Source organism: Vulpes lagopus, chromosome 12 (assembly GCF_018345385.1).
Source record: "Vulpes lagopus strain Blue_001 chromosome 12, ASM1834538v1, whole genome shotgun sequence".
Classification (NCBI taxonomy): Eukaryota; Metazoa; Chordata; class Mammalia; order Carnivora; family Canidae; genus Vulpes; species Vulpes lagopus.
In genome coordinates, this window is record NC_054835.1 from 11,809,477 (window position 1) to 11,929,341 (window position 119,865).

The 119,865-nt window shown below is 52.5% G+C and overlaps 2 protein-coding genes across 4 annotated transcripts; both read right to left on the minus strand.

The window, feature by feature from the left end:
- Positions 1–8,402: 8,402 nt before the first annotated feature.
- Positions 8,403–72,651, minus strand: CAMSAP1 (calmodulin regulated spectrin associated protein 1). Of its 3 annotated transcripts, XM_041724979.1 has the most exons (19): positions 72,505–72,651; positions 72,215–72,374; positions 50,648–50,910; positions 49,526–49,687; positions 37,617–37,697; positions 36,588–36,620; positions 33,816–33,957; positions 26,223–26,362; positions 26,037–26,133; positions 21,592–21,769; positions 21,159–21,250; positions 20,580–20,664; positions 17,193–19,578; positions 15,483–15,619; positions 15,033–15,241; positions 14,808–14,910; positions 13,434–13,549; positions 12,891–13,009; positions 8,403–9,551 (listed from the first exon to the last, which is right to left on the minus strand). In XM_041724979.1, the coding sequence occupies exons 2-19, from the start codon at positions 72,372–72,374 to the stop codon at positions 9,249–9,251; spliced, it is 4,806 nt and encodes a 1,601-aa protein (XP_041580913.1). In that variant the 5' UTR covers positions 72,505–72,651; the 3' UTR covers positions 8,403–9,248. The 3 variants fall into 3 exon arrangements, with proteins under 3 accessions (XP_041580913.1, XP_041580912.1, XP_041580914.1); XM_041724978.1 differs by lacking the exon at positions 72,505–72,651 and having other exon boundaries at positions 72,215–72,486; XM_041724980.1 differs by lacking the exons at positions 36,588–36,620; positions 72,505–72,651 and having other exon boundaries at positions 72,215–72,486.
- A 14,101-nt stretch (positions 72,652–86,752) lies between these two features.
- On the minus strand, positions 86,753–108,541 carry UBAC1 (UBA domain containing 1). The gene is made up of 10 exons (XM_041726334.1): positions 108,218–108,541; positions 102,671–102,791; positions 101,451–101,524; positions 97,620–97,727; positions 96,406–96,508; positions 96,029–96,137; positions 94,930–95,158; positions 91,911–91,997; positions 91,157–91,295; positions 86,753–87,370 (listed from the first exon to the last, which is right to left on the minus strand). Exons 1-10 carry the CDS (start codon positions 108,353–108,355, stop codon positions 87,255–87,257), a joined length of 1,224 nt encoding a protein of 407 aa, XP_041582268.1. The 5' UTR covers positions 108,356–108,541; the 3' UTR covers positions 86,753–87,254.
- Positions 108,542–119,865: the final 11,324 nt, after the last annotated feature.

A 119,865-nucleotide genomic window follows, 5' to 3' on the forward strand; every position in this document is an offset into this window, starting at 1 on the left:
CACGCCAGCCTCGCTCCTCCTGACCCGTCTGCACAGTGCGTGTTCTGACACAGCTCGTTACGAGTGGGTCTCGAATCACTGGTCCACACGGGAGGCTGTCAACCAGCCACCTCGCTGGACTCCAATACCTGCCGTCTGTCCGTTTTTGCTTTTCTACAAGGGCTTTTACATTTCTGCAAATAATGACTTGGGTTTTCCTTTTCCCTCCTTTTGTTGACCTTAAAAAAAGAAACACCGTTGTGGGGCGGGGGGGGGGGGGGGGCTATTTTAGTGGTAAAATGAGTTTATTTGGGAATAGCAGGGAATTGCAACTCAGGACGGGCAGGGTCAGGCGGCCTCACCGAGTTGTCGGGGTCCCTCCTCCTCCTCCTCCTGCGGGGCAGGCTCTTCCTGTTGCAACCAAGGGGAGTCCCACATCACAGCTCGTTTCTCCTCCTCTCACGATGGAGGCTTGGTGGGGGGGGGGGGGGGCGGTTCAGGGAAACCCTGGCCAGTCACAGCAGCCGGAGGCAACCAGGCCTCCCTCCTGACCCACATGGAGATCCTTCCTGTTCAACGTGGGGTTTGCTGGGGGCCCCCCGGCAGGTGGCATCAAATGACACAAGTTGTAACCGCACAATGATGACGTAGGAGCAGGTAGAGAGTGTCAGTGCCTGGTCAGCTCGCGGTGTCCTCTTTCACGCTGTCGCTGTGAGTTGCACCATGACGGTGTCATTCCTGAGTGTGGCGTCCTAATCTTCCAAAAGCGTGACCTCAGCTCGGCTTCTGCAGGAAGTGGACGCAACGCCCGGGTCTCAAGCCTCCTCTGTTGGGCTCTGGTGCACAGCCGCGCTGGCTTTACCCACCGGCTCTGCTGGGTTCTGTTAGTTCATCAACACACTGCATTTCTTCAACTTTTGCTATTATTTTAGCCTCCTCGATGAAAGCTCATTTCGTTTTTTCTTCAGTCTTAATTTTTAACAAACGCATATAAGACTGCAAGTTTCTGATGGCTTTGTGAGCACGCAGTGACACTCCAGAAGATTCAAGACAGTCTTTTTTTTTTTTAAGATCTTATTTATTTACAAGAGACACACACACACAGAGAGAGAGAGAGAGAGGGAGGCAGAGACACAGGCAGAGGGAGAAGCAGGCTCCCCACAGGAAGCCCAATGTGGGACTCGATCCCAGTACCCCAGGATCACGCCCTGAGCTGAAGGCAGATGCTCAACCACTAAGCCACCCAGGGATCCCAGATGCAAGACATTCTTGGTGGGAGCACCTGCTTTCCCAAATATCACGACTTATGAGCAGACCCCAGGAAGTAAGACCTGGGTGAGGGGTGCAGAGATAGGCAGATGCCATATCCTCCGCCGCTGCAACCCCACAAATGTCCTGTCTCACCAGGTCTGGAGCTCAGGATGGCAGCACAGACCTCACTGGTCAGATCCAGGTGCACGGGCTTCAGTCCTGTCGGGAAGTGCAAGGGCACCATCTGTTGTCTTGCCCTCTCCAGACCCTGGAGGGCAGCCACGTTCTGTGGCACTCTGTGCCCCCTCTTGTTGCCACATCTCCTCTGATCGCACATTGGAGGACATCCTGGGCTCCCCAGACAAGCAGGGTCACTTCCCGTCTCAAGGTCAGCTGACAGGCAAGCCCAGTCCCTTCCACAGCCTGACTCCCTTTGCCATCGACCGAGCACAGTCATGCACAGGTTCTGGGGATAAGGCCGTGGACGCCTGTGGGGCCATCCCTCTGTCTGCCACGTCACAGCGGGAGGCTGGGGGCGGGGGGGGCAGTGTCTAAAGGGCTCAGGGCCATCAGGCCTCCACAGACACACGGAACCGGCTTTTGCCTCGCACTTGGCCACAGAGGCCCGTGCCAGGTGCACAGGCCCAAACACAGAAGCCCAGGGTCCAGGTGTGAGAAGTCACTTCCCAAACAGTTCCATAAACTCACGATAGCTCCAAAAAGAACTATGATCATTGGGCCAAATAAGCCTGAATGACGTTTGTTTATCACGATGCCGATAGGACCATAGAAAGCCACAGAATGAGCCATTCATATTATCTTTTCTGTATTAACCTTCAAAAACTTTTCTGCTGTAAATAAATTAGAAAAAGACAGACAATCCAGCAGAAAAATAAGCAAAAAACTTGGGACAGCTTACAAAAGAGGAAAACCGAAGTGACCAACATGGAGACACAGGGACAAAACATGGGGACATGGGGACATGGAGACATGGGGTCATGGAGACACGGGGACACAGGGACACGGGGACACACTCTCCCCCACTGAGCAGGCAGATGCTCCATAGAAGCCCTGAGAGATGGGGGTGTGCTCCCAACGCCAACAGTTGCAATAAAAAAGCCACGATTTGGCCTATGTTCAACTTGCGTCATCAAAGATTCCTGTTTAGGTTATTTTTAAAATTTCTATGAATTAAGAAAAAAGCACCAAGCAATGAAACCAATCCCCTGGAACGGTGGGCGCAGGCTGGGAGGATGCCCCCAGGGAGCACCCACGTGTGACCGCACACACCTGGGAGGAGGCTCCCACCCCGAAGCCGGATCACGGGCCCCCCCACGAGCTCCTGGGCTGTACACAGGCTCTGGGCACCCAGAACAGGGTGAAGTCCTGCCCCCGACCTGCCCTGAGACACCAGAGCCCATGGGCACGTCTCCCTCCCTGTCCCTGCATCGTCTGCCCAGAGCACCCCACCCTCCCCATGGGCCTCAGATGCATTCGCCACATCTCCCCCAACATTTGAGCATCTCCCAAGTCACGACTGAGGACCAGTGGAGCTTCTTTCCCGGAGACTTGAGACGGTGCATCTGGAGACCATGGACGTCCTCACCATCCCCGCCGCTCCACCAGCACAGGACCCGGTGCCCCTCGTGTGACATCCAAGCCCGCAGACACCCGGGGCACCGTGAGCCATGCCCCTCGGCCCTCAGCGCCCAACTATTCACACATCTCATACTTTTTGTGAAACTCTTAGTTTCTAAATAAACAAAAATCACATTTAATTGTCTGAAAAGCAGGGATTGTTTTATTTAACGAATGCACTCCTAGTCCATGTAAGAACAGAATTCCCAGTAGGCAGGAGCACCCAGCATCCCCTGCAGGGCAGCGTGCGCCCTGGGAGAGCTGCCCACCCTCGTGGGTAACCTGGCATCCCTGGCTTGACATTTCAGGGTGAGGCCTCCTCGCGGCCTCTGAACCAGCTCTGTGCTAACAGCTTTTGTTGGAGAGCAAACATGTCAGGATGGCAGCAAATGACTGCTAATAATCTCTCAGGCTGAAAAGGCAGATTCATATTTAAAGAACAGAACCTCCAGCACCAATTTCCAGATGCTCAACACAGGGTGCCCAGACATCTGCGAAGGGAGCAGGTGGGCGAGGCAGCGTCACCCTGATGGTGCAGGTGGGCGTCCACAGGCCTGCTCCACGGCGTACAGGTGATGGGGCTGCCTTCACAACCACGTGCCACCCGTCCTGAGGAGCTGGCATGCCCGGGCCCTGGCTGTTTACACCTTCAGCACCGCCCCCCACTGTCCATCCCACCCTCCAGTCCCACTGAGGATGCTCATCACTGGAATTAAGGCCAGTTGTTCACCGGCTGCTGCCTGGGCCTGATGCTGTGCTGAGCCCTCAGTGGAGGTCAGCAGGGGTCAGCAGAGGTGAGCGGGGGTCAGCAGCGGTCAGGAGGTCAGCAGGGATCAGCAACCAGAACAGCCCACACTGTCGAGATGCCACCTGCCTGGTCAGCACCTGAGGTCCCTGAGCCTGGCCTGTGTACTCCCTGGCCCTGTGCAGAGCCCGTCTGGGAGCTTCTCCTGGGCATTCAGATCCCCGGTGGCCCAGCAGGGGCCTATTTGGCCAGGCAGCCCCATGCGCTCCCAAAGACCGTCCACCTCATCCTCCTGCCACCCTGATTATTCCCACCTTGAAGGCACTTGAGACACTCCCATGGGGCCCGGCCTCGTGTGGCCTACGTAAGGCTAGGGGTACTTAGGACCCCGCCGAGCACATGCCCTTCCCTCCCCGGCCTGGGGGACCCCGGTCCACGTCTGATATCAGCCCCACAAGGACCAGAGCAGTGGTTCTGCTCAGCTGCTGTCCCGGGCTCCTGTGTACCGGTCCCCACGGGGTTCGGTGTGGCCGTGTAGGCCTTAAGCCTCCCCACCCAGCAGTCTCAGGGTCGCAGGGGTCACTCACATGGCCTCCTGGACAACATCCATCTGGGGGCAGAAGGGCCAGCTCGAGCCACCTCTGCTGACCATGCCCATCCAGGGCTGGGAGCCCAACCAGGGCACCAACAGCCAGGGGAGCATGTCCTCCACGACCCCTCGGCCAGGTGCTCATTGCTCTGCCCTGGTCCCCAGCCTGGTCCCCGCTCTCGGCTCCTCGGACACCGCACTTCGCACCAGCCGAGGAACGGCCCGTGTGACCCCCCGAGGGAAAGACACATTATGCCCCAACCCGCACGTGGCCTCCGTGATGCCCGCACATCCCCGGGGTCAGTGTGTGCCCAAGGAACACATGCTCTCCTGGACAAGGAACAGACTGCCTGGTAAACTCAGGTGTTTTTCGCTGCCCCAGGTCTGATCTGAATAACATACACAATTATGAAAACAGCAGTCCCTCTCGACCTGGCCAGTGGTCTCTGACTGTGCTTCACCTTCATGTCACCCCAACGGGGCGGCAGCAGGTACACAGCCAGGCCACTGGGCAGCCGGACGCCTACTCAAATGGACAAGATAACGATGGACAAACACAGCACATGAGCAAAATATTCTAGGGAGGATTTGCTGACAAATGTCAGGAACCATTCAATTAAAACTTGGACCAAATGCTTTGCAAAAACTTATGTGTCATATACTTACAATTCGTTTAGTTTTTTGTAGGGATGTTTCAGTTAAAAAAAAAAAAAAAGGATTATAGGTAATGAAACCAACAAGAACTCACCATCTAGAATAAAAGGGCAGAAAGTAAATTTTGTCTCCTACAAAACTGAAGACGAGAGTTCCATCAGCTTGACTAAATATATCCACACACAAACGAGCAACCCGCCCCCCGCGCTGGACCCGCGGTCCCCGATGCCTCCTGGCCACCCTCACATGCGGTCCCCTAGCCCCGCTCAGCCCTGGGCCCCACCTGCCACCTAACCCGTCACACGAGGCAGCATCGCAAGCACTCATGGGTGTCCTCTTCCTAACAGTGAAGTCAGTGAGGGAGGTTTCTTCCTAGAATAAGAGACGGACGACACGGATGATGCCTCGTGCCTGGTACTGTGGGCTTTTCCCTCCCTGGATCTGCGGTGACAGCAATGTCACACCCTGAGAACATCGTCACCCCTGCCATTGCTGCAGGACATGTGCAGGCCGCCAGCAGCATGTTCCGGCAACCCCGACACCAGACGGCCGTGCCAAGGTCAGAACCTTGCCTCACCCGGACTGGTGACGTGCTCCCGGCCAGGCCAACACGCCCGGAGCTCCCGCTGCGAAAGCCTGGCAGCTTCCCGTCCAAACAGCCAGACTGCGGATGCCACGTCCACTGGCCTCTGCTTTCACGGAAAACAGATTTAACGTTGCTGCTGTTCTGCAGCAGGAAGAACTCAATTTTTTCATTGCCAAGAAATCTTTTTCCCTCAAACCTTTCACAAGCCGCATGCCTGCGTGTAGAGTCTGCGCTGTGGTTTTCACTACGTTTCTGTGCTCGGTTACTCATTCCCACTGTCAGCAGCTTTGGCCAGACACTGCCCTTGCTATTTAGGAGAGAATTCAGAAACCATAACTTGTTCTTTGTAAAGAAGTGAGGACCACGCAAGGTAGAGGACATCACTCCTCTCTGCTCAGACACACGAGCACGTGGATTTTCCCAGGAGGGAGAGAAGTAGAGAGCAGGACAGGAAGACTGAGACACCCCAAGATCTCAGGCCACATCCACGGCTCAGGCCTTCGTGCGCAACGGTGAAGACAGAGTCCCCAGCACAGGTCCACTGGGGACACTGGACCCACCGGGCGCCATCAAGGAGACTGCAGCCAGGCGCCCTGAGCTGCTGGGCACGTCCAGCTTCTCAGACGGTGCTGATGGGCTCGAGCAGAAGCGCAGCCGTGTCCCTTCCACGCATGACACACTGTGACAGACGTTCAAAGTCAAGGCCATTCTGCAAGTCAGTGCCAATCATCAAAGGCGACCCAAGTTAATCTCAACCCAAGCTCATTCCAAAAGGAAAGCTTATTTCTAGTCAATACTTTTCCTGCCAGGTGACAACCAGAGTCACAGGAGCAGGGGTACAACCAAGGAGTGACTCTAGAATTCTTCTCCTCCTCACCTCTGCCCCATTGAAGGGCAGGCTCGGGGCCTGAAGACCTGACCAGAGGCGGCTCCAGAGCAGCGCACAGAGGACATGGAGTGGAAGGACCCACGGGCAGGCCAGACACCTGCGCCCACACACGTCCGTATCTATGACACTCGTGCATGCGCGTGTACAGACGCAAGATAAATGTCAACACATGACTCACTTGCTCAAGTGTTACTCGTCTTAGAAAACCAACCCTTCAGGCTCCTGGAGCTCCATGTTGACACCCAGGACTCACATGTCAACTTCAAGCAGTTGGTTGATGCTTTCTGTGCAAAGTTGAACCCAGTGGCTACTGGGCAAGCGCAGCTTAATGCTGTCAGAATTCCGAGGCAATAAAAAGATGTGCCACTTTCTCATCACAGGAAATTTGCAGCATGGTGCCAATACTGTAGGGGCTTTGGAAGCCCTATCACATGCTCCCACAGGACTCAAAGACGTTTGCCACGTCAAACCAGAGAGGACTAAAACCTCAACCACAAGATGCATCCTATGTGTGAAACTCTTCATGGTAAAAAAGTTTGCTCTGCCCATCAGTGCACAAAAAACCCAAAATGCTTCTGTCAGCCATTGAAACATCATGCACTGGCCTGGAGACAGGGTATCAGGAATGTCAGCTGCAGGCACCTGGGGGTCAAGGTCGGTGAAGCATCTCCAGCTCAGGTTGTGATCCCAGGGTCCTGGGGTTGAGCCCCGCATCGGGCTCCCGCTCCCTCTGCACCCTCCCACCCCTGGCTTGTGCTCACTCACTCTTTCAGGTAAGTAAAATCTTAAAAAAACGTCAGCTGCTAAGTTTAGTGCCTGTCGGTGTAACAGTGACAAGAGCGCATGTGGACAATGTTTGAGATACTCTGTATGCTGACTGATCACATCAAGAAAATCCAGAATTTACCCAGAATGTAATTTCCCAGCACTACACCAGAAGCACCCGAATCTTCCTTAAAAACAATCCCACTCCACTTCCTTCAATGGGACTCGGCTCTAAGTTGGCAGAGATGCCGTCACATGTTCCAACTTCACAAAGGGAGCAGTTAGGGAGCCTCCTGACTCCACAAGGTAGAAGGACGTGATTTTCTGGGAGAGGAGGGTTTGCTGACTAGGGGAACTCCTTTGAAACAAAGAGCTGAAACACTGACCAACAGAAGGAGCCACAACCACCTCACACGTGTATGATTCATAAAAAGCCAACTGGTTCGTTACTTTATTACATTTTAGTGATTTCTTAAAATAAATATAATTAAAGAATATCAAACATACACTGAGAAATAAAGCACACAGGTGAACAGCATGGGAACAAGAACGTTAACTCAGGACCCTTCAGCACTGAGCTTGGGAATCACATGGCCCCCACTATGTATTTACAAGACAGGGCTGCCACTGTTGCGGGACTGAGAGACCGATGTGCCACCGGAGGACGGAGGGTGGAGACGGGGAGGAAGTGGGAAGATGGCCCACAGTTCCTTCCTGTGTTTCAGAGCCTGTTCCCTCCTTCCCGAGGTACAGAACTCACTTACCTTTCATCCTAATGTTAGGAAGCAGCCACATCTGCCTTTTTCTAACAATCTTAGTGTTTTCTGCAGTTCGAGATAAATTCAAGTAATACTCCCAAGGAACATGTGCAAAACTAATGTAAGTGACTCCAGGATCTTCGGCAGTTGAGCTGAAATCAAGGCTCAGAGCGGCTGAGCACGTCAGGCACACGGCGTTGGCAGGACTGTGGCCGTGAGAGGACCAGGAGGGGCAGGGCGTGCCCACCTCCCGGGAGCATCTGGTCGGGAGAGGCGTTAATGACCATCTGGACCAACATGGACAGAACCCGAAGCTGTTCCACTCACTTGGAGTTCCAAAATAACTGCAAATAACCACTTAAATTGTTTTTAAGTATGCAACAAAAGGATCGACCTAACTGGAGAACCGCACACTCCTCCTCTTAGCGCATGCTGCTCTTCAGAAGCAAGAATTGAGACAGATGAATCATGACATGATAAAGCCACTAAAACCACCATCAGCTTAAGTGCATCACCTCTTAAGAGAAACATCCTCAGAGTGAAAAATATTCTACTTTACCAAAATCTGCCTTTATTAAAGTGAATAAATCATTAGAGGACTATCCAAAACTCCATGAGCGATGGCTGTAATTTGCTCAGTCTGCCTACTTCCACTCGGGCAGACACTGGCTGACAGTACCACTCGCCACCCTCATGATCGCGTGCCAGCAAGAAATCATCTCCACGTCTGTAAACGTCATCTTAGCAGAAGACAGACTTTGCAGATTTTCAGTGCTTTTAGTGAACTGGTATTTTCAGTAAACGTTTTCTGAGCAGCAAAGAACAAGAATTTGTTTTCAGAAATCTTAGAACTGGATATAAACATTGGCAGTAGACACAATCAATAAATATCATACAATTTCTCAAATGAACAAGATTTCCCCAATTTGAATTCTTTTCCTAAAGACATTCAACCACCCTGACCCGAGACCAAGCGTCGGCCCCACTGCCTCATAGGATTACTGTCGGCCAGCACAAGGGGCATCGGGTCACGTGCAAGTGGGGAGGGGGCAGGAGGTAAGAAAGCGAAGGAGATCACTTTCCATTCACACTGAAGAGAACTTCAAGTATAGGGTCTACGGCCTGGAGACCCCACCATACATACACCCCTTGTCTGACCCTCCATGGCTGGCAGCGGGCACGGCATCCATGAGCCACTCAGCACAGTGCTTCTTCTTCCTCCTCCTCCCAGCATCCTGTGTGTGTGCCTGGAGCCAAGGGAGGCACCTCTGCTGTTCACCAGAAGCCTCTCCGGAAAAGGTCTGTGACTACACATACTTCGTACCCAAATGGATGAAAATAATAAATACGAATCCTGTCCACACATCCTTCAGACTCGCCCGCCGGCGCCGGTGTCATTTACGAGTCTGGGTCTTCTTTGGCACGGCGGGCCGCTTGGGCTGCCACAAGTGGTTGTGAATTGTGAGAGCGTCCACGCTGACGGACATAGTTTTGGCTGGGATCAGGTTAAACTGTTTTCGATCTGAGCTGTATTTATACAGCTTGTCAATCATTTTCTTGGTGATGCTCTTTGGCCCTGTGCCAGTTAATTTGTAGATCTCTTCAGTGTCAGGATAATAGCAATAAAGTGCTCTGAACTGGCAGCCGGCATCACGGAACAGTATGATGTAGTGGTTGGCGTCACACTTCTCTAGCTCCTGTATCGAGGGGGTAAAGGAAAAGAGAGGAGGGCTTGAGAGTTACACCAGCAGTTGGAGCAGCTAGGGCTCCCCGCTTTCAAGAAGGCCTGCCCACACCCTGGCCCCAGTCTTCCCATTCTGACTGCCAGCAGGGTGGCACCCACCGCTGAGACCTGACTTAGGAAGTCTAGGCTCGAGAAGAAAAAGTGCTTTTAAAATTGAGTGAAAAAAATCACAGAACACCATGAGCCACCAGAGAAACACAAGTCAAAACCCACTTCTGGGGCAGCACAGCACGTCCACTAGGAGGGCAACAACTAACAAGAAGATGGCAGCCAATATGAGGGGGTTGTGCAGACCCCGGAGCCCCCCACGCAGCTGGAGGAACAGAGATGAGCTGGACAGCCACTCCAAATGCTAAGCATAGAGTGACCCTGTGGCTCAGTGGTTCCTGTCTAAGGCAGAGACTGGAGAAGCTGAGCAGCTACATAAAACCTCGTATGTGAATGTTTACAGCAGCAGGATTCATCATCATCACAAAAGTAGAAAGCCAAACATCCTCCACCTGGAGAAGAGATCAACTGTGGACTATCACCATGATGGAGGAGGATTTAGCCATGAGAGAGCATGAGGTGCTGGCATGCAAGGAACGTGGATAAGATGAATCGTGGGGCCATGTGGAGAAGACGGCCCCGAAAGGCCACAGGGTATGGGGTCTTCTTCATGGGATGCATCCGGGAGAGGCCCACCCAAGGACAGTAGGTTGGGGGGAGCCAGGTGGGGTATCGCTACATGGACAGGGTTTCTCTCCATGCTGGAATCAGAGCTGATGGTCGTACTACTGTGCAAACAGGAGGCTGCTGAGTCCACAAGGTGGGCCTGTGGTGCGTGGCCAATACGCCAGCAAACCTGAAGTAGCACTATGGGTACTCATGACAGTAACCACTGTGCTGGCTCTGAGCGGCAGAATGTTTTCGTGCTAAAGCCTAGTTTAACTGTCTACCCCACACCGCTCCCCACCACGGGTCTTGGAGCCCAGCGTCCTCCCACGGCCATGGCCACGCACTGCCATCACCCGCTCTGCCCCACGTGCACCAGGCTTTTCCAGAGGTTACGTGACAGGCGTTCCCAGAACCAGCTACCAGCAGAAGTGAACAAGGACCCAACCATTTGCTATAAAGTCAGGATTTTAAAATATTTGTAAAAGTGTAAAACAAAACCACTGTTCTATTTTTGCTTCTGGAAATACACTCATTTTTCATAAATACATTATTAGTTTTATCAGAATATAATGAGCTTGTTATGGACTCCAATAAATCAACACACAAATATGTATTTTAAAAGACTAAGAGGAAAACCAGAACCCAAAGTGTATACAATATTAATTTCAACTAAATAAAAACTATGTTTAAGCACAAACAGCAAGATGTGAATGAGCAGCACCTGTAGACCCTAGGCCCTCCTGCCCACCCCGGCTGGCAGCCCGTCCCGGCTGGCAGCCCGTCATCGCCTTCCCTGCCCTCCCTTCCTGTTCCTGCCCCCACTCTCATCCCCCTCACTTCTGTCCTCAGCCCTCCCCTGCCCACCCCTGCACTCACTTCACTGAGAGCAAAGTCCGGGTCCCTCCACCGACAGAGGCCCTGTGGGGGCTGTCCTGTGCCCTCGGACCTCCCTGAGCTCCTCCAGCCCAGCGGCTCACCACCACCGTGGTGCCCGCGTGCATGCCCGCAGCATCCTTTCCCAAATGCAGACAGCCACTTGCTGGGGAGATGGCCCCGGCCAGCCCACTGGCCTCTGCAGCTACCCACCCCCCCAGCTATCCCCCTGCCCTCCGGTGACTCCTCCAGGTTACTTATCACTTCCCTGCACCTGGCATAGGCCAAACGTGGCCACCACTGCAGCTGTAAACAGTTTTATGGGGACAGAGCTACGCCTCTGCATCCAGTCTGTGGTGGTTTTCACTACAACAGCAGAGCTGAGCCCTACCTGGCCTCTTCCAGAAAAAGCCCATGACTCCTCTCCTCTATCAGGGACTGCCTCACACCCTAGACAGTCAGCTTCAGAGCTGGACTTTCGGTTTTGATTGCTGACTGATCCCCAGCATGCAGTGCAGCGTGATAACAGCAAGGAAGAGGCACCTGCACCTGCATGGTGCAGAGGGCATCACCCGCCCTGACGGTGCCAGTCAGGCTAAGGACATGCAAGTTCTAATCTTTTTTTTTTTTTTAATTTTATTTATTTATTCATGAGAGACATAGAGAGAGAGGCAGAGACACAGGCAGAGGGAAAAGCAGGCTCCATGCAGGCAGCCTGATGTGGGACTCGATCCCGGGTCTCCAGGATCACGCCCTGGGCTGAAGGCAGGCGCTTAACCGCTGAGCTACCCGGGCATCCCGCAAGTTCTAATCTTGACTCTGTTTCCAACTGCCTTGCAGATCATCTTCTTGCTGAGACCCTAATCATCCCTCCTTTAAAGTGACCAAGGCCTGACAGCATTTTCACAGCAGATGAAAGAAAGGCAGCAAGTGCTCAGCACAACAGAACCAAACAACAAACACTTTGCTGCCTACCTTCCATCTCTCCAATGATCTGAGAGCTGAAACTGGAGCCAGGCCTGCCACCTCGCTGCCCCTGCACCCCTCAGGACACTCCTGCCAATTCCTTCTATCTCCACCCAACACCACCTGCCACAGGCCTCAGAGCACAGGAACCCGGCCCCCTCCAGTACCTACAAGGCCCCCTGCCCTCCACTAACACTGAGTCTACTAGCTCTCTCCACCTGCTTCACACCAGAGGGCCCTTCCCTAGACTCCGGCTCTGTCCCCAGGGCAACACCTGGAGTGTGGCTCGTCCCAAGCCTGCTCTTCCTCAAGCCATCCCTCCTCCCGCACCATGGAGCACTGTACAGACAGCTCCTGTGCCATCACGTTCTCCCATATGCCAACCACAGGGCTACCTGGCAGGAGTTTGAAGCCAAACCAAGCAACACCCACATGTGTGAATAATGAGGTTACATTTTAGGAAAGGCCCCTAATTTACAAATATCCTTCATTCTACATAAAAACTTGGTGGTTAATAATATTGTGTGCCGGGATCCCTGGGTGGCGCAGCGGTTTGGCGCCTGCCTTTGGCCCAGGGCGCGATCCTGGAGACCCGGGATCGAATCCCACGTCGGGCTCCTGGTGCATGGAGCCTGCTTCTCCCTCTGCCTGTGTCTCTGCCTCTCTCTCTCTCTCTCTCTCTCTCTGTGACTATCATAAATAAAAAAATAAATGAAAAAAAAATAATAATAATATTGTGTGCCAACTAGACTTCAATTAAAATAAAGAAAAAAATTTAGTGATGTTTGATACTTGCCTCTAATATTGAATTCTTGTGAGGTTCGTTCACTTTTCCTGCTAGACAGCAGTGAGAAATGGCATTGTGTATAATCGGTTTGTTTGATTTGCTACTGGGCTCCTTAAAGAGCTTGGGACCTGTGAAAACAGGCAAGATTCCCAAATTATACTCTGCGCACACGCACGTGCACACGCGCACACACACACACATACACACACATGAAAACCCCAGTTTCCCAGAACCAAGTGGCAGCCAGGCTGGGTCAGTGAGGTCAATGTTTTTAGAAAACAGAACGTTAAGAGCCCACTTCAAATCTGAAAGAATCCATTCCAAGTTGCAAACTTTAAATTAAGTAAAGGGTCAAGATAGTTATGACTTTGTCCCCTTTCTACTTCACTTACTTTGACGTATAAAGGAAAACACCCAGGAACAGTAAATGTTGAACATCTAAGGCTCCCAGTGCAGGACGCTCCTGCGTGGGGCCACAAGGACTGGGAGGTTGCAGAGGTGCCGGGGCGCCAAGCAGGGACCAGGCAGGGATGCATCCATGATGCCTGTTACCTGTATACTCAGCCACAGAGGCGAGAGAGGATGCTGCTGACGCTGTTTCCCAGTCTCTATCCGTGCTCCTGCTGGGGTTGCGGCTCAGCGTGGGCAAGGCTTCCAAAGATTCCACTCTGCGGAAGGAAGGGTGGGGTATGGATGGTCGTTGGAGCCCCTCGCACCCCCACCCACCCTGACCCAAGCCAGGAAGGAGTGGCCATGTGGAGGAGACTTCGGCAACCAGGCAAGTGACCCCACCAGTCTGCTCTGCCTGCACAGCCCAACTACAGCCCTCGGGCAAAGTGCAAAGTGGGACACCTCAGGTAGGACCAAGTGACAAAGCAGAGACACTACAGGGACATCAAACTCCATTAGGGGTCCATCCAGGATCCAGGGCTCCACCCCCACAGAGATGGCAGCAGTGCTGTGTCCGGCTGTGCTGTGTGCGGCTGGGAAAGCTGGAGGACAGAGTTTGGGACATCTATGCTGCTGACACACAAGGGACAAGACCTTGAGAAGGAAGGAGATGGCACAGAGTGGGCGGAGCCCCAAACCCCAGGTCTCGACGATGCTCTGATCCTTGAAAGGCTTGAGCACAGCAGAAGCTGGTGGGTGCTGCATGCGGCTGCTCACAAGGAAGCAGGGCTGACAGTGAAACCAGCCTAGGTGACTGGCCAGTAACAAAACCCCAAGCAGGATCCAGAGTCCCTGAGATGTGGCCTGTGCAATGTCCCAGGGACAGGAAGCAACCAAACACATGAAGAGGGAGGATGGTGTGGCCATGGCCATAGGACGATACACAGAGTAAAGGACAGAGAACAAACGGAGGCCACACACGTGGACGAAGAACAAGGCTATCAGCAGGGGTACTCAGGCACCTGAGCAAACAGTGGTCCCAACGAAGTCCCCAGCATATCTACCCAAATTACTGTTCGGTCACAAAGGGAGGTGTTCCTGGGCAGCAGAAACTACCACCTTCAACAGGCTGAGGAAGCACAACATGCCTGATGGGCCGCTTACCAGGGGCACACGGCACAAACCACACCCCGGGGAAAGCTAGTGCGGGGCGCCCATCACGGTGCCTGGCCTGCACTTATCAAAGGCGTCAGGGTGGGGGTGCTTAGGGGGCTCAGCAGTTGAACGTCTGCCCTCAGCTCAGGTCATGATCTCAGGGTCCTGGGATCGAGTCCCGCATCGGGCTCCCTGCTCAGCAGAGTTGCTTCTCCCTCTGCCTCTGCCCCTCCCCACTCTCCCCAGCTTGTGCTCACTCTCTCACTGTTCTCTCTAAGTAAATAAAATCTTTAAAAATAAAAATAGAAAAAAAAAAAGAAGTCCCCATGAGACCATCACAGAACCAGAGCACATAATCTGCTCCCCATGTTCACCCCTTACCGCTGGGAAGGTGTGCCCCCAGAGTGCACACTCTCAGGCTCGGTGGTTGCTGCAGAGGCCAGGGACAGGCTGGATCCTGACTGGGCCCGGCTCAAGTGGTCGGCTGCAGGGACAAGAGAGCTGCCTCAAGGCCGCCGCAGGTCCCACCCCTGCCACAAGCCCCCCACCCCCCACCTTGGGCCCCCTACCCCGCACACCCCACATACCCAACAGGCGCCCACTTACAGGTTGAGGAGCACTTGGTCCCAGAATCGCTGCATGACTCCTCCCGATGGACGGACTTGGGCCGCGGCTTCTTCGGCTTCCCTTTCGGCTTCCCCAGCCCCTGCTCCTCTAAAATCTGCTGCTGCTTCCTGCGCAGGTACTCCTGTTTGATGAGTTCCCGCCGCGCCTTCTCCTCCTCCTTCCGAATCCGGTCTTCCTCCGCTTTCCGCCTGTAGACACAGCGCTCCATTCAGAGGGCCGGCACCCGCCTGCACCACTGCACCCCCACACAGTGCTGCGACCCTCAAACAAGCACCCAGAGCCCCGGACCACCATGTGAATCAAGGGTGGTGAGCCCAGAAAGCGTAAACCAGAGCTTGGCCTAGCCCCAAGAGGTGGTGGGATGGGGCCGAGGGACAGGAAGGGGGACCTGACCGTCGGGGGTGGGGGGCCGGGCAGGAGCCAGGTTACCGGGCCTCGTCTCTCTTGAGCTCCACCTCCGCCTCCAGCTGCTGCTTCCGCACACGCGCCTCCTCGGCCTTGCGCTGCTGCTTCAGGAGGAAGGCCGCCCGCTTCTTAGCAAGCTCATCTTCTGCCTTCTGCTCATCCTACAAGCCGGCAGTACCTGTCATCCACGGGACACGGCCCCCGACACCCCTGCAAACTCCCCGGCAGCAGATGTGTGCACTCAGAGAACAGGTTAATGCACGGTCCACTCATGTTCTCACCTTTTTCCCTGAGGATGGCCCATCTCACAGATGCTAAAACACTAAGGAATAACCCAGCCACCCAGAAAACAGCCCCATCCGTCACCTATTTGTTCCCTACTGAGTCTGGTTTACCTCGGTTTCCACACACCAACTGACCCCTGAAGTGATACTTATTCAATTACATTTTTAAAGCATTAAGCAAAGGGGCCTCAGTGGTCGAGCATCTGCCTGTGGCTCGGGTCATGACCCCGGGGTCCTGGGATCGAGTCCCATATCAGGCTCCCTGCCTTCTCCTTATGTCTATGTCTCTGTCTCTCTCTCTGTGTCCCTCATGAATAAATAAATAAAATCTTAAAAAAAAAAAAAAAAGCATTAAGCACTAAACCCTGCTTGCTTGTGAGAGAAGACAAACCCTATGTCCTGAGGGGAAAAGACACGCAAACCAGAAGGGAAGCTCCCACAACCCACCTCCCCATTCTACCTAAGAAAACACTATAAGAGGGGATCCCTGGGTGGCTCAGTGGTTTAGCGCCTGCCTTCGGCCCAGGGCGTGATCCTGGTGTCCCGGGATCGAGTTCTGCATCAGGCTTCCTCCATGGAGCCTGCTTCTCTCTCTGTCTGTGTCTCTGCCTCTCTCTGTGTCTTAAGAAAGAAGAAAAAAAAAGAAAAGAAAGAAAAGAAAAGAAAAGAAAAGAAGAGGAAAGAAAAGAAAAGAAAAGAAAAGAAAAGAAAAGAAAAGAAAAGAAAAGAAAAGAAAGGAAAGGAAAGGAAAGGAAAGGAAAGGAGGAAGGAAGGAAGGAAGGAAGGAAGGAAGGAAGGAAGGAAGGAAGGAAGAAGAAAGAAAGAAAAAGAAAGAAAGAAAGAAAGAAAGAAAGAAAGAAAGAAAGAAAGAAAGAAAGAAAGAAAGAAAAAGAAAGGGAGGGAGGGAGGGAGGGAGGGAAAGGAAAAAGAAAGAGAAGAAAAAGAAAAAGAAAAAGAAAAGGAAAAAGAAAAAGAAAAAGAAAAAGAAAAAAAAAAACAAAGACAGACACTACAAGAAAGGCAGAGACCAACACGCAGCCTCCCCAGAGCTATCTTACCTGCCCAGCTGCTCTCACACTCACCGTGGGGGCCAGATTCAGCCCACCATCGGCTCCCACGGAGCCCATGAGCTAAGAATGTTTATGTTTATTAAAGGATCAGAAAACCATCAAAAGAAAAAGAACACTCCGGCACATGAAAATTATGTGGGATTCCCATTCGGGGCCTATCCAGCACTACAGCCTCATAGGCACACAGCCACGTGTGCTCCAACAGGCACTGCCCATAGGTGCTTCCAGCGGAGTCAGGTCCTGGTGACAGAGCACGCAGGGCTCGCCAAGTGACACTTTCCTCCCAGGCCCCACTCTGACCGTAAGCTTCTAAGGCACCCGCATGACCAAGGACAAGAGAGAACACCTGACACCACCTGACACAGACACCAGCAGTTTACCTTGAAGAAGAAGCCGACCCCTGGCTTCTGATCACCTTCGCTGGGGAGATCCACTGAGCTCTGGGGGCCCTCTGTCTCTCCATCCTCATCAGGGGCCTTTAGGTCTGAGAGGTCCACTTCAATGAGACTGGCCTTGCCCCTCGGGGGCTCATCTGTAGGGATATTCTCCTTCCCTGAGACAGCAGGGGAGCTGAGACCTGCCTCTTTCACGCTGCTGTCCAGAACTTCTTTGAGGCTCATTTGTTCAGACAGGATGTTTGCGTCTTTGGAAGAAGGCAAGACAAATGTCCGCTGGTTGCTTTCATCATGGAGCCTGTAGCTGTCAAAGAAGCACTTCTCATGAGGGTCGTTTCCAGGTTCGGCCACGTTGTCCCAGCCTGGGTCAGAGGGGGTCCGAGGGGGGAAGGACCGCAAGTGAGGGAGGGTCTCTATACTGGGTGTCGGGGTCTTGCTTCGGGAGGAAGCCTGCTGTCTGTCTCTGGGTACTTTCAGCTCAGCCGGTCTCCCTGAGCGGGAGTTTCGGCCCTGACCCTGACCAAGACGAGGTGGTTTGCGGTGACCTGTCGTCCCAGGGGGAGAGAGCGGCTCCACGAAGTGGATCGCCGTCCTGACCTTCTGGTCCTGGGTGTTCGGCTTTGTGCCCGGGGCGGGGGCTGCAGGGGGCTTCATGAGCAGCTGTTCCTGCTGCTGCGAGATCCTCAGGATGGCCTGCTGCAGTGTGCTGATGGTCTCGTTGAGCTTCTCGATGGACAAGTCACACTCACTCACATCCACCGCCTCACCAGCATCTTCCAGCAGGGCGGCAGAGAGCACTTTGGTCTTTTCCAGCTCGTGCAGGGTGGCAGGGGCTTTCACTTTATGCTGAAGGAGAACCAGGCTCTCCGTGTCCACGTCCGGAGACGGCAGGACGCCTTCCCTCCCCTCCTCCTTCAGGAGGAACTCTTCCGTCCTGGAAACTCCACCGTCAAAGTCCTCTCCATTGTGCTGGGCATAGTCCCCCGCCAAGTGGTCGGGCTTCCGTGGCTGGGGGGCGCCGTCGGCCTTCCCCTTCTTGACCACGTGCAGGAAGGCAGCCTTCCCTAGCTTCAGTCGCTGCCGGGCAGACAAAGCCTCCATCTTCTTCTTCTGTGCCTCAATGGCCCTCCGCTTCTCCTCCAGCTGCATGTGGAGCTGCACCAGCTCGGAGGCCAGGAGGCTGGCATGCTCCCTGCTCTGTCTGTTCGGGCTCTGCTCCCTCCTCTGCTTCCACGTCGTCAGAGGGGCCGGGCAGCTCTCCGAGGCGTCAGGCGTGGTCTTCTGGGAGCTGCTGGTGCTGGACTTGGTTTCACAGCTGTTAAGCCTCTGGAGCTTCCGCTCCGCAAAGCTCGTCATTCGCACGCTGCCACTGGCCATGGAGACGCTGCTGACCTGAGACACGGTGCTCAGACATGGGCTGGAGCGGCCACTAGCATCGTCCTTGTCTTCGTGCTCCTTCACCTTCATGTCCTCCTGCAGCTTTGCCGACTCCTCCTCACCGATATACCTGCCCATGAGCACGGGGTGGTCCTCGCCAATGAGATCTTGCTCAGCTTCGTCCAAGTCAGCCACATCAGAGTCGGAGTCCTGCCTCAGGATGGGCCACGGCTCTAGGTCGTGGGCGCCAGGGCTCCGGGCACAGCCAACACAGAACCTGCCCTCGCCATCTTCATCGGCTCTGGCTACGTGAAGAAAGAAGCCATCAGTAGACTGTCCCTGAGGTAACAGATCGAAACCGCCAGCGGCCAGAAGCCCACCGCGGGCGTCCCCTGCCGCCTGCGGTCCTGTCTCAGTGGGCACAGGATCCATGCCCACGGGTAGCTCTGGACAGGAGATCGGAGTGAAAGTCCTACTCAAGTCACGGCTGCCGTGACTGCTGGGCGCCCTCTTGCGCACCAGGGGCTGGTGGCCCTCACTGGGCCTCTTGGACGTGAAACTCCGTGGCCGCCCCTCTCCACACTCTTCCTCCTTGGCGATGGCCTGCTTCTCCTTGGCTGGCCTGAGCACAGCTGGCATCAATGGCTCCAGGAAGAAACTGTCAGGCTTACTTTCCAACGTGTCTGCAAGTCTGTGGGGAGACCTGGCACTTGTCGGCAGGCCCCGCTCACCGCCATGGGGGGCCACATCCGTTCTAATGATGGCCACAAGCTCTTCGTCCTCATCCTCGATATCGACATTGTTCAGCAGGCTTTGCCCATCAGCCTTCAGCGTTGTGGGCTGTGGCTGGTTCTGCGGAGTCAGATTAATGACATTGGAGGCCAAACTATCCTTGCTGATGGAGCGGGCCAGGCTGACGCTGTCACCAGAGCCAGGGTCCATGTCACAGCTGGCAGCATGATGCAGGGCGAAGGGTGCTGGCTGAGACACAGGCCTGCAACGTGGGAAAAGCAGCCCATTGGACATGCCACTGTCTATATAAGGGGTGACTCAAACATACTGGGTGACGATGCTAGTTACAGAAAGAGAGTACAAATCTCAAGTCTAGGAGATTTAAGCAAACCCTTTCCCAGGGCGAGGAACAACCAGAGACCAGCTTAAGTGTGGCAATTCTCAACATTTAGGTCCTGGGACCCCTTTACACCCTTAAAAGTCTGGGCCTCAGAGAGCTTTTATTATATATTTATCAATATTAATATTTATCACACTAGAAATCAAAACTGAGACTTTTTTTTTAAAAAATGACTAAAGATTACAATAAACTAGTCTGTGAAAAATTTCATATTTTTGGGACACCTGGGTGGCTCAGCAGTTGAGCGTCTGCCTTTGGCTCAGGGTGTGATCCCAGGGTCCTGGGATCGAGTCCCACATCGGGCTTCCTGTGGGGAGCCTGCTTCTCCCTCTGCCTGTCTCTGCCTCTCTTTGTGTGTCTCTCATGAATAAATAAAATCTTAAAAAAAACAAACATTATTTTGTAAAATAAAAAAGTCTACAGCATGACACACTTTTATTTTTTATTTAGTTTTTTAAAAGATTTTATTTATTTGTGACAGACACAGAGAGAGAGAAAGAAGCAGGGACACAGGCAGAGGGAGAAGCAGGCTTCATGCAGAGAGCCCAACATGGGACTCGATCCCGGCACTCCAGGATCAGGCCCTGGGCTGAAGGCGGTGCTAAACCACTGAGCCACCCGGGCTGCCCATGACACTCTTTTATAATTGTCTCTCCTGTTGGCCCAGACGCCCACATGTGACCCTGATTCAGCCCTGTCACAAGAGTGAGACCAGCAGCGAGCACCCCAGCACCACCAGGAAACGGTGGTGACCCGCGGACCCCTGGGTGGGTCTCCGCTAGCCCAGGGGCCTTGGACCCCATGTGCAAAACTGCTGTCAGCCTAACGAATGCACGGAAACTTATCTGAAACACAAAGGTCACCTGTTCTTTTTTTCTGGCCATGCTACTGCTGCCCCCCGTGGCTGCCCGTCAACTCGGGTTAAAGAATTGGACCGGTGTCGTTGATCTGCATGTGGAGGAAAGAAGGTGTTCGATATTAAGTGGCTGATTTCATAGCATCTGCAGTTCTTTCAACGTAATAACCATTTCTAAGGAAATGCACCCTAACCTAGTACCCCAGAACTGCCTGAGAAAAGCAGGTAAATCTCACACCAAAGGAAATTTCCAGTTTCAATAAGTAACACATAATTCAGTAATTAGTCCAAATCATGATATAACATAATCAGAACTTACATTAAACATCAATACAGAGAAGTTCTTGCTTAGGCACAACGTAGCAACTTTATGTATACTTCATACAACTTATTAGATTTTAATGATATTCTCGCTGTAAAGACTATAATTTCTAAGGAATATCAGTATAAATCAAAATGTTTTCTACCATAATCTTTCTCACTAAAATGGCTACATCACGGTAGGAAGGTTCAACTTGAGAACACTTATTCCAATTAAGTTACAGGAGGAAGGACAAAGGAGGGTGGAGGGAAGCAGTGCTCTTACCAGGAGGACCCTCCCCCTGCACGGCCTTCTGCTGTCTCTGTCTCAGGGGCAGTAAAGGGTGGGACGGGCTAAAGGCAGAGGCCCCTTTCCCCCTAAATGGAAAGAACAGGAGAGCATCACTGGCTGATCGGTCTGCAAGGTCCACAGCAAATGTACAATAAACAGCAGCATGAATTCATAGCAATCAACCAGGAAACCAGAGTTTCTCTGGGAAAAATTAATTCTTAAGCCAAAGGAGAACCAAGAACTTCAAACCTGGGATAAATATCCCCAAAAGTGGCACTCGGGGTCACGGTGACTTGTGATCACCACCTGCCTGCCTGGGGGGCCCTCCACTGCCAACCCCCCAGCACCTTCTCCATCACCCCTTCAGAAGGACACTGTGATTCAAACTACAAAGTGACAGGAAAAGGGCAGCGGGATGCTGACTCACAGGTGCTCAGGCTCTTCAGGGCGCAGGCGCTGCCTGGGGCCGCCCTCGGCTGGTGGCTGAGTGGGTGGCTGCGGGTCGGCCGGGCTTGCCACTGCGGGGCTGCCCAGGAAGCTGCGCTTGGTGGCGTTGGAGATTGGAATGGGAGGCCGACTGCTCTTGTGGTGTGACACTGTTTTAGCTGCACAAATGGCAATTTATAGTAATGTTCACATTATTACAGTTACTCAAAACATTAGCAAGAAGCACCTTAAAAAAAAAAAAAAAAAACCTGGAGCTTTTATAAGAACTAAAAATAATGTGGGACTCCTGGGTGGCTCAGTGGTGGAGCATCTGCCTTCGGCCCAGGGCATGATCCCAGGGTCCTGGGATCGAGTCCCATATTGGGCTCCCTGCAGGGAGCCTGCTTCTCCCTCTGCCTGTGTCTCTGCCTTTTTCTCTGTGTCTCTCATGAATAAATTAATAGAATCAAAAAAAAAAAAAAAGAACTAAAAATAATGCAACTTTTACTTGAAACCAAACTTCTCAAAAAAACTGGTTTCAAATTCAACAAATGTATCTTGCAGTAATGAATACTTCAAATATTATACCAAAATTAAAAGCTACACCGCAGATTAGAGCAAGAAGTGGTGAAGCCGACTGGTGTCTCTGACCACCCCTTCACTGACCACTGCGGCTGTCCCGGGCTCAAGACAGTACCAGTCCACCTGTCCCGGGAGAAGAAACCAAGGATGGGCGGCTAGGGTACTGAGGGCAGTCCCCCTCCCCACAGGAGGTGCTCCCACATGCCCCACCTCTGGGCCTGAGGCAGGGTCTGCGTCTGGAACCAACCATCCAGACAAGAGTTGTCACCAGAGGTGAGCACCCACAACCCAGAGGCAAGACCACCCAGCACTGACCCCAGAATCTGACCCCACAGGGACAGACACCATTTACTCAGGAGCCTCTGTGCTGGGGACAAGGGACATTGGAGGTGTCCCAGACAGCTGGACGCAGGTGAGAGTCCACACCGACACCCTGAGGCCCAAAGCATCATTGTTGCCCTTCCAGGATAGGGAAGCAGAGGCTGGCCAAAGTCCAGCTGCCAAAGGATTGCTTGCTTCCATCCAGGGATGAACATACATGATAGCCAAAGCAACAGCCACACAGTGCTAGGAATGCTGCGGGGAGCCCGGGAAGCTGCGCCCCACTCCAGCCCCAGCAGTAAAACACAACTCCTCCTAATCCCATCGGGGGACAGTGACCACCAGCACCCCCTCAAAGACCCGAAGGACACAGAGCCATAGACCCTATCTCCAATTCCCAAGGCTGCCCTGGAAGCAACCAGCTGGGTCCTGGCCAAAGTCAGCCAGGAAGGAAGGCCCAAGTGTAGCTGCACTGGCAGAAACATGTACAGCATCCTCTGGCCTCAGGCTCTGAACACAGGTGGCCCCCTGGACTGCCAGCAGGCAAGCAGCACCTCAGTACCAGGACCGGGGACCCAGGGGTCAAGGGCACCCAGGTCATCCCATCCAAAGTAAAACACAAACTGTACCACCCAGGGCCTGCATCCAGCAGGAGGGTTCTGGAGGTGACACAGGGCGACCTGAAGCCTGCTCCTGCCGAGTAACACAGATGCCGTAAAGGGGGCACAGAGCGCTCCTCCACAGGCCCAGGCACCGCACTCCAGGTACCAGAAGGAGAGCCACACGGTCCACAGGTTCCAGTGGCTTCAAACACCACACCCGGGGGCGCCTAGGGGGGCTCTGTCGGTTGAGCATGTGACTCTTGGTTCAGGCTCAGGTCACGATCTCAGGGTCCCGGGATTGAGTCCTGCATCAGGCTTTGCACTCAGCAGCGAGTCTGTTTGGGATTCTCTCTCTCCCTCTGCCCCTCCCTCAACATGTGTGCCGTGTGCACACGCTCTCTCCCCCCAAAAAATAAATCTTAAAAAAAATTAAAAAAAAAAAAGGCAAAATAAGTCCTGGCATGCACTGGGCATGGCAGAGACCATGTGCCTTGACCACAGGACACCTAGTGTCTATATCCAAAATGATTTGTCCCGAGCTGAGCACTGTCACAACACTCCCAGTAATGAGGGCGAACTGGCCATCAAACACGCACCCCAACTGTCGGCACCTCAGGCTGCCTGTGACCTCCACCACAGCCCCAGCAGCCCTGCAGCCCCACAGCCCCTGCCTAGAGCCACGTGCTGGCCAGCTGATAGAACAAATGCCCAAGCTGGGTGAATAGGTGGGTCAATTCAGAATGTGGAAAGGTGCTGCTGGTCACTGCCAGCCAGCCTGTCATCAGATCCCAGCACACTGGCACATGCATGAAGGGCCAGAGGTGGGGGAACCCATACGCAGGAGGCAAGAGGCAGGCACGGGGCCAGCACAGAGCCCCTCAGAGGGCACCAGTCCTCGAGAAGGCCAAATGACCACTTGGTAGCATGTCTACTCTACCAAGTCCAACTGTGGGAAGACCAGTGACTCATGTTGGCAGACATACACACACATATATTGCTTGGAGTCTGCCTCTCCTTTCTGCAGGGCTCAGCCGCACCTACAGCCAAAAGCTCACGGCATGACCTGGCTGCCCAGCACCCACACAGCCAGCATCAGACCAGAACAGGCCTTACAGAAGAGAGGGGCCGGGGGGGAGGGACCATCATGAGCCCCGCTGTGCAGGCCACATCCCAGAGTGAGCCTCACACACGCTCCCTCTCCCTGCACTGCTGCCTCCAAGCCTCCTTCCCACTTGGTCTGACAACCCACCTCTCAACCTTCAGAGGCCGGCCCTTCCAGGTCAGAGCACACGTCACAACACCCTACGGTCAACACCCTGCAGTTTCCCATCTGCAACTTCTGCGCTGGCTCTGCTCCAAAGGTGATTCTCAACCCCCACTGCTGGGGGAACTCCCGTGGGGGTGGGGGCAGGGATGGGGGGTGCTGAGATGCCTGGGAGAGCACGGCAAGGTCCAAGGCACAGGGAAGGGTCACGGGCAGTGCGTGACTGCACAGGACACGGTGGGGAGGCTGGCAGGTGAGGCAGCCCTACTGGCAGAGGCAGAACGGGCTACCGGGCTCTCAAGGAAGACATGGTGCTAAGGGTCCTGAGCTGGGTGGCAGTGGCAAGGGGGGTGCCAGACTTGCCTTCTCCCCCCAAACCCCCCGCACTGTTCCACTATCCCACAGCCAAGCTGCTGGGGTGTCTGCTCATCACTGCTGTTTTCACTAAGTAGGCTGAGCATGTTTCCACAAGTTTATCAGGCATTTGGAGTACGACTCTGCTGAGCTACTAGTCTTTCGCTCATTCTTCTATTCTTTTTTCTTATTAATATGCATGAGCTTTGGGATCCCTGGGTGGCGCAGCGGTTTAGCGCCTGCCTTTGGCCCGGGGCGCGATCCTGGAGACCCCGGATCGAATCCCACGTCAGGCTCCCTGCATGGAGCCTGCTTCTCCCTCTGCCTATGTCTCTGTCTCTCTCTCTCTCTGTGACTATCATAAATAAATAAAAATTTAAAAAAAAATATGCATGAGCTTTTTATATACTCTGGGTGCCAGGGATATGCTCTGGGTGCATATAGGTTCTGGGTGCCAGTTATACTGGGTACCAGGTATACACTCTGGATACCAGGGATACACTCTGGGTGCCAGGTCTAAGTTCTGGGTGCCAGGGATATGCTCTGGGTACCAGGTATAAGTTCTGAGTAACAGTTATACTGGGTACCAGGGATATGCTCTGGGTGCCAGTTATACTGGGTACCAGGGATATGCTCTGGGTGCCAGTTATACTGGGTACCAAGGATATGCTCTGGGTACCAAGTATAAGTTCTGAGTACCAGTTATATCGAGTACCAGGGATATGTTCTGGGTACCAGGTACCTACTGTAAATTTTGTAAGCATCTTCTCCCCCTTGTGACTTTTTTTTTTTTAAACTCTTTATCTTCTTTCAATAAAAGGAAAACCTTAATTTTAATGTGGCTGTATTTCTCATTATTTCCTTTGTCACTTTTTTAGATTCTTTATAAAGACTCACAAAGACATAAAGATACTCTCTCATCCTATCTTCTTAAATCTTTATAGATTCTCAAATGCTGGCAGATTTATTTTACCCATGGTAAGATTATTTCTTTCTCGTGGACAAGAGTGGAGCTTCCCAACTAAGGAGGCTAATCAGAACCATCCAGAAGCTCTTCTCCAAATAAGCCGGGATTCTGATTTTACAGGATAAGCACAGGCCCAGAGCCACACTCCTGTGAAAAGCTCTTGGAGTAACTGCTATGGGCCACAGTGCAAAAGCAGCAGACAGGCAGTGAAGACAGCAACATAGCTCTCCGTATTCCCAGGAGGAAGCACTTCAACACCATGTCATATGGAAAGGCAGAGACCCCGAAGGGGACCTTCTCTATCTGGCATCTCTCGGACAAAACAGCTACCAATTCCCAGAAGGCTTGTCACTCACCATCTTTCGGTTCCTGAACATCCCTGGGCTGAACAAAATCCGGTTTGACGTTTTCAAACCACCAGAAGAGCTCAGCAATAAAAACCATAACGTTCGGCTAAAGGAAAACATACAAAAACAAGGATACCGTAAGTAGCTTATTCACTAACGGTTTTAAAAAATGTGTCTTTAATAATTCACGGCTACCTTCAACACTAAGGGAGCATACAGCATGTCTTCTAAGGTGAGATAGAAGCATTTGTTCAGATACTCATTTGAGAACTCTCTCAGAAGCCGGATGTTGTACAGGCTGTCAGCCATCGACGTTACCTCCTTCAAGCATATATCTGACGGATAAAGAGAAAAGTACGATTTATCACGAAGATGGTCTCCACCCTAAGTGTGCATACGTGTATATATGTTTAGTTCTGCCCTGAACACATTTTAAATGGAGGGAATGGTAGTATTTAAAAGGGTAGCATTACAGACTTAAAGATCACAATGAATACAAGTGACACTAAATACAGAAAGGGAACACTCAAGAAAAAGATCTGAGCATCTCCAGGATCTGAATTTAACTGTTAACATCTAAAAAGCCCAAGAGAAACTCTCCATGATCTAAGACTGGGGCTCCGGAATAGACAGCCCCCACCTTGCAGTTTATCAAAGGGCCTTGCTGCACGCTAGTTAATGTTCTACCAAGCTTCTTTCACCAACTGGAAATCCTCTGCCTGAAGTGATCTCCACTGGGGGGTGAGGGGGGCGGAGCACAGAACAGGAAACGCCAGGCTCTCCAAGGAATAATAGCAAATACTACTGATCACAAAAAAAATCAGGAGACAACACCCAGCAGAAGTCTCCCTCCATTCAAAAGGTTGGGACTGCAGCTCCTGGCATCTGGGGCGGGACAGTCTGCTACGTACATGGCTCTGCAGGGGGCCAGACCCTCCAATGGGTAATTCCTGCTTGGGTGTCAAGTCCTGGGAGAGTGGGTGCTGGGGGACAGGGCGGAGAACAAACACCAGGACACAGCTCAGGACTAATGCAGAAGGAGCTGCGCTGAGCACTTATGGTGGTTCTGCCACAAATACACCTAAATAAGAAAACAAGCTCAGAAGTAGAACTACTAAAATAATAATTTCAATAATTACTTCTGGAAGCACGACCATGGTGTGCCACAGTCTCTGAGGGACGGGGCCTGACACCACACCTTGCATGGTCAACTCTCCAGAGAAACTTTGAGAAGCTGGGTAACTGAGCATGCTGATACTGCTCAGAAATGCTTCCTTACCTTAAATTCTGCTTATGAAATATTAGGATCAGATACCCCAGTACCCTCCACACAGATGGAAAAAGTGCCTACCATACCTTATCTGATTCAGATATTTCCTCTCAATAATAAAATACTACTGACTGTCTTGAAGCCCACCCCTAACCCCCCTTCCTGCTGCATGACCCCCTCCCACATGGGTGTCAACGTTGCCACAAATGCTGTGTGCCCATCAACACGACACTGCTGACCTGGCTTTCTTGAGTTTTACATATAGGAGAACACACTCTGCCCATCATTTCATAGCCTGTTTTTCCCCCAAACTCAGGTTTAAGTTTCCAAGGACATCTATGTTGACAGGAGCAGATTTCATCGTTCATGTGAATGGCTATACAGCATCCTACGATTTTCACTATTACGCTGGGAGAACCAAATTTGTGTGCACTCTCAGCACTTGCAACACTCCAAGAAGGGGCTGGCAGGACCAGAACCTTCGCTGTGCACACCTGGCCACCTGCCCACTGCCGCCTGCCAGCACCACCTGGGCAGGTGTGAAATCCTCCCTTCCGAAATGGCACATCACTGACCACTAGTATGGGGTCATTCTTGACTTCCTCTTCTACCAGAAGCCTGTTCTTTCTCCCAAGGTTGTCCATCTTCTTCTTAATTTGTACAAATTCTTTGCTCATTATGGTTACCCGAGGATTTATATGATGATCCTTTAACGTATGTCTGTTCCAAATATTTTTTCACGGATATTATTTATTGCTTCATTTTGTTCATACTGTTCCTTTGTCGGCACATTGAACTGTATTATGATTAAATGTAATCCTTTCTATTGCTCGTGCTTTTTTGTAATTTCAATAATCCATCTCAACATCAATGTCCTAAAAATATTTTCCTGTATTTTCCTCTCAAAATTCCAAAGTTTTGCTTTTCAGGTGTAGGTCTCTCACCCAAGGCAGGGGCACCCACCTCAGGTGGACCGAGGCCACACAGCCTCCCCCACGGACGGCCATTCCTCCATGGCGCTCTGTGCCTCACCAGCACCAGGCCCCTGGAATGCCACCAGTCTGGCTCCTCCAGGCCATGTGATTCTCCCAGGCCGAAGCCACCCAGTGTGGCCAATGTAAAGTTCAACAAAACTTGGTCTTTACAGGGACAAGTACCCACATTCTTATGCTTCAAAATCAACTTGCCTGAAACTTGTAATAACCCACAACAGAATAATGAACCCACGGATTATAATCCACTGGATACAACAAGAACCTGTGAGGCCCTCCTGATATAAATCAACACACAAGCAGTGGCAGGAAGACTACATCTCCTGCAGCACAGGCTAACAGATACATGTGAGAGGACCACCAGCAGAGCAAAGCCTGATGAGAAACAGGCTTTCAATCTGAGCCCCTTCCCCAAACTACTAATGAAAGCAAAAACTAGTGGTCTTAGACTGGAGAAGCCCAGCAATACCACCTGACCCAAGGGCTCACTGACACTGGGCCCACCCTGGGAAGACACACCCCTTCTGGGGCATTCTTGCTGAGAACGCAGGCCCTGACATAACCAGGAGGACGTAACAACCCAAACAAGGGACACTCAACAAGCTAAACAAGCTGCTGTACTCCTGGAAAGGTCAAGGCCAAGAAAGACAAGAAAGACTGGCAACCAGCTGCAGATGACAGGGCGCTGCAAAGAGGCTGGACACCTGCTCGGGCAGCGGGTTGGGCTTGAGGCTGCACGGGGAGCAGCGGCGGTGGGGAGAGCACCGGGACGCCTGACAGAATCTGATGGGACCATGCCTTAGTGCGTCAGCTTTCCCGGTACTGCCTCCAAGTCTTTCTCCAAAGGTTCAAATGAAAACCTAACAGCAGGAACATCTGGGTAAAGTACAGCAAGCATTCCTTGCACCTCCTCCTGTAAATGTAAACCTATCCAAACAAAGTGTTACAAAACACTAACCGTGCCCCTTTGGCCTCCACTTTTCCACGAGAATTTTTACAGTACTTTGTCCATTTCTGTAAAAATACATTTACTGGACTGGTAACAAACAATCCAAGGAAATCACAATCTGTACACCGATTCTCGGCATCTAAGAATATAGTTTAAATCTTCTTCCAAGGACCATAAACAGACCCTCCTTGTTCAGGACTTAGGGCCGGTGGCTTCCAGAGGCAGGACTGTGAGGGCAGGACCCCGAGGGCAGACTGGGTAGATGGAGCCTATCTGCAGCAGGCTGTCCGGGCTGAGAACCTGCCAGCTCACATCGCATCTATCACAGGTGGCCAGCGGCTTCTAACAGACCGTTTCCTGCACATTCTGAACTTGTCCACGGTAAGTTCTCCCACCCTCCTGTCCCCTCACTTTTCCACCTCTTTTTACCTGTTGTCCACTTTGCTTTTGAGATCTACTCTCAGGAAGAGCTCTCCAAAGCTGCCTCCGGCACTTGAACAAACTCTTAAATATCAGTAGCCACATCTTATCTCCAAGAGTCCATGTGTGCCCAGTTATGCTGCACACCTGTATCTGACCCTGTCTTCCCGACAGTCTCTTCCAGCACCCCGTCCCCGGCCACAGGTTCAGTGCCCTCCCTCACCTCCCGTGTTTTCTCCTGCCCTCCTGCACGGCCTCTGCTGACTTGGCCTCGCTTTCAGGCTGGTGCCCTCCTCAAATGTCTGGGGATTGGCAGCCACCCAGAGTCGAGGGTAAGAGGGCCGAAAGTAGGCTTTGTGGTGAGGCGACAGGCAGGCCCTCTTGGGGGGCCGTCAAAGGGCAGCGGCTGTGAGACTTCTGCCCAAGGCTGGTGTCTGCAGAGGCGAATCCTTCCCCATTGTCTTTTCAGCACTGCATATGCATTTATTCATACAATGATATAAAAACTGTCAATATGCCATGAATGATATAAAACACATGTTCACTTAAAAAATTGGTAATACAAAGAAATGCCGGTAAAAATCAAATGTCTTCAAGAGCTTTATTTTATCCCACTTGATATGATGAAAGTAAGGAAGATGAGAGGGAAATTACAATTTTTTAAAGTATAAGTGACATACAATATCTTATCGGTTTCAAGTCTAGAGCAGAGTGACTCAACAATCACAGACATAAAACGCTCATGCGGGGAGTTATGGTCACCAACTGACATGGCACTAGGCTGTTACAGCATTACTGACTGCACACCCTGTGCCCTACTGCTCACCCCGTGACTTACTTTCTAACTGGAGGTTTGCCCTCCTCACCCTTCACCTATGGCGCCCACCCCCCCTCAGCAAACCACCACTTTGTTTCTCTGTATTTACCACTATTTCTGTTTTGTTTGGTTTTTCACATTCCCCACACAAGTGAAATTATATTTCTCTGTCTTATTTCACTTAGTTTGATACCCTCTAGGTCCACCCGTGTGGTCATGAATGGCAGGATTTCCTTTTTTTCTACGGCTGCATAACGTTCCATGGTGTACAGGTACTGTATCCTCTTTATTCATCAATGAGTCCTTCCCCATTTTGAATGTAAGCCGACCGACACCACGGAGCTAATGAAGACAAGTGGCTTCCCGGGGCAGGCAAATGGAGAAGAAAACCAGTTCCACCTTCCAGTATGAAGAATTCTACACAAGGCCTTGATTTCAGCATGCCACCTCAGGCCTGCCTGCCTGTACATGAGACATCTGAGCCTAGAGCTATGTGCTCAGCTACCCCCAGAGCGTACACTCGTCTCCCGAGGTCTGTGGGGAGATCACCACTGCCTCATGGAGGCAACAGGACTAGTCCGTCATTGCAAGAACCTCCACCAAGTGACCGCTGTATCCCACGTCCTTCGCACGTCCATTCAGCTGCCTTTCCTGGATGTACAGGAGGGCTGGCCTGCTTCCCTGGCCTGAGCTCCTCTGCTGCTCACTGCTCCGTAATTAGGTGCTTGATGCTCCAGAAGTGTCCTGCTTTTCTCCAAGATGGAATCTGCAATTCAGCTCCTTTGTGTCGGGGATTTCTGACCACCGAAGGGGAGAGAAAGCTACTACTCCTCAGTCTCCTTCCTTCCACTTTCTCTGGGCTTCTTTCCTAATGCACTAGATCAACCTAGTTCATTCATTTTTGAAATTCCTCATTTTCCAGAAATGTGCCCTGAGGCCCTGCATTTGCCTTTCCCGGTGGCCTGCAACTGCACACAAGCTCGGGTATGTGTTGTTCACTCGTTATGCAACAAGTGTCCACTGAACATGGACCCATCCCAGGCACGAGTGACATGGGTGGGACGTGTCACTGAACAAAACAGATAAACACCCTGCCCTGTGGAGCGCACACAAGAGAACCCCATTATGACTATGGCTTTGGTCCACAAATATTTCAAAGTATCTTCTTTGGTTTTTAAGCATTAAAGATTTGGAGAAATGGGATCCCTGGGTGGCGCAGCAGTTTGGCGCCTGCCTTTGGCCCAGGGCGCGATCCTGGAGACCCAGGATCGAATCCCACGTCAGGCTCCCTGCATGGAGCCTGCTTCTCCCTCTGCCTGTGTCTCTGCCTCCCTCTCTCTCTCTCTCTATCATGAATAAATAAAATATTAAAAAAAAAATAAAAATAAAAAAATAAAGATTTGGAGAAAGATTTCTCATTTTACTGCATTGTGGGAAAGGTATCCATTCTCTGCAATCTGTTGAGGTTTCTTTCGGGGGTTTAATCAAGTCCATTTTTTACAGACATCCCCCACCCCCACCCCCTGGGTTGCTTATTTTAAAAGAGCGTCTGCTGTGGCAGTGGGTGTACTGGACCAATCCCGTTCATCGTGTCCGAATCTTCCATGGTCTTCCTCCACTCATATCCGTGGCTCCATTAGACAGTGTCTGTAACTGAACTCAGGACTGTGACTTTTTTAAAACCTACACTAATGTGCTGTTGTTGGACGCCACAAGACTCAACACCGCCACATCCTCCCAGGCTCCCACCTCCTCCTTCATGAGAACTCCCTCTTGTTAGACATTCATGGACAGGTCAGAGGAGCAGGCCAGACACAAGGGAAGCTAGGAGCTGTCTGTGCTGGTGAGCCAGAAGGCAGACCTGAGAAAGACCCAGAACACAGAAGGCAACACAAAACAAGATGCTGAGGGCACAGGGAAGTGCCAGTACACACTGAACCACCCCACTCCCCCATCTCTTAGGGTTCCCACCCTTTATGTCCTTCGTCATCTTGAGCATCCTGTGTTCTTGTTCCAAAACTCCTTTTCACCCACACCTGGGTGCCAAACCTGCGTGTTGTAACCGCTGGCTCTGCACGGGCTGTTTTTCCACACAGCCCTGCTCTCCCATGAGCTCATCTTCAGCAGGGGGTGGTTACTTTCTGCGGGTATGTGGTGGCCCTGGCTCCTGGAGGTGCCCCATAAGCACAATTCCACTCTCCCACGTGCCCCACCCAAGGCTTCCACTAGTGATGGGCTTAGTTCAGGAAGAACCTTCCCGTTGCCACACAGGCAGCATACGTATCAACCCCTTCGCGCCCCTGATGCACGCTGGCAGCTGTTTCCTCAAGAAAGACCTTCACGCCAGGCCTAGGGCCACAGTCCTCAGACAAGCCCTCCTGTATCTTTCCATGGCCAGTACGTGGGCCTTTCCTAGTCCCTTTCCTGGTCTGGTCACAATGCTCACAAACACACACGGGCCCGAGGCCAGATGAGCATGAGAGGCCTGACAGGTGTCAACTCAGGATTTTCACTCCAGGACAAATACCCTCTCTGGAACTAGAGACTCCCTTTCTTTCAAGTTCAACTATCATTTTAGCTACAAAAACTATAATCCAGCACTATTGTAGTTGAGGCAGGACCAACTTCTGCTCCATCCCCTGGATATTTCACAGGTAGGGTAGTTGGCTGCACAAGCTCTTGGCCTGTATCTCCCTCCCTCTGAGAGAAAGAAGGATGCTTAGCAAACATAAATCAGAATTCCTGTGCCCAAGGCCCCGGCAGGCATCTGCTGTCATGGGGTCCCCTGCTCTGCCATCAGGCAGTAAGTGCCTAAGAGACGCACTGGCACTGTAATATCACCAGCCTAACACAGGAGTCGTTCATGATCAGATTCTGCACTTTCCCAACCCCAGACAAGGTTCTAGCTGGTTTTTGTTTATCAAGTAGGATGTGGAGCCCAACACAGGGCTTGAGTTCACAACCCTAAGATCAAGACCTCAGCTGAAATGGAGAGTCAGATGCTTCACCACCTAAGCCACCCAGGCACCCTGCTGCTAGAGGTTTTAAACCAATTGTAGCAAGACAGACAAAGTTCCAACCCTTCCAAAATGTAAGAAAAGTCACATACTTAACACTTTACCCAAATACTTTCAAAGTCCAATTTCTCCATGAGATAAAAGAATGCAAGTCAAGTACAAGCACATCATCCTCGTACTTTTTTTTTTAATCTGTATGAGAATATCCCAGATGGTATCAAGACTGAGGGTGCTACTCCCCATCTTTTACATGTTTGGACCAGTGTGTGTGTGTGATGTTCCTGGAGGACCCAGGTCCGCTCCAGGGGAAGCTCTGCACTCACCGTCCAACTTCATGTGCTCTGGGCAGTAGTAGTGGACCACAGCCAAGAGAGCAGCCCCGTCGCTGCCGTCCCTCATCAGGTCCTCCAACAATGGGAAGTAGGGTGGCTGCCTTGTGGACAGGTGCTCTCGGCGATAGCGCACCTGCAGTTGATAAAAGGAAAACAGTCTGCACATGATGTGCCTCCACAACAACTGATGTTATTCTGAGAACTCACATAATGCCTACTGGATGACGGTCAGAACAACGGCAATCACATGGGAAAAGCTCGAGAGTCTGGATGACATCCTTTGCCTTGAACACACATGCCAAGATCCAGGGAACCAAGCACCATGGCTAACCTGGGAGACAGCAACTGACTGCTGATGGCGCCAGGCCGTCCTGGGCTAAGGGGCACACAAGAGTGGAGGCAGAATGCACGGCTATGCTACCAAAAGCCGCACACTCTGAACGAATGAGAAACAAGTTAAATGGTGAACAAGCTTAGGCTCAGAAGACCCGCCTTACTACTCCTTTTCTGAGTATTATCAGCATTAACCTCAGCCATCAAAAAAAGTACAAAACATCATTAATATACGGTTTGAGAAATTCTCCAAACCAGGTTAGACAAAATGTCATGTATACATCAACTGGACCCTCTGAGAACTACGGCACAGCATGAGGAGACTGAATGCATGCAAGGTGCTCTGGGAGACAGGGGGCTTTGCAAGGTTTCCATACTTCTGCCTTCGGAGGAGAGGGTGTGCACTGTGTTCTGAGCCACCCCCAGCCTCCCAGCGTGGCCCCCACAACTCAATGTCTGGTTACGTGTGTGCAGACACACAAGCCGCCAAGGAAGGGGAGTCCACGCAGTCACCTGTCCCAAACGTCCTGCTGCGCGCTCGCTCAGGTTCTTCTGCGTTAACATTCACAATACAGCTGCATCTTCTTGAAGGGAAGAAAGTACACAATACCAACAAGAGAAAGAAAACCAGCAGTCCATACTAACGACTGTGGATTTCTGAGACTTAGGCAGAGGGGTTCAACCCGAAGAAAAACCATCTCTCTCGGCAATCGAGAATTTAAAGTTGTCTGAATAAATGTACAGGGGAGAATAATCAATACTAATATTTGGCGTAAGACACACCTAACACATTTTTTCAAAACAGGAATGTGGTTTATTTCATGTCTGTGAAGTCTGTGTTGACGGAGACTTTAACTTGTTTCTCAGGGCCCATAACACAGGCTACAACAGGCAGCCTGCCCGCACTGCCCACAGGGCTGGTCTGGGGCTGCAGCATGCAGGGCACAAGAGCATGCGCCAGGCCAGGCCTCCACAGACACATACACACACGAGACAGCACACATGGTGAGTGACCACAGCATGCAGTAAAGCAAATGGCTTCTCCAGTGAAGATGGATGGCGTGTGTTTAAAATAAGGGAAAACAACTGAACTGCAGGATCCAGAGAGCTTGTGTGATTACTACCTCCAAGCCAGCTCACTGAAACCTCCAGGCCGCAGCCACCAGGGCAATGTGTCTCAGCCTGCCGGCCTGACCACACCCTCCCATGCCCATCCTCACCAGCCCGTCTGCTGGACGCTGTGGGCACAGCCATGGCTACCATCATCCACAAGGGAACCTGCAGGCTCACTGCTCTTGGTCACCTTTTTCAGTTTCTGTAAGATCTCAGCTGAGACCTAGCTTCTCCAGGACAGTTCAATTTCTGACAATATCCTCACTAAATAACGTAACTTAGTATTTACCTCTCTGGCCTTCAGGATTCAGAAGTGAAGAGGTGTGTAAATACTAACAAGGCTGTCCTCTTCCTTGTTACTCAGTATCTCCAAGAGAAGCAAGGTCATCCCCAAAGTTGGCCACAAAGCAGAACAGATCACATGGATCCCGCTGACCAGCTTACAGCCATGGTATTTCCCTTGTGATAAAATTCAAAGGACCACCTGGTCCAAATAGTTAAACTAAAAGAATGGGCAATTAAGGTCTACATAAAGATCTGTGTTCCAAAACTTCATTCTAAAATGCACCACCTGGAGTGCCAAATAGTTTTCCACAGGAATTGTGTAACAAACAGGCTCTGCTTCTAAAACACATAACAAAGTAGAGAACAGCTAAAACTGTAGATCCAAATCACGACTCTTAACTTTCTCTGGGAAAATTCCTATTTAATGTTATGCTGGATTCCAGAAATCCTGTATCCCTGCTGATCCAATCCTATATCCCAGCCAGCCCTTGCCTGGCTGCCCCTTTGCCCTCCTCAGGCTGGCGGGCAGGCAGCAGGGGTGCTCCACACACCCCAGCAGACGTCTCTGAAGAAGGAGGTCCCTCTCTGCCACATGAGCAGCCTTCCACGAGGCATGCTACCTGCATTCATCAGATGACCCATGTTACACTAAGAGATGTCACGTTAAATACCACCATTAGGGAAGATAAGTAACTTGGAAATTAGAGGATTCCTTCTGGTATCTGCTAGAATAGGGATGGATCCTCTTTTATGTCCATCGCATAAAAAAGTAAGTGTCCATAAGAAGAAACACAAAACTCTATCTGTAAAATTACCTAAGAAATTGGGCAAAACCAGAGTGAGTGTGGTCTACAAAAAGCCTATTGAGCCCAGAATCAGGTTATCACTCATACTGTAGAAAAGCAACAACAATACCAAAGAGGACATTAAACAAAAGAAACAGGTTCAGGTGTGAGTAGCTGTTTAATGGAAGCAAGTGATTGCAACAGGATGGCTGTCTGGATGCAGCTGGTGCGCACAGAGTTCACTTACGGGCACTAACTTCCAGTACCACTTGGAGGGGGACTGCTCAGGAAGCAGGGGAGGAAGCAGGAGAGAGTGTCACAGCAGGCAGGCCACGAATGGACCGCGTCACACACACCATCACACATTCACAAGAGAGCTGGGATGTCCTCTGAGAGGTAAGTCCTGTCCGGGGCCCGTGACCTGAACACCCTCTATCATCACATGACGGAAGTGGAAGGGCACAGGCACCTCCACAACACTAGCCTCTGCAAGAGCAAAGGAAACCCTGGAAACTCGGCATGGGCCAGGCATCACGAAGGACAGGTGCCAACTGCAACTCAGAGAGGCTCTCAGTGCGTCATTTGTGCCCATCTGAGCAACACAGGGGCTCACAAAAGTGTGGCCCAGGGTGTGGTGCCCCCAGCATCCCCAGAATCCAGGAGCAAGAGGAGGCGGCAAGGGGACGCTGAGACCAGAGATGCAATCAGGCCACATTACATGTTTACGATGGATTCAGTCACACACCTGCTTATTAGCAAAAAAAAAAAATACTATCATAGGGAAAGGATGGGACAGAAATGACCAGAATGTCTATCTGTGTCATTTCATGAGACACGTAACATTATCTGCCTGAATTCCATGCAGGGTTTTAGAGACACACCACAGCTACACTGGGCCTCAGAGGCAATATAAGGGATCTTTAAGGGCACCTTTGACAGCAGGCAATCTTCTCCTCAACTGGTGAAATCTAGAAGCTAATTCCCAGGTAACCCTGTCCACTCCCCATTCTTGAGCTTCTAATACCTCCCAACATCTCCGTCACCCTCCAAAGTTAAATACAAGACCACCCCCTGGCCAGGGAGAAACGAGGAGCACACTGCCATGCCCACCTCCAAGGCACTTGCAGAGCCAGTCTGCCAGGAGACCTCGGAGTCTCACTCCTCTCTGGGGCAGTGCAAATAGAGAATAAGCCAGGAGTCAACACCGACACAATTCTTTCAAACTGGGCGCAATGTTAACTAGAGGCATTCCAGAACAGTTAAATTCACCCTTTACCTTTTGATGAGCTGGACTTTCCAATAACTGCTGTTTTAACTTAACTTCTTTCTCTGTTATCTCTCTCATTTTAAGATTTACCTGAAATAGAAGAAAAAAGCATTAAAAGGGCAATGGCAAAAAACAAAAAATAAAATAAATAAAAGGGCAATGGCTTCCATATCTTCACATCTATTTCTTCACTCTGCCACCCAGAGACCCCCCCCCTCACTTGTTTGTGTCCCCTTAGACACAGGGATCATTTAAGATAATTATACATATGCAGTAATATATGTATTCCACAGGATCTGGGCTCAATGTGGGGACCAAAGCTGGCCTGCCACTCCAGGAAACATTCCGTGCCTCTACACATCAGTGTGACACTTGCCACCTCATGACAGAGCCACATCGCTGAAAGCCTGGGACGCACAAATAGTACAAGCTGTCACCATCAGCAAATGCCACTGCTGAGACCATGTGGCTGGGACACCCTGATGCCGAGCCTCGCAGGTAGCTCACATGTCCCCTACCCATTCACACGTGACACCAAATAAACATTAATAGTAAAATTTAATTGTACACCCCTTAAACAACTAATACAGCTTATTAGAAATTAAAGTATTCTCTCCTGAATGACTAACCCAAAGATAAAATCAAAATTGCAATTATAAAGTAATACCATGGAGGGGCACCTGAGTGGCTCAGTCGGTTGAGCTTCCAACTCTCAGTTTTGGCTCAAGTCATTATCTTGGGGTCCGAGATTAAGCCCCAAGTCGGGCTCTTCGCTCAGCATGGAATCTGCTTGAGGATTCTCTCTCCTTCTCCCTCTGTCCTTCCCCCACCCTGTCCCCCACCAAAATAAATACATCTTTCAAAAATAAATAAAATCATGGAGAAAAATACTCATCAATGCTTCAAGGGATGTGGTCAAAGCTACAATCAAATGAAAAAACAGAGAACTAATGTTTTATTAAACAAGAATACAGATAGGGCGCCTGAGTGGCTCAGTCAGTTAAGTGTCTGCCTTCAGCTCAGGTCATGATCCCAGGGTTCTGGGATAGAGCATCAGGTTTCTCCCTCTACCCCTCCCCACCACTAGTGTTTTCTTGCTCTCTCAAATAAATAAATCTTAACACAAATAAACAAGAATACAGATAAATGAACTCAAGCAAATCATTCAAGAACGTAGAAAATCTGTCTTAAAAAGAAGAAAAATCAATATACATAAATTTTAAAGTAAGTGAATCAAAAGAGATGGACAGATGGATAAATAACAGAGCAAGTATCACAAAATGTAAAATTTAAGTGTAGGTACATGGGTGTTCTCTGTATATTTCTTCACATTTACAATTTTTCATAATAAAAAATACTTTTGAAAATGTGCTTCTGTCATTTGCTAGACAGCTTTCTACTGTGGAAAGGATTTTCTGATTAGACTGATGGTGACGTTAATGAATGTAATTTTTGATACCGTTCACAAGATCTGACAACATTGAGAAGATCTCTACAGCCCTCCATGCACCATGCTCCAAATGACTGGTGTGTGAGGTCACAAAGTTGTGGTGAGTGGCAGGGCCAGGAAGGACACAGGAACCATAAGTGGACTTTTAATATGACCAGAGACAGAGGCGCTCAGGTGGCTCAGTGGTTGAGCATCTGCCTTCGACTCAGAGTGTGATTCCAGGGTCCTAGGAAGCCTACTTCTCCCTCTGCCTATGTCTCTGCCTCTCCCTGTGTCTCTCATGAAAAAATAAAATCTTTAAAAATAATAATAATAATAATAATAATAATATAACCAGAGACAAAAGTCACTGATCTAGTATCTGGAACAAATAAAGGAATTCTTATAACAATAAAATGACAAAGAATCTGATTTCAAAATGGACAAAGGATATAAAGAGAATTCTCTCCAGAGAAGACCTACAAATGTCCTACACGCACATGGAAATGAGAAAAAGCTCCCATCATTAGGGAGATTCAGACCTAAGCCACAAGACACCACTTCACATCCTCTAGAACGGTGCACATCAAATAATCAGAAACTGAGTGCCAGCAAGGACGTGGGACACTGGAAGCCTCAGACACTGCTGAAGAAATGTAAAATGGTGCACTCTTCAAGAAGGTAAACACTGAGTTTCCACCCAGGAATTCCATCCCTAAATACCCAAGAAACTTGGACACACATCCAAACAAAATCTCATACACAAACGACCACAGCAGCACTATCTATGACACCCAGAAAGGGGACACAACCCCAACGTCCCATCTGCTGATGACTACACAGAGACAGCATGGCTCATCTGCACAACGGAGGGACCATTCAGTCGTACAAAGGAATGAAGTAGGGATCCCTGGGTGGCGCAGCGGTTTGGCGCCTGCCTTTGGCCCGGGGCACGATCCTGGAGACCCGGGATCGAATCCCACGTCGGGCTCCCGGTGCATGGAGCCTGCTTCTCCCTCTGCCTATGTCTCTGCTTCTCTCTCTCTCACTGTGTGCCTATCGTAAATAAATAAAATTAAAAAAAAAAAAAAAAAAAACAAAGGAATGAAGTACTGGTGCATGCTACGACCTGGGTGGCAGGAGAACACATGACACCAAAAGAAGCCAGACACAGAAGGCTGCAGTATATGGTCCTGCTGGTGTGAAATCCCCTCGGGTGGCAACTCCACAGAGACAGGAAGCAGGTCTGTGGTTGTCAGGGGCTGGGGTGGGGACAAGGTGATGGGTAGTTTCCTTCTAGACATGATCAAAACGTGTGAAATTGGTGATGACAGCTGTACAACCTTGTGAATATATTAAAAACTACAAGGGGTGCCTGGGTGGCTCAGTCCATTAAGTGTCTGCCTTCGACTCAGGTCGTGATCCCAGGGTCCTGGGATTGAGCCCCACAATGGGCTCCCAACTCTATGGGGAGCCTGCTTCTTCCTACCTCTGCCTCCTCTCTCTCATGAATAAATAAAATCTTAAAAAAAAATGGAACTGTAGACTTTAAAATAGCATATTTTATAATGTGAATTTTATCTCAAAAAATTTTAAGAATTGGTAATAGTTTCAAATCTCATATTGTGATTAATCTTTGAAAACTACTACTTAGGGGCAACCCCGGGTGGCTCAGCGGTTTAGCGCCGCCTTCAGCCCAGGGCGTGATCCTGGAGACCCAAGATCGAGTCCCACATCGGGCTCCTTCCATGGAGCCTGCTTCTCCCTCTGCGTCTCTCATTAATAAATAAATAAAATCTTTAAAAAAAAAAAAAGAAAAGTAAACTACTACTTGGGCAGCCCAGGTGGCTCAGTGGTTTAGCGTCGCCTTCAGCCCAGGGCCCGATCCTGGAGACCTGGGATCAAGTCCCAAGTCGGGCTCTATCCCACGTCGGGGTCTCTGCATGGAGCCTGCTTCTGCCTCTGCCTGTGTCTTTGCGCCTCTCTCTCTCTGTGTCTCTCATGAATAAATAAATAAAATCTTAAAAAAAAGAAAACTGCTTTTTGGGTTTCGGTGTACAAACAAAAGAGAGGTGCATATGGACTTGCAGGGAAGACAGTGAAATAGGAGGACCCTAAGCTTCCCTTGTCCCACAGATACACCCAGACATCATCCACATCTGTGCAATCCAGAAGATGGCACAAAGACTGGCAGCCCAGAGTCTGCACAGCTCATCATAAAGAAGAGGCCACATCGAGAATAGAAGAGAGGATGGCATCCTGCGACACTATCATCTCAAACACATCCATCCGCACTCTCCTCTCTTCAAGCTATGTATCCACACAAAGATGCATCTTCATACACTTCAACAGAAACACACTGTAGCAAATTCCATGCAAAAGCAGATAAGAAAATCCCAACTTATTTTCCAGGAGGCCAGATACTAAAGAAATGTACAAAACTGTAAAATACTTTTTTTTCTTCTGGAAATAGTTATTCTTCATAAAAATACATTATTTATAATAATTACTAACATGAAATGAGTTTACTGTTACTATTAAGCAAATTATTAAATTTTTGTTTTTAATATCTAAATGGTAAATATTGATAGATTAAATTTTTTTTAATTCTTTAAAATACATTTTTAAGTAATTTTTAAGAGTGTAAAGTGGGGAACACCTGAGTGGCTCAGTGGTTAGCGTCTGCCTTTGGCTCAGGTCGTGATCCAGGAGTCCTGGGATCGAGTCCCGCATCGGGCTCCCTGCATGGAGCCTGCCTCTCCTTCTGCCTGGGCCTCTGCCTCTCTTTCTGTGTCTCTCATGAATAAAATCTTGACAGAAAGAGTGTAAAGGGGACCTGAGACCAAAAGTTTGAGAGCTCTTTATCTACACAAAGGAATGAGCAATAAAAATGGAAAGTCTGTGGATAAACAGTCCCTATTTTCAATTATATTAGAAGATATCTGGAGGCCCCTGGGTGGCTCAGTCAATTAAGTGTACAACTCTTGATTTCAGTTCAGGTTATGATCTCAGGGTCGTGGCAAGGAGTCTGCTTGGGATTCTCTCCCTCTCTCTCTGCCCCTCCCTGCCTTGTTCACACATACTCTCTCCCTCAAATAAAAAAATAAATTTAAAAAAATAATAATAATGAAAAAATAGAAGAATCTAACTGTTGAAAGCAAAACTAGGGATCCCTGGGTGGCGCAGCGGTTTGGCGCCTGCCTTTGGCCCAGGGCGCGATCCTGGAGACCCGGGATCGAATCCCACATCGGGCTCCCGGTGCATGGAGCCTGCTTCTCCCTCCGCCTGTGTCTCTGCCTCTCTCTCTCTCTCTCTGTGACTATCATAAATAAAAAAAATAAAAAAATCATTAAAAAAAAAAAAAAAAAGAAAGCAAAACTAGTATATGTGAGATAAAAGTAAAGTAAATGACAGCAGCATCATGGAGGCCAGGAAGGGAAATGACGTCATTTGTGAAATGGTTATCACTGTATCTAAAGTAAACTATAAAGAACTAAAGACACATATTGTAAACTCTTAACCAGCTCCCAAAAACTACTGGATAAAACAGAGTACTAAGAAATACCCAGTCCAGGGCAGCCCAGGTGGCTCAGCAGTTTAGTACCACCTTCAGCCCAGAGCGTGATCCTGGAGGCCCAGGATTGAACCCCTCATCAGGCTCCCTGCAAGGAGCCTGCTTTTCCCTCTACTTGTGTCTCTGCCTCTCTCTCTCTCTCTCTCTGTGTGTGTGTGTGTGTGTGTCTCTCATGAAATAAATAAAATCTTAAAAAAAAAAAAAAGTCAGAAATACCCAGCCCAAAAGAAGCCATAAAAGAAAGAAAAGAAAAAAAATGAGATAAACAGAAAGCAGATAAGATATCAAACTCGGATATCTCAATAATCACATTAGATGTAATTGGTCTAAACATTTCAAAAATAAGGCAGACTCTCATTTTATTAATCTTTTTTAAGATAAAAAAGATTTTATCTTTTTATACATAAAAAGATAAATGTGAAGGAAAAAAAAAAGATAAATGTGTGTATGTCTGTAGTGATGTTTCCTGTTTCTGGCTCTGGGTAATTCCTGTTACTTTTTTTCTTTCCTTGGTTTGGTTTGGATTCTCAATCTTCTAAAAACCTGCTTTAGATTTTTACTGATTTCTTTCTTCTATTTTTGGCTTAACTTCTCTTACTTTTAATTAAAAGTAAGGCTAAAGAAAGAGGAACCTGGTAGAACCTACAACTCTTGATCTCAGGATTGTGTGTTCAAGCCCCAAGTTGGGTGGAGAGATTACTGAAAAATAGGAAGAAAAGAAAAGGAAAGAAAAGAAAAGAAAAGAGAAAGACAGATGAGAGTAAAAAAATAAAACTATGAGGAAGGAAAAGGATACATCACATGGGCACCAGTGTTTAGAAAGCTGGAGTAGCCACACTAGAGGAAACAAGGTGGACCTAGGGACAAGACCATCACCTGTGAGAGAGATAGACATTTCGTGATGACCAAAGGATTGATCCACCAAGACGATACAGAAAGCCTCCAAGATGCAAACGTACCAGCAGACTACAAACACCAACACAGCAGAGTAAAACCAATAACACACAGTGCAGACCTCAAGTCCTGTCACAGTGGCCATGGGCCAGGGCTGTGAACAGCACCCACAGCCAGTTTGAGCCCACACGCAGAGCACCATGTTCAAGAGCCCACGAAACACTCTACAAAACCACACGGTGGGCCATAAAACAAATCTCAATAGATTTAGGACCAAAATCACAGACTATACTATCTGAGCACAACAGAATTAGAAAGCAAAGTACTCAAAGAAATCTAGAATCACCTTCCCCAGATGGGTGGAAACTAAACCACACTCTTCTCGGTAACCCACAGAGAAAGTGGGACCCTGCAGGTGAAACTGAAAATGGGTGATGAGGACCAACACCACAGCACACGAACAGGGCAGGCACCTGCTCAGAAAGGAGCTACCAGCCTGAAATGAACAAAGGTTTGAAAGAACTCACCTTCTACCTTAAACTAGAAAGGAGAGCAAATTGAATTCAAAAAAAATAGAAAAAATAAAAAAAAAAAAAGAAAAAATAATTTAAAGTAAGAGAAGTTAAACCCAAAATAGAAGAAATCAGTAAAAATCTAAAGCAGGTTTTTAGAAGATTGACAAACCAAACCAAACTAAGGAAAGAAAAAAAGCAACAGAAATTACCCAGAGCCAGAAACAGGAGACATCACTACAGACATAGACACATTTAAAGGATAATAATTTAGTTCAACCATTTAAATAAAATTGAGGAATTCCTTGAAAGGTCACAAGTTACCAAAACTGGTGCATAGATACAAAACCTAAAGTTGGGCAAAACATTTGAACATGCACCTAACCGAAGAATATATAACAAATGTCTTCAGTCGTTAGGGAAATGCAAATGAAAACCACGCAAGATAGCTTTACACATCCACTCCAACAGCTCCCACTGAAAGACTGACTATGCCAAGCACTGGCAATGGTCTGGAGCAAATGGGACTCCCTTAGCAGTAGGAGCTTCAAATGGCATCATCACTTCATCACTTTGCAAAATACTTTGGCAGTTTCTTCTAATGTTCACTACGTCCTTATCACTGACCTGGCAATTCTACTCCTAAGTATACTACTCAAAGAATGAAAACACATCTGCCTGTGAGACCTGTACACAAATGTTTCTAGCAGCTTTATTCACAAGAGACAAACGTGGTAACAACCATAGCGTCCACCATCAGGGGAACAGGGAAACTGCTCTGTTCATACAATGGAATACTCCAGAGGATGAAAAGAAAACCACTGACAGGTGCAATTTCAGAATTATTGGGGCACCTGGGTGGCTCAGTGGTTGAGCATCTGCCTTCGGCTCAGGTCGTGATCCAGCGTCCTGGGATCGAGTCCCACACTGGACTCCCCACAGGGAGCCTGCTTCTCCCTCTGCCAGTGTCTCTGCCTCTCTGTGTCTCTCATGAATAAATAAAATCTTAAAATATTTTAGAATCATTTTGTTCCACTTTTCGTTTTCATTTTGTTTCATTTTCACTTATTTTGTGAAAGAAACCCAGACACAAAATGAGTAACATACACATGATCCATTTCTATCAAAACCTAAAAGAGATAAAACTAATTCCCAGTAAAGAAAGCACATCAGTAGTAACCCAGGCTTAAGGATTAACTGCAAAGGGACACAAAGGAACTTTTTGAGGGTGATGGAAATGTTACCTTGATTGTGAATGTTAAACAGATAGCCACTTGTCAAAACTCAAAGAACTGGGCCTATTTATCGCATGCAAATCATACAGCAGTGAAACTGGGTTTTGTTTGTCAAAGACTAAGGCAACTGGCTGGGCATCAAGAAAAATTTTAAAAGCCACGGCAAGATATGGTCATGGTAACCCTCCAGAACTGTGGGGATAGAGGACAGCTCAGCCACACACACAGAGCAGGGAATCTGGAGAAGAGCCCGGTGGGGAGTCCCAATCCTAGGGAAGGCAGAGTGCCTGAGCACCCACGGGGAAAGAAAGAGACTTGTTCAGAAGATGGGGAACGCTGGGAAAGCTGCAGCCTCTAAGCATGGTTCCATGTCCGGACATGCTCCCAGCTGAGGGAGCCCTCAGGCACAGGCTGAGAGGGAGCCAAGTGTGCTGGCCCAGCATGGACACCAAAGGGTCTCCAAATGGTTGCGAAGCAAGTGCCAGCGGACAGGTATGCAAGAGCCTACATAGCCACCACCTAGCCACCCTAGGCGGGGCAGGACAGTCCCTGGAAGTGATGCCAAACAGAAAAAAACTCAGGTCACCTGACATGCCTGTGACTCTAGGCTGAAGGGGGTGACAGTACCCAGACACAGAGTCAAACATGAAAAGGAAGCGAACCCACAGAAATACCTTCCCAAGTGAAAATAGGCCAGCTCGGCAGTGAGAAAAGCTTCAAGGTATACTCAAGTGTATTCCCACAGCAGGAACCTTGGGAACACTATCTATAACCACAGCTTCAAAGAAGATTCAAAGACTGATGCTGGAGAGAAAACTCACCATATGTGAAGTCTCAAGAGCCCGAACCTTATTAAACACATAGCAGTTTTCAGCGGCAAGAAAACCCACCTGGCAAAATAAAGGTGGGAAGGCTTTCAGGCCCAGCTCTAAGCTGTCTGGCATCAGAGGACCCACACCACAGAGGCCCAGAGCCACAGTCCATGTAGGAAAGGCTTTGTGGAACTCACATCTCATCACAGGTCAGGGAAACACTCTCAAGTGCACAGAGCATGGGGGCGCATCTAGCCCTGCATCAGAGGAGCCCCACATGCAGCAAGTGCCAGAAACCTTCTGAGTGAGTGCACCCCTTATCTGACACCTGCAAATCCACACTGGAGAGAAACCACGTGAAAGTAGTATGTGTGGGGGGAGCCCTCGGCCAGAGCCCACCACTCAGTCATCATCAAAGAACACATCAGGGAAAATCTATCAATGTAAGAAACTTACATTCATATGGAAATGCTAAGGAAATAGCAAAACATGGAAAACACTGAATAAAAATGTAACTCTTGGGCAAGGACAAAAAATGATCATGAAAAACAATCAAGTATTAACTCCAGGAAAACCAGAGTGTGGCAAAAAAAAAGGGTCATGAGCTGTGAAAATGTCATTCTTAGTTGTGGTAATGTCACATCTGACTACAGATCCAATCATCGCAGGCCATGTGACCACAGCTGGCCCACAAGGACCCAAGGGGAGGGTCACATGTGCTAATAGTAAATCCAGAGGCAATGCCTACCACCGGCGGATACAGCATCAGTAAGAGTGCATTTCTTTAAAATACAGAGATTAATACCAGAAAACACATGTGAGTAGGTAAAAGTGATGCTGTTGGACCACGTGAAGATCATCCTCTGTGTATCAGCCAGGTCCACAAGCAAACACAGGCAGCAAGAAGCTGGAAAGTTATATATAAAAATATGGCATATGGAGAACACCCTTAATATACAAGAAACTTGATGAAGCAGAGGAGAAAAGGAATATACCCTGCTTCCAAAGAAATATGGCCAAAGATAACAAACGCAATTTACCAAAAAGAAGGACAAATAGCCAAGCATATGCTCTATTTTTTAAACATTGATTTTTACCAGTGAATGAAAAAATAAAAGAAAAAGCACTATTTTTCACCTTTAAAAATGGCAAGATTTTTTTTTTAAAGATTTTATTTATTTATTGATGAGAGAGAGACAGAGAGAGACACAGGCAGAGGGAGAAGCAGGGTCCATGCAGGGTGCCCGACATGGGACTCGATCCCAGGTCTCCAGGATCAGGCCTTGGGCTGAAGGCGGCGCTAAACCACTGAGCCACCCGGGCTGCCCAAAAAATGGCAAGGTGTTGTTGTTTTTTTTTTTTTTTGTAATATGCAATCTATGGGAAATCATGGAATAAGACACCTCCACAGACTTACAGTATGAAAAAAAACAGTACAATCATTATGGCCAGAAATTTGGCAAAAAACAGTCTAAAGCCTTTAAAAATGACCCTCAGCTATATGGCAACCACTGCCCCAGTCATGCATGGGAGGAATATGCTCGTGGCCACCTAGGGAGCCAGCACACCCGGGCCTCAGCTACCCTTCCCCATAGCGCCAAAGCCAAGTCTCAACTTACAGCCAGCACCTAGAAACACCTAGTTGTGTTATGGGCGGGATACCCTATGGAGGCTGTGTGGAACAGATGCTAGCCACACCTTGTGGCAACCACAGCATGATGTACAGACTTGTCCAATCACTATGTTGTACATCTGACACTAACACAGCACTGTACGTCAATGACAAAACACCAACAACACTTGAACTCTTGGCCATAAGAGGTTCATTTTGGGACTTACAGAAATATCGCCTAAGAAGCACCTGGGTGGCTCAGTGGTTAAGCATCTGACTCTTGATTTTGCCTCAGGTCATGATCTCAGGATTGTGAGAGCCAGCCTCAAGTCGGATTTCATGCTCAGCACAGAGCCTGCTTAAGAGTCTCTCCCTCTCCCTCTGTCCCTCCCCACCATTCTCCTTCTCTAAAAAAAAAAAAAATATATATATATATATATATATACACACACACACACATACATATATATATATATATATATATATATATATTACCCAAGGGTCAGTTTTCTATGGACACATGTACCAGTCCTGACATCATTTTTTAACCAAGGTCTTGTGGATGCTTCCCACATGCACAGGATTACACAAAGGCAGAGGACAAGTCAGACTTGTGCCCACCGCCAAGAGGTGACCTTCTGGCCAATGGTCAGCTTCCAAGTCCACACTAGGACCCAGAGGTTCCAGTGAACACTGAATAAGCCCTGTACCTCACTGAGCAGAGATTTAAGGTCATCTGCCCATTTATTTGATTCCCCATTTATTTGTCTTCCCACATCTGGGTAGAAAACCAAGTGAACAATAGGGCATCTTGGTTAGAAGTCACAACACGGCTTTGACATAAGGCCTCCCTCCTCACAACAATGAAGGAGGCCCTTTTAAGGGGGCCACACACCAAGGCCTGGCTTTGTCATGCTCCTTGACCAATTCCACAGTCACCAATTTTTATCCTGCCTCTTATTAAACCCTTACATAATAGAGAATACATGCATAAATTATATAATGAAACCATTTAAAATTTGTGGCATACTCAAACAACTTCACAGGGCAGTTCTATTTCCTCCTCTTCTTCTATTTCCTCTGCTTTATTAGCCAAGGGTCCCTCAGTGCACACCTTTCTGTAAATAAGGATGCTTAACAACCAAAAAGTTTGGGTAAGGTAATGCTACAAATGATCATATGCCACTAAAAATACTCTTTCTATACACTGTATAAAAGATTACACTGTAAGCTTCTAAACATAAAAGGAGAAAACAGCACTTAGAAAAATACCACTTTCTTTTTTTTAAGATTTATTTATTCATGAGAGAGAGAGAGAGGGGGGCAGAGACACAGGCAGAGGGAGAAGCAGGCTCCATGCAGGGAACCCAGTGTGGGACTCGATCCTGGGTCTCCAGGATCATACCCTGGGCGGAAGGCGGCGCTAAAACGCTAAGCCACTTGGGCTGCCCAGAAAAATACCACTTTTAATCATCGAAACACCTTATAGAATCAAGCAGTCCTTGAATGCACAAAAGTGCTGAGATAAAAATAAACAGAATGTAATAATTCAAACCATAAACATACACCACTCATCATACCCCGCTCACACCCTTCCTTTTCACGTTCAGGAGCACACCTGTGTGTTCTGTTTGCACTGTAGTAGACACACTGCTGGACACAGCACATTGATTTATTGCTTCTGTGGCCCCTGCTAGGGCCTGGTTCTCAGCGTGACACCTGAGGAGGGTGCTTCCCCTCCTCTGGCGGGGAGAGCACCTGGCCCCCAAGGAGCACCCAGCCCATTCACACTGCTCTAGGAGACGACCCGTGTCCCTTGTTCCATTCTGGCCATGGCTCCCAGCACTCACCTTGTTGACCCAGAACACCATGGCATCCTCGAGGTCGTATGGCAGCTCTTTCGAAGCACTGAATGTTGAGAAGCGCTTGACGCTGGCCACTACCTTCTCGATGCTGATCATCTCCACGGTGTAGGCCATCATGAGGGCATCCACCATCGCCATGTGGGCACTCTGGGAGCAGAGGCAACAGTGAGGGTGGCCCAAACCCACCTCTCCTATGAGGTTCAACACAGAGACCCTGCTCACAAACTCTCACCCAATTCTGTTGTTTCGAGGTCATTATCTGCACGTTACCCATCCCCAGGGTCCAGCCAGCTCAGCACCCTGTAGCGTGGAGGGCTCTGAGCCTTTCTCATCTCCACAGCAACCCAAAGAGCCCCAAGGGTGGCATCTCTACTTATGCCTAAGGGAAAAGGCACAAGGGGAAGAGATGTGCCCAAGGCTGCATGACCACGAACAGGTCCCTGGGTACCAGTCAGGAGCTCTGCATGCTAAAATTACACCACACCTTTGCACCATTTCTTCCCAGAACTCAAAAGAATGCAAAACGCCAATGAACAGACAAAACCCACAACATAGGAGGCACCAAAAATCGCTGACCCAGAGGAGTCTGGAAAAGTCAAATCGGCGATGCAGCTTCCAAAGAAAAAATGGGGAAGGAGAGAAAGAGGTACATTTACTTATTTATCTGGACACAAAAACATGACACACATGAAACAAACTGACAGACTAGGCTCAACAACTGTTTACCACAACATCTGCAAAAAATGTGCCTCCAAATGTTTTCATTAACATGCCTCAATGTAACCCTGGTGTCCAGAGCACTCCTAGGGAGGAAGAGAGCTGAGAGGAAGTGACTCCTTCCCCTTTCTCCAAAATCACAGCACTAAAAGAGATGCACAGCTCAGGATGTCACTGCACAGGCGCAAACCTTGGCCATCCTGTGGGACACTCAGGCTCGTGCCATCTGTGCAAGTTTTGGGGCTGACTTCACCACACGCGTGCAGCTGAGCTGCAGAGGGACAGCTGGCAGCATGACAGGCTGGAGCGCCGAGCAGGTGCCGTGGCACCAGAAGCAGTCACCGCTGGGGAGAGGCAGCCCCTGCCCCTACGAGCACACAGGATGCTCACCATCTTTATGGGCGCGTGGCTGAGGTCGGGATCCGTCACAGGGGTGTCATCGCTCTCCATCACGTAAATCCCTTTCCGGGATAGGGCTTGGATGACAGACTGGTGTCCCTGTAAGGCGGCCACCTGGTCCCCCTTCAGGATGAGGCTGCAAACACGGCAGTAAAGCTCGCTGGACAGCAGGAGCTTGATGACGGGCGGTTTGATGTGCTCTTGCTCATACTGGTCAATGTAAAAGGGGTCCCTGAGGTCCTCGGGGATGTTATCTGAGCCAAGGAAGAGATTACCACATGAGCATGACACGTTATGTTCAAAATGCTAACAAAGGACAGAGCTGCCATTCATCACGATGGGTGACTAACAACATAAAAAGATCCCACTACAAACAGCACCATCCCACACCTTCTCCACCTGCAAACAGGCGGCTAACCCCACCTGGGCAGCGTGGGTAGTGCACACCCCTTAGCAACCGCACCACCACACCCAGGAGGAGCAACTCTCCTGACGTAGGGTAGTGAGAAGCAGGTGTGGGAGCCCTGGGGGGCAGCTGGGGCTTGGCGGCATGGCACCTGCTCACGCCTCGGGGCTGCATGCAGCACACAGGACCACCCGGCACCTGGTCCCTATGGGACGGTATGCAGCACACCCCATGTCAGTCCTGGGGAGGGTATCAGGTGCATCTGTTTTCTGACATCCAATGGGAGAGGAAAGCGAGGCCAATCACCATGGTTTTTACGGAGGGGAAGGCTGGGCTGCAGGCACCATGACAAACTCCAAACAGCAGTACCAGGCCTTCACCTGACTTTGGAGCAGGCACATCAGTGCCACATGAGCTGTGTCAATTAAACATCACCACGATTCCATCAAATGGAGACTTCTGTCCCTGCGTTACACATGGGGAAATGGATGCAGAGAGAGTATACCATGTGCCCAAGGTCACAAGCAGCAGAGACCAACTGTGAACCCACCTGACTCAGTATCTAGACCACCTCCCACACAAAGACACCAGCCACCCGTGTACAGCTGGGGACACTCACTTTCCAAATGTCTGGAATGGCCTCCCCAATGGCGTCCCTCACACTTGCTCTGCAAGATGTCGACCACAGTCCCCCCAAAAGTGGGGGACACTCTGTACTCAAGGAGACTGGGAAACATGAAGTTACAGAGTCAGGATGACCTCTCCAGGGAGGCCCACATACCTCTGACTCTCCAGCCCTGGACCTCCCCCGTGGTTGAGTTCTGGAACCATCCCAACCTGCAGAAGGCTTCACACAAGCCTAGTCTCTCCAGGAAGGTTGGTGAAGGAAACCCCTATGCCAGCACGCCCTCTCCCTGCACCATCCTGGAAGAAGGGGCACCTTACCAGTGACCTCCAACCGCACCCTCTACCCTGTTCCCTGCCCCTCGCCCTCTTCCTTGTCACGGGCACTATACTCAGAGCCCTGAATCACTTCATTGTGGGTCTGGGGCTGCTCCGTGTCTCCGCCCATTCTTATTTCTGACAGTAACTAACATTTCTGCTGCCCTTTTGTTTTCAAGCACCGTGGTTCAGTTCTGGTTCACAGAGCCTTAGAGCCCCCACAGCAGCCCTGTAGGCACACAAGGCCAGGGCCAGGTCTGCAAGGCTGGAGGGACACATGCTCGCCTCAGGGACAAACCAGCAACCTGCTCAGGGAGGAACAGATCCTATCAGAGACCATCCTATTCTGTTATCATCCCAAGTTCTGAAACAGATCATACCTGTAATAAAAGAAGGGAGTCCCAGTGCAAAACATGGTGGGAAGTCATTTCTGCTCTCTTGGTAGGTGATGGTGACATGTGAGTGGGAGGCTAAGGGAGGGACAGGAGCCGTCCCAGGAGGACACACGTGGAGGACTCAACGCTGGTCCCAAGCAGGATGGAAGTCGGGGGGAGGACACCGAGCTAGAGAGCCCACGATCTGAGTAGGTTGTCAGGAAAGGTGCATGGCTGACCTGGGCAGAAGGGCAGTGGGCCAGCTGGCACTGCTCAGGACAACCCCCAGGCTCCTCCATCTCTCTGCCTCTGTGGGAGGGGCATGTGAAGGCTGCTGGCCATGGAGCCTAATCTGCCTGTGAGTGAACTCAACCTCCCCCCACCCCGGGCTCCATCTCAAGGTCAGCTGCTCCAACCAAAAGCTTCACGGTCATCCAGTTCTCTTCCTGCCAAACCCCTGGCAACTCCAACTGACTTTCCCTTTGAAATATACCCAGAGAATGACAACCATCACCATGGCACAGTCCCCCTAGCCCCAGCCCCTCACCTCTCACTTAGGTAACTGATGGGCTCCCCTCCAGGAGTGTAGAGGCCTAGGGACTCAGCACAGAAAGGCCCCCCAGAGTCACACCTCTGAGAGCAAGAGACAGGACACAGCCCAGTGGAGGGCTGGCCCTAGGAAGGACGGGAGTCCAGGGGTACAAGTGTAGAAAGACACTCTAGCTCAACACAGGCGCCTGGCAAAGCTGGAGAGAGCACCAACCACGGCTCCACAGAGCCTTCCCTTTCACAGCCCCCTGGGGTAGAAAGGTCTTCCGTGTGTGGCCCACTTAGTGAGAGATTCAAAAATAATATAAATTGATTCGAACAAACCACTTTTCAATTACATATGAATATGAACATAGGAATCACATAACCAAGTCACATAAACTGCAGATCCAGGATCCCGTGAGCTACAGGGAAATGACACATCGGTTCCAGGTAACCGCCTGGACTTTGACAAAGGCCTCCTGCTGCCAGTATCCCTGCCCATCCCCCCCACCAGGGCACCAGCCTCCTACCTGCACCCCTCCAGGGCCTGCCCCACCCTCACTGGGGAGCAGGGCCAGCTAACAACCTGCTTCCGTGGGGTCAACTCCTGCTGGGGCCTCTCACCCAAGTTCTGAAATCTACAATCAGTTTTATTCAGGTCAACAACTATTTACAAGAAGACAATTTTGTAAACACATTGAATGTTACCAGTAACTTACTCTTCCTTTCGTCTACAAACCAAAAGAACAATTTGTCAGAATTATTCACTTGTTTAGTTAGTTACTGAGCACCTCCTATGGGCCTAAACCACACAGAAACGAAGGGAGTCAAATGAGGTAGAGCCACTGCTCAGGGGAAACCCTCGAGACAACCAAGAAGTGAACGACCTGCAGACAACACGCTGGGCACCACCCAGATGGGGACAGGGTGCTGGGGTGCCGATGAGCCACCGAGCCAGCACCGCGGGGCAGGGAGGACAGAGAGGCTTCCTGGGGAAGGAAGCAGCCAGGCTCTCAGTGGCCAATGGAGCAGGAAGGGAGAGGATAGGGACACACGAGGAAACGACCCTGACGAGAGGATTCTGGAAAACTGCAGATGGGAACTACAGCTGCAGCCCGGGGCACAGGCCACGTCTTCTCTAGCCCAACGGGCAATCAACTAAGTACTGACCACCTGCCTGCCCCAGGAGGGACCTGGGGCATCAGTGGGGTCCATCGGGGCCTGAGGCCAGCCTGTAGGAGCGCATGTGACAGCCCTGGGGGGGGGGGGGTGGTCAGGGAAGTATGAAGACAGGATCACTATCACTAGAGCCCCACTGCAGTCAGTGGGCCTAGTGATGTCAGAGCCCAGCCATGAACAGGCAGCCCTGGAAAGGGGTACAGGCATCAGGGTCTAGGTGTGACCAAGACAGACAGATTTCCCACTGTGCCGATGAGACTTCAGGCTGGTACTGTCTACTGTCAGGAACCAGAAGCACAGGGGACAGTCAGGGCAGAGGGATGCTCTCTTCTGGGTATGACGTCTCTGAGGTGCCTGTGGGACCCCAGCAGAGATCTCAAAAAAGGCAGCAAAAGACAGAGATCAAAGTGCAGGAGAAAGGGGCTGGCAGCAGATGGAGCCCGGAACCTACTGCATTAAATAACGCAGCCACAGGTAGACGCTCTCACCCAGGGGAGCACACAGAGGGGGAAGAAAAGCTGATCGGACAGCTTGGAGTAGGATGGCCAGGAGCCAAACACTGACACAGGGAGGTGGTCAGGGAAGGGGCTGCAACAGAATGTGGGCTCGGAGAGAACATTCCAGGCAGGCATGATCTGTGAGATGACATACAGGGAAGATGGAAAGGTGTTCACGGATTCACAACCAGGAGGCAGCGCTGATCTTGGGAAGAGCGGCATGAGGACAGGCGAGGGATGGAGGGGCTGAGAGGCCAGCACGGCCTCCGCCCTCAGCGAGGCCGTGGGGCCCACAGATGGCAGCATGTGAAGGCCTCAGGCCGTGGAGGAACACCAGGAGCCTGGAGTGTGGGAGCAAGGGGTGAGGGGGAAGCCCCACATCTGGGGCTGAGACAGATGGACGGAAGGACAGACGGATGTATGGAAGGAAGGATGGAAGGACAGACGTGTGGGAGGATGGATGGACAGAAGGACAAACGGAAGAAAAGACAGACGGAAGGACGACCGGAGGGCGGGTAGGGCGAGCAGCAGGTGTAAGCGCAGTGGCCGCATGCTGTAGGGACTCCCACCTGACACCAGGAAGGCAGGAGGCAGGGTGTCTGCTGAGCAGGAGGGCCCTAAGCAGGAGGGCAAGGCTTGGCCACCCAGCAGGGCTGTGGGGCCGGGGCCCCAACATGGCCTGAGTGGCAACCACAGTGCGGTCTGGGGGACAGCGGTGCCGGTGACATGGGCCCAAGGGGACAGCATACACACGGCAGCTGGCGGGTAATGTGGGGCTAGGACCTCACGGGGGCAGGTGACAGAAAGGCGGTGTGAGGGACAAGGTCGGGGGGTGCTAACTGCAGGAGAGAGTGGGAAGGGGCAGCAGGTGCGTGGGGGAGCAGAGTGCGCGGTCTGGAAAGCAGGCAAAGGGGTGCAGCTGGGAGCAGACCCCAAGCAGACCCCTGCCTCACATTGGCCTACTAGGCTGTCCCCAGGGTGGGGCAGGTTCAGCCAAGGCAGGGACGTAAGTCATGGTGCTGAGGGCAGAGCTAGAGTCTGTGAGTCTCACCCAAGCACTAGCTGTCCCTCTCATCCACAGGCTGTCAACAGGTCAGAGAGATGCATCAAGGAAGCACCTGGGCCGTCGCTGCCCGCTGCACCAGGCTCCATCCCACAGACGAACACCATGTCCCCGCACCCACAGCTGGCCAAGGCAGCCCTTGCCAATGCCCCGCTACGGCCCCCACTGAAGCCCGAGACCCCAACAGGCTCTAGCTTGGTCTATGGAGAGCAAAGCCCATACAGCTGCCAGCGACCGGCAGGACAGCGCCTCATCACCCAAGCCTTTTAGCAACCCCCAGTGCCCCGCCCCAGTGTAGACCAGTTCCCACCACATGTGGGTGCCCAGACATCAGCATGTGTGCTGCTGAAAATCACCACTAGAGGCTCCAAAGGTGGCTTTGACAGTCTCCATTGAGAAGACACCTACCTGCTTCTCACTGTGAACACGTGGAAACAAGCCCTCACAAATCATCACACAGGCAGTAAAAAGAGCCAGAGGCCTTCGAATTCTGCCCACACCCAAAGCCTGAGCTGGAAACACCAAACAGAAAAGAAAGAAAACCAGCTCACCTGGGCAGAGCCCACAAACGCTGACCCCCACACCCGGAAGGCCCCAGTACCCAAGCTGTACCTCACAGTAGCAGGAACAGGGCACCCTGCGGGCTCTTTTCGCCACCTCCCCGCTTTGCTGAGGCAGGTTCAGCTATAGGAAACACACAGACTTGTCTTCTAGCCAGACCCCTTCTAGGAGAGCCCCTTGGGAGCCCCTCCCTCCCTCCCCAGAAAGCAGGAGGGGTGCTGGACACAGAATCCTAAAATCTGTGTGGACTGCCCTGGACAACCCATGTGGCCCCTGTGTGCCACCAAGGAGCTCGATCAGCATAGCAATGACTCGAGAACAACACTGGGGCCCAGGTTTCAAGGTGGTATCCTGTGGACAGGCCAGATGGCCCAGAGGCTTTCAAGACTAAACCAGCTCCAAGCTAAGGCCCACACACAGCAGGCCATTGGGACTCAGTCTCTGCCTAACTGGGATGAATACCTATTTAAGAAAAAAACAAAAACAGGGCACCTGTAGGTCTCAATAGGTCAAGTGTCTGCCTTCGGCTCCGGTTGTGATCCCAGGGTCCTGGGATCGGGCCCTACATGGGGCTTCCTGCTCAGTGGGGAACCTGCTTCTCCCTCTCCCCCCACTCATGCTCTATCTCTCAGACAAAATCTTTTTAAAAAATAAACAAAAATAAAAATTAAAAAAAACCCAATTCTCTAGATTTTAACAGGAACCAGAGTCTCACATGTAAGAGTCAGAATGTTCAAGATACAATCCAGATTTACTCCGCAAAGAAAACAGAGTAGGGTACCTAGGTCACTCAGTGGTTAAACATCTGCCTTTGGCTCAGGGTGTGATCTCAGGGTCCTAGGATCAAGCCCCATGTCAGGCTCCCTGCTTAGTGGGGAGTCTGCTTCTGCCTCTCCCTCTGTTCATGCGCTCACGCTTGCTCTCTCCCAAATAAATAAACGAAATTTTTAAAGTTAAAAAAAATGAATTAATTAAAACTTTGAGAAACTCCAGGAATAAAGAGGTCCCAGAATGGAAGGAAACCAAAGACCAGAGCAGAGGCGGCCAGGTGCTGGTGAAGACAAGAGTGGGTAGGAAACTTCCCGGCCTCCTCCACCACGAAGTGGAGAGGCAGCGGTGCTGGCCCAGCACACACTGGGTACCCCTGGGACGCAGTGGAGCCCTAGCTAAGGCGGGAAACCGACCCATCCACCCTCACCTGGCCCCTCCTCCCCCCCTCCTCCACTCCCAGGCCCAGAGTACAACCACTTCCCAAGGTTGGCCCCTAGGGAGGGAAGGTGATCCTCGATGGGAGGGATGGAGCACAGACCCTAAAGCCAGAGTCCTGGCAAGACCTGCCTCACTCAGGCCTCAGAGACTCCCCAGAGAAGCGACGGCCCGTGCAGCTGACACCCCAGGGACCGCGGTGCATGCACCACCAGCAGGACCAGCGTGAAGGAGGTGCAAACAGAGTACCCCGTCCCTGGCAAGGGAAGACTCGTGACCCAACGTGGCCGAACACAAAAGTAAGTCCCTTTACACCCCTGCATGGGCAGGAGCACTCCACTACCAGATGTAACACAGACAGTCCATGTAATACAGACAGTCCACAGAGAATGAACACCTTCAAGGGCGGGGCCGGCTGACAAGAGAGCAAGGCTGGAACACGTTCCAGGAGAATCTGCAATCCAGAGCCCAAGCTCCTGCTGGGACACACTCCCCAGATGGCGTGTTCCATCCTGTGTCCCAGGAGGACCTGTCCTCTAGGGCAGGTGCAAAGAGGCTGAGCTGGGGCACCTGGCGGGGGCTCAAAGAAGCGTCTGACTTCAGCTCACGTCATGACCGCAGGGTCCTGGGTTCACACCCCACATCCGGGTCCCTGCTCAATGGAAGCCTGCTTCTCTCCCTGCCCTCCCCTCACTCGCATGCTCAAGCTGTCTCTCTCTCTCTCTTTCTGACTCAAATAAAATCTTAAAAAAAGAAAGAGGGTAAGCTGCGTTTCTGGCACCTCCCAAATTCTTAGGGCAAAATTTGGTCTTCAGACAATGGGAGCAAGGAATCCTGGTGACCTTGCAGACGCTCTCAGCTGGGAACCCCAAAGGCTGCACCATGAGAACAAGCTTGAACCAGAAGCACAGCAGCCCTTGAGAGCACCCTGAGCCACACACTGGAGTGAGGAGGTGGGGGCTGGGGCCAGTGTCTGCAAATGCACGATTCTCCAGAGGAAGGCACCATCTCAGGCTGCTGATGATCCTTACCGTCTTCCAGATACTTCATCCATTCAGCGCAGATGAAAATAAGCAGATGAGCAAAATGACAGGCCATCCTGAACAAAGCCAGCAGAAACAGCAAGTGACAGAAGCCGGCTGACAGGCCTGCAGCACTGCCAGGCGAAGGAGCACCAGGACAGCCTCACCCCACTGACCACGACCAAAACTCTGTACGAAACCAAAAACCAGCCATGCAGGGATTCTCAATGTGAGCAGCACAGGCAACTGTGGGAGCAGAGGCAAAGCCTGCAGAAGCAACATTTATGGGGTCCCAGTTCTGTGCCAACTTCCTCTCCTGCCTTTGACCTGAGGGGAGCCCGACAAAGCACCACACAGCAGGCGGACAGTCAAATTCTGACAGAAACCGGGCCCTTCCAGCCAGAGGACCAGGGAAGGGACCCTGCCCATGAAGCAGGAGTGGGGGGATCCCGGGCTCTCTTTCCCTTCCCTTCCAGCCCGGGACAGTTAGAGAACAGCAGGGACAGAGACAGTGTAGCAGGCAGGGCTTTAAGGGGAGGGGCCTCAGGGGTCTTTAAGGAGAGGTGAGGGCACCTACTGTTTCTGTCCTCTCCTCCTGCACCAGGCACGCAGAGCTGCACGGTGAGAACCTGGGAGGCGGTCACTCCACGTGAAGCCCTGTCCTTCCAGCCAGAAGAGAAGAGGGGCTCTGCAGAGCCACAAAATATAGGGGGAATCCAAGAAAGGAGAGAGCTGGGAAGGGGCCCCCTAAGTCCCTGTATGAACCCACACGACTCTGAGCTACGTGTGTGAGGACAGACCCCAAGAGCCAAACTGACCTTGAAACTACTGCGCATAAACGGCAAAACGGTGCCCTGGCCTGAACCTAATGGGGCATTTACTACCACCCGGCCACAAAACATAGCAAAAGTACCAGAAGACTTTAGCAGGACCCAGAAAGCAACCCACAATGTGATATTCAAAATGTCCAAGACACAATCCAGAATCATTCAACATATAAAAAAATAGCAAAGAGGTGTCTGGGTGGCTCAGTCGGTTGAGCTTCCAACTCTTGGTTTCAGCTCAAGTCGTGATCTCAGGATCATGGGATCAGACCCCGCGTTGGACTCCCTGCTCAGTGGGGAGTCAGCTTGAGATTCTCTCTCCCTCCCCCTCTGCTCTCCCCCCATGCACTCTCACTCATGCTCTAGCTCTCTAAATAATCTTTAAAAAAAAGTAGGGGAGGCACCCAAGTGGCTCAGCGGTTGAGCATCTGCCTTCAGCCCAGGGTGTGATCCTGGAGTCCCAGGATCAAGTCCCACATCGGGCTCCCTGCATGAATCCTGTTTCTCCCTCTGCCTGTGTCTCTGCCTCTATCTCTCTCTCTCTCTCTGTCTCTCATGAATAAATAAATAAGATCTTTAAAAATAAAAAATAAAAAAAGGAAAATGTGACCAATTCTCTGGGGGGAAAAAATCAATCAACCGATGCCAACCCTGAGATGACCTAGATGTCAAAATTATCAGACTCAAAGCAAAGATTATAACCAGGTTCCATGAGGTCAAGGTAAGCACTCCTGAAATAAATAAAAAAGTAGTAGTTCTCACCAGAGAAATTAAAAAAAAAAAAAAGAACCAAAATTTGAGGTCTGAAAAAAATGATGTATCAACAAAACACTCACTGAACAAAAAGGAGAATAAAGAGGACGGGGAAGCAGGTCAGTGAAGCTGAGACATGTGCATGAAACCATCAACCCGAAGGCACAGACTGAAGAGAAGCAAGAGCCTTGGGGAGCAGTGGGCCATTAGAAGTCTAACAGCTGCTCCTGCAGAACAGACTGGTGCCCAAAAGCATCTGAATAAGTCATGGCCAAAATTCCCCCATATTTGGTGAAAGACACCTATTTGCAGGCTCAAGAAGCACCGCAAAACCAGACAGAACCGACTGGAAGAAAACCGTGCCCAGACGCTCCCTAGTCAAACTACAAAGAAACACAGATGAAGCAACAGGCCCTCGGGACCCGTGGCGACGGGATCAGCCACAGGCCTCCCCTGACCACCCTTCACACGATGAAAGGAAAAAAAGACAAAAGAAGCACTTTGACAGAAACAAATTTGGAAATTACAAAAAAGGAAAAGAAAAATGAATTTGGCAGGTTAGAAAAATGACCAAGCATAAGTTCTGGAACAGAAAAATCCAGTAACTAAGCTTCATTTCATACACTGGCCTGTACAGCAGAGGACACACAGCGGAGAAGATCACTGACAGACCCTGCAAGTGTCACGAAGTGTGACTAAAGCCCACACAGGAAGCAGAGAAAACACGGGACAGGAACAGCATTTCGCCAGACGAGATTTTCCCATACTTGTAGACTTCACGAAACCCAGCAGGATAAAAAAGGAGATGTACACACCAAAGAACATCTCAGTAATACCAATTAAACTGAAAAACAACACAAAAGCTTAGAGCAGCCATGAGGGAGGGCCCTATAGCCAAGGACAAGGTGGCCCGGACTCACCATTCCCCACTCCTCCTGCTAAGCAAACCCATGAACCTCGGAAGTAAGTCACAAGACAACCAAAGGGGCTCTGAAGGCTGCCCAAGGAAGGCAAACCGTCCTGGGACCCTCGGACTGGAGGAGCAGATGGCAACGGGACCCCTCACAACCTCCCACCTGACAGAAGGTGACCAAACCCGGTGTCTCCTGACCCTTGGCCAGGGGACAGAAGGCAAGCCAATGGACTCCTTCCCGCCCAACGCTGACCCAGAGTCCTACCCACCATAGCAGGCCAGCGTGGGGGACCAAGGGGGATGGAGAGGAAGCCCCACTAATTAGCTCAACAATGCCCCCTGCCTAGAAGTACTCTCCTTCCCCCGACCCTGAGACACACACAATCCCCCCCGCCCCGACCATGTGCACGGGGGACCCCATCAATACAAGTGCCAAGTCTGGGAAATGCTCTGTCCTCCAGAAACGCCAGCAAGCTCTTCTGCCTCCTGAAAGCAGCACCAACGGGGACAGGGGACAGGGAGCCCCCAAGCCACACTAGGTACACATCCCAGCACTGCACTCTGAGGCAGCCCGGGCCTGCGTGCTGCACCTGCCCAGGGGGCTGCTGTAACCAGGAACCAGAGGCTCCTAACACAGCGGGTGGAGGGGCCAGAAAACAGTTAAAACTCACTCATCACACCCAGAACCAGAAAGTCAGGACTTGAAAGAGAAAAGCACACTGATTGATCCCAACACCGAAACAAGTGGAACCTTGGGATGATCTGACCAGGACTGTAAGGCAACCTATCATAAAAGTGATTCTACAAGCAATTACAAATACTCCTGAAACAAGAGAAAATTTCAGCAAAGAAAAAGAAGTTATAAAAGAACCAACCAAATACAAAACTGGAAAACAGCAACAAACTACACGGGCTGGTTGGCCCCACGTGTGATGTGGGGAGGACAGAGGGCATCAGTCAGGAGCTTGTGGCCAGAGACACAGAAGTCCCCAATCTCAACACCACACAGAGGGCACACTGATGAAAAACGAGTGGAACCTCGGGGACCTGCAGGAGGAGAACACAAGAGCCAACACTTGTGTCACCGGAATCCCCAGGAAAGAGGGAACACTGTGTGGGGCTCACACAGTACTGGAAGAAATGATGGCTGACAACCTCTCAAATATAGCAAAAACTAGAGACATAAACCCAAAGAAATCCACACCCAGACACAACAAACCTAACTTCTGAAAATCAAAGACAAAAAAATATCCTTGAACCAACTGGATAGAAACCCCGCACTCCAAACAGGAGCCATGAGCTTGAGGGACGGCGGGCCTCTCCCAGGGCCAATGCGGACAGGACACAGACAGGACAGAAGTGGCACACCTTTTTCAGGTGCTGGCAGAGAAGAGCGGTCAGCCAGATCCCACACCTGATGAAACTATGCTCCAGGGATGAAGGAAAAATGAAACACATTATTATTGCAAAACTTGATTATTTTTTAGGAGATTTATTTACTTACTTACTTACTTATTTTAGAGAGAACAAGCAGAGGGAGGGGAGAGGGAAAGAATCTCAAAGCAGACTCCACCCTGAGCAGGGAGCCTGACACGGGGCTGAGCTCATGACCAAGCCAAAATCAAGAGTCAGACACCCAACCAATAAGCCACCCAGGCACCCCTAGACAGAAGAAAACTTTTAAAAAAATATATTAATTTCTAGCAAACCTTAAATGAATGCCTAATTGAAGTTTTCCAGACATAAAATTATAAAAGAGGGAATCTTGGAGCATCAGGGAGAAAGAATAACAGAAAGACACAGATAATTTGAGTAAATACAACAGACTATCCTCCTCATGAGTTTTCTAAATTATATCTGGTGACCAAAACGCCAACACCCTCAGATAACTCATGACAATAATATTTAAAGGTGGGGAGAGCAGGGATCCCTGGGTGGCGCAGCAGTTTGGCGCCTGCCTTTGGCCCGGGGCGCGATCCTGGAGACCCGGGATCGAATCCCACATCAGGCTCCCGGTGCATGGAGCCTGCTTCTCCCTCTGCCTGTGTCTCTGCCTCTCTCTCTCTCTGTGACTATAATACATAAATAAAAATTTTAAAAAAATTAAAAAAAATAAAAATAAAAAAATAAAGGTGGGGAGAGCAAACGGACCAAGGTGGAAAAAAGGATTTCGACACCTCACTTGAAAGGGAGAAAACAATACCAGTCAGCTGGCGTTAAGTCATATATAAATACTCTTAACACCCAGAGCAATTATTAAGAAAACTGTAGACACACACCCAAAAACAATACAAATAAATCAAGATGGAATCTTAAAAAGCTGTCAAGTAATCCACAGGAAGGCAGAAAATGAAATAGGAACAAGAAACATAAAACACAAGATGTCAGACTTAAGCCTTAACTATCGACAATTACTTTAAATGTAAAAATCCTCAGTACACCAAGTAAAAGACAAAGATTGGCAGAATGGATTTAAAAAAAAAAAAAAGTAAAGGCAGTACAAGTACATTCTGTTTACAAGAAACTCACCTCAAACTCACTGATTTAAGTAAGCTGAAAACAAAGGGATAAAAGACGTTACACCACGAAAACATTGTTATCCAACAAACAAAAGCAGGAATAGCTGTACCAGTATCTGATAAAACAGAAAGAAAAATACTAAAGACAAGAGATACACATTACATAACAGTAAAAGGGTCAACCCACCAGGAAGACCCTACAATTCTAAATGTGAATGCACCAAACCCACAGAGCCTCAGAACAGGAGAAAAAATGGACAGAGGTGAGAGGAGAGACAAGTACAGTTAAGGGCCGCAACACCCCTATCAGCAACTGACAGAACCGCTACACAAAAACCGACAAGGAACGAAATCTGCACACACAACCAAGAGCACTTAGTGGTGTGAACATATCACCCCACAGCAGTAGGAAACACACTTCCTCTAGTGTTCATGGAACATTCATCAAAAATAACCTTACCGCGGGCAATAAAACAAACTTTAACAAATTTGAAAGAACAGTATTAGCTTACCACAACAGAATCATACTAGACATAATTACAAAAAGACAAAACAAGAAAATCTCAACACATGGAAATTACATTTATAAATAATTCATGGGTCAACGAGAAGCATCAAAGGAAATAAAGTTCAGAAAACTGAATGAAAATGAAAATACAACATACCAAACATACATGGGATGCAGCTAAGGCAGTAGCAAGTGGAAAACTGATAGCACCAAGCTCTTACACTAGAAAAGGAAAAAAAAAGCTTAATCATCTAAGTTCCTACCCCAGGAAACTAGAAAAAGAGCAAACTAACCCCAAAACTAGCAGAAAGAACGGAGGCAGGGGTGGCTATCAAGACAACAGAAGAAAAGAAAAAAGAAAAAAGAAAAAAAAAAATAAAGGCAACAGAAGTCTTGGTGGGAATGGAATGTTCCATGTCTATATTATACAATGTCACTACCTTGGTTGTGATATTAAATTATGGTTTGTTTTTCTTTAAAGGTTTTATTTATTTATTCATGAGAGACACAGAGAGAGGCAGAGACACAGGCAGAGGGAGAAGCAGGCTCCATGCAGGGAGCCCGATGCAGGACTCGATCCCAGGACCCTGGGATCATGCCCTGAGCCGAAGGCAGATGCTCAACTGCTGAGCCACCCCAGGGGCCCCTAAATTACGGTTCTGCAAGAAGTTACCACAGGGGAGACTGGGGAAAGGGTGCCCAAGACCTCTCTAATCTCTTGCAAATGCATGTGAATATATAAGTATCTCAAAATAAAAGTTTAATTTTTTAAAACATTGCCCCAAAACCTAAAAACCACTTAACAACATATTCAAAATAGCCAATAAGCATGTAAAAAACATTCCTCCTCATTAGTCCTCAGGGAAATGCATAACCAAACCACAGGGAGATAGCATGACCTGTACACCTGAGTGGCTAAAATTAAAAAGCCTGACAAAGCCATGTGCTGACAAGGACACAGACCACCTGGAACCCTGATGCTTTGCTGGTGGCTACAGAAGACAGACACGCCAACCTTGGAAACCAGCGGGAGAGTTAAACACACACTTGTGACCCAGCAACTGCGTGGCCAGGTGTCCCCCAAGACAACTGAAACAGATGCCTGTGAGCACTCAGAGGGGCCTTATTCTTGGTAGACAAAAGTCCAAGCGGCCACCCACGAGTGAGCGAGCAAGCACACTGTGGGCAGCCAGACAACAGAGGGCCACTGCTCCCCCCACTCAGCCAAAAGGTCCGCACACGTGGGGTGAGTCTCCATGACACCGAGTGCATGAAGGGAGCCACACAGGGAGTAGCTCATGTCTGACTGGAAGTATACAAAGCTCTAGAAAAAACAAATCTAATCCCCACCACCAGAGCACAGCAGTGAGGTTCTGGGCTGGGACAGGCTACAGGGGCTGACACTGACCTCAAGAGATGGTCAGTGGAAAGGGCTGAACTTGACCATGCTTAAACCTCAAATTACTCTTGGAATGTGTGCACTTTATTGTACCTAAGTATGCAAAGTATCCCTCAACAAAGCTGACTTTCTCAAAGGTCCAAACTAAAATTCTTCACTGTACACCTGCCAAACGGGCCTTAACCTACCCTCCAGAGGCTTCTCTGAGGCGCGCAGGTTTCACACGTCCCTTCCCTCCTTACACACGTCCCCTCCCTTCTTAGAAACCTTCCACAGCTCCCCAGTTCACACATGTCAAAAACCCCACTTCACCAACGTGCCATTCCAAGCACTCCGAGATGAGGCCCAGGCAGTTCTCCCATGGCTTTGGCCTTCCCAATCTGCGGCAGCGGGAGGCACCCAGCGCACCGCCACCCCCGCTGCAGGGCCAGGCTCACCTCCCCGCTCCTTGCCCTGGCTTCTGTCCATTCCCTGATCTCTGCCAGCTTCTTACCACCTAGGCCACAAAGTCAGCCTCTCTGAATTGAATGGAACATTCTGGATTCCCTCAGGGGAGCCTCACCCTCCCCTTACCAGCTGTGCCTCAGTACCAGTTCCTTTCCTAGGCACCCGTCTCCTCAGTCTTGCATCACAGGTGTCTGTGTGTCAGGCCCTACCTGAGCCCCCAGGGGCCCGTCAGGGACCCCCGAGTTCACAACACATGCCCACTGAAATGACAGCAGTAAGTGAGCCTGAAGTGAGCAGAGGATAGTCATGGAGGGGTGCAGAAGAGAATAGGCCAGCACGCACAATAAAAGGCCAGGCCCAAGGGAGGAGTCAGAAAGAGAAACTCAGAGGTGAGCTTCTACCTTAAAAGCAGAAAAGCTCCAAAGAACAAGGACTGAATATTCTTGTCAAGGGAGCCTTGTGCAGGGCCCCACCCCCCCCAACATCAGTCAAGCCCATCTTGGGGGGCCCTGCTTCCCTAACATCTGTCACTCATCTACTCTCATCCCCTCTGCAGACAAGCTACGCGAGGCCTTGGATGTCAAGCAAAACAGCAGCAGCTCTGCTATGGATTCAGTGTGTATCCTCTCAACTCATGAACTGAAACCTAGCACGAGGGATGCCTGGGAGGCTCAGTGGTGAGCGTCTGCCTTCCAGCTCAGGGCATGATCCCCAGGTTCCACGATCGAGTCCTGCATCAGGATCCCCACAGGGAGCCTGCGTCTCTGCCTCTTTCTCTGTGTGTCTATCATGAATAAATCATTAAAATCTTTAAAAGAAAGAAAAGAAACCTAGCACAAAGATAAAGGTGTTAGGCGGTGATTAGGCCAGGAGGCTGGAGTCCTCATGGAGAGATTAGTGCCCTCATAAGGAGGCTCAGAGAGCTCCCCTGCCCCTCATGCCCCATGAGGACATGACAAGACAGCCGTCTCCAAGCCAAGAAGCGGCCTCAATGGACACCAGGCTCTGCTGGCACCAGGATCCTGGACTCGCACCTCCAGAGCAGAGGGAGACAGATGTCACCCAGGCTATGGCACGTTGTCATCGCAGCCTGAATGCCCTCAGACACAGCCCACATATTCCACCGACTACAGCACCCACCCACTCCAACCTGCTAGAAGAATCTTGCCAGGCTCTATCTCTCGTCACACCACTCCCTCTACACAAAACCTTCCCAGGCACACATCACAAAAGAAATCCCTAGCCAGCCTGGAACACCACAGACCATCTGGCCCAGACTGTTTCCTAAACTAATCACTACTATTCCAGTCCACAAACCCTGTCATGAGGTTACTCAACTCCATGCCGAGCACTTCTTTCCCTGCACATGACCCAGCCAGGCGCCCTCCCTCTACTCCCGGAGGGGCCACCCACACCTTACCCATCCTTCAGGGCCTCTGGCCCCACAAAGCCTCCCCACCGCCACTGTGGCCCGTTCACCCACCCGGCAGCTCCCCAGTCGGCCTCCAGACAGCCGTGGTACTGACGCCATGCCACATGAGTTCGTTCCCCTTCACACACTCAATAGTTTGTGTGGACTTCGAGCAAGTGAGGAGAGCACACATCACATAAATTACGCCCTATCCTTGTGTAGTGCAGACTACGACAATGTACGTGACAGCTACGTGGTCATCCCTGGCTAGATGCATGTAACGCTGGCTCCATCCTGGCCACATTCACGCTGGCTCCATCCTGGCCACATTCATATCAAATGAAAAATAAAAGCAATCTGAGATTTTTGATAGCCCAACCAGGAAGTGAAAAAGAACACCGTACACATATGGTACCATAACCATACACACACAAACATCAGTAACAGGAGAAGCCTGTGAGCTAAGAAGAGGATAAATGTAATATAAAGAAAAAAATATTAAGGAATTTTTCGAAGAATATGTGCACTACTTTAACCTCCATCAGTGTAAAAGTAGCCATGTTGAGGCTCGCTCAAATTTAAAGGATCAGGACAGTCTGAACTTAGAGATAGATGTCTGTTCTCTGGTTAACACTGAGCTTGTGGCATTGAGACCGGAAAGAGAATCTGTGCAAACCCGTACAGCTTTAGAAATACAAACTCATTCATGTTACGGCCACGAGGACAGAATATAGATCAGATCTCTACTTCAACTATTTCAAGATTTCCAACTCTGGCACACATTTGACAAGCAGCTGAGCACTGCAAACAGGGCACCAATCAGCACAACTATGACCCCTGACCTCACAGACACCAGGCAGCTCTCAGTACACCCAAGCAGAAGGGAGGTCATGCCAAAGGCCAAGTAGTGGCCCCTTCAGTATCTCGTAAACCCAGCAGGTGCACCCAGGCTGCCCTGTCACTTCCAGCTCAGAAGCACCCAAATCTCTTGCCAAGAACAAAAGACTACTAAAAAAATACAGTCTGAGCTCATGAACCAGTAATCTGAGTGAATCACCAGGTAAAAAAAACGACCATCTGCTTGCAAATGAGGACCTCCCCACTAAGACTCACACAGCCCTAGTGTGGGGTTCCGAGCACACAGTTCATTTTATTTTTTTATTTGACAGAAAGTGTGCACAAGCAGGGGGAGCAGCAGGAAGAGGGAGAGGGAGAAGCAGACTCCCAGCTGAGCAGGGAGCCCCACACAGGACTCGATCCCAAGACTCTGAGATCATGACCTGAGATGTTCCCATGGTTCATTTTAAAGAAAGATCCAAAAAAAAAAAAAATTTTTTTTAAATAAAATAAAAAATAAAGATCACTGTGACAAGCAAGGTGGTGACCCCTAGAGTGGACAACAAAGAGATGTGGATGCTAAAATCCATTAAGCAAACAGAATCCAGGCAATCCCCACAGTCCATATGACAAGACCACGGCAGCAGCTCCACCGCAGAGACCATCACCGTCTCACAGGCCAGAACGTCACCATGCAGATATCCCATCCCACAACATGCTTTCTAAATGTGTGGTTTGATCACTCCTACTAGAGAGTGAGAGGGCAAGAGTGTCAATCCCTTGCCAACAGTGGGCTCTAGCCAACCCCGTGGCCTGGTGGCCCCTCCAGCCCTGCCCGCTTTGGGCAGCTCAGCCCCCGGCCACACAGTGTGAGTTGTAGTCAGTGTCAGCCTGGTTTCCAGGACTCCTCAGACAGTAAAATAACTACCATTTGGCTACATAGCAACAAGTCTGCAAACAGCCAGTGCCTTTGAGTACTTTCCCAGGTGGTTGTTTTAACATTGTCCTTGGAAGATAACAAAAATTAATACCCTCCCATTATCCCCTGAAACCAAGGCCTAGAAACCTTTAAGTTTCTAAGGTCATGGGCCAAAATCAAAGCAGGAATGCAGCAGCCCCTGTACAGCATATCCTCTGCAAAACAAATGGCACTTCAGGTCACTCCTTTAAACTTTTTTACAAATTTGTTACAACTTTCACCCAAAATGACATCACAAGGTATTACAGCTAAGCAGGTTCTACTTTTTTATTTATTTATTTTTTTTTTTAAGTAAGTTAAGCTCTAGGCCCAAGGTGGGTCTTGCACTCACGACCCAGAATCAAGAGTCGCATGCTGTACTGACCAAGCCAGCCAGGCACCTCGGGTTCTACTCTTTCTTTCAGACACTTTATTTTTTAAAGATTTTATTTATTTATTCATGAGAAACACACAGAGAGAGAGGCAGAGACACAGGCAGAGAGAAAAGCAGGCTCCGTGCAGGGAGCCCAAATCGGGACTCGACCCCGGATCCCAGGATCACGCCCTAAGCCAAAGGCAGACGCTCAACCACTGAGCAGGCGTCCCTTGCAGACACTTTTAAATGAACAACCTTCAGCAGAAAATAATTAAACCACTGTCAGGAAAACAACAGTCACCCCAAAGAAGGATGGGGGAAAACAAGTACAAGGCAGCCCCCAGCTCTTGGCTGTAGCAAGCAGAGCCGAAAGCTGGAGGAGCCTTAATGTATTACCACACGCCACCACCAGGCCTGGCCAAGGGGAGCTCTCCCAAGTCTCCCTATCTACTATAAGTGGCAGACAGTGACCCAGGGAATACCGCGGGGGACACATGGGGAGTCCCAAGAGGCAAAAACAAAACATGAAGGCAGCCTCAGAGCATCTGCGAGCTTTCAATTCCTACACAGAACGAAAAAAAACTGTTGTTTCATTTAGCTACTTAAATGACAATTGTACAGGTAAAACATTGAAGCCACTTTCACGATCATACCCCCACACACCCCCACACACGGATTCACCATTAAAGTTGCAGGTTGAAAGAACCACATCTAATTAACTGGAAACCAACCTGGAAAGACACAGGGAAATGTGGAATCAAAGAAGAAACAAAGAACAGGCCCCTGGATCAGGAGAGGAACATGGGGGTGAGAATCTAAACTATCCACCAAATACCCTCCCCACGTTTCTGCTCTCCTGAAAACCAAGACCGTGTACCCAACATCGAGAGTCGGCCACCCAGGCTGTGACCCCACACCAATGACCTACATGCAATCACATCAACTGAGCCAAGGTGAGTCTTCTAGGATGTGAATCAGGATCTCCCAAATTCGTAAACTTAAAGAGACCCCTTCAGAATCAATGTACAGAATGGAAGACTTCTCGTTTAGCAAAACTGAATGGAAACCAGATCTCCTAAACCCCGTGTTTGACTAGGGCACCGCTGCAGTGGGAGAGTAACCAAATGACTGATGAGCAACGTGCAATCCAGTCTTACTTAGACCCTCAGACAGTGTCTACTCTCCTTCAGCTCCCACTCACGTTCTATTCTATAAATACCCACCGTTAATAATTTCAACACTGGAAGGTCTGTTTTAATATGAATTTCTGAATTAATTATCTGATGACTCGGCATGTATTACACAGAGATCTGGTACTGGAAATAAAATTAGACCAACGCAGAGATGCACAATTCCAAATAACTGACAAAACCCACGCTGAACGCCACAGCTAAATGCAACCAGATAAACATGCATTTGCTTTGCTAAAGAAATTGGAAAGCAAGCAACAAGAGGGTTTTTACTAAAAAGTATTTGTGCTTATACAGCATTCATTACCAGAACCTTAGTCATTTCCATACATGAAATCTTAAAATACACACAGGAGTGAAACCTTGCACATATGCCCCAGAAGCCATGCCCAAGAATAATACACTGTGCTTCCCAGCTAAGAACTGGAGCTCTGCCAGCGCCCATGCGTGGTGAACGGGCCTCTGGTGAAATACTACACAGCGGTGGAAAAGCAGGAGGTCTGGATGCAGCGAGAAACTAAGACATCATGTAAGCAAGCAGTGTCCGAAGAAGACATCGCTAGGAAAGGTGCAAGACTCCATGACTCGGGTGAGGCACACGTAGGTGGTGAACTGCCAAGAAAATCCCAGCTAACAGGAGACAGGAGGTCCTGGCTCAGGGGCTTTCCCTTAGGTGGACTGCTAGACCCGGAACGGCCGCTCCAATGATTCATCTTTGCATCTTCCCCTAAAGTTTTCTGCACAGTTATCAACTCCCAGCTTTATCCCAGGCACGGAAATTCAGGGGTGGGGCAGCGCTCCCCCGTGGTCCCCCCACCATACTCCACAGAAACCCAAGGCATTTCTGTGCAGCTAGAGACAACTTGCAAAGCTGAGCACTGGAAAGGCAAGGACAACACACTCCTTGCATGCTCCACAGCCAGCCTCAAACACAGCGGCACACAGAAGGCACACAGAAGACTGCAGGCGGTGTGTCCTTGTGACCGTGGCCAGGCCACCCGGTCCACCCTGCTCTTCCCCGAAGGGCGCGCTCTCCACTTCGGAGTCGCTCTACCAACAACAGGGACATTCTCACCCGAGTAAAGGCCATTTTAAAACCGGCTTCAAATGGGTTAGAAGACACAGGATGAGCTCTTGGGTAGGAACCCAAAACAAAAGCACCAGACACTCATTAAGCCACTACCGAGAATCACTCGGTCTGTAAAATTCTGGCAGCTGGAAATAGGAGCGTCTTAATCCACTAAGCATATTAGGGCCTAACAAACTGGATTCAGTAACAAGGTTACCTAGTTCTTCAAAACGGAAATGAACTGAAGCTAAGGATGCTCATTAGGCACGATCCGTGTAAAACCCAGTTTCTCGTTGGGGAATTCCGCGCGTGAGGTTCTGCGCGCGACCGGAGCCCGGCGCGACCAGGCTCTGCCCCCGCACCGGAGCAGCCCCCGGCCGGCCGGACCCCCGCCCCCGCCCCCGCCCGCACCCCCACCCCGGGCGGCGACCCCGCGGCCGGACCGACGCGCGCCCTGCCGCACCTGCCGGCGGACCCCCCGCGCCCGGGCCGCTCCCGAGGCTCCCCGCGCACAAAGGCGGCCCCGGGGGGCCCGGACCCCCGCCCCGCCCGCCCCGCCCCGCCCCGACCCACCTATGCCGTAGGCCTTGGCGCAGATCCACTGCAGGTTGGCCGCGATCTTGGCGCGGGCCGAGTCGTAGCGGTCCAGGGGCACGATGTCCACGGCGCCGTCGGGCGCGGCCTCCATCCTCCTCCAGCCCTCCCCGGCCGGGCAGCCGCCCGCGTCCACCATCTGCACACAAAAAGGCCGCTGCAGCGCGGGCGGCGCCCGGCCTCCGCCGCAACAAAGGCGCCGCGCCCCTCGCCGCGCCGGGCCCGCGAGCCCCGCCGCCCCCCGGAGGCCGCCCCCGCCCCGGCCTCACCTCACAGCCGCCGCCGCCGCCGCCACCGCCGCGGGTGCTGCTGTTGCATGCTGCGGGGCCGCGCCGGGAGGCCGGGGCGCCGGGAGGCCCGGAGGCCCGGAGGCCGGGGCGGCGGCGAGGCGAGGGGCGCGGGCCGGGGCGGGGGGCGCGTGCGCGGGCCGGGGGCGGGGGCGAGGGCGGCGGGGGCGGCGGGGGCGGCGGTGTCGGCGGCGGCCTCCGAGGAGGCGGCCAACCGGCGGGAGCGCGCGCGACGCCGAGGCCCTGCGCACGCGCGGTGGGTGCCGCGCGCCGCCCCGCCCCCCGGGCCGCTCTCGCCCCGCCCCTCGCCGCACGCGCAGTGGGAGCAGCCCGCGGCCCCGCCCCCCGGCCCGCGCTCGCCCCGCCCCCCGCCGCAAGCGCAGTGAGCCAGCTCGAGGCCCCGCCCGTCTCCGCGGGCGCCCGGAGCGGGGTCGCGCGGAGCTGGTGGGCGCGGGCGGGCAGTCCCCGGTGGGTCCCGCAGCAGCCCTTTGTCTAGGCCGCGTTTCCTCCGCCCCAGAGGCCCCAGCCGCCGCCCGACGGGCCGACTGCCATCTCGGGAGGGCGACACCCCTGCACCCCAGCAGCGCGGCCGCGGAGGCCCCCCCCGCGGAGAGCGCCGCTGTGGCCTGGGCCTCCCCGCCCACCATCGCGGGGCCGGGACCCCGGGGACGCCGGGAACCCCGAGCCCGCCGGAGGCGAGGAATGAGGGCCTCCCGAGTGGGGGTCCCGGCGGGGAAGGCCGCCGCCCTGAGCCACGGCGAGGACCCCTCAGTCTGCACAAGCACCCGCGGAGAGCCAGGCCCGCAGGGGCAGCCCCGGGCATGGGGCCTGCGGAGAGGGAGAGCAGGCTGGGACGTCCAGGCAGGGCCCGGGGGCTGGGGCGTCCGGGACGGCCACAGCGGGCACAGAAGCAGCCCAGACACGGCAGTGCCGGCCGTAGTCCCAGGGAGGCCACCGAGTCCAGAGCCCGGGAGGGAGAGACACCGTTAGGAAAGGGTTGGGGGGGGTGGGGGCGGTGGCAGGTCAGCACAGTAAGCTCTGACCCCTTCTCTGAAATGGGGAGCCGTAGGGGGGCTTGGAGCACGGGGAGGGGAGGGGGTGAGCAATCCTGCCAAGGTCAAGGAACAGGTGATGGTGGGCAGGACAGGGAGACCATGCCTTGGCAGGGGGTGTGGACTGGAGGGTAAGGAACAGGGGTCAAGAGTAACTCCAAGGGTTTCAGTATTGATCTTGTATCCTGCTACCTTGATGGTCACATTAGTAGTTCCAACCATGTTTCAGTCGATCCCTAAGGATTTCCCATATATAAGATGGTGACAACTGTGAACACAAAGACTCGTCCCTCTTTTCAATCTGGATGTCAGTTTACTTCTTCCTCGTAGTTGAAGTCCCTGGCCACAGCCTCCAGTACTCCCTTGAGTAGATGTCCTTGTCTTGTTCCCATTCAGGAGAAAAGCATCCAGCCTCTCATTACCCAGTACTAGGTTAAATGTGGGTTTTCCGTGCTTCTCAGGTTGAGGAAGTGCCCCTCTACTATTTTGCTGAGTGTTTCATCAGGAAAGCGGGCTAAAAAAAAGAAAATGAAAGTGGGCTAGGTTTTCTCCAATGCCTATGATTATCAAGATGATTGTGTAAGCTCTTTTTATTAGTTCAATTAACATGGTATCAATTGATGTTCAGATATTGAACCAGCCTTTCATTCCTGAGATAAGTGCCATCTGGTCATAGTATATAATATATAATTTTTTTCTCAAATGTGGCAAATTGTTTAGAGGGGGGCTTGGGTTTTGTTTTGTTTTTTTAGCATTACTGAAATGTAGTTGACCTCTAACAGTGCAAGCTGAAGGTGTACAACGTGATGATTTGGTACCTGTATAGTATATAGTAGCACTTATATGAAGTGCTGAAGGTGTACAACGTGATGATTTGGTACCTGTATAGCATATAAGTAGCACTTATATGTAGGTATATTTTGGGAAATGATAAGCATGGTCAGGGAAGTTAACATCCATTACCTCACCTGGTTACTTTGGTATGTGCATGTGTGTTGGCAACCTTTAACATTCACTCTCAGCAACCTTTGAGGATACAATACACTATTGAAGAGCCAGCATGCTGTACATTACATCCCCAGAACTTACTCACCTTAAAACTGTAACTTTGTACCTTTAACAAAAACCTTCCCATTTCCCCCACCTCCCATCCCCTGCCGACCATGGATCCACTCTCTCTTTCTGAGTTTGGTTTTTGGATTCTACATCTATGTAAGATCACACGCTGTTTGTCTTTCTCTGTGTGCTTAATTTCGCATAGTGTAACACCCTGGAGGTTCACTCATGTTGTCCCAAATGACAGGATTTCCTTTTTTATGGCTGTATTCATACATTTCATTCAATATGTGAGATAGATATGTATGTATAAATAGATCATTACATTGCCTTCACCCTCTCACCCTCAATCCAATGATGCACTCAGGGCACTCAGGTTGTTTGCATGTCTTAGCTGTTGTGCATAATGCTGTAATGAGTCGGTGTCTCTCTGACATGGTGATTTTATGTTCTTCCATTATATACCCAGAAGTGAAAGTGCTGGGTCATGTGATAGTTCTGTTTTTAATTTTTTTAGGAACCTCCATACTGCCTTCCAGAGTGGGAGGGTTCCCATTTCTCCACGTTCTTGCCAACACGGGTTTCTGGCATTTTTGGTTGTAGCCATTCTGGCAGGTGTAGGGTGGTATCTCATCGTGGTTTTGGTTTGCAATTCCCTGATGATGAGGGATGTCAAGCACCTGTCCATGTACATGTTGGCCACTGCTATGTCCTCTTTGGAAAAATGTCTGTTGAGATCCTTTGCCAATTTTTAAAATGGAGTATTTGTTTGGGGAGTGCTTCCCCTCTTCAATTTTGTTTGGAAGAGTTTGAGAAAGATCTGTGTTGATTCTTAAAATGTTTGGTAGAATTCACCCCTAAAACCATCTGGTCCTGAGCTTTCCTTTGTGAGGAGATGTTTGATGACTTATTCGATCTCCTTAGCCAATATTGATATATTCAGATTTCCCCTTCATGATTCAGGTTTGGTAGGCTGTACGTTTCCAGGAATACATCCATTTCTTCTAAGTTATCCAGGTTGACATATAATTATCCATACTCATCTCATGATCCTTTGTATTTCTGCAGTGTCTCTTCTAAATGTCTCCTCTTTCACCATACCTTTGATGATTTAAGTCCTTTTTTTCTTGGTTAGTCTTACAAAAGATCTGTCAATTGTGTTTATCATTTTAAAACACCAGATCCTAGCTTCCATGATTTTTTTTCCTATTGTTTTTCTAGACCCTATTTCATTTCTTTCTGCTGTAGTCACCTTCATTATTTTCTTCCTTCTGCTAATGTTGGGCTTATTCTGTTCTTCTATTTCCCTGAGGCATGAAGTTAGGGTGTTTATTGGAGCTCTCTCTTTTTCTTAATGTAGGCATTCGTTTCTATAAACTTCCCTTTTAGAACAGCTCTTGCTCCATCCCATAAATTTTGGTACATTGTGTTTTGTCTCAAGATACCCTTATTTGGGGATCACTGGGTGGCTCAGCGGTTTAGCACCTGCCTTTGGCCTAGGGTGTGATCCTGGAGTCCAGGGATCAAGTCCCACATTGGGCTCCTGCATGGAGCCTACTTCTCCCTCTGCCTGTGTCTCCACCTCTCTCTCTCTCTCTCTCTCTCTCTCTCATAAATACATAAAATCTTAAAAAAAAAAAAAAAGATACCCTGATTTCTTTTTTGATTTCTTCTTTGACCAATCAGTTGTTCAGATGTGGTTTTTCATTTCAACGTATTTGTAAATTTTCTGGTTGTCCTCCCCCTTTTTTTTTAAGACTTATTTCTTTATTTCAGGGGGATGGCGGGCAGAGGGAGAGAGAATCTCAAGCAGATTCCACTGAGGATCCCTGGGTGGCTCAGCGGTTTAGCGCTGCCTTCAGCCCAGGGCGTGATCCTGGAGTCAAGTCCCACATCAGCCTCCCTGCATGAGAGCCTGCTTCTCCCTCTGCCTGTGTCTCTGCCTCTCTCTCTCTCTCTCTCTGTCTCTCATGATAAATAAATAAAATCTTAAAAAAAAATAAAATCCTTAAAAAAAAAAGATTCTATACTGAGCACAGAGCCTGACATGGGACTTAATCTCATGACGCCTAAATCAGTCTGGGCCACCCCAGGTGCCCCGTCCTCCTGTTACTGATTTCTAGTTTTGTATCATGGTGACCAGAAAAGACATGCAATAGGATTTCAATCTCCTTCAGTTAAGACTTGCTTTGTGACCCAGCATACGATCTGTCCTGGAGAGTGCACTGTGTACACTGGAGAACTGCGTTCTGCTGCTGCAGCAGCTGGATGGAGTGTTCTGTCTATGTCTGTCAGGTCCATTTGGTACACTGCGTTGTCCAGATGCACTGTTTCCTCACCGACTCTCTCTCTGGACACTCTATCCAATGCTGAAGGTGGGGTATTAAAGTTCCCTCTGATGATTGTATGTCTATTCTTCCCTTCACTTCTGTTAAAATTTTTTCCAAACATTCAGGTGCTCCCGTGTTGGGTGCTATGTGTTTACAACCATTGTATCTTCGTGGTTAATTGACTCCTTTATCACCACATACTGACCTCCTTTGTCTCTTATGACCAGTTTTGACCAACAGTTCCTCTTATCTGATAGAAGCACAGCCACTCCTGCTGTCATCTGGTGTCTGTGCAGGGCACGTCTCTTTGCATCCGTTTGCTTTCAGCCCATGTTTATCCTTAGAACCGAAGTGAATCACTTATAGGCAGTATACTGTTGGGTCTTGTTTTACGATCCATTCAGCTGGGGTATGTCCTTCAATTGGAAAACTTAACCTATTGACATTTATAGTATCTGCTGATAGGTAAGGACTCAGAATTGCCACTTTGTTCATTGTTCTGTATTATTTTGTTCTTTTATTCCCCTCTTGCTGTTTGTTTTGTAGCTCATTTTTTGCAGGGTTTACTTTAACCCCTTTCTTTCTCCTTTATGTAGACGTAAGAGTCTGTTTTTCTTTTTTAAAGATTTTATTTACCTATTCACAAGACCCAAAAGAGAGGCAGAGACAGGAGAAGCAGGCTCAATGCAAGGAACCCCTATGCAGGACTTGACCCCAGGACCCCAGGATCATGCCCTGGGCCGAAGGCAGACGCTCAACTGCTGAGTCACCCAGGCATCCCTGTTTTTCTTTTAAGTAGCTCTACATCCATTGTGGGGCTTGAACTCACAATCCTGAGAGTCAGCGTCACCTGCTGCACCAACTGAGCCAGCCAGAGCCCCTACAACAGTCTATGTTAAGGTGACAACAGCTTACCTTCAGTCAAATGCAAAAGCTCCACATTGTCACTTCTTCCCATTTTATGCTGCTGACATCACACTTTACCTCTTTCCGTATCATGTGTCCGTCTACAAATTATTGTAGCTGTTGTTTTAACAGTGCTGCTTCAACTTCTAAGCGTCACACTGGAGGTGGTGGTGATTTACATGGCCATTATGGTGTTCAGGTATTCTGAATTTGACTATATATCTACCTTTACCAGTGAGGTTTACACTTGTATTTGTCTTTATATTGTCACTTAGCATCCTTTCTTTTTTAAAAAAATTTTTTTTTATTATTTATTTATGATAGTCATACAGAGAGAGAGAGAGAGGCAGAGACATAGGCAGAGGGAGAAGCAGGCTCCATGCACCAGGAGCCTGACGTGGGATTCGATCCCGGGTCTCCAGGATCGCGCCCTGGGCTAAAGGCAGGCGCCAAATCGCTGCACCACCCAGGGATCCCGCATCCTTTCTTTTTTAAGATTTTATTTATTTGTTCATGAGAGACACACAGAGAGAGGCAGAGACACAAGCAGAGGGAGAAGCAGGCTCCCTGCGGGGAGCCCGATTCAGGACTCGATCCCAGGACCCTGGGATCACACCCTGAGCTGAAGGCAGACGCTCAAGCATTGAACCACTCAGGCATCCCTCTATGTTCAGTTTTGACTCCATAAAATCCAGCATATTTCAGTTTTCCTATAACATCAACAGGGAATACATGTCACTGCCCAATTTGAGGTGTGCTGGGTCCCCAATGGCCATCAACTGAGCCCACAAGCAGGACAGTCAGGCAGGCAGTCCCTTAGTGGTGGGGCCCACGGAGCTTGTCAGCACATTTCCTTCTAGGATCCCAAAGGAAGATTGTATTATATTTTTTTTAAAATTTTTTTTATTTATTTATGATAGTCATACAGAGAGAGAGAGAGAGAGAGGCAGAGACACAGGCAGAGGGAGAAGCAGGCTCCATGCACCGGGAGCCCGATGTGGGATTCGATCCCGGGTCTCCAGGATCGCGCCCTGGGCCAAAGGCAGGCGCCAAACTGCTGCGCCACCCAGGGATCCCGGAAGATTGTATTATAAAAGAAAAAAAAGTATTTTTGCCAGGACAAAACAGGCCAACCTCCTGTCTTTAAAAAAAAAAAAAATTGAGAATAGGTGAAACTGAAACAGAACCCCAGGAGGGAGCATTAGGGGACATGGGGCAGGGGCGGATGGATGCTGGCAGAGAGAAATATCCTGGGAGCCTGATGACAGCGGCACAGCCCAGCTCACTGACTCTGGGCTCATCACAGACAGGGCACCAGTGTCCAGTCTGCAACCAAACCATCCCCCCTGTGCCAACTCCAGAGCCTTGACCATCACTTTGATGGGATTGCTGAGCAAGGCGGCCACTCAGTGAGGACCTGTCACCCAGCCCTCCAGGGAGGGGAGACTACCTAGCCCACTTAGGGCTCCTGCCTTGCCTGTGGGGCACACAAGGATACACCAGCCCATCACCTGCTACCTCCCCACTTGCTCTTAGACACACCCCGAGGTCAGGTCGGGTGCAGACTGGTTTACCCAACAGCTGACAGGCCATGTCGTGTCCCCTGGACTCCTTGCCGGTGACGCAGTACAGTGGGCTGAACAAGCCCCCCCCCCCCAGGGGACTACGACCTGTGCCCTAGAACCTGTGGATGTGCCACCTGACCCGGAAGAGGGACCAGGCAGACAGCACTGGGTTAGGGACCTGGAGATGGGAGACTGTCCTGGACTTCCCGGATGGGCCTGGTCCCAGGTGGGTTCCTCTGCAGGCTGGTGCATGTCCCCGCCCCACGAAGTCCCGAGTCAGGACCTAACCCTGCCTGAGGTGAAGGTGAAGGTGTGGGGATGCGGGAGGTGGCGGGGTGGAGCCAGGGAGCGGGACCCCAGAGGCTGCGGCATCCCTCCCGCCCCGTGAGGACACAGCAAGGTCGCATCTGAGAACCGGGAGTGGCCTCACTGGACATCAACTCTGCGAGCACCGGGACCCTGACCTCCAGCCTCTGGAGCCATGGCTGAGGGCCTGTCGGAGGTCCAGGGGTCCGTTACCACCGCCGGAGCCCACTGGGGCCCATTGTCATAAAAGGGACACAGGAGGGTCAGAGTCAGAGGGAGAAGCCATGAGGACGGGGAAGCAAGGAAGCCACCATTCCTGCAGCCCCCAGGAGGGACCAGCCCGCCACACGGCAACTAGCCCGTGTGGAGGCCCCTGCTGCACCACTCAGCCCAGAAAGAGGACTACGTGTTGGTGGCATTTTGTCCCAGCAGCCTCCGGACACCCATCCAGCAGGGAACCCACTTCCCACTTCCCCCAAAATACTCAGGACAGTGCAGCTGCCCAGCCCCAGAAGGGACACACATCTGGGCACACTGTCCGCCCCAGGGACCCCTGCCCGGCCCAGAGGGCCGCTGCTCAGGTTGCAACCCTGGCCCCGAGGTCACTGGCCAGGGCTCTTCCCATCAGACACAGACACGGGTGACAAATGATGTGCACGTGTGTGATGTGCTCCCGTGGGGGCCTAGGCTAGCCGTCATTCCCAGCCGTGATGTGATAAAGGCAAATACTGGGCCTTTGTCCCTGGTCTCTGGCACACAGCTCCAAGAACCCTCGAGTTTAGGGGTGATAGGAGTGGGGAGCACCTAGAGAGCAGGGGGCTGGGGCTGGGCCCCAGCACAGGTCGGGGGAGGACACAGAGCCCAGCACCACAGCCCATGGCACTGTCCATCACGCCAACAGGCAGGGCCGCCTGGAAAGTCCCTGACTGACAGCGTCCAGGGAGCTGCTGGGCTGCTGAGCTCACCCACATGACAGGAGGGTGGCACGCCCCACGTGCTCGGGCCCCTCCCAGTCCTCATCCTGTCGCTTCCACTCATACCCACTAAACGGGAGATTAGGTAAATGAAGTGTTTTTTTCAGAGTTTTGTTCTAGCAAAGTGAGCTGAGGGTGCTGTGGGACCCTCCTCATTTGTTGCCAAGTTGGACAGAGCACAGGGACCCTGGAGACCTGGCTCTTGTAGCTGGTGTCTGAAGGGGCCAGTCCTGTGGGGAACTCTGGGCGTCTGAACCTAACTGAACCGAATCATGGGACACCCCGCCACCGTCTGAGAGCTGGAGGCCACATTGTTGGGGAAACAATCCGCATATTTGGTGTCAGAAGTGTTTGAGTAAAAACAGAAGGACAGGAGCGCCTGGCTGGCTCGGTCAGTGGCAAGTGCAATTCTGAGTCTCAGGGGACGTGAGCTCAAGCTCCACCATGGGGTAGAGGTTACTTAAGAATAATAAAAATCTGGGCAAGCCCGGGTGGCTCAGCGGTTTGGCGCCACCTTCGGCCCAGGGCCTGATCCTGGAGTCCCAGGATAGAGTCTGTCAGGCCCCGTGCGTGGAGCCTGCTTCTCCCTCTGCCTGTGTCTCTGCCTCTCTCTTAATCTCTCTCTCTCTCTCTCTGTGTGTCTCTCATGAATAAATAAAGTCTTTTAAAAAAAAGAATAATAAAAATCTTTAAAGAACCCAGATAAACTGTGCACAGGCAAGCTCTAACCCCACACTGGGAGGGGGAATCCAGAACGTCCACCCTCGCTAGCTCATGACACAAGCATGACCTTTCCCAAATCAAGGACCCAGCATCATGGCTGACCGTTCCTAAGTCAGACCTGCCACCCACCAACCACAGCACCCTGACCTCCAGCCTGATGCCCCCTTCCACCTGGCTGGGGCAGTTCGGTCTCCCAGCCTTCCTTTCATCACCGCTCCCCCGAAGGTAAGACACTAATTCAATTTGAACTTAATTGAATTCATTAAAATCGAATTTCCCCCTTGGGAAAGAAACCCAAGGGATTTGTGGGCAGGCCACATTGTGAGAAGTCTCTGCCTCCCTCCCCTGGGGTCGATGGCATCCCAGGACAGGGAGGGTGTCAAGGGGGTGCGAGGGCGAGAAGGGGCTGCCTGTGCTGGGCAGGTGTCTGCCGACCTGTGCTCTGCGGCTGCACAGCCGGCTGGGAGCTTGCCACGGCTTGTCCCTCCGAGTGGGACACATGGTCAGTCCTCACTGCTCCTCCATTGTGCTGTGCGTTTCCTCTGAGGATGTAGCACACAGGAGGGACCCCACAACCCAGGAGTCCTGGGGGGATGGCTTGCAGGTCAGCGACCTTGAATTTGCCTTATATTGATCATGGCTTCCCCCCAGCCCTGCCCATCCTGGCTGGCCGTGCAGCTGGCACCCAGCACACTGGGTGCAAGCACTCCCCTGTCCTTCCTGGGAGCAAGGGCCCCGCCTGACATCCCTCGATGAGAAAGTACGTTTTAAGGCCACAAACTTCATCTGCGCCATTTCAGAAACGCAAATTACACACGTCCTGGGGCTTTGTAAAGGAATCCCTTGCCCCTCTTGCCATGGGGGCCTGGGCTCCCACACATGGTTCTTAGTTCTTTCTTGCCAGAAACAAAATTCATAACGAGAATTGCCTCTGGGGTCACCCAAGGCCAGGGAAACCAGAGGCTGCAAGAGGTCACGTGTTTGTCACGGGACAGCACCTGGCGAGTGGAGTTGCCCACACAGCCACTCTCCAATCCCCCAGACCTGTGCTCTGCGGCTGCACGGCCGGCTGGGAGCTTGCCACGGCTTGTGGCAAGACAGCTTCGTGCAAGAGCACCCAGTTCATGCTCCAGGATGGCGGGACGTAGGGCAGACAGGGCAGGAGGTTCCCGGGGCCGCTGGGATGACAGCACAAACTGGTCCACGTCTGTTCTCTCCACTTCTGGGACTCAAGTCCGAGGCCGGTGCCCCCTGAACCCAAAGGGAGAATCTCTTCCAGCCTCTCCCAGTGGCTGGTGGCCAGCGGCCACCCTCAGCTTGCTGAAGCACAGCCCAAAGCTCTGCACCCCTCTGTGTAGCCTCCTCACCGCCCCTATAGATTGAGGCCACCCAGTGACCTCAGCTAACCCCATCACCTCTGTGAAAGCCCTGTCTCCTAATGCAGGTGCGTCCGAGGTGCTAGGGGTTGGGGCTCAACACAGCTTCTCTGAAGGACACACTGCACCCCTAACGGTGCCTGAGGTGGGAGGAGTCTTAGAGCAGGTAACATGGGCACATCCCTGACACCTCTGTCCCTCACCCTTGACCTCAGGCTTCTGAGTGTTTCCCCAGGCTTGTGTCCCCACATCCAAGCTCCTGTGCCCTGGCTTTTCAGCCATCACGCATCTGGAACCCACTGCATGCCAGAGGTGTGACGTCACACACACTGTGCCCTGGAGCAGATGGCCATTCCTTCCCACCCGCAGGAAATGATGGTCTGCTCCTCGTCCCCCATCAGGGGGCCATCTGCTCTTTCCCTGAGCCCACACAGGCTCCTACACATTTCCCAGAGTACCTCTTGGACCGCCAGGCACTCCCAGCAGCCGACCACCCCATCCTCACACTGCTCCTCCAAGGTGCTGGCCACATGGTGGACGGCTGTGGGCCAGGGAGCCCCACACCAGTCCTGTTTCCAGGCACGTGGTGGGAGGGTCAGGGCAATGATCAGGGCTGGCCCTTTCTGGAATACATGACCTGGGGCATGCCCTTTCCTGATGACCCCCAAATGTTCACAAGTGACTTGGGCAGAGTTGCTCACCAGGCAGGCTCCCTTCTGCATGACCTCCAAAATCCTGGAGCCAAATGCTGCTGAGGAGTATGGACGCCAGGGAACCTAGCCCAGCTGGTCGAGCACACACCGTCCACTTCCATGGGCCCACACCGGACTTAATGTAGCTGCTCAGTTCCCAGAGAGAGTGTGCGGTGAGGGCCACTCCGGGGACAATCCAGTAGCATGGGGACCCCAGACCCTTCATTATCTGCTCCTGCTCAGGAAGGATGGCAGATCACAATGGGGCCAACAGGGAGCGGGCCCAGGTGCCGACCTGCAGCGCCCACGCCCCTGGTCTGAGCAAAGCAAGGAGACTGGGTTCCCACACAAGCTTCGAAGGCGACTCCTCTCAGGCTGGTTTCCACCCAAAGCTTTGAGGAGACATTGCTCAGGGAGCGCACACACATCAGGTGCCAGCACCTTCCACAGCCCCCCACCAGGGAGTCACAAGGAGCACCTCCAGCACTCGAGACTGCAAGGGGGTGGGGTACCCAGGAGGGGTGCGGGGAGGCACAGGTGTGCCCGGTGGATGGAGAGAAACACACCGTACTCATGTACTTCTTGCATTGGGCCCCTTGGCTTGGCTGCCCTGCGCCTGGGATATTCAAAAATGTGCAGTGCCTTATCCACTCTGTGCCCACGCAGCTTTCCTCGGCCTGCCAGGCATCACATGGCTAAGGCCCCCTTGGCATCACCTGCCCCTGGAGACCAGCTCTGCCTGGAACCCACTGCTGTTCACATTCTTAGTTCTTGTGGAATCATCTGGAACGTGGTAACCAAGACTGTGGAGAGAAGGCTGTGCTTTGCAGAACCCAGAACGTTATCAAGACCCGGCGCCCCTCTGGAGAGCCCCAGGGTTTAGGTCATGATCCCCATTGGCTCTGGTCTGCTGTCCTGAGTGCGCAGCCAGTGAGGGCAGAGTGACAACTCAGGTGTGGGAACCAACAGCCGTGCCTGAGAGTCTAGATGGACGTTTTATTCAAATTACAGCTTTATTTTTCATATTCCTTTTCAAACCAGGCAAGTGATTAGGAGATATTTTCTCCAAATTTCACTGCAGACAGTAAAGCAGGTATTATAAGATATTCATCATAGAGGGAGAAAGAGTCCACCCAGCAGCAAGCAGACTCTCACCAGCACCATAGCACGGCCGACCAGGGACAGGATGGGGACGTTAACAGGTCGGCCACCACTCCCCTTGGACAGAAACCTCCGCCACCAGCCATGCCCTGGACCACAGGCCTCCCCTCAGCCACCTTCCCACCCACCAAGCCGTGCCTGAGACCATGTGAGGCTCCCATGAAGATGGAAAGGACGCTCCACTGAGCCAGCCCTGGGTCTGCACAGAACACCTCAATACCCCGCAGATGTGCTAGTGACATGCCATGATGTCGTCCTGTGGGTGAATGGGGCAGGCCCTGGACACCAGCTTCAGCACAGGTCCTAATCAATCCCAAGGGGTGCAGCCTTCCACACATACCCCTAAAGGACCACCGCCCGGGGGGTCAACAGCACAGGGCCCCAAGCAGGGAGGGAAACCTCATGGGAGCCAGAGCACCCAGCCACCCAGGAGATGGCACCAAATGCCCAGCTGCCACCCGACCTGAAACCACCTACAATAAGCAACACAGGAATTGTGCCTGGAGGGGGGCTGGTCATCCAGCTGTGAAGGGTACAAGATTTCTTTAGCCAGAACTCAGGCCAGGGCTGCTCTGGCGGTCAGAGGACACGCTCTAAGCCAAGTACTGATGCACTTTCCACACTAAAGAATCTCCCTGACAGTGGATGGAAAAGGTGCACCTGCTGAGCCTGAGACCCCAGTGAAGCTGCCACAGGTCAGTTCCTGACCAGGAACCTGGCTTCTCTGGGGAGTCTGAGAAACGCAGTGTTTCATGCTGGGCTGCAAGCATCAGGGGCACAGAGAGCTGGGCCCCCGGCCAGTCCCCAGCTGTTACTGGAGCAGTTCCACCAGGCAGAGCAGCAAAGAAAAACAAGGACACAAAGTCTAAGAACCATTTGCAGGTGGCCATTCTAAAGACACGACACTACGGACGCCTGGGTGGCTCAGCAGTTGAGCATCTGCCTTCAGCTCAAGGCGTAACCCCGGGGTCCTGGGATTGAATCCCATATTGGGCTCGCCGCAGGAAGCCTGCTTCTCCCTCTGCCTGTGTCTCTACCTCACTCTGTGTCTCTCATGAACAAGTAATATAAAATCTTAAAAAAAAAAAAAAAAAAAAAAAAGACACAACACTAACCCTAGTAAGAGTGCAAAGCAGACCTCTGGTGCTCTGGACCATTTACAGCTTCAGGAACCATTGAGATGGTCTTAACATGAGGCTCAGAGACGTGAGATTCATGACCTCTAACAATTACTTTTATTATTTCCATCCAGAAGTTTTAAGTCTGAATCTAAAGAACAATGAAAAAAACCCAGATCAATGGAAAGAAACATTTCCTTAACACACTGTGCTGAGCTAACAGGGGAAGGAGCTGAGCCAAGGCTCCCTGCAGTAAGGTGGCCCCCAACCTGCACTTGCCCATGAGGCGATAGCTGAGCATACCCGGTGCCACCCACTGGGTGCTGTTCAGGGGTGTTTCAAGCATGTCTACCTCTGGCACAGGTAGGTGGGGCTACTTCAGGAGGGAAGTTCAGGAAAGCGTCTAAGAACTTCTTCAAGCAACAAATAACAAGCAGAGTTGGAAAAAAAAAAAAAAAGGAAAGCTGTAACCCATTTTCTCATTTTTGCAACACAAGTAACGTTTTTCTCTTTTTTAAAGATTTACTTATTATTTTAAAGCAAGAGCCCAAGAGAACCCAAGTGGGAGGAGGCAGGGGGAGAGAGAATTCAGGCAGACTTCCCACTGAGCATGGAGCCGATGATGTGGGATGGCAGGGCTCCATCCTGGGACCCCAAGATCATGACCCATGAGATCATGACCTGAGCCAAAATCAGGAGCCGGAGCTCAACCGACTGGGCCACTCTGGCGCCCCACAAGTAATGTTTAAAGAGGAAATGATGGTAGAGGCTACCCCGCTGGCACCCCGGTTCCACTAGGGAGGCCTGGGGGCGCTCTCCTGACCCCACCACTCCCAAGCCCCCTCAGCTTGGAACATGGTCTCTGCCCACAGACTGGGTGTGCACAACAGCCAATGTGCCCAGGGAGAGTGGCAAGTGTCAAGAACGCAAATGGGTTCTTCTCTGGCACTAAAATAATACTAAGACAGACAATAGGAAAAAGGGGATTTATTTATTAAAGAAAAATCATCTGTGAGTTCCTCTACTTAAGTTAGTACGGACCTTAACACTTTGGGTTGAAACATGCCTTCTTCCAAGTAACAAGCAGCGCCTACGGGTTGGGTCAAGGAGCGTTTCCAGAGCCCAGAGGGACACTGTGGAGGGAGGTGACCCCTCCTGGAGCGGCCACCACGTCTGTAAACACTGTCAGAGGTTGGATGCGGCCGTGCACACTGCCATCACACAAGTTTTTAAGCAGAAGATCAAAGCGTGAGAAGAGCCCCTGTGCCCCAACAACCCAGGGCGGCATGGAGGGCGAGGTCTAGCAAGCGAGGCCCCTCCAGCCCCACCCTGCCCCCCACTCAGCCCACAGCACCCAGGGGTCTCCATGTTCTTCTGCGACGGGCTGGGGGACAGGAAGAGGACTCCTTGTCTGGATCCGTCCCCAACTCCTGGGACAGGTGCTAGGGCAGCACAGTGGAGCAGCCACCCCACCTATGTGCGGTTCAGGGTCTGGAAGATCCTGGAGATCTGTAGCATGACCGGCCCCGTCTCTGGGTCATTCATCCACTGGGTGCTGTTCAGGGGGTTTTCAAGCATGTCTTCAAATGCTGTGAGGAAAACAGAGCAAGGTCGGCTAACAGCTCCCCACACACAGGAAGCCGGCAGCGATGGCTCCTTCCTAAGAGAGCAAGCCTCACGTCACCAGGGACCACGCAGAAATCCCTCAACGACCCCCCAGCAGCACTGATCTGCTGGCACAGCAGTGCACCCGCAGTCAGAAGACTGTGTCCCCCGCCCTGAGCACATGGTGGTGGCCTGTGTGCTCTCTGGCACACCAATTCTGGAAAGCGATTTGGCAACGGCTATCAGCAATCTTAAAAATAGTCACAGCCTATGAGTCAGTAATTCCGCTTCCAATCCCACTCTGGCAAAATCACCAGACACAGAAAAGACAGAAAGACATTGCTGCAAATTTAACAATATCTGCCTGGGAAAACCAGAATGTTCAGTCTTAAGGAAATAACTTTAAAAAACACAACAAGGGGTGCCTCGGTGGTGCAGCAGTTGAGCATCTGCCTTTGGCTCAAGGCATGCCCCCCGAGTCCCAAGATCGAGTCCCACATCAGGCTCCCTGCATAGAGCCTGCTTCTCCCTCTGCCTGTGTCTCTGACCCTCTCTCTGTGTCTCTCATGAATAAATAAAATCCTTAAAAAAAATTATAAATAAATAAATAAATAACATAACATAACTGAGGGGCACCTGGCCAGCTCAGTCGTTGGAACAGGCGAAACGCGATCCTGGGGTCATAAGTCCGACCCCCAGACCTGACATAGAGACAACTTAAAAGTAAAATCTTAATAATAAAACAAAAGATAAAAATGTAACTGAGCAGTTCACAACATGAAAACAAATTGTCTACACAGTTGTACAAAACCGCTTCCTCTGGAAACACTGGTGTCTCCTAGCAAAACGCTCTACAATCCAAGCCCCAGCCTGGTGAGTTCCCCGGACACAGGGCTGGGGCAGCTGGGAAGTCCGTCCTCCAGCAACCCGTGCCCAGCAGCAAGCACGGAGCCCGCCCAGAGCCGCCACAGCCCAGATGCCCTGTGTGTTCGGGCCTCAGCAGCTCTGTGGGGTCACCTGGGATGGTGGCTTAGCAAGAAAGAGGGACTCCTCATATAGGACTGACAGCCCTCCCAGCCCTTAAAACAATCACTGGGTATATCCCGATCAAAACCCTCCAAAAACCAGGTATAAATAGCAGTCAGAGACCCCAGAAGAACTAGGGAGAACGGCAGGTCTGGGTAGCGTGGGGGCTCAGTGAGGACAAGGCACATGTCCATCTCCTCCTGGCACAAAGGGAGCAGCTCTGGGAGGAAAGGGCCAAACAGAACCTGAAGTGGCTGCCCGTGAAATGCCACATGGGAGGGTGTCTATCTGGGGGAGGACGATCTTCTGCAGGACTTAAACTTGTGAATTTCAGAAAGAACTGAAGGGCAAATAGTTTGCACATGTGACAAAGGACAGGTGTTGACACACGAGGAGCCATAGGATTGAGTTCGCTTCCGAAGCAGGCAGCAGACGTGCAAGGCCGCATGGGGACGAGATGCCAGCAGCCAGTACAAGCAGTGCAGGTGATAGGGGGAGGGAGGGGAGGCCCGTGCTCGGAGCAGGTGGGGGGCATGTCCTCAGGGAGGCCAGCTGTGCCTGAGGCAGGAAGCACACAGAGGGCAGTCACAGTGCTCGGCCCAAGGCCACCAGAGGAAAAGTGACCTGGGTGCCTTGAGTCGGGGGGAGAGTGTGTGCTTCACGACCCATGGCCTCCATACAGGGTAAAAGACCTGCACCCACTAAACTCTCCTGTTTGGAACAGCAAGGCCGAGGGGCACCGGGGGCACAGTCTGTGGCTCTGGTCAGGACCTCGGGGTCATGGGATGGAACCTGGCTCAGCGGGGAGTCTGCCTGGGACTCTCCCTCTCCCTCTGCCCCTCCTCACACACACGCACACTCAGCGTCTCTCTAAGATGAATAAACCTCAAAAACAAACAGCCAGGCCAGGAGAACACATCCCAGGTGACGTGCCAGCAGGAAGTGGAATACAGTGGGAGGTGCACAGGCCACACCATCCAAAGGAAACTTGCAACGGGATGGGGCCGGAGGAGATGGGCTGGCTTCTGCACTCCCTCCGCGGCCCAGGTCACCTATGCCAACCATTCTGTTTCATCTGAGGGATAAAGCTCACCTTCAACACCCCCATCAGAAAGGTGTGTGCACAAAGCTGAGCCCCACATGGTGGGGGCAGGCAGAGTGCCCCAGCCCAAGATCCGTGGCCCCCAGCGCCTCCGTGGGCCAGAGCCCCACCAGGCGCTGCCTGGGTGGCACGTGCCCTGCTTGCCTCATTTCAGAAATGTGAGGAAGTCTCCACGTGTGCAAATGTGACACCACTAGGCCATCCAGAAAATGGGGAAAGTCGTTCAGTAAAAATGCATGTCTTCGTGATGGCACTCCCTCCATCTAACCAAGCATGTCTTGCAGAAAAGACAAGAAAGCCGACAGCAGAGAATGGCCTTGGGCAAACACTAATGGAAAACCCTTCAGAAGAGGCTGTGGACCTACCCAAGGCAGCATGTTTCTTGCCCCTGTCGGGCCCCCGGGCAACAGAAGAGTGGGGTGCCAAGCGACGGGCCCACGCACCCCGCACAGAGAAGGAAGATAGATACACACACATGCGCGCGCGCCATCAAAGCCTGGAACCTGCGGACCAAGAGAAAGGCTAGCTCCCTATCCTGCACTGCACACACTCCTGGGTAGGCTATCGACGTCGATGAGGAAAGCAAAATGGACGACACTTCTAGAAACAAAGGAGGATGTGTTCCTCGCCTTGGACTTCGAGGGTATTCTCAGGTGGATTCACATCACCAATGAAACACGTCACACTTTCAGCTACACTAAGACACATCACAGTGAGTCAGCAAAACACCAGAAATGGGAAAATGATATTCAGAACACAAATAAACTGACAAAGGATCAGCATCTGGCACACGTGATAACAAAAGTAATCCAAAGAAAAAGAGACCAAAAGAGGCCTTTCAGAGCTGAGGTCCTGGTGTAGCTGAAGCTTCCGGAAGGGGCAGGGCTGAGCTTGCAAACACTTGTGCCGACCTGGGAGGCAGGCGCCCTCAACAGGCACCCTAGGGAACCATGGGGGCTATGCAGGTGGCTGCAGGCCTAGTGCATCCCTGCAGCCCCACCTGCACATGCCTGCCCCACAGGCACAGCCCGGGGACAGCAGAGCACCAAAGTGGCATGCCCTGACACGGGTACCGCCACACATGCAGCGGACACACATCATGGGAAGCACGAGGTAACAGGGCTCAGGGGACAGATATGAGGGGCAGCAGCTCCCAGGAGCCCAAACAACGACAAGGCTCGCTCCCTGGGTTGTGGGGACAGCAGCAGAGCAGGGCAGGCGCCCGGAAGACCAGCAGGGCTGGGAACGCTCCAGGCTTTAGTACCACCTTTGGGAGGTGAAGGTGGCTATCATCAGTCTTACTGTTACAAAAGTTACAAAAATCATTCACACTTCTGTAGACATGTTGTTTCAAGACCATGTGGGGCCAAAGAAATCCCTCCCAACAGGAAGAGCAAGCAAACACCTGCCGCCCACACCATGCTGGCCTGCTGCGGGCCACCCACACCCTCCCAGACCTGGACCAGCCACTTTAACTGGTTCCAGAGCTCGTCCGGAGCCGGAGGCCGCCACAGTGCAGGCAGAGCCAGTCACCCCACGATGACTCAGGCAGGAGTCACGGACCGTGGCGGTAACCCCACTGGGCGGAGGAGCCATCGCTCAGTGACGGCCATGGGGCCTGCCCCTGGGGAACCCCATGTACCTAGTAATGTTTTCGGGTTGGTCAGGCCCAGTTGCACCACCGGGTTATCCAGGATGGCTTGAAAGAGAGGGCTATCAGGGTCGATGCCTTTGTCCAGCTCCTCGGGGGAGGGCTTCCGGTCTCCCAGCAGCCACTCACACTGCAAACGCAAGAGCCACACACTGAGTCACAGCCCCAGTCCCCAGGGCTGCTCCCGGGGTGGGACCCAGACTAGGGACGTGGACATCAGGGAGGAGTGACACCCGTCTAGCAGACCCTGGCTACACGGTTCAGGCAAGTGGCTGACTTCTTGCTCACTGAACGCAGGTGAGGTAGAACCCACCCAGAGTATCAGAAGGAGAGTGAAGAAATGCTTGGAAGCCCCAGGCTGCATCCCCAGGAAGCCTGGAGCCAGTGGAGGCCCAGCCGTGGCGCCGTGTCCCCGCAGTGCAGCACCCCGCAGCCCACCACCACACCCTCCTGGGCAGCTGTCCATCCGCAAGGCATGTGTCCATGGAATGGGATCTGTCTCCGGGGTAGTTCAACCAAGTCTGTAAACACATCACACACTCGCCCACCAAACATGGACTTTCTTAGAAAGACAAAGGACTTATAAAACACTTGATACCACTGGACCATCTGTCCTCGTTTCACTTGAAAAGCAAACCAATGGGCCATGTGAGAAAAGAGCCAAACACACAGACTATCCTGGTGCAGGTCATGCTGGCGAGGGAGGAGAGCCTCACGGGCGCACAGACTGTGGCCTGGTACTCACGGCGGCATTCTGCTGGTTGTTGTTCACTCTGAGGGCGTCTATCACTTCCTTCTCATCGAAGCCCATCTCCATCAGGGAAATGACAGCCTGAAGGAGAAGCCACAGAGCACTCAGGGCTGTGCGGGCTGAGGACACCCTGCACACCCCGGAGCAGCACAGCTTTGGAGCCAGGCGCATCCTGCACACCGCAACATCCCAGTAGGGGGCTGAGAGGTCAGCACAGGACATCCTGTCGCCCAGTTCTGCTCCCCTACAGCTGCACCAAATTGCTTTGAGTCTCCTGAGCAGCAGAGGGACATAGCCAGGGCCTGGCCGCATCCATGCAGCCAGACCCACGCTCAGATGCTCGCTTACCAATGTGCCACGGGCAGGCCACACCAACATCAGAACCTTTGAGGTTGGTTCCCATGTTTGGACAACACGGTCTCCACAACCACACGTGAGCTCGTTGTGGACCGTCTCATGACCCAGAAGGAAAGGTATGAACACCTGAGCATAACGAACATGTAATGATTCTTGGAGGGAGGAATGACCCAATGTTCAATGTTTTGGGGGTGGGGGAAACGTACATCTTCAGGACAAAAATCATATAAGATGATACATCCTTCACCTTACCTTACTCTTTATTTTTTTAATCTTTTTATTATTCACTTGAGAAAGAATGAGTACAAGTGGGGAAGGGGCAAGGGGAGGGGGAGAAGCTGACTCTTTGCTGAGCAGGAAGCCCCATGCAGGACTCGATCCCAAGATCCTGAGCTGAAGGGAAATGCTTAACTGCCTGAGCCACCCAGACAGGCACCCCTACTCTTGACTTATATAATCTTTAAAAGGGTTCCTCTTGGAAAAAAAAAAAAAAAAAGATTTTATCAAGTTAACTCTTTAAAGATCAAATCACAAAAAAAAAAAAAATAAAAAAATAAAGATCAAATCACGCTCTTGAACAAGGTGCCTATCTTCTTCCTGTCTGACCTGCCTGCTGAACTGCTCTACTTCTTTGAGGCGCCTAGGGGTCAGTGCTGGCAGTGACCCGCAGAGCCCCCAGGCCCACACCCCTGCGGCCCTGCTCAGCCTGAACTGGACGTCCCAAGGAGCACTCGGCAGGAAGGAAGTCAGCGGCGGGTCGCAGTCAGGACAGATGCTTCACTGGAGCCAAAAGGGGTTAGGTGAGCTCACAAGGCAGCATTTCTACTACGACCCATGTCATGTGCTTTCCTGAACGAGCTCGTAACCCCAGGGCTGGGGGCTCCACCCATGAATGTTGGGAGGACCCACCACACCAGAGCCTGACCTCCAAGTCACAGAAAAAGTCCAGAACCTCCCACTAAATCCAAGGATAGGGTAGTCTTTCCATGAACATCAGTAAAAACTAGCCTCTCATGTCACTCACTTCTACCTCAGCCTGGGGAAGCAATGCCCCAGGACTTCTACACAGTGACCACAAGGATGCGCCCGCACTATCCTGCCAGGGGTCTGCGCACTCACTGCCCTGCCCACTGCACTTCGCTGCCCGCCCACAGCTGGCACTGGCATGGCAGTGCAGGTGTTGGGGGTGGGGATAACAGCAAAGTCTGTTGTCTCAAGTGCAAGCCCTGCTCTCCGATCCAGGCTTCCCGGGAGCCACACTAACACTCCAGTCCTTATGGACTCTTCTCTCCAACGGTGTAGGACCAAAGGGTGGGAGAGTGTGCCACCCTGGCCCAGCCTCAACAGCCTTTCATAACAATCGTCACAGAACCTATACCACAAAGAGGCCATGGTGTAAGGCCCGGCCTGAGTGCACGTCTGCGAAGAGAGCACATGGACACCACCGAGGTGGTGACAGGGCTGATGACGACATGGGAGCACCCTCAGTTGGGAAGCCTAGGACCCAGCAGCTACTGCTAAGCAGGCCACTTCCAGATGGCACTGCTGAGCTCACCAGAGAGCAAAGAACAGCAACCTGGCCTGACAAATGGTGTGCCCTGGGAGGGGGCAGCAGCCACCAGCAGGGCCTACGGGCTGGGGTCTAGCGGCCACACCCAGACAGGACGTGGGCCTTGGGTCCCTATGAGATGAGGACCTGGAGCTCAGAAGCAGGACGCTGCCAAGGGTGTACACTCCCAGAGGGAAGAGGAGCTAGAAGAGCACTGGCCCCTGTGCAGGGAAGCGCCAACCCCAAAGCCACGGCCTATACTACACGTGTGGCCTAGGAGTCCTGCCTGTGTGATTAATGGGAAACCTGGCCCCAGAGGGACATGCCACTCAGCCCATGGAAACGGCCTCAGAATCACCCACGGCAGGCATCCCACAGCCCAGCCACATGGGATTCCCACAGAAACACAAGTCCACAGTGAGCCACTCTGACAGCACTGTGCCCCAAGCAGAATCACAAGACTGGGTGGACTCAGGTCTAACGCCTGGAGCTCACTGATCTATAACCTGAAAGAAAACCGCAGGCTCAGAGCAGAGAAAACATCCAAGAGAAAACCAGGAGCCTAGGAGAAGAACAGAACAGCGGAGAACACGCAGCCACGGAAGCATCAGGAGTGAAGTAATGGCAAAGGGGCAACCAGATATGGTACAGCAATGTCAGCCACCCAAACACAGCCAGAGCTGGCCAACCCCAGGTCCCCAGATGCTGCAGACACCACGGTCACCAGATGGCCAGAGCCTGACCAGCCTCCCCATGCACAGGCAATCCTGTGCACCCTATCTCCCGATCTCTAGGGGTGTCCCCACCCATGCCCACGGCTTGCCAACAGTGGCAATGTGGCCGGCATCCTACTAGGAGTTTTCAGGAGATGACAAACTATAAACCAATTATTCCAATTATTCGGCCAAATAAGCCAATTATTCGGAGGAAAAGCAGCCACCTGGATCCGTGAGGACAACTTAAAACTGAATGTGGGCCAGTCTGTAAGCCCCTCACCCAGCTTTACTCTCTCCAGGGCCAGGGCTGGTTCTAGCTCCTTCCACTTGGTGTAGCGCCACAGAGAAACCACAACCCCACCCGGCTGCCCCAGGGCTGCAGAACACATACCCGAGCATCAGGTCGAAACTCCCTTTTCCTCCGGATCTTCTTGAAGATCTCCGTTAGCTCATCTCTGGGCTCCTCATCTTCCGTGCTAGTCCCTGCAGCCTCGGGGGCAGCCTCGGGAGCGGCCTCAGCCCGCGCCCCTCCCGGTGAGGCCTGGCCCGGAAGAGGCGAGTCAATGGTCGGGTCTTCTGCGTGCTCTATTAACCACTCCATGGCCTGAGGTACCGACATGCTGAAAGGCAACGGGAGACTCCTTCCAGCACCCCCAGCCGGTTAGAGGGCCTCCTTGACACCCCCAGGGACAGCCTCTCTGGTGCCCCTCATCATGAGAATCTCAGTACAGAAGGGTCTAAAGCTCCAGGCCCAGCCCCAAACCGCCCCAAGACCCTGGTCAGAGCATGGGGAACCTGCCTGTGAGGTATACGTTAAGGGCCTAGCTCCATGGCAAAGAGCAGCACAACCCATGGACCGTCTTCTGGGTACAAGTCGCTTATGTTGGGTATAAGTGCGGATGCAAAAGCAAGTGGCTTCGGCCAGGCAAGCACGAGAGGCTGCTGAGGGGGACACTGCACACACCTTCAGCCACCACGTCCCTGCCAGGCATAGGCTTCAACATGGTGCTTGCACATGACAGCCCAGGGAGGACCCACAGGACAGCCTGCCCCCGGCACGTTTCGAGCAAAGGCCAGTCCATCTCCACTGTCTTAAGACACTTCGAGATGTCCCAGCTACTTCTGGGACATATGTTTAAAGTCTCTATTAAAAATGGTTCAATCTAAAAGTAGGAGACCGGGATCCCTGGGTGGCGCAGTGGTTTGGCGCCTGCCTTTGGCTCAGGGCACAATCCTGGAGACCCGGGATCGAGTCCCACATCAGGCTCCCGGTGCATGGAGCCTGCTTCTCCCTCCGCCTGTGTCTCTGCCTCTCTCTCTCTCTCTCTCTCTCTGACTATCATAAATAAAAATAAAAAAATAAAAAAAATAAAAAAAATAAAAATAAATAATAAAAATAAATTAAAAAAAAAAAGTAGGAGACCAAGGACATCACCCTGGGGGGGGCTGCCAAGCATCAGCACCAAGAGGAGGAAGTGGCCCAGACGTACTGATTCAGCCGGAGGGCCTTGGCGGCCCTGCTCTCGGGGAAGCCCATCTCCGTGAGTTGCCGCAGGGCGGCCTCGTCCACTCTCCCATCCTCCTCCTCGTCCAGCATCGCTGAGGGCAAGAGACAGGGCCACCTGTGAGGGTCAGGCCAGCGTGAGGGCTGCCCCCCCCACCACGGAGCCCAAGAACCCCACCTGTGTGCCAAACTCCCTAAACTTCAGCAAATCTACACAGAACCTTCAGCCGGCATGCTGAACAGCAGCCCCACATCCACAGAAAGGACTGACCCTAGGCCCGTGGGCCACTGATACAGCTTCTGAGGCCAGGCAAGCAGTGGAGTCTGGACACAGGACCCAGTCAACCTGGAGCCTGCTCGTACCATTTGCCTTCTTGAACAATTCAACGGCATCTGGGTTCAGCGCTAACAACTTCTGAGCCACCTCAATGAGAGACACCAGGATTCTCCGGAGTTCTGTCTGGAACTGCAGGGAAAGAAAAAAGGCTCTTCCTTCTCCAAGTGCCCAAGAGACCTACCTAGGTGTATAATCACACTCCTGGGCCCTACAGCTCCGTATCTGTGAGTCCAAACTATGCCACTATTGGTTCCAGAATGTGGAGACCAACAGAGAAAGAAGGAAGTGAGACCACAGAGCGACAGGAGAGCTCTGCGCCTGGCGGGGAGGAGAGGCCTCGCTGGCACAAATGGGCTGTGCACATGGCTTCTTACCTGGCAACACCGAGAAACATCTGGAGACACTGCTCAGGCCTTAGCCCAACACAGAAAGTGCCAGCCTGCTACATAAGCAAAAGAGATCAACCTGATTGGATGGGCTTCCCAGACCCGGGCCTCCAAATCTCACCTGGCCAGAGGCTGGCTGGCACAGCAGCGTCGGCTGCAGCTAACTGGCCCCTAACAAGGAAGAAGGCTGCTGGGAATGCAATCAGAAACCCTATGGACTGGTCCCCGGTCCCATGGGCAAGACTGGTTAGCCGCTCCTCTTTCCTGCACACAGGATTCTGATACGATGTGAGACACTGCATGGGGCAAAGCCACATGTGAACCAGGGATGAGTTTCAGAGCTGGACGCCCTGGTCAATAAGGAACTCTTTGCTGCTAAGAGCAGTGCTCAGGGTGGCCCTCTCAGATTAGGTAGCCACGCTGTCCAAGTCCTGCACAATGTGGATGTACCTCAAGTTCTGGGCCAGTCCATAGGATACTGGACACACTCTGCTTTTTTAACTTAGAACTTTCCAATCCAAAATCCAAAAATCCAAAATCTGGACCCAAAGTCCAGATTCTATCTATAAGTTTTTGCCAAAATTAGAGCAAAATTCTGATATTCTCCCAGTAGGATCTGTCTTTTCAGTTCTGCCTTCCGATGTTTTTTTAAATTTTTTGTTTTGAAATAATTCTAGGTTTATGGAGAAGTTACAAAAATGTACACAGAGCTCCCGTCAGCCCTTTCCTCCCACTTCCCCAAGTAACGTCAAGAGCCTGTGTGGCCCCCAAGCAGGTGTAATGAGCATGCAGTGCAGCCACAACAAGCACTCACGTCTCTCTCTCTCTCTTTTTTTTTTTTTTTTAGCACTCACGTCTCTGATGTTGGTCTGGACCTCAGCCCGGTCCATGTTGTAGGATGGCAAGTTGGCAGTTGCTCGGAAGATAGCATCTCTATCTGGGGCTTTCTGGTCTTGTTTTTTCTACACAGAAAAGTAATTAGAAAGTCAGAAATGGGGGCACCTGACGGGCTCTGTTGGTGGAGAGTCTGCCTTTAGCTCAGGTCGTGATCTCTGAGTCCTGGGATTGAGTCCTGCATCGGGCTCCCTGCTCAGCAGAGAGCCTGGCACTTCCTCTCCCTCTGCCGCTCCCCCTGCGGTGTGCTCTCTCCCTCTCTCTAATAAATAAAATCTTAAAAAAAAATAAAATAAAGTCAGAAACGAATATGGAAAGAATCACTCTCCGTGGGCAGCAGAGGGTCCCTGCAGGTTCTGTGCACACCTTTGGGGACAGAAGACATGCTCACTGGAGACACAATTCATGCCTGTCATAACCAGAGGGGGGCAGGGCAGCAGAGAAGACAGATACGGTCCCTGTGGCCACAGAGAGACTGTCCCACATGAGCTGGGTTGTACAGGGGAGCAGGAATGCACACTCACCCCAGCTGCTCCCGGAAACCCTGCCACAACAGCACATCCATGTTAGACGGTCAAGAGGATGGGAGAGATGGAGACCATTCTTCCAAGATAGAAAACAGAAAGGAGAGGGGGGGTGGTTAGCAAAGACCACAGAGCAGAAGCCCAACCAGGAACAAGGCCAGGCCAACTCCAGGCCAACACCAGAGCCCGAAGAAAGCGTGCCAGGTTGGCAGTGAGCAGCTGGAGCCAAAAACAGCACTCCATCATCACCCTGTGCAGCCAGCAGTCACCCAGGGGGAGCAGACTTGGGGAGATGGGAGCCTGGGCTCTGCTGCAGGAAAAGGAGGCACCAGGTTAATACTTGACAAGACCCAGCACCACCACCCCGCTCCCCGCCCCGGCTCGGCCACTGCCGGCTTCAAGGACACTGGGCAGGAGACACACCACTGTGAGGAGGGGGGAGCAGAGGCTGGGTCTGCCCCACAGGGAAGCCCAGCAGCAGGCATGTCCCACTGAGCAGCCAGTGAGCCCCCCATGCCTCCTATTAAAAAAGCTGCCAAAGAGAGCCAGGTATGTGCGGAAAGCCTGCAACACGAGAGACAGAGACTAAAATGAGAACGGGAAAAATAAAGAAGCATGAAAGAGAGAAGGAAAAGGATTTCCAAAAAAAAGAAAAAGATTTCACAGCAGAAAACCTTCAGAGGACCACAGCAGGATGCTACCATCATTGGAGGACAAGTCCCCAACTGGGAAATGTAAAATATCTCAGCCAGGTAACAGTCCAGAGCACAGTTAGAGGATAATGTCCAGGAAACCTCCCTGAAGGCAGGTCCGGCATCCAACAGGAACTCCAGAAAGAGGGAAGAGAACATGTAGAGAGAACATTCTCCAAAAACAATCCAGAAAAACCTCCAGAATAAAAACACACCTCTCCAGACTCCACGTGCCAGGCACAGCAGAGGGGAAAGACCTACATCCATGGAAATCATGAAATCCCCAAGATGCTGGAAGACCCTGGAGGGAGGGAGGAAGGGGGGCAGAGCACACACAAAAGATGAGTCAGGGCTGACCAGCACCAGCCACATGGACACCTGGAGACGGAGACCTACACTCCCATGTGCACACACACAGCTGGTGCTCACCGACAGCCACTCAGTGCTGCAGTGCACGGCCTCAAGATTCCCTTCCCTTTCTAGATGCTAGAAGCCAGGCTGCACCAGACCAAGGGAACAAGTCAACAGCAAGGTACTGGATTCTGCAGGCAGAATTCAAAGATGGCCCTAAGTCCTGCCATCACACTTGCACAATCCCAGAACCCATGAGCAGGACGGCTGCACCCTGGGGGTAAGGTCACGCTGTGGCACAGCCAACTTTAAGGAAACGACCCTCCTTGGTAGGCTTGACCTAAGCAAGCAAGCCATGAGAAAGAACAGGGCTTTTTCTGACTAGAGATTCAACACATGAGAAATTCTGTTGTTGGCTCTGCAGATGCAGGGGACCACGTGCTCAAAGTGCCTCGGTTGACAGAGCAAGGCAACGGGACCTGGGCCCCTTGGCGGTAGCAACTGCCAACCGCCTGAAGGAACGCAACACAGACCCCTCCCCAGAGCCTCCATGGAGGAACACAGTTTAGCCGCACCTGGATTTGAACCCCAGAGCCTAAGCGTAGGGCCCAACTGAGCCCATCCCAACGGCTGACCTATAGACCTAGGAGCTGCGTGCGGTCTGAGGCTGATGAATCTGTGGTAACATAACAGGTGGCAACAGGAAGTGCACAGATACAAGAGACTCAGAAGCTCTAACACAGGAGTGAGGTGCGAAGGCCCAGGATGCAAGACAGGCCTGAAGGCAACTGAGGCAGAGAGATGGGGCCGTAAGGAGCTGGAGGGAGGTCTCCAGGATGGCAGGGACTGGCAGACGGCCTCATACACGTGACCGTGCTTTCAGAAGGATTTATTAATCCTGGCAAAGAACTTGAAAAAATTAGTGATAAGCCTATAGAAAACCAAAGGACAAGGCAGTCATCGACTCCAGGGGAAACGAAGTTGTATGAGAAAGGACAGATACCCTCAGCACCCCTCACTCAGTACTCCTCACTCCTGATAGAAAATAGGGCATGCATGCTACCATGGGGGGAAACCCTAGATAGTCAACCAGTGTTCAGATCTAACTCTCCAAACATCAAGGAACCAGGGAATCTAAAACTGATATTCTAAGAAATAGCCAATTTTGGGTGTGGTTTGGAAATCAGGAAGAGAATTCCTGAAGGAATGGCCGAAAGAACTACCAGAGGTCTCCTTTAGGGTGCTTGACACAGGAGGGAGGAAGATGCTTTTATTGAGATATAATGTTATTTGACTTCATAAATGTCTGTTATTTTCACTTAAAATTAATATTAATTTACAAAAATAGACATTAACATCTTACAATGTTTCATTCTGCAAATACACGCACATAAAAGGTGACCTGCCAAGTGAGGTCCACAGTGGGCTGTGAGGCACCTGGAGCTGCTGGGGCGGTGGGAATGTCATCATCTACACTGGTTACCCGTGGCCAACACCGTAACCTGGGAGCTGCAGTCTGCATGGGCAGTTCTCCGGGTGGGGCAGGGGCAGGCCCAGATCTGTCTCCTAGAGATGGGCTGAGCCTGCTGACCACGTGTGGCCACAGATAAGAGGGGCAAGCGAAGCTGAAGGCCTCCTCCTGCATGCCTGCCCCAAAGGAGGCCCTCAGATAGTTCACCCTGCCAGAAGCCAGGGGCCCACAAGAAGTCTGGCCTGCTTTCTCAAGGCTGAGCACTCTCCCCAGCATTTCAAAGCATGAATAAGAAACTCTACCCCCTGAGAGAAGCAAAGAAAAACTGTGAAAATTAGCATGGCTGCCCCTTTAAAACAGCACTGCTTTGCCCCTGGGAGCAGGTATGCACACACCTGCACTCTCAGGAGGGGCCTTCAGGGCCACCCACCACCCCCTCCCTGTCCTGTGGGTGCAGGCCTCCCCCGATGAGAGGAGGGACGGCACAGGGGCAGGTGTGACAGCATCTCAGGAGTTAAACCCCCTTGAGAACGTGTCAGACTGGCAGCCTGAGGAGCTCAGCATGGGGGATCCCCCATGTGCCGGCCACATGACCAGCAACCAGGAGGGGCTCAGCCACCATGGAAAGCCCCCGTGGTGGGGACTGTGGGCCCTGCTGGATCTAGGAACAACTCGTACCCAGAACGTGTCTTTCTCACAGGCTGGAGTGTGGGAGACTAACAAAGACTCTCAGCTCCAAACTCTGAAACTTACCTTCTCTTCTGCTGAGACGTCAGCCATCTTAGGAAGCGGAGTTGGAGCACGCTTCTTTATCAACAATAAGACATCTAGAAAAAAAACACATTTATCAGGATGCTTATTGTTTTCATCCAGAAGACGGCAGAATGGGCATGAGAGGGGGCACCTGAGTGGCTCAGTGGTTGAGCATCTGCCTTTGGCTCAGGGTGTGATCCTGGGGTCCTGGGATCAAGTCCCACACTGGGCTACCCAAAGGGAGCCTGCTTCTCTCCTTCTGCCTGTGTCTCTGCCTCTCTCTGTGTGTCTCACATGAATAAATAAAATCTTTAAGAAAAAAAAAAAAAAGAATGGCCGCAAGAAGACCCAAGGACAGAGGAGCAGAGCACTTCTCCCACCCCAATGCCTACACCAGGGCTCACATAAGCCCTGCTTCCCCGCTTTCCTGCCCGCACGTCCCTACTCATGTATAGGTTCCGGGGCGCAGCAAGAACCTGCCTTGGGTCATAGAGGTGACCGGTGGCCCAGTAGGCTCACACAGCACAGCCCTGATAACCATGCCAAGAACTGGTGGAAATCTTGCAAAATGTCCTCATTTCAATGGCCTCAGTTTCCTGAGGTTGGAGAGTTGGTCTCAACCCTCAGAGCTGAATACCCAGTGTGTGGCAAGGACATGTGTGCAAGGTTGACCAGCTCCCACCTGACTATGGGCTGACCTCCACGCTCGATGGAAGCCTATAGACAGTATTTTCAAAAGAGATTTAAGAGAATCCCAGAATTAAAATCATCCTTTGAATGACACAGAAAAAACCAAAGGTTTCTCCCCCAAATACCTCCAGGCACAAACTCTAAGCAACTAAATGGAAGTGCACAGAATAAGAGTATCTTCCTAGGACATCTGAAACAATTGCCATAATTGTACTTTTCAACCCAAAATAAAGCCTGCAGCAGCTCTGGAGGCCTTGGTTTTGCTCTGAAACAGAATTAAAAATAAAGTTCACATCTGGTTTCTCAGATGGATGCTGCTTGTCCAATTTCGATTTGTGCTGTTTTTCACAAACAGCCCATAATGCATACTTTGTTTTAACGAAAGAAGAATAAAACCATTTTAGCTGACCCAGTTTCCCCGCTTGGCCCCAGCTTGGAGCACACACTTGGATGCCAAGGGCACCTCTGCCTCTCAGTCCCCTGCTCCCAGCGGCACCATGGCTACCACCACTGCCCTGTGAGGCCCCTACCTTGGTCTTGGATGTTCTCTTCCAAGATTGTTTTGGCATCATTCAGCACCCTCTCTGAAGCAGCATGTATCAATTTGTGATGGGTCACACTTTTGGGGTCTTCTAAGCTCCCATGGGCACACTGGTAGGGAAAAAAAAATCATATATTTCAAGATAGAAAATAAATCATCACACTAATGATATTAGGACTTGGCACCCCAAGCCACACTAGGCATTTACTGGTTACCAGCTAAAAAAATCAAAGCACAGATGAGGGGCATCTGGTTGGCTCAGTCAGTTAAGCACCTGCCTTGGCTCAGGTCGTGATCACAAGGTCCTGAGATTGAGCCCCTGCTCACTGGGAAGCCTGCTTCTCCCTCTGCTCCTCCTCCCTGCTCATGCCCTCTCTCTCTCTCTCAAATAAATACAATCTTTAAAAAATAAATCAAACACAAATGGAGTCAGAGAATTCCTATGAATGGAGAAAGCCAAACAAAATACCACAACACCTGATCCCCTAGGGCAGTGATCTGTCCACCAACCCACTAAGTATTCCTGAAATAGGTTCACAGCTTGACATAAAATACCCTGCTGGTAATTAGTGGCAACCTGAATTGCCTCCTTAGTCTAGAGAGATCTAGAGACTCATTATAAAATGGAAACAGCAGGTCCACTGTTCCCTGAACACCTAAAGATCTTAAGTATGATCTGTCCACTTTTTCTCTCTTGCCAATACACAAAGGCGCTGAGAGAAGCTAGTCCACAGAGAGCCAGAAACAGGGGCCTGAGCACTTCAACACCTGCACAAGCCCATGAGCAGAACAACTGGCCTTCAATCAGCCCTTGGCTCCCCAAGCGACTGCCACACAGACCCGGATGCCAGCTGCAGGTGCTGCTGGCAGGGCCCCTCCTGGGAGTCCAAGGGGGCTGACTAGCATGTGATTACAGCTCACTGGCCAGGGCCCAGAAACCCCAGAATGTGGCTCCGGGGTGGGGGATGCTGATGTCCAGGCTGAAGGGGTTTGCAGCAACACCTGGACCGTGAAGGTTGCCACATATCCCCATAACCTAGCAGGGCTGCTGGGGGCAAAGGTGGAATCCAGGCCACAGGAAGGTGCGCTCCCTACCTTTTATGACAGCAGATACCGCCCCCCCGCCCCCTCCCGCCAATCGTCAATCGTCTTAAATTCAACACTGGCTCTGCTCCCAGAATTACTCAGTGTGCTTCTTCTAATTCTGAAATTTGCAGGCTAGTTGATTTGACAAGTTCAGAATACAGTCTATGAAACACAATTTTCCAAAACAATCCTCATATGGTTCCTGAAAAAAAAAAAAAAAAACTGTACTCTGCAGCATGTCAACACCATGCCAGGAGCACAACGCAAGCATGAGTCATCCATACTGTGCACAATTACTTCATTCTGTGTCTTTGTTCTCAGCAGAAGCACTCTGAGCATGCTAAAATACGGCAGCGAAACAGCCCCAACAAAGCCCATCACCAGGGCAGGGAGGCTCTGACCCCTCCTGAACCTGCTTCCTTCCCAGAAGAGCCAGGAGGTGGTTCCTCTCACACTTGATATCATGTGTCGTCCAAAGACACACTGTCATATGATCTAAGAAATGTGAACGGCCATATTAACAGGTGCCACGTTACATAGCAGCAATTTCATGAAAGATCCCAATTTATATAAAAACCCAAAAAGAGGGGATCCCTGGGTGGCTTTGTGGTTAAGTGCCGCCTTCGTCCCAGGGCATGATCCTGGAGTCTGGGGATCAAGTCCCACATCTGGCTCCCTGCATGGAGCCTGCTTTTCCCTCTGCCTGTGTCTCTGCCTCTCTCTGTGTGTCTCATGAATAAATAAAATCTTTAAAAATAAATAAGTAAATACCGAAAAAGAGAAAATAAACAGTGACAATCCATGTCTCTAAGAGTTATAAAAATAATACCACTCATTAATAAAGCAACAAACTCCCCAGAGGACTGTGGAAATGGGGTGGAGGGGGTGGGGAAGAAATCCACACTGTCCCCTTCGTGGAAGAAGGGAAAATTCCTGCCAGCTCGAGCATGCACCAGGGCAAAGCAAGGAGGAGGAACAGAAGCCCGGGCACGCAGTGAGCCTCACTGCCGGCAGTAGCGGGACATACAGGGGATGGTTTCCAGGGTGACATTCAAGTACACAACTTGAGAATTCTCTTTCCTAACTAATGCATTCTGGCTGCCTACAGAAGCACAGGCACAGACGTGGGAATACTTGCTGACAACTCAGCTCTCGGGTCCTGTGATTTATGCCGCTCCTCCACACCTGGAAAGACTGCAGAGTGGAATAAAATCTCAATTTAAAGGAGGATAGTGCCAGAAAAATCCCAAACGACACACCTCAATCCCGACTGGAATAATAAATATCAGGTACATAATAATTAGCATCTTATTCAAATTGGCTGCCTAATGAACCCCAAGAGCTCCTGAAATTCATTAGCAAGCATCTGCAGATCAGTCAAACAGTTCTCATTTCCTGCTCCCCTTCATAAAATAATATTATGATAGCTATGTAAATGAGTGAGTTAAGCTAAATGCCATCCCAATTTACCCCCTGACTTCTCCCTCCCTGACTCAGCAGGTGTCAGGCCAGGTCCACGCAGTCCCAGATTGACACTCCATCTCCATGTATTCCATTAATCCACACGTTTGTTTGGGGCCTGCAGGGAGCCTGGCTCTAGACATGCAAACACAGGCCCGGCCCTTGGCGGCCCTCGAGGAGCTTCTGTCCTTGATGGGCCAGACAGGAAGGGGACACAGCGACTCCAGTTGTTTTTTTTTTTTTAAATGTACATCACTAGACCAGCACTGGTATGCATCTCTAACAGCCTGGATGCACGGGGAGCCCCCCTAACAGCCTGGACACTAGGGGAGGCCCCCCAACACCCTGGATGCTCAGGGAGGCCCCCAACAGCCTGGATGTTCAAGGAGGCCCCCCTGCAACAGCCTGGACATTCAAGGAGGCACCCCACAACAGCCTGGATGCTCAGGGAGGCCCCCAACAGCCTGGACGCTCAGGGAGGCCCCCAACAGCCTGGACGCTCAGGGAGGCCCGCAACAGCCTGGACGCTCAGGGAGGCCCCCTCACAGCCTGGACGCTCGGGGAGGCCCCCAACAGCCTGGACGCTCGGGGAGGCCCCCAACAGCCTGGACGTTCAGGGAGGCCGCACAACAGCCCGGACGCTCGGGGAGGCCCCCAACAGCCCGGACGCTCGGGGAGGCCCCCAACAGCCTGGACGCTCAGGGAGGCTGCACAACAGCCTGGACGGTCAAGGAGGTCCCCAACAGCCTGGACGCTCAGGGAGGCCCCCAACAGCCTGGACGCTCAGGGAGGCCCCCAACAGCCCGGACGCTCAGGGAGGCCCCCAACAGCCTGGACGCTCAGGGAGGCTGCACAACAGCCTGGACGCTCAAGGAGGTCCCCAACAGCCTGGACGCTCAGGGAGGCCCCCAACAGCCTGGACGCTCGGGGAGGCCCCCAACAGCCTGGACGCTCGGGGAGGCCCCCAACAGCCTGGACGCTCGGGGAGGCCCCCAACAGCCTGGACGCTCGGGGAGGCCCCCAACAGCCTGGAGCTCGGGGAGGCCCCCAACAGCCTGGAGCTCGGGGAGGCCCCCAACAGCCTGGACGCTCGGGGAGGCCCCCAACAGCCTGGAGCTCGGGGAGGCCCCCAACAGCCTGGACGCTCAGGGAGGCCCCCTCACAGCCTGGACGCTCGGGGAGGCCCCCAACAGCCTGGAGCTCGGGGAGGCCCCCAACAGCCTGGACGCTCAGGGAGGCCCCCAACAGCCTGGACGCTCGGGGAGGCCCCCAACAGCCTGGACGCTCAGGGAGGCCCCCTCACAGCCAAGACGTTCAGGGAGGCCGCACAACAGCCTGGACGCTCAGGGAGGCCCCCAACAGCCTGGACGCTCAGGGAGGCCCCCAACAGCCTGGACGCTCAGGGAGGCCCCCAACAGCCTGGACGCTCAGGGAGGCCCCCAACAGCCTGGACGCTCAGGGAGGCCCCCAACAGCCTGGACGCTCAGGGAGGCCTCCTCACAGCCTGGACGCTCGGGGAGGCCCCCAACAGCCTGGAGCTCGGGGAGGCCCCCAACAGCCTGGACGCTCACGGAGGCCCTGTCACAGTCTGGACGCTCAGGGAGGCCCCCTCACAGCCTGGATGCTCGGGGAGGCCCCCAACAGCCTGGAGCTCGGGGAGGCCCCCAACAGCCTGGACGTTCAGGGAGGCCCCCTCACAGCCAAGACGTTCAGGGAGGCCGCACAACAGCCTGGACGCTCAGGGAGGCCCCCAACAGCCTGGACGCTCAGGGAGGCCCCCAACAGCCTGGACGCTCAGGGAGGCCCCCAACAGCCTGGACGCTCAGGGAGGCCCCCAACAGCCTGGACGCTCAGGGAGGCCTCCTCACAGCCTGGACGCTCGGGGAGGCCCCCAACAGCCTGGAGCTCGGGGAGGCCCCCAACAGCCTGGAGCTCGGGGAGGCCCCCAACAGCCTGGACGCTCACGGAGGCCCTGTCACAGTCTGGACGCTCAGGGAGGCCGCCCAACATCCTGGATACTCAGGGAGGCCCCCAACAGCCTGGACGCTCAGAGAGGTCCTCCCAACAGCCTGGATGCTCAGGGAGTCCGCTGCCGGCTGGCTGGGTGCTGTCCTGGGGGTTTTGGACCTGAGGAAAGCACTGACACAAGACAGCCTGCCTGAGGGTATGAGCCCGGAGCCCCCTCCTCCTTGACGTGAGGCCAAGACAGCGGCGGCTACCTGATGTCCAGCACGTTCCAGAAGGGGGCTTGCACTGGCCACCAGAACGCTCTTTGGCCTGCAGTGGACGGTTACACAACGACTCCTCAGAACCATACTCAACGGCCCAAACGATCTCCGTGGGTAGTTACTACCATAACCTGGAGTTCACCCTTGGAGCAGACGCTTCCTTTAACAAAACACCTGTCAGCCGTACAACTACAAAACTCAGCATGTGGAACCCGCACTAAAAGGCTGACAAGAACACTGCATCGCGCCAGGTGCAGTTCCCTTCGGGAGCCAGAGTCCCAAGGGCCACTTCCCCACCCCGTTGAAAAGTTTCCGGAGATTAAGCCAAGGAACTAGCTCCAAAAGGGAGCAACCCACGGAGCTACCCCAACGAGGCGCCTTCCCCACGAATAAACCCTGAAAGGCGGCGGCCTCCCAGGCAGCGGGCAGGCCCCGGCCAGTGCGCCCCGCTCGGTGGCCGCCCCCGAGAGGCCGAGCGAGCGGCCCGCCCCGGCCCCGACAGCAGGCCAGCCTGAGCCGACAGGCCCCTCTCTGCGCCCCGGGCGCCCATCCCCCGCCCTCCAGGTCCTCGCCCCCAGGGCCGGCCCGCGCAGCTGCTGGAAGGCCACGAGGCTGCCCTGCGCGGCGCCTTCGCGGCCCCTGCCTCAGTTTCCCGGCCTGCCCCACCTCCTCAGGCTGCTGCGGGAGCTCACGACCCGGGAGCGCGTGTGGAGGGGGGCGGGGGGCGGAGGGGCCGGCCTGGGGCCGCCGCACGGCCTTACGTGCTTGAGGCAGCGCTCCTTGAGCTTCTCCACCGACGTGTCCTCGGTCGCCTCCTCCAGCCACTCGGCGCCGTCGGACGCGCAGATGTGCAGCCGCAGCACCTTGCCCGCGAAGATCTTCTCCTCCTGCACGAACATCGCGCCGCCGCCGCCGGGCCTGCGCCCGCCGCCCGGGCCGTGAAGGTCACCGGGGCGGGGCCAGGCCGCCCGCGCGCTCCCTCGCTGGCCGCCGCCGCCCCGCCCCGGCTCCCCTAGGCCAGCCACCCGACACTTGCCGCGGGCCGAGCGGTAGCCTGGCTCCCGCCGCCGGGCTGCCGGGGGCGCGCTGCCTTCGCCGCGCCGGAAGTGCGTCACAGCGCGCCCGGAGCATGCCGGGAGATGTGGTTCTCCGGCGGCCTCGGCGCACCCGCCGCCGCGCCGGAATGCGTCACAGGGAGAGCCCGGAGGCACGGCGGGAGCTGTAGTTCTCTTGCTGCGCCCTCCATCCCGCCCCTGCTCCGGTCCGCTGGCACGCGGGACCCTTGGGTTTGGAGGTCCGTTCTGAGACGGGCTCTAAGTGTGAAATACGCGGCAGGTCTCCAAGACAAATGCTCGATGTTGTCTTTATATTGATTATATCTTGAAATAACTGCCTGGGTGTACGGGGTTCGGTAAGGAGTATTGAAATTGAGCTCCCTGCTGCTGCTTACTGCTCACAGAACTGCCTACGGGAAAAGTTTCCATCGCACACGTGGCAGCTACCGCGCCTCTTTTGGACCGCATGCTCTGGAGCAATGTCTCCGGGTTGTCCGCTAGCCCCGGGGCAGCAGCACCTGGGGACTTGTGAGCCAGGCGCGGGCTCCCCCCACCCACCTTGCCCGAACCTCCCGCGCCAGAGGCTCCAGCGGTCACTCGGGGCACTGTGGCACCTGGGGGGGGGGGGGGGGGGGGGAGCGGTGAGCTCTGCACGTGTTTCCTGTGAGGTTGACAGGTCTGGAAGCGCCCCTGGGGCCAGACCTGACCAGGTGCTTGATCTGCAGCTGCTCACTCCTTTCATCCTCCATCCAAAAATCCTTTACCAGCAGAGACGCCCCGGCCCAGCTCAAGGGGCTGGAAGTCCGTCCCCTTTGGGTGTTTACTGTCCCCATGCTGCTTTGTGCACGTGCCCCACTGCCCCCCAGGATCATTCTGACGGTGTCTGAATCTCGACTGTCCAGTCCTTGAGCTTCTCAAGTGTTTAGTAACCGCTCCATGAGTCAGACCCTCCACTACCTGCCAGGCACACAGGAGTAATTAAGGCCAGAGACAGGAATTCGGCCCCGGGGAGAGGCATCCTAGCACTGGGGGGGAAGAGCTACCAGCTACGCAGACATGGTCTTACAGGACAGAAGGACACCTGGGCAAGCAGAGCCAGAAAGGACGGGGCAACAGGGGAACTTATGGGACCTGGTGATCTAGGAGCGTTGAGGACGAGGAGTGGAGTGAGGGTGAAAGGAAGACACAGTATCTCAGCTCAGCTGGGACAAGGCGGTGGCCAGGGGAGGGAAGGAAGCTGGGGGCGCCCGGTGGGGTCAGGACACAGCAAGAGGACCTCATCAGAGGCTGTGAGAACTGCAGCGTGGATGGTGGGGACTCTGGTGGGGGCAGGGAGGAGCCAGACTGGCTGCGGGAGGAAGCCAGGAAGCTCCTGTGTCCTTCCAAAGGTGATGCAAAGTGAGGATAGTAGGGGCAATGAGGACTGAGGACAGTGAGGACGGTGGGAACTGCAGGGATGGTGGGGACAGTGGGGATGACAGGGACAGCGTGGATGGTGGGAACAATGGGGACGATGGCACATAGACCTGAGTAGGTAGCCCGGCTTGGAAATGTACCTAATGGCAGGCAGCTGCAGCTGTAGGTGACAGCAGAATCCAGGATGCCATGAGGGTCCCCAGTGTGGGCAACAAGGTGCACAGCAGGACCACTGCCTGAGAGAGGGACAGAAGGTGCCCTGGATGTGCAGGGGGTCCCAGGGGACTGGGCCTGAAGGCGGCTAAAGGCATGGGGCTGAAGTCCAGAGGCAGGGCCGGCTGGAGACCAGGAGGGGCAGCCCCCAGCGCATCGGAGCTTGACTCAGTGGTGCTCACCCTGCCCCCCTTCACGTAGAGGAGGAGCTGCAGCAGGGCTAAGACTCCGGAGCTGCCGGGCCGCTGTCTGGAGGGGGCTCCTGGGTACTGGGGTCCAGCCCGTCCGTGGGCATCCCAGGCCGCTGTAGCTCCAGAGCCACCCTCTGACGTGTGGGATGAGGGCCCCGGGTCCTTCTATTAAACTGCCTGACTCGAAAAGCGGGTTGTCATACCTTGATCAGCTGAATGGGCCAAGCCAGGCCTTGACTGTGGAGTCGCCTTGCCCACCTGCTGACTCCTGGTCCCGCTGCCTGGGGCCCCAGCCCCAGGACTCAGGGTCTCCCCTTCCTCCAGGAAGACCATCCTGGCTGTGCCTCATGGGGGCCTGCCCTCAGCTCTCTGTGCACCGCCCACCTTCTGCTGGTTGACCCATCTCAGGAGCCCCCCGCCCACCGCTAGACCACTGTCCAGGGAGAGTGACCTAAAGAAGCAGCCAGTAAACAATAATCCCTCTCCCAGAAATGCAGGGTAGGGCACCAGACCCCCCCACCCCGAGGTCGAGGACCTGGGACAGGGGCTCCCCCACACACAAGGCACAGTGAGGGGCCATGCTGTCCTGAGAGGCCTCCATGCTTCCTTCCTCTTCGAGCCTCCGTGTCCCCTTCTAGGTGAGGATTGGGACATGTGTGGACACGCAAAGGGAGGACTCACCTCCCAGCTTTGAGGAGCAGCCCACAGCTGCCCCCCTACTCTACAAGGTCACTGATGAGGGTCCTCCAGGGGCTGTGCAGGCGTAAAGACCCAGCATCTCACCCGGCCCCAGAGCTCCCCACGGGCCTGGCTGCTGCCTGCCGATCAGCTTCTCTCCTTGCCTCCCCTGAGCCCTAAACCACATGATCCACCTGACCTATCACAGCCAAGGACTCCACCTGGTGCACCTGCCTCGCCTCCAGTACCTCCTGTGCGCTGGGAGCCTCTTCCTGTGATGGAGGAGCAGAAGGAGTGAGGTGGCCACTGCTCTGGGAGGTGCTCTCAGAAGAAGGGCCTCTTGGCCGGAACTGCAGGCCAGGGCCCAACAGGGAGTCAGCGCAAGCCAAAGGTGTCCCTGGATGCGCCAGGGCCAGCCTTGGCTCCCATCCCAGCACTGGCACTGGGAGTTTCCAGGGAGAGCCCAGTTGCCCCGTGTGGTGCCAAAGGGACGACCTCCCTCCCCAGGGTCTCCCCACACACATGGCTCCCGCCCGGACCCAGCTCCTGGACCCCGAGCAGGCTGGGCCACAGAGGCTGGACACGGGTCTCCCGGCAAAGAGGGCTCTGCCTCTGGCTGCGAGGGTCCACCCTGGCCCTCCTGCTCCCCCACCCAACCCTGCGGTGGGGGGAGAGACGGGACCCAGAGCCTCCGACAGCCGCTGCCCCGCGGTGCCTCCCGGTGACCACTAGAGGGCGGGGGCGAGCCGCACGCAGTCCTGCCACTCCAGTGTGACCTGTGGGCAGGGGCCAGCTGGTGTCCTCTCAGGGACCCTGCTGGGAGCCTCATGGGCGGTGTGGGACTCTGAAGGCACCTCAGCGCGGCCAGCACTGCGAGGGTGATGGGAACAGGCCATAAAGGATAAGTGAGAGCTCTCCTCCAGACAGCAAGAGGGAGGAGGAGGCCATTGAGGGGAAAACTGAGGCAGCCAACAAACTGTCACTCCTGGGGTGCCTTGGGGAACCCAGTTTTGAAAGCACAGGTCAGGGCCAACACCTGCAGGGGGAGACTCCAGGCCCAGAGAGAGAGAGAGGAGGGGCGGGCATCTGGTCTCTCAACCTGTTCATGCAAAAGCCTGCATGCAGCGCCTGGAGGGCTCATGGTTCTCAGGGTGCAGCCCATGCTGGCTCCCGACCTCCCTCAGCTGCCCTCCAGCACCTACCCAAGGTCACCTGGTGTGGGAGTGTCCTGGGGCCATGTAACAAAGCAGGGCGCTCTAAACAGCAGGAACAGACTCCCGTCCAGCCCTGGAGGCCACACAGGTGGGAAGGCCTGGTCCCCTTTGTGGGCAAGGGTCTGTCCCGGACCAGCTGAGGGGATGTCCCAGCTTGGAGTTGCTGGCCTGTCTCCCCTGAGCCTACTCCGGTGTCCCGAATCTCCCTCTCCCTGTGCCTGTCTCCTCTTGTCCTAGAGGATGTGTGCCCAGTATGCAGGGACCGCCCTAAGTCCACCTCCTCTCCAGATCCATACTCAACCACGTCTGCAAAGACCCTGTGGCCAAACAAAGCCACTCTGAGGTGCTGGGCAGGCGTGAGTGTGGGGGTACCCCACTGACCCCCCCCTGCAGAGAGGTCATGGGCACCCACGAGCAGGGCTGTGTGCGAGCTGGCCGCACCCACCCCTGAGGAACCGAGGCCTCGAGAGCCTGGCAGATAGGAGTGGTCTCAAGGTTAATTAATTATTACATTAAAAATTCGCCCGTTAAGGGGCCCCGCAAACAGGAAAAGTATTAATCACTCGTTTCCTCAGAGTGACAAGTGCATTTCCCTAAATTCCTGTGCTGCTGACTTAACCGAATGCTAATCTCTCCGTTGCTGCCATTCCCGTGAAGTCACAGCTCATGAATATTCCGGTGTCACAATTTGCTTTTTAAAAGGACAGACTTATTATTTCATTTTTAAGCTTGCTGTCACGCATAGCAATTTGCCAGGCCCAGAAGTAATGAAATGGCAGTGACTTTCTGGTCATCCAGAGGGTCCCCGGGAGCCAGTCCCCGCCTGGTAGGGGACCCGGTGGGGGTGCCGGCCTCCCTTCCCCACCACTCAGTGCAGACACACAGTCAGCCAGCAGGAGCATTGCCCGCTGGACAAGTAGCCAGTGTGCTGCACCCCTGCACTTCCCCCGGGCACTTCACGGGTTACAAGCAGGTGCATCCCTTGGCTCCTGTGACCACTCTACCCCTGCCACCACGGTATGGCCCACCACGAGCCAGCCGGGAGGTGGGAAGCTTCGCCGAGACCAGGAGCTTGACAGAAACCAGTTCAAATCCCAACACTGAGTGGTCTCAGGTCACCGAGGGCCTCAGAGGCTCACCTGCGAAATGGAGTCTCAAGCCAGGATGTGACCCAGGCTCACCCAAAGCCAGCGCCGGTGTCCTTATGCCCCTCGGGTCTGGAGAGACAGGGTACCAGCCCCCCGGGGCCCTGAGGTTCAGATCTTCCATTTCCAGGGGGCAGGAATGATGGCACCCCAGAGAAGGTGCAGCAGCGATGCCACCCAGCAGCACCCTTGGGAGCCTCTTCCCAGTGTGATTTCTACCCCTGGAGGCAATCATAGGCCATTCCAAGTGCCCGGTAAACCGTGGCAGTTCACTACATACATGTTTAAGTGGAAGATCAGATGCCACAAGCTCCCTTCCACAAGCATTCCTACGGGCAAGAACTCCTTTTCCTCCTCAGAGATGGGCTGATGGGAGGTGGGGAGCTCCTTGGACCCCCATCCCTGGCCCTGACCCTGTGCCCTCTCAGGCGCTGGCCTTCCTGCCCCCAGCCTGGCACCACCCAGACCCGAAAAGCCCCTACCATGGTCATCCCGCAGACTGGGGGACACTACTCAGCCTGGCCTTGGGCCAGTCACCCAGGGGGTCCAGCCTCACACCCCCCGGGCCGGGCCCCCCAGCCACTGGGCTCGCTCACACTCTGCACCCACAAAGCCCCCGCCCCCCCAATGGCCCCCGAGCCTGCACTCAAGTCTCTCTTCTGCTGCCAAGCCCACCCTGGCTGCCCCCACCAGGCGTGAGTCCAGGATCCTCTGCGTTGCCCCCCTTGGTGGGCCTGGATCAGAGCTCAGGCCTTCCTATTTGCTGGTCTTCACCTCTGCCTCTGCCTCTGCCTCCTCGGGGGTGGGCCTCATTGTTTCCTGCACCCCAGCCCCAACGCGATGCTCCTGGAACAGCAGTCAGTTGGCCAGGTTCTTGTTTGTTCTGCAAACGAGTGAGTGAGGGGTGAGAGAATGAACAAGTCACTCTGGGCCTTGTGAGGGAAGGCCCGCGACACAAGGTTAGTCTGGAAACAGGACATGCTGGCAAGGTGTGGCCCCCCAGAGCTCCTCTAGGAACGTTACCTCCCTTTGCAGAGTAGAGCTATGGAAGGTGTGTAAAGCCTGGGGTCTGGACCTTCAGGAGCCCATGTGCCCTCTGCTGACACCCAAGGAGCCACCTTGCAGGCCCCAGGGATGGGATCCTCATGAGATGTGGAAATCCCAGGAGCCAGTGGCTTTTCTCACCTCCCCGGAGGATTCAGCAGGCAAGTGCCGAGGTGCTCCCTGATGGCTCTGATCAGTGGGCAGGGCTGTGCACACTGACACACCCCCGCCCCCCCTGAAAACCACCGATCAGGACCAGAGCAGCTTTACTGTAACTGGACGTCTTTAACTGTCCCTGGGATCTTGTCACAGAGAATCTGAGTGGCCAGGGCCTCCAGAGGCTTAGTTTCCAGAAGGCTGTGTGCTCTTTGCTGAAATGGCATTTGTGGAGCGTGCGGTGATTTTTCACAGGGACACCGTGGGCCCGGGGGGGCGGGGGGCGGGACTGGGGGGGGCAAGCCGGCTCAGCACGAATGCTGTTTACAGTCCCACTGGGGACACCACAGCCAATAGCACACCCCTTGCCCCACAGACAAACCTCTCCCAAGGGCTGGGGCCACGCCCCCCCCCCCCCCCCCCCCCGCCCGGACTATGCTGGTATCAGCAGCTCTCAGGCCAGCCACACGTAAGAGATGCAGGCAGGCCCCCCCTGCCCCCTGTGCTGGCCTCACCTGCTCACCTCCTGCCTTCAGATGGGCACCCAGGAAACCCCAAGGCTGTGGGTGGAATCAGGCGGCCCCTAGGTGGACAGGAGGCTTCCTGTGGTCATGCGGAGTCAGGACAGGGCAGGAGAGGACCCAGGCCCTCCTAGAGCCTTTCCCAGCTGGGGTGGCCCTCGGGTGCACAGCCTCAGGCAAGGCCTGCCCTCTTTGCTGGAGAAGCCCCACAGAGCCCGAGGTACAAAGTCCTGGGGAAATGTCACCAAACACCTGCCTGCTTTCGCCAGAGTGAGGAGCAGGCCCACGTCAGATGGACCCCAGCATCTCCTGAGCCCAGACCCCTGGTCCAGAGGGTCCCTCCAGGCCAAAAAGGTGTGGCCGCCTCTCTCTCTGAGATGCTGAGACACTGCCCTGGTGCTGGCTACCCCGCTGGCTGGCCGCATCCCGGCTGTCTGCCCGTGGACTCCTGTCCTGCCACCTCACCCTGACACACACAGCCCCTCCACCCACACTGCTCACATCCTCATCTGCTCATGTTTTGTTTTGTTTTTTCAGGTTTTATTTATTTATTCATGAGAGACAGAGAGAGAAGCAGAGACACAGGCAGAGGGAGAAGCAGGCTCCCTGCGGGGAGCCTGATATGGGACTCGATCCCAGGACCCCAGGGTCAAGCCCTGAGCCAAAGACATGCTCAACCCCTGAGCCACCCAGGTGTCCCTCATGTTTTATTTTAACAATTGTGGTAAAATATATATAACATAACATTTATCATCTTAACTGTTTTTAAGCGCACATTCAGGGGTATCAAGTGCGTTCACACTGTTGTGAGCTGTCCCTTTGTCCACCCCCAGAATGTGCTGTTCATTTTCCCAGGCTGAGCCTATGTCCTCGTTAAACATTGACCTGTCCCTGCCCCACTCCAGCCCTCCCTTGCCACCCCCCATCCCCAGTATCTATGGCTCTGGGGCCTCCTGGGAGTTTCTACTCATACAGAATCTGTCCTCCTGTGCTGGCTCATCTCCCTCATCTCCATGTCCTCAGGCCCATGTTGTAGCAGGTGCCAGGATTTCCTTTCTTTTAAGGCTGAGTGATGGTCCGTGGTGTGGACGGAACACATTTTGCTTATCCATCCATCCATCCATCATCACTGGATGCTTGGATTGTGTCTATCTTTTGGCTGCTATGAATGTGAGTATACAAGAGTCTTCTCAAAACCTGCTCTCAGTTCTTCTGGGGACATACTGGGAGTGGGGGTGCTGGGTCAGATGGCAGACCTGCCTTCAGTTTTTGGAGGACCCTCCATCCTGTCTTCCGGGGTGGCCACTCCAAGCCCGCATGGCCTCCCAGTCTCTGCATCCTCACTGACACTGTTGTCTGGCATTTGACGGCACCCACACTAGTGCGGCCATCCTCACACTCTTTTCCTCCTGCTCTCTATTTTTGGGGTTTTTTGTTTGTTTGTTTTTTGCTTTGCTTCATCTTATGGGGAGTGTTTCAGGGGCAGGCGTGATGTCTGAGAGCACAATTCCAAAACCAAACAGACCCGGACCCAAATGCTGGCTTTGCAGCTCACCGGTCGGGCGGCCCTAGCCTGCTGTCAGGAGAAAGGACTGCAGGTCCGCAAGGGGTGCATGAAGTGCGAACAAGGACACATGGCAGCTCTCCTCATCGTCTGCAGGAGCGCAGGCTGGGCTGCATGGTAAGGGAGGACTTTCACGCAGGGGACAGCTCACTCTGTGACCCTGCCGCCCGGAAGCATGGAGAAGGCTCCACCCTGGCCGCCCCTGTCCAGGGACCCCACTTCTGGGGGCGCAGGGCACAGTGGCTGCGGCCCCAGAAACACCTCCTTTCCCTGCTCAACTGCGGGCCTCCACAACGATGATCTAACGCTTCCCAGTTCTGAGATAATGACCTCTGAACATGCACAGAGGAGCTTATGTCTGGGCGCCCCCAAGGCAGGAAGCATCCGGCACCAATTCTGGGAACGCCAGCCATTTAAGTGACTGCCTTGCTGAATATTTCATGATTTACATTAATGGCTTTCTGGTGTTTTTCATAACAAAACTGTCCACATTATGATGGGTTAAAATGTGGTTTTTCCGGCCACTCTCCCTCTGCACGCCCTCTCAGAGCACTGGCTACCATCCCTCCATCTCCCTGAGAGCCCCCAGGCCCCCCAAGCCCACATGTCCTCACAGAGCCCCCTACCCCAGGACTGGTGGTCCACGCAGCCGGGGCCCAGACACCAAGACACACCCCACAAGCTGGCCTGCGGTCAGGGGCTGAAGGGACCCACACAGGCCCCTGCCGCATGTTCCCTGAGAATGCCCGGCACCCCCAGGAATGTAGCTAATTTAAGTGCACACTTCACCAGATGTCCTTAGTTTTCACCTAAGCCTCTAACCTGCCCAGGGTCCCACCGCGGACCCTCCCCACAGGCAGCAGTCCTGGGGGGTGCTCTGGGCCAGAACGGTTGCTCAGATGACCCTTGTTTTCAATGACTTCGGTGGCCCTGGGGAGCACAGGAAAGGGATTTTGTGGAATGGCCCTCAGCTGGGATTTGTGCTCTGATGTGTTCCTCATGGCGGGACGGGGGTGGGGGTTTAGGGAGACCCCAGAGCTGGGGCGCCCTTCTCATGCCACGTGTCAGGTGCATGCCGCCCTCAGCGTGGCCTATCACCAAGACGGTGACCTTGGTGACATTGGCCACCAGCTGAGGCATGGGGGGCAGGGCTTGTCACCGTCACCAACATCTAGGGGGTACCGTGTGCCCCAAGGAGCGTCTGCTGGGATATCTGTCTCTTCCCTCCCACTCTAATACCCTAGTATATCCTGGAGATTTATTTCACACTTTGGTTTGAGTCCAACACAACTCCATGTTTTTTTCATATTGTCCCAGTTGGGGCCCCTTGGGGCTCTTTCAGGGTGGCATCTGTGTCCCTCTGATAGACTCTCCTGTGTGTGTCTGTTTATGGCCCCCACCCCAAGAAATTTCTTTAAATTTTTTTTAATTTAAATTTTTTAATTGTAGGGATCCCTGGGTGGCACAGCGGTTTGGCACCTGCCTTTGGTCCAGGGTACGATCCTGGAGACCCGGGATCGAATCCCACGTTGGGGTCCCGGTGCATGGAGCCTGCTCCTCCCTCTGCCTGTGTCTCTGCCAATCTCTCTCTCTGTGTGTGACTATCATAAATAAATAAAAATTAAAAAAATAAATAAATTTTTTAATTGTGGCAAAGAACACAAAACAAAATTTACCATCTTAGTGTTTCTAAGGACAGAGTTCAGGGGTGTCACACACACGCTGTGCCCCCGTTTGTCCCCAGGACTGTCCACCTTCCCAGACTGAGCCTCTGACCCCATCTAACATGGACCTCTCCCGTCAGCCCAGGGGAGGTGAGCACAGCGTTGCGGGGGGGCAGGGCGGGGTGAGGGGGCTCGCCCCGGGGTAGGGTAGGAGTCAGGAGTCGAGGCAGAGGCACAGGAGAGCCAGGGTGCCTGCCGGGCCAGAGCTCAGGGACTCTGAGGGCCTCCGCCGTGGCCTCCCGCCCCATGCTCCAAGTGCTCAGCCCACAGGATCCGCGGTGCCCTGGTGTGGCTGCAGTATCTCAAAGCTCCCGTTATAACATCCCAGAAACCAGAAGCATTGAGAACCCCCAGAGGTGCCAGGCAAATACACCATCAGCATGATGTGAACAAAACAAAATTAATTTCTTCCAAGCAATGCTCGGCCTCTTCTGGCAAGGTCCAACCTCAGGGGCTTGCTGGCTCCTCTCCCTTGTATTTGTTACCCCTAGTCGTTGCCCCCCAACCCTAAGGGGCTGAGACCTCAGATTCCTGGGCCTGGCTCTGTAGGCATTGTGTGCAGATTAGGATAAACGGAGGTCCCACGGGTTCCAGCCTGAAGACTCCCGGTGAGGGGGGCAGGGAAGAGCCCTGGGGCAGGGGGAAGGGGCAAGGCAGGGGAGGGCAGGGCAGGGGGGCAGCCTCTAGGGAGGAGGTGCGGTGGGGGAGGTGATAGCTGGCCCCCCAGCGCCAGGGAGGGTGGTCACATGGGTCACACAGCCCCCCAACACAGTGCATTGTCATCTGGCTCCTGGATGAGGTGATATGCAGGGCTCCCTGCAGATCCTGGGCGTCTGTGGGCTGCCTGTGGCCTTCCCAACTCTCGGGGATCCTGGGGCTCAGCCCAACCCCCATGCTTGGCCTGAGTAGGGAGGGGGAGGCTGGCTGCCTTTAGCAGCTCCTATGGGGATTGAGGGAGCTCCCAGGGACCTCGCAGATCCCAACCCCCACTGGGTTGTGTGCAACCACGGGAAGCATTGAAGCCAGGGACGCCCAGTTGTGGATGAGTCAGGAACCGGCAGGCTCAGCACATGGGCCTCTCGTCAGCCGGCTGGAGACCTGGCACACAGCCCAGGTGGCAACCGTCTGTCCCGGAGTGGGGGAGGCACGTAGACCCCTAGCAACACAGCATCGCCCACCCTCATTGTCTCCCTGCACTGAGAGCCAGGAGGCCTGGCCCACCCAAGCCCTGCTCAGCCCCAGGACACTCCAGTAGCATTCTGCTTTCATGGGTAAGGACAGGGCATCCCACCCTGGCCACTTGGCCAGCAGGTAGCGGAGGCAGGACATGCACCCAGGCCCCTCAGCCCTTCTGCACCCTGGGCCCCAGTCAAAAGGGCGATGGAGATAGGCTGGGGGAGGGGCAGTGGACTCTCCAGAGGGCACAGGGGGCCAGAGTGCAGGTGACCCAGCCCCCCTCTCTGCTGCAGTGGGCACCCACTTGGTTGT

Bases quoted from the DNA above. Each gene is read 5' to 3' on its own strand.
- CAMSAP1 (XM_041724979.1), bottom strand. From the start codon at position 72,374: ATGGTGGACGCGGGCGGCTGCCCGGCCGGGGAGGGCTGGAGGAGGATG. The intron at 50,911-72,214 runs GTGGGTCGGGGC...TCCTTGGCTCAG, and splicing joins CGCCAAGGCCTACGGCATAG to ATAACATCCCCGAGGACCTC. The intron at 49,688-50,647 runs GTGAGCATCCTG...CTCTGCTCCCAG, and splicing joins GCCACGCGCCCATAAAGATG to AGTGCCCACATGGCGATGGT.
- UBAC1 (XM_041726334.1), bottom strand. From the start codon at position 108,355: ATGTTCGTGCAGGAGGAGAAGATCTTCGCGGGCAAGGTGCTGCGGCTG. The intron at 97,728-101,450 runs GTAAGTTTCAGA...TTTTCTGTGTAG, and splicing joins ACGTCTCAGCAGAAGAGAAG to AAAAAACAAGACCAGAAAGC. The intron at 96,138-96,405 runs GTACGAGCAGGC...TCTTGCCCTCAG, and splicing joins ATTGTTCAAGAAGGCAAATG to CGATGCTGGACGAGGAGGAG.